Raw genomic sequence first — 141,202 nt, forward strand, 5'->3', positions numbered from 1 at the left:
TCGCAGGGCACACAGGGACAGACAACTCGCTTGCTCATTCACATCTAGGGACAAATTGGACCGGCCAATCCACCTGAAATGCATGTTTTTGGAATGTGGGAGGAAATCCACGCAAGCACGGGGAGAACATACAAACTCCGCACAGTAAGTCCGGTAGCTGGATTTGAACCCACGCAGGAGGTTCCCAAGACCTTAGAACTGTGCGGCACACGCGCTAACCACTGCGCCGCCGTGCTGCTCCGTATGTCAATATGGCTTAATTAACATGTGAAAAATGCCTATGTGTCACAGGTTTTATGGAAGAAAATGTTGCAAGAGAATAAGATATGGATGCCCAGGAGTGCCAAAATACAAAAAATAAAAACATCCTTTTGAAAACAAACACAATTTAGTTTAATAACAAACAGTTATATTATAGGTATGCATTTAATAAAAACAAGGATGATTAGAATGAAAAATGTACTTACTAGTCAAGTGAAGTCATTTTTATTTGTATAGCCCTAAATCACGAAGAGTCTCAAAGGGCTTCACAGATTATTACACTGTATTACACAGACTATTTTTCAGCCGACGAGAAGAGTAGGTTATTCATATGCTATGGAGTAGAAGTGAGTTTTAAGCTTAGATTTAAACATTTCCACTGAGGTTGCAGATCGGATCTCAGGGGGAAGAGTATTCCACAGCACCGGTGCCCGGATGGAGAACGCTCTCGAACCAGCAGAACACTTCTTTGCTCTTGGGATCACCAGAAGACCGGCACTCTCAGATCGTAGGCTTCAAATTCCAATAATGTATCAAAATTAAATATTTTTTCTTCTTATATTAAAAAAAACATACCTGATAACATTATAATGTCTTATTTATGTTACTATTTTTATTTATTGCATTTTGGCACTTTTTAGTTTTCAGAGTAAAGAACTTCTTTATGACGTCATGGCCATGAGTTTGAAACTGTTTTTACCATTTTTTTCCTGCAATCATTTATGATGTTAATAGATTTATGACGTCACTGAGTCGCTGAAAAAAAGCTTTCATCGTTTGTGGGAATTACGGTAGATACTTCCGCGTTTGTTTGAACTATTACGGTACACGCGGGTCCCTCATCTCCGGGTAACCGATGCTTGACTTCTAACAAATCAAACGTTTTTCGACTCTTTCTATTCCTCGCAGGGAAGACAAATTTACTAACGATTTGTATTTTTCTTTTAATCACAACAGATTGATGTTTGGGTTGTTGCCGTTTTCGCATCCATCGACTTGGTTGCCGGTAGCTTTGCTAGCTAGCTAGGATTGAAATAGCTAGCTAGCTAGGAGGCACCTGCTACTCCCATTATTTATATTTTTGTATATTGTTGGCAAAGAGGATGGAGTTCCCTTTTGATGTCAACCACTTGTTTTGCGAGAGGTTTTCCATTTTGGATAAAAGTCTTGTTGCAGGGAGGACTGTTAAAAGGTAAGGATACCATCTACCCATGCGCATGCACTGTTTTCAATCTTCGGGTAATGCGCAGGGGACACCAGTCGCAGGGCACACTGGGACAGACAGGTCATCGCTCATTCACACCTAGGGACAATTTGGACCGGCCAATTAACCTGACATGCATGTTTTTAGAACGTGGGTGGAAACCGGAGTGCCTGGAGGAAACCCACGCAAGCACGGGGAGAACATGCAAACTCCACACAGAAAGGTTCAATCTCATGACCGCAGAACTGTGCCGCTCACGCGCTAACCACTGTGCTGCCCGTTAGTGGAACCAATTTTTTTTATTTGGTTCCAACTTTTTTTCTATTTTTTTAATAGAATAAGAAAGTAATCAAAATGATTTAAATCGGGATTTTTATTCTATTTTCCTTTAATCGGATCTGTTTATATTTGTAGTGAAATCTTAAATAGCTTAATCAAACAAAATAAGTTAATATATTTATCTGTACTCCCATATCAGCAGATAATAGGTATACTGTTCACGAGTCCCTTAACCACGAGGGTCATTGAAGCACCACTTCCACTTTTTGTCTTGGGCAAGTACAGCCTGGCAGCACCCATCCCTCTCCAGGCCGCTTTTGTTAGGGGTCCACCCCCACATTAAACAGATAGCTGGTTTTCATGGTTACCAGTTGTAGGAAAAACCTCCTGATATGACTAGGATACAGCACTTTCATTATCTGGTTGCCATTGGTTTTTAGTTTAAAGCACCATCCCGCTTTTCAGAGACCTTGTCAGACCTATATTATGTGTATAATTTCCCCCTATGTTCCTGCTTGGAGCCTTCACTCGGAAAATGCTGGTCTTTTAGTGATCTCAAGAGTCAAGAAGAAAGCCGCAGGTTCAGGCCGCAATGCTGTGGAATGCTCTACACTCTTAAGATTCAATCTGCAACCTCAGTGGGATTGTTTAAATGTAGGCTTGAAACACACTTCTATTCAATATCTTATTCATGACGTACCTTTAGTTCATGTTGATGATGTCTGTTTATTGTCTGTACAGCCGTTTGAGACTTCTTGTGATTAAGGGTGTCACAAAAAAACATAACTTCACTATTTGTGGTGCCACTGACATTTTGATAATATCAACTTTTCCCCACAGTGTCAAATTCAATTTATTTCACTTTACAAGATTTATTTTTACTTTGTCCAACAACATTTCCATATTAATCATCAGTTTCCTTAAAATTTGCTAATAATTGATGACAGACGTGCGTCAATTTCTACTTTTTTTTCCACAATCTTGCCCACAAGAGGTTTAGACTGTCCAGATGATGAAATATTGTGACACCTACATACAATTAATTTTATTTTTATTGCAGGCCAGATCTTCAGTCTCAAATAGCCACCGTCATCGATGAACTGGGGGAAGCTTCAGCCAAGGTAAGTCCTGAAGATTGGGAGGACCAGATCTAGTTTTTATTGTCATTAAAGTTGGGGTGCATTAATGATGTGCTCCTTCGCTCGAATCCCTGGGGCGTGTGCAGAGTATTTTAGATGAGTGGTTTATGAACCGCAAGTCGAAGTGTGTGTTAATGACGTGAGCGATGACGTTTGAAGGCTCACTAAGTGGGTGCACCACGTGACTGATTCAGGAAATGATTCGCTAACTTTGAGTGTGGGTCCAAATAAAAGCGGCAAAGAGTTGAAGGAGTTGAAGTTCCCCTTCAGTACTGGTAATCACAGAAATATGCACTTCCTATTACTTTCTGTCACATATCTATGCACCCCTGCTCCATCTGTACCATTTGAAAGAAGTTTTTTTTAAAGCAGATAAAATTCTCTGCCAAAAAGGAACCGCCTTTGTCCAAAAACTTTGGGAAAAATATTGTTTTTTTTTTGGAATAAAATTGAATAAGCACTTTATTTTACACATTTTCACTTTTTGCATAAGCACAAACTAACACTGAACAATTCATGCCACTTTTAGTCTCCTAAAACACTCTTTAAATATATTTTTTGTATTTAGAGAATATCTCACACCTCACAGTTTTGTTTCACTTACCAAGCATGTTTTACATTTTTCTGTCCACGTGATGGCGTAGTAGAGGAAATAAATAATCTTTAAGCCCCTACATGTGTGTAAAGCATTTCTCTGCAAAGTAATGGAATTTCTTAGACTCACCCGAATAAACTCTTCTTTTTTCATCTTTTTGGGGGTTTGTTCCGCCCCGAACTGGCCTGATAAAAGTAAAATAAATGAAGATAGGTGCAGCAATAGAAAAAAGGAATAACGGCTCTCTGAACTGGGCATTGTTAACACATACTTAATGAAGAAAATAATTAACTTTCAACTTTTTAGGGACACCTCAAACTAGGCACCCCACTTTTAACAACAACATAAAGATTTACTTCTAAATTTGTATTTTCAGGCACAAAAGCTCAGCAAAGCCATCACAAGCGCCAGCAAGTTGCAGTCTCAGAATCATCAACTCTACCTGATGCAGGATGGGGAAAGAAATGGGTATTTCTTTATGGATAATACAGATACAGATTATCTTTGGGTTTGTAGGGGTGATTTAAATCATAAAATATGTGTGAATTTTAATTTTGAGTTTTCAGTCAGGAAAAATGCCTGAACTTACGGTGAAGTGCTTGGAAATGTGAGAAATTGTTGCAATTGCTATGCTTCTTGGCATCCTGATGCAATAAATGATTTTGTTTTCTAAGTGCGTTACAATGACGCCAACATGCCTGCTTTCAATCATTATGGCGTTGTCATGTGAAGCGTCACCGCCCCCTACTGGCTGCACCCAAGAGGACAGCTTTATTTATAACACCGGCTCTTTGGCCTGTCTCACTGAGAAGTGCTGAGTTTCGGCTCTCAAACGGCTCCTCTGATTTTTTTTTTTATGATTTATTATGAATAATAATTAAGCAATATGCACCAAATTATTTTGTAATTAGTCATTTCATATTTTTTACAAGGGATTCCTGAAAAACACATGAATATAAAATATTTACACATCTACCCAAAATTGTAAAATGAAAAACAAATATTTTAGCTATTTACACACTGAACAAATTTAAAGTTGATTAACAACAAAAAAATCCCTGAAAAATCAAAATGACAAAATAAGCGGTGCAGATAATGGATGGATGTAACTCTTAAGTGCTTTAAATAAATGATAAAATGCAACAAAAAACATTAAGAATTATAATTTCACCAATTTAGACATAGATTTTCTGAAAAACCATCAAAACATAAATTATAAAAAATAAATAAAACAAAAAAGCAAAAGGTGAGCAGTCTCTCAGACTGAAAGATTTAATGCACTCTGCGTTGAGCAATCGATATTAATCAAATTTGTCCAAATTTGCCTAATTTTTCTGTTTTTAATATGGACATCACTTATTCTTTTTTGTCTTCTGTATTAAACTCCATTATCACCCTACAGCTATAGAGCTCTTTCCGTTTATTCTTTTTTGTCTTCTGTATTAAACTCCATTATCACCCTACAGCTATAGAGCTCTTTCCGTGTTCGTAAACAAGTGTGCCGTACCGGTAGCCATGCTGCGCGTGTATTGTTGAAGCAGAATGGCAGAATTCATGCAAGTTCATAGCAGCCCATTGACTCAAAAAGATCATCGATAGGAACAGCTCAAAATAGCACAAAATATGTGGTAGCAGCAAGATAGCGGCTTAATTGTTGTCATCAAAGTCAACCCCCAAAAAAACATTCTTTCGATCGTCACTGGATTTCTTCTTTTGAATGTACTGGAAAAATGACCTTGAAAGTGCTTGAATTTGGCAATGAAAAAGGTGTATGAACCCTGTTGTAACTGTGGCAATCTTTGCCTCCCACAGAGGGCTTGGCGCTGTTGTGGGCTTCCTCAAAGTCGGCTACAAGAAGTTGTTTCTGTTGGTGAGGCTTTTTTGTTTTTCCTGTCACGATATCTTAGTGAAGACGCCCATTTTGGATGGATTTTCTTTCAAAAGGACCGCCAAGGTTCGCACGTGGAGGCCGAGCCGCTCTGTGTTTTGGATTTCTTCATCGCTGACAATTTGCAGAGACATGGATACGGACTGGAGCTCTTTAATTTCATGCTGCGGGTATGGAGACATTTTTTGTTTTTAACTAACTCCGCCCACACATTTCTTTTTGTGTTTCAAGCACAAGAATGTGGACCCGGTGCTGATGGCATACGACAGGCCTTCTCCTAAATTGTTGTCTTTCATGGCCAAACATTTTGGCCTGACCAAAAGTCTTTCTCAGGTACAGCTGCCTTCTTGTGTTGGCCCAAAAAAATTGGCCATTTTTTACTCATTTTGTTCCTGTATGGAGTCATGTATCTTTTTTGTATTTACGTTAGTACATCAATGTCAAACATGTGGCCCGCAGGCTGGATAGGCCCACCAAGGGTTTTATTCAAATTCCCTGAGAGAAGCACAAAAGTAAAATGACTTGCAGATTAAAATGTGTCCACTGGATGCCGCCAAAGCTAGGCACCACTCACAAAGCAACTGGAGCTGTATATTTTTCTCTTTCTCTCACACACACTCTCTCACGTTTTCCATCTATCTTTATCTATCTTTTTGGGATATTCTCCCTCTCCGTCACTATTTCTTTTTTGTCTCTCTGTCTCTCTATTTCATCCCTTTCTCTGCCCCTCTGTCTCTATTTCTTCTCTCTCCCTATATCTCAATTTTTTTTCTCCTCTCTTTTTTCCCCTCTTAATCAAGACTCTTCCATACAGCTTACCCGGACAGACAACAAACTGATACCTCTCGAATTGCTACATTCATGCTTATCACCTTTACCCTTATACAATGGCACCACACATGCACTACACCAATCAACAGGAACCACACCACTTAAAAAGAATACATTCAACAAGCATACCAACCAGTCAATCATAACTGTGGCATCTTTTTTCAGGCATTCAAGTACAACCATCCAACCCAGGTGCCTTCCCCCCTTTCATTTCTTTCACTGCCTCTTGCAACTCCCATGTTTCCACAGGCTTCACATATAAATCACCCAACACGGGCATTCTCTCCATACCATCGCTTGCCTCGACTATCACTTCTCTCCCATCCTCCACATTTAGCAACTCCTCAAAATACTCTGCCCATCTCGTCCTGACTGCACTACCGCTAACCAGCAATCTACCATCCTTATCTTCCACTTTCTCTTCCTTTCCAGATTCACTGTTTCTTACTCTCTTCACTTCTTTCCAGAACACTTTTCTCCTTTCCTCAAAGTTCACTCCTATCTTTCGACACCATTCATCATTTGCTTTCCTTTTCGCTGCTTCCACTGCCGCTTTTACCAACCTTTTCTTCACTTTGTACCTTTCATACGCATCGCCACTCTTATCTTGCAGCCACTCCTCAAAGGCACGTCTCTTTTCTGTCACAGCCTCTTATACTTCATCATTCCACCATTCACTTCCTTTCCTAATACCTCGACCAACTTTTCTCACTCCACACACTTCTTTTGCACTCCTCAACACTGCCTCTTTAAGAAGAAGAAGAAGAAGAAGAAGAAGAATATACCTTTATTGTCATTGTTACAAATGGGCTAACATATTGTGACAACGAAATTGGGCATGACACTCCAGTTTTACACATAGTGAGGGTATGAGCAAGAAGATAAAGGAACAGAGAAGATAATGTTATAAAACAAGGGGAATAAGGCTATAATAAACTACTTCCATTCCATTTCCACACTTTCCATTTCTCTTCTACTAATCCGTTCATACTCTTCCCCTATCCTCTCTTTTAACTTTTTCCTTTTCTGCCTTATTCAACTCTGATATTTTCACCTCTTCCTTCACACTCTTCTTATAACTAGCCCTCCACGATCCATCTATTCTCAGTTTTCCTTCCACATAAAAATGATCCGACATACCACTCATTTCACCTCTGTAAACATGCACATCCAGCAATCTATTTAACATCCCTTTCGTAACCACTACATAATCCATCAGTGCTCTGTCCATCAGCTCACCACCATCCACTCTGACACCTTTGTCATGGTCAAAGGTATACTTATTCACGTCCCTCTTTTTAAACAGCGTATTTCCAATCACCAACTTATTTTCCACACATAACTCATTCAATTTCTTCCCACTCTCATTTCTTCCTGGTACTCCATATCTACCAATCACATTTTCAACCGTTCCATCACCCACTCTAGCATTCAGGTCACCTAGTATTACCATTTTCCACCCTTCTTTCGCACTTGCCACACATTCGGACAAGTCCTTCCAGAACTCCTTTCTCTCCTTAGCGTTTCTTTCTGAACCAGGTCCATATGCACTTACAAACATCCATACTTCCACACCCCACTTTAACCTCACTCACATCAATCTAGAAGATATATCTTTCCACTCCACCAGTTTTTCCTTTGCTTTTTCACTCACAAGCATGTCCACCCGTAACTCCAGACCTTCTACCACACATACCTCCAGGCTGTAATTCACCCTTTCCTTTCATCTTTGTTTCACTCAAGGCAAACACATTAACCTTCCTTTTAGTCATCATCCTTCCGATCTCCTCTTTCTTCCACTCAGTCGCTTTACTTCCACATCCTCTCACATTTAGCTTGCCATTTTGGATTTGGAGTTTTTCAATGTACATTATCTAATTTAATGCTTTAACAAGCGGCATCATTTATTACTTTGTTTTAACTATGAGCTGTCCAAAACTTGAAATGGTTTATTTATAGACAAAAACAAAGAAATCAAACATGTACTTGTAAATTACTGCATGTTTTTTTTCCAGAAATGCATACTTTTGTTGCTATTCTAAAAAGACTTGTATCCATTTTTTATCATGTTTTTTTTTGCCTGAACAAGATGTGTAAAAAAGATAACACCCAAACATAGAAATGGCAGCGACAATAAGAGAAAAATTGAATATGCTTGCATTATCCTTTTTCCCTCGTCTATCGCCGAGGTATCAGATTCGAGCCTGCATCAATAGATACACAAAGACTAAATTAAATGTTTTTTTCCTATTTTTGACATTTTTTTTCAACCTAAATCGTCCAGCCACTCAAAAAGTTGCCCAGCCTGCTCAAGAACCAGCAATTCGTTTCACAGAAAGAAATTGGACACAACTTTGGAGCTTGTTTTTGAAGATAAAGGTTGGTGTTGCAGTTCAGTCATTTTGCCTCTTTTTTTCCCCCCAAGGTCAATAACTTTGTCGTGTTCGATGGCTTCTTCCAAAACAAAACAGGTCATTTTTCATCTTTTCCACATTGAAGTGTTGCTCATATTTTATTGTAAATACGTGTCTTTTGCAGTGGCCCAGGTGAGAACAATTCCACTCAAGAAGCCAGACAGCGAGATCAAACCTTATTCGGTGCAGGAGAGAGAAGGTACACCACCAGGGGTGTTAGCAGGGGTGTGGTGGGAGTTTTGGCGGAGGCAGTTCCCTTCCACGGACACGCTATGCTTACCCAAAGAAGAGTGGATGTAGTACTGATGGCAGTCTGGGCAGCGCATATCTCCTTCATATTGTGTATGTCAGCAGACACTAGCGTGGATTCTCCTGGCTTCTAAAGCACACAGTGTGTGCGTCAATCCCCACAGAGGGAGAAGCCCCTTCCAGCATATATCCCTTTGTCATAGTGATAGGAATTCCGTCTCTTTTTCGAGAAGCAGCTTTTTCGGCTCGGCTGACTAAAAACAGCTGGCTCTTTAGATTGCAGCTTCAATCCACATATGACTGATTTTTAAGTAACATTATATACAACAGGACTTAAACAGTGGAAAATACAGCAAAAAAGAAAGGAAAACAATGAAAAGGAAATTGAAGCAGAAAAAAATTAAACGAACAAGAAAAAAGAAGAGAACAGATGAAAGCAAGAAAAATAAGTAAAAAGATGTAGAACAGTAAAGTTAATAAACCATAACTTCTCAGTTCTTTAAATAAATGATAAACTTAAAAAAGGAAATATTTACAATTCTACTTTAACCAATTGAGATACAGATCCTCTGAAAAACATGCAGAAATTAATTGAAATAAGTAAAAAAAAAAAAAAAAAAAGCAAACAAATTTGCATCCTGTTAGATTGAAAGAGTAAATGCGCTCCGCTTCAGAGCAATCAATATCATAAAATGAATAAAAATGTGGCTGCTTTTTATGTATTTTTTTCGTCTTCTGTATTAAACTCATTTATTACCCAACACCTATAGAACCTGTTCCGTGTTTTTACACAAGTGTGACGTCGCCAAGCAGGGCGTGCATTGTTGAAGCAGAATGGCAGAATTCATGTCCGTTTATAGTAGCCCATTGACACAGAAAAATTGTAAATCATAGATGGGAACAGCTCAAAATAGTACTAAGTATGTGCTAGTAGCAAGTTAGCAATTATATTTTAGTCATCAAAGCCATCAAAAAATTTTATTTGCCCTGGATTTCTTCCTTTGAAGGTCCTGGAAAAATTTACCTAGAAAGTGCTTAAAAAGCGCTGGAATTTGGCCTTGGAAAAGGTTTACGAACCCTGTTTTTAGCTTACTGTGCATGAAAACAAATGAATAAAATTCAGACGATAACTTTTAAGATTCAAGTGTTGTGGGCGTGGCCTCATGGTGATTCTGCCTTCCTTTTGCAGCACTTTATCAGGAGCGCCGGAGTCTTCCCTGGCCCTTTGGGGCGCCCAGCTCCCCCCGCCGCTCCACCCGGCCCCAATACTCAGTCAGTGTGGACTCCTCACCCAGCAGGACGTCCCCATTTGCCCCCGAGACAATGCCCACAAGTGCAGGGGCCCGATTGGAGCTTCTCCGGGAAAGACGCAGCAGGTAAATGCTCGCTTATGTTGTCATCGTCAGCTTTATATCTTGCTCCAGTCCCCAAAGAGACGCACTCTTAAAACTGTTTGCCTTTCTGTCATCTTTTTTTTCACTTTTTATGTTGCTCCTCACCACCATTCTTGTTTGATTCCCTTTTTTTCACATCCAACAGTTCCCTTACTCGCTCACAAATGACGTTCCATTGACTAGCTTGCAAGCGGCAGCTTTTTTTTCCCCTTTCCGAGGAAAGATGGCGCCGCCAATCATTGGCGCTGCGACAAAAAGCTTCATTTTCTCCTTGTAACTTTGCTGTTGCCTTTTTGTAATACATTAAAATGACCCGATGCAGGGTTCGTATTTCGGATTTCGTTGAAATCCTTGAAAATGCTTCAATTCGTGTTTTCAAGGTCAGGAAAATGCTTGAATTTTGGTTGAAATGCTTGAAAAGGCTCGAAATTGTTGCCATTGCCGTCTTTCTTGGTAAACGGACAATAGACCACATGATAAATGAAGAAAAAATAAAGTGTGTGAAAATGATGCTGACACGCCTGCTCTGGTGGATTGTCATTTTTGTGTTGTGAAGCGTCACCACCCCCTACTGGTGTGCACCCAAGAGGAGGGCTCTATTTAAAAAAAAAAATTACACAATGAACATATTTAAAGTCAAACAACAGCACAAAATCCCTGAAAATACAAAACACTAAACTAAAAATATGAAATGATCTGCATTTTATGTAGTGCTTTTCAAGTCAAGACTTCCCAAAGCGCTTTACAGTGTGCTTCACATTTCCCAATAGCGGCCGTGCAGCCATGTAAGGCGCTAACCTTCATATTAGGGGTATTAGGGGTTCAGTGTCTTACACTTCGACATGTAACACGGAGGAGGCGGGATTCGAACTGCGATCTCTTGACGAGCGCTCTACATCCTGAGCCACTGCCGCCCATATGAACACTTAAATGCTATAAATGAATGATAAAATGTAAAATAATTAACTATTTACAATTCCATTTCAGCCCTGCGATTGGCTGGCAACCAGTTCAGGGTGTCCCCTGCCCACTGCCCGATGATTGGGATGGGCTCCAGCACCCCCGCGACCCTACTGAGGATAAGCGGTGCAGCTAATGAGATGAGATGAGATGAATTCCATTTCAACCAATATAAACACAGATCCTCTACAAAAAACCTGCAAAAAATATACATTTAAATGCGTAAAACAAAAAGCAAAAGACCAGCAGTCTTGAAGATTGAAAAATCCAATGAACTCTGGTTCGGCGCAATCAATATACAGTAATCCCTCGGTTATCACAGTTAATGGGGACCAAAACCACCCGCGAAAAATGAAAATCCGCGAAGAAGCGACATCCCTTCAAAAATGCCTAAAAAAAAATTATTTATATATATATATATATATATATATATATATATATATATATATATTTTTTTTTTTAAATTATTATTATTTTTTATTATTATTTTTTTTTTAGACCCGCGAAGCTCTGAACCCGCGAACGTGGAACCGCGAAGTAGCGAGGTCCCACTGTAATTAAAAAGATCTCCATTTTGGCTATTTTTTTGCTCTCTTTATATCTTTTTCTGTCTTCCATGTTCATCTCCATTATTACCCAGCATGTACAGAGCCCTTTCAATGTTTGTAAACAAGTGTGACGTAGCCAAGCTGCGCCTGCATTGTTGAAGCAGAATGGCAGAATTCATGTCAGTTTATAGCAGCCCATTGTCATAACTACATTATAAATCCTTGATAGGAACAGCTTAAAATACCACAAAGAGATAGAGACTTTGTTTTGGTCGTCAAAGTCATCAACAGAAAGCAATTCTTTTGATCTGCGCTGGAAAACATACTGGAAAAATTGGCCTTGAAAGTGCTTAAAAAGTGCTTAAATTTGGCCTTGAAAAAGGTATAAAAACCCTGTAGTTTGCAAGCGTCAGCCTTTCTCAGATGAAAGACTGCGTTGACTCTGATGTGACGAAAAGCCTCCTTTTCTCAATTGTACCGTAAATCCCGGACTATAGAGCGCACCTGATTCTAAGCCGCACCCACCACATTTTAAGAGGATAACCGCTTTTGTACTTACACAAGGCGCACCTGTATATAAACCGCATGCGCCCACATTAAAACATGTAATACAATCCCAATTTTAACCCAAACCTGACTTTGAGTCCTGCGATTGTAACTAAATATAAAGTACACAGTCCAAAAACCACAGCCGGCAAAATGAACGGAAAATAATACCGGTACTTAAGGTTTGATGCAGACCTGCAAAGTCCGGGTCCCGTTGAAAATAATTCAAGGAAAAAAATGTATATTTCCAAAGGTAATGGTGGGAAAAAATATATATCCACTATTGTCCACTGCGTCCACAAACACGTCTCACCTTTACTCCACTTCCTGTCAGCCCCCGTTGTATTCGCCCCTTCTTTTTGATTCGCCCGTGGAAAACATATCAGAATAAGTCTCTAAAATAAATACATTACAAAAATATACAGTTGCAAATACATATTTTACATGGTTACACATATTTACAAAGAAAGACGGTAAACCAAGAGAGTTTTCAAAGCTTTAATAATAATATTATAACTTTCATAAAAAAGAAAACGTGCCTGTGAAGGGTAGCAAAACGCTACTAGCAACACGCTCGCAAAACAGTAAACGGCTCTGTTATAAAACATATCCTACTTGAAGTAATCACGGTAAACCGTCCTCATCTTCCTCCTTATAACTGACGTCATCAAAGTCGTCTTCCCCAGTATGGGAAAGAGACTATGTCACATAGATGTCGTCCCACGCTCCCTTATTCAAACACGCTGGCAACACGCTCGCAAAGTAAAGTTTACGTGCAGTAGCTGTCTCCTTCTTTATCGGACTGCTTGATGGCATTCAACTTGAAAGCTGTGTCATGTGCCTTTCTTTTTGCAATTTGCATGGTGAGGATATTTCTACGCTAATTTTATTTGTGCACAAGCTAAGAAGTTGCAGTCTTCCTCGGCGCATATATTCCACCGGTCTAAATCTTACCTTTTGTACGCTGGCGGCTGTTAGAAAAATTACATAAATTGGCCGCATCACTGAATAAGCCGGAGGGTTGAACGTTTGGGGAAAAAGTAGCGGCTTATAGTCCGGAATTTACTGTAATTCTGCCGTTGCCTTTTTGAAATGCATTCAAATTTCCTTATCCACAAATGGACGGCCTTGGTTCTTATGATGTTCACACAATGAAAAAACTAGATTTGTTTTTCCTTTTTCTGCTGCCATCTCGTTTGCTTGCACTGTGATATCAGCCTTGGTTCTGGTTTTGATTTTGTTGTACGTTTTTGCTCATCGTACCCTCATTGTTTTTATTCTTTACCTAACGCCCCCCACCCGTTCCCCCCATGTTGCTTTGGTTTTTTAGCCCACAGGGTCACGTGGCCAGGGACGGTTTATACAGTCGCTACATGATGGAAAGACCCCTGCCAGGTAAAATCGGTTTCTGTGGAGATTTGGTGCATGTTTTTTTAATAGTGTAAATGACCTTTTTCCACTAACTATTTTGAAACATACATGCCTTTTTAATGAAGTCAAAGTTTGCAATAGATCCACTTTTAAAGAGACATTCTATTATTTAGCTCCTCCTAGTGGCAAAAAACTTAATTTAACCCTTTATTGACCAAGTATCATATAGGCTGCTTGGAACTTTTTTGCTGTTTTGGCCATGGGAGAGTTCAAAATCATGTTATGAATCATTACCTCTGCCCCTCTTTTTTTTTTTTTTTTTTTTTTTTTTTGTCCTCAGAATAACCCAAACATGCAGTAGAACAACATGCAGTATCTGGCAATAGCTTCCATAATTATGTGTTGAGACAACGTAATATCAGTTCGAAATTAAAACAAAACAAAACAAAAACGGAATTGGATTTTTCAGGATTAGAGTCTGGAACTAAACATGAACACATAGTAAGACAACATAAACTTGAAATATGAACTGTTATAAATATTTACAAATAAGTCTTGCTCTCTCAGTTGTCCATATATTGTCAACTACTTTTCACGATGATCAGGCGTTTTATGGGCCTGTGTGGTAGTGATGAAACAATTCCTGGAGACCGACCCATGAGTACCCCAATTCTTTGCCACTTTGACAATCAAAACTAATAAAGTAATGTTCAGAAGATTCAAATGCTGTTTTCTTTATTGCTTACAGGTAACAAAAAAAATATTTACGAAATGCATTACATATTATGCCCTGTATGTCTCATTTTTTTGCCTGTGAGCAGTCGGTTGCCACACTGGGATGCCTGTGCGATACGATTGCGAGTTCTTTCTGCCACCTTGTGAGTGTTTAAGAATTACATTGATTCATTTTTTTTTTTTTTTTAGATCTGTCATTTCAATAGCGCTTGTAAAACAGGCGCCAATGGTCCCATGGTAATAAGAGAGTAAAAAAAAAAAACAAGAACATATTGATTTGAATAATAGGCAAAATGCATGAGCTATCATTTAAACGTGCATTTATTAAAACACTTGTAAGTCAACAAATGTGTATTTATTTCACATAACATGAGGCTCTCTTAGAGAGAGGAAGCTGATAATTTGATCCGGCATCTTGCTGCTAAGAGTACCCACTATAATCAAAAACCTTGTGAACGGCTGGGCAAAAAATTATAGTGCGTTTGGACACTTGGTCTCTGTAGCTTGTGTTCTTTCTTGTGCTTTGTGGCATTCGTTTTGCGTTGCACTGCCCCAGGACTCTCCAATGTGGTATCTGCTGACACTAGGTAGCCCCTAAGACCACCTGAGTATCCCACAGATTGGTTCTTAAAGTATATCATGAGTCATTCTAAATTCTAGATAATGTGATTGGCATGATGTTTAGTGGTTGACTGATCCTATTTTAACCTCTAATAATGACAGCCTGGTAATAATATGTTATCTTAGAAATGCATATCAAACTGGTAGCTCAATAGTAACAAAAAAGTAGCTCTCGTCTAAAAAAAAGGTTGGCCACTCCTCCACCATACAATACAGTGACATCTACTGGTCAAATTTTATACAGTGTCCCTTTTAAGAATTTTATTTGAAATCTATTTAGGCAAAATGATTTGCAACTATTTGGATTCCGTTAATATTTCCTTCATCTTTTCAGGTTTGAGATCAACAGAAAAGAAAATCCAAAGTTGTGCAGAGCCCCCGAGTTTGCCCAGCATGCCTGGACTAAACCACAGGTGAGCTCTACCCTCTTTTTTAACATTCAATAGATGCAGAACTCAGAATCTACCTGCTTTTCCACAATGTTAACCGTCCTTCAATCAACCAAAGGCTCTGTTCGCCTTTTTTGGCCAGCAAAGCTGACTGTGAGCCGGCTAAAAGAAATCCAGGAACAGATATAAAGGAAGCAGGCGCCCAAAATGTATTTCCCGTGAGCGCTGCCAGGGGCCCCCCCGACAGCGTGAGACGGATCCCGAGGAAAGAGTTAACCGATGCCACTTCCTGGATCGTCGGAGAAGCTCGCTGCTCGCCCAATCACATTAAGCTCATGCTAATGAGCAGAGGCACCTGTCCGTGGTCCTGAGATGGAGTAGCCTCACCCACAAAGACACACAAATGCAAATTCTGTAAGCCAAATAAGACATTTTACCACGCTTGGATGAAGCATCCAAATTGTGCGCGGGCTGATTATTGTGCATTCCAAGAACACAGTTTCCGCCAATCCTTAAAGTCTTAAATGGCCTCAAAGTCATTATTCTAACAAGACAATACACTTTTGAATAATAATGATGACGTACACAGCTACTGTAAAGAAGTAATGAACAAGGTTGAAGGGATATTGTCTAAATTTGTTAAAAACCCAAAACATTTGGAAAAGAGATCGCTACTGTGGATTAATGATGAGATTAGAAAACGAATGAAAGAAAGATCTTGATTTTAAAAGGTCTGTTGAAAGTAAACTTAGTGATATAAATAGTTTCAAAGGTTTAAGAAACCAAGTGACAAAAAAAGGTAAGGATTATTACTTGAAGACAATAACAGAGGCCAAGGGAAGCCTGCTTATAATGTGGAAACAATAAAAAAGCTGATAAAATTATGAGGCAAAACATCAACTGTCAAGAACTTGGATGGAATGGAGTGAGCCAAATTAGTGACAGTGAACAAATTGCAGAAGAATTTATACTTTTTTTTTGTTTCATGGATGGAGGAATAAGTTCAACAGTATGTTCTGGAAAGTCTTTTAAAAACTTCTGAACAGGCAAAAAGTCAAAACAGCACAGTTTTTCAGTACAGCAGACAAATGAAACAAGTGTTTGTAGTAATAAATGCAATCAAATAGAGCTATAGTAAGGTTCTCTTCCACATTATGACAGCCTTTTTGAAACAAAACAAAATATTTTTGTAAAGCCGGGTCAGAGGCTTTACAAAAATATCAATCTGTCAATCCAGAGCTCACAATTCCCCACACTTTGGAAAAAGGCAAGAGTTACAAGACTGCTGTCTTTTTGGATCTCAAAAATGTGTTAGATATGCTAAATCATGATATCTTGCTCCACAAACTATCCAGCTTCAATTTTTTAACCCATAAGTTACAGTGGTTGATATCATATTTAGAAGAGAGAAAACCACGTGTGATCATTGTCAATGAAACATCAACATTTCTAAAATCCCAAAACTGGAGTACAGCAAGGGTCCATTCTTGGGCCCTCTACCAGATTTATGTCCAAATGCAGGTTTTCAGATATACGCTGACGATGCAGTGATTTATGTGAGAGGGAAAACCGTGTGTGCAGTGTCTGATGAACTTTCTGAACACCTACAAACTGACAGGCGTGTCACTAAATGTTAAAAAGACCATATATGTTTTCTTTTTATGAAAAAAGAAAGTCATAACCAAAAAAACAAGTCATAACCAAAAAAATTAATTGACAAATAAATGATCAAAACATTGAACGGGTCTCAGAAATCAAGTACCTAGGACATGTACTTGATTCTCAACTTAGATTTAACAGCCATTCTAAAATATATTGCGGAGTTGCCAAAGCAAACTTGTATACATTTAGACGGATCAGAGATTACCTGCCTTTCCACGCTAAAACACACTTTCATGCAGTACATGATCTTATCACACATAAACTACTGCATCTTCTCCTGGTCACCAGACACAGTCACTACAATAAAGCCACGACAAATGATTTACAATAGAGTGGTTAAAATTCTAGATGAGAAGTCTATTAGTTTACATCATTGTGTCAGTTTGAAAAACTTAAAATTGTTATTTTTTGAGCACTTCATTAAATGTGCACAGTTGAAGCGTATCAACAGGCCCCTCAGGTTCTTAGTTAGAGCATAGTTCACCTCGGGGCTATGGGCTCCAGAACCAGAGAAACTCAGAGCGGAAACTGTCAATTCCCGAGGCGGAAAACTACTATTGGACAATTAACTTTTACCGCCCCCAATTGGCTTTTGGGGGCGGCAGTAGCTCAGGAGGTAGAGCGCTCGTCTTGGGATCAGGAGATGGCAGTTTTGAATCCCGGCTCCTCTGTTTTACATGTCAAAGTGTCCTTGGGTAAGACACTGAACCCCTAATGCCCCCAATAAGCAGGTTGGTGCCTTGCATGGCTGCATGGCCACTATTGGTGTGTGAGTGTGGGTGAATGGGTAAATGTGAAGCATATTGTAAAGCGCTTTGGGAAGTCTTCATTGACTTGAAAAGCGCTATATAAATGCAGATCATTTCATTAAATGTCCTAAATCAAATTTTTGAAAGTTTTAAAAATGGGAACACATAACATTTTGTATATTTGTGTGGAATAAAAGGATTTAGTAAAGTAATTTTTCATGCATCATTATAAAAGTTAAGTAATTTTTGTATAGCCTAGATTTAAACACTTCTGCTGATGTTGCAGATTAAATCTCAGCATAGAGCATTCCACAACACCGGGGCCGGAACATGCGGATTTCCTTTTGGCTCCTGAGATCACGACAAGACTAGAATTTTCTGAGCGAATAAAAATGCTTGATGAATATAGAAGAGTTCTTTGGGAATAGTAGTTGTCTGCCAGTTTTGACTGAGGATCAATGACTTACTGTAAACGTCATTTTTGTTTTCGATGTTTTTCAGATGGAAGGTTTTCAACAAAACCAAAATGCCCTTTAAAAAAAAAAAGAACAGTTGTGTAATTTGTCCTCTAATTCTTGTTTTTTTTGTCAGTTTCAATAGTTTTTTTTGTTGTTGACTTGATCTTAAATTTGACTTCAAATGCATTTAAAACGCATTAACTTGCCCTCAATTCTTCCTGTCCCCGAATCATTGACATGATCTCCACATTAATGACTCAAAATAGTTTTGCTGCTTGCGATGTCCGTAGCTCGAATAATTGACTTTCACTTTACAACTTAGATTCTTGCCTGAAATGAATAAAAAATGGTGACACTCCTACCAGACCGGATGTAAACAAGTTGAGCGTGTTATCATGGAATCGAAACCAAAGGTCTGATAACACTTTCTTGTGGTCCTGTCACATTTTGAAGCCTGAAAATGAGAGTGTCCCCTGCCCACTGTACGAGGACAGCTGAGATGGGCTCCAGCACCCCTGTGACCCCACTGAGGATAAGCGGATGGTATTACATTTTATTTGGGTGGTTACCGAGTCACCCAGCAGATGATGACGATGCCCCACCAGAAATAGTCCAAAATACCGTATTTTCCGCATTATAGGGCGCACCGGGTTATAGGGCGCACCCCCAAAAAATAGTTTTGGTCCTATATCTTCCATACATAAGGCGCACCGGATTATAAGGTGCTACAATGGGAACGTCGACAAAACCGTCAGATAGTTCAGTCAAACTTATTACCCCCTTAACATTCCGAAAGCTTGCAAAGAAGCAAATACGTGTCGTAGACACGTGCGGTGTCCGTACGATGTCACTCAAATGCATCGTTCCAAATATCATTCGGAAGGTTAAAGTCTTGGGATTCAAGAAATGCCAACCATTCCTTAGTTTCTATTTTCTTTTTCGCTCGCAACTTTACTGTGCATATGACAAACACTTGGAATTGAGTTCAATTTAAAAAAAAGACCCATCACAGAAACATCGATATCACTCTAAAACAAGATGCTGGGAAAATATATAGCTGGAGTAGCTCACCGAAGTAGTTGTGTTCAATAATAATGTGCAACCATGGTCCTCTTATATCCGTGAGTGTAGTAAATCCAGGAGAGTAAAATATTTACAAATACAGTACAGAAAAGTAAAATACTGTTTTCTCTATGCCGTCAACCCAACATGCTATTCACATTCATCTTTTTCGGCCAATTGCAGGCTTTGTTTTGTCCCTTAAGCCAATGCCAGCCTGTAAATGATAAAAAGGATCCGCCCTCTTTACCTCCGAATAACTTTAGCCAATAGTGATCGATTCAACTGATGATTGACACATCTTTTTCGGCCAATTGCAGGCTTTGTTTTGCCCCTTTAGCCTATGCCAGCCTGTAAATGATAAAAAGGATCTGTCTCCTTTACCTCCGAATAACTTTAGCCAATAGTGATGGATTCAAATGATGATTGACCCATTGGTTAGCCAATGAAACGCCATACAAATCCCAGCATACACCGCGGACTACTTTGCGTGCGGGGGAAAATCTAGTCGGCGGCTGCTTTCATTAGTTGCAAGACTTTGCGACTTAATCCATATATAAGGCGCACTGTATTATAAGGCGCATGGTCAGCTTTTGAAAAAAATAAAGGCTTTTAGGTGCGCTTATAGTGCGGAAAATACGGTACTCTTTTTGTCACTGGCCTAGAGAGGGATGTGCGCCACCAGGCTGTACTTGCCCAAGACACACCACAGAAAATGGTGCCCATATGACCTTGATGGTTAAGGGACCCAACCAACCCTTCTCACCCAGTATTAAGAAGGAAGCAGTACACCATACATTGTATTTTAGCTTTAAATGATCTATTTCATAGTTCATTGATATTGATACAATGGAAAAATAGACACATTAAAACTAAAGTTTAATTATCGAACCGATTTATTTACAAGAAAAAAAATCAAATCAATTCACGGCTCTGGGCTTCAGCCTTCTCTGTCCCCATTGTCCAGGGGGGAAAAGGGCAGCCAGCCACCCCTCTGGGCCGCTGTCATTGGAAGCAGGTGCAAAGAAAAAAAGGCAGGCTTTTAAGTGCAGCTGATGTCATCAGTCACAGGAGGCGTGTCTTTTGACCAGTTGGAGTTCCTGTTGGTGCTTCCAATATAAAATTATCCAATTTATTGAAATTTCATTCGGCTATGCAATGAAATAAATATCTGGCATGAAACACGACACACACGTCAATCATTAATCTTTTGATTACAAATGACCACTTAGGGGTTACAAATCTATTACACTACAGGGGAGTCTGGTAACTTCCTGAGAATGAAGGTGCCCTGGTGTACCGTGCTCTTTTGTGCACGTTAGGAAAAAGGAAAGGTCTTGTACACAAATGGTCTTTTTAGGTTTTTACTTGTTTTGGCATAGTTTGTGGTTGGAAAGCAGTTAGGGTAAATGTATTTGTGGCAGTGTAGTCCTCTACAGCTGGTTCTGACTTCCTTGCATATTTCACAGTCTGCATGTAGTATGTAGCCACGCAAGTTAGTCGGCGTCCCGCAACAAGGACAGGTAGACGCTGGATTGCAGAAAACGAGGGTAGCAGTCCTGGTCCAGGAGTGAATAGATGCGTTTCTGTGCGTGGCTTAAAGATGTGTGGGACGGGGCTCTCAGCAACTGCAGCGTTAGCTCGCGGGTCCGGCCGTCCAGGTTCACCTGTGTGATGCCAAAGGCGAGATATTCCATTAATTCCCGTAGGGGGTGTAACCATGGGCTGTTGTAGGTTCAGAGCAGGGGAGGTAAAACTACAGCTCACCTTAGTGAAGGAAACGAGACTTTAAAAATTATTAATTTTTGGGAGTGCCTGAGCACCCCTAAAACCGGCTGGTTACGCCCATGAGTGCAACTCCGGAAAACGAGAAATTCCGTCAAGGGTGATGGGACTCTCAAGCGTGTTAAATTTTGTCAATTGTGGCTGCTACTTGAAAAATATTAGGAACAGGCAAACAACAGATTGTACCTCCCGAGGAGATCCAGTCTGTATGTAGGTGGCGCTGATGTCCCTGGCCCTCCTATGTAAGCTGAAGTTGGTGGACGAATGTTTGTAATCCTCGCATGCCAGATAGAACTGCAGGTTTTCCTCGCTGAATTCAGAACGGAGGAAGGCCCCGAACACCAAAACGCCGTCTGAAAATTGAGGGTGTCCCAAATAAATGTGTACACATTTCAGCATCTGCTAACCAGTATTGCTAATAACGTGGTAATGAATAACGCCGTTGCTTAAAGGCAATATTTTTTCAGTTAGGGGGTAACCTAACAAATAATTTCTTTTCACCGTTACAACGCCAGTGTAACTTAAAGTCGTGCGTTACTTTGGCTGCAGGATGCCAATATCGGCGTGCCCCCGCACACATGACTAAGCGGTTTTCCGCTATCTTGAGAGTTGTTTACGTCGCATAAATCCAAAAACTGTGTCGAGGGCCTGCTACTGTCTATGTTGTGTTCGTGTGGGTACTTTGTCGGGTTTGGTCCTGACCAGGCACACACTGGATGTTGTGGTTATTCAAAGGCCACTAGCAACGTCTTGTCATTCTTGTGGTGCATCTGTGCTGGGCGCAGCACAGAGCGAGGGTGGTTGACCCTCGGACTTTTGTTTAAACAATTGATTTAAGAAGCGTTCAAAGTTATTTTGGGGACGGCTCTCACAAGTTTTTGGCTTCAACCTTTCATCCCTTTTTTTTTTTAAGCGAGTGGCTAGCTAGCTTCACACTAGCATTGGGTAACTTAGATTTCAGCCAGGTCTACACGATGATTGAAATACAACCGTCCCAAATGTAGCAGTTTCACACGAGTTGTAACTCCGGGTCAACCGTTTCATGGGTAATGGATCTTACGTTGGTGAGATACAGGCTCGGCAGTGATGTTTTCAGAGAGTTGTTAGCCTAGCAGTAGTAGTAGGCCAGATCTGCAGTCTCGCTATTGCTTTTTGCCTCTGCCAACGCCGCCTTAGTCACTTCCCAGACCCGATAACCATCCGCAGAGTACCCGCTAATGATCACCATTTCTTTGCGCTAATCTGTGAAGCCCTTTGAGACTCTTCGTGATTTAGGGCTATACAAATAAAAATGACTTGACTATTGACTTTCCTCAGAGTCCTATTTAATTGATGAACTTCTTCTCAATGTAACTAGCCACTAAAGCGACTAGCTGTTGCCATGCGTCACAGTTTGTCTTGGGTAACCATATTGACTTGTATGCCCCCTGCTATTTGACCAGCCAATCACAGTTGCGCACATAAAAATTTACGCCTACCCAACACACGATATCACCCTAACCTGCCCCCATGATAGCATTTGCTGTGCGCTCAGAGCAGAATGCGCGGTTCGTCGATATGAATGACAACAAACACAATTCAATTCAAAATCCACGAAGCAATGAACCAGGAAAAACTGAAGTGCAAAGGAACGAGGGGTCTCTACATTCTTTGGGATACCCTTTCCTAGTAAGAGCTGACTGGACAACAAATACTTTTTTAAGAGAAGAACACTCTCACTTTGACTGGCTAGCAGGTGATCCAGAGACTGGGCCCATTTTTCCATTTGTTCTCGACTGATGGGATGCTTCTTGTTGTGGCCCACTGTGCTCCACTGACGCATGAAGACCAGCCTGGACCGCTTCTCTTTGACACTTTTTAGGGTAGTGGGAAGGGGTGAGGGGAGTTCAGCGATTAATCAGAAAAGAAAAACCTTCGACAGACAAAGCCACTTTCTTACCTGTCTTTGGGCTCAGGGCTCGCCAGGTTGGAAGTTGAGGAATGGGGACTCTGAAAGACATGGCATAGATTTAATGAAGGTACTTGAACTAAGCTTTGTCTTGTCATACCAAAGAATTCCATCTTTTTAAGAGACTGTGCTTGTGCAGTATTTAATAAAAACACATTTTCATATAGGTGCTTGAAATCTTTGAAAATGCTTGAAATGTATTTTGTGTTTTCAAGGGTGAATTTAAGGTGAAAGGCTTGAAATAGTTGCCATTGCCAATTTGCTGTCCGACTCAATGGAACACGCAATAAATGAAGAATTTCTTTTGAAAACGTTGCATGAAAATGACGCCAAAACACCTGCTTTGGTGGCTTGTTATTATGGCAATGTCATGTAAAGCATCAACGCACCCAACTGGTTGCACCCAAGAGGACAGCTCTACTTAGAAAGAAACCTGATCTTTTGGCTTGGCTCCTAAAAGGCTCCTCTAGTTATTATTTTTTTTAATATTTGTTATCAACCATTATAAAATGAGGCAAAAAATGATTTAGTAATTTTTGATTTAATGTTTTGCAGGGGATCCCTGAAAAACACAAGAATTATAAATACAAATATTCACAGATCTACAAAAAATGGGTAGAATACAAAACAATTTCAGCTTTTTACTAAATGAACATATTTAGAGTCAAACAAAAGCTCAAAATCCCGTAAAATACAAAAGAAACTAAAATCTCAAAATATTAATTCTTCAGTGCTATAAATAAATGATAAAATGTAAAAGAATTAACTATTTACAATTCCATTTTAACCAACATAAACACAAATCCTCTACAAAAAAAATACCTGCAAAAATATTCAGTTAAATACATAAAAACAAAAAGCAAAAGACCAGCAGTCTGTAAGATTGAAAAATTGAATGCACTCTGGTTCGGAGCAATCAATATCATTAAAATGAGTCCAAATTTGGCTAATTTTTCTGCTTTCTATATATTTAGTTTGGCTTCCATATTGAACTCTATTATTACCCAACACTTATAGAGCCCTTTCCATGTTTGTAAACAAGTGTGACGTAGCCAAGCTGCGCATGCATTGGTGAAGCAGGATAGCAGAATTCATGTCAGTTTATAGCAGGCAATTGACACAAAAAGATCATAGATAGGGAGAGCTAAAAAATAGCACAAAGTATATATAATTACTTTTATATTAGTCATCAAAATAAAGTTCTGTTTATTGTCACTGGATTCCCTCCTTTGAAGGTACTGGAAAAAATAAAACATTTGCCTAGCCCTTGAACGTGCTTGAAAGGAGTTGAGCTTGGCTATGAAAAAGGTGCAAGAATCCTAATTCTTGGACTGAGTTGAGTCAGAAATCTTAACGTGGGCCTTACCTGTCTAAACAGACTCTTGAGGTGCAACTTTGCAGCCAGTTTGGCCCGGTGATGGTGCTGATGCTGCGATTTGAGGGTGGACGGACTTTCGTGAAGGTCTTTGGACCCGTACTCTGACCCGTTTCCGTTCGGGGACAGTTGACCATCACTGTAGGCCCGAAAGCTTTCGCCCATGGCGCAAACTTGGAGGCGGTTCTTGCTTTTTTGTTCCAGGTTCTCAGCGCTGACGCTGAGTTCTTTACTCAGATTCCGCCTACCGCCTCTATCAAGATCCGCTTTCCGGACGTTCGGGATGAGGGTTTCGGTTCGGCTGCCCCATTCTCGTTCTTTGGGCTCTGCTTTTATCCAGGAGAAGTCGAGATCTAGGAGGTTTCCCTCGGAGCTGAATCTCTTCAGCGCTGCCATCGGTGATCGTTTGCAAGCTGTATCTGCAGAAAAGCGGCAGATGGAGCAAAGCTTGGAATGTAACTTGACAAATTCTGGGAAAAACATGGAGGCCTGATCATGACATATGTGGAAATAAATAGCTACAAATGTATGCCATATAAATAAATGAACACAAATAAATCATGTCATAGCTAAATATATTACATACATGCAATTCATTTATGCCTATTTTCATTAATTTTGATATTTGTTTTGTGATATATTTTGTGTTGTGTTTTTTTATTTTAAGTATTTTGAGTTTTTTCCATGTAGTTTGCCGAGTGCTTCATGGCTTCTGTTATGGTGTGTATTTTGTCAGTGTTTTGTCATGTGCTTCATTTCTTAATTTTTTGAGTATTTTCTTATGAATTTAATCGAGCATTTTGTCGTGTAATTTGTCCAGTATTTTGTGGTCACTCTCTCGTGTATTTTTTCAAGTGTCATTATTTTGTCAAGTATTTTCTAGTGTATTTTCTACTATATTGTGCCAAATATTTTGTCATGTATTTTCCCTTTTAATTACTTTAATGTATTTTTTCATGTACTTTCTCGAGTATTTTGTCATGTATTGTGTCGTGTGCTTTATTTGCTATTTGGTCAAGTATTTTCTTATGTATTTAGGACTTTGTAGAGTATTTTGTCGTGTATTTTTTCCGTCACTTCGTCATGTATTTTGCCAACTAGTTTCTCGTGTATTTAATCAAGTGTTTTGTGAATTATTTGTTTGAGTATTCTATTGTCTTCTCATTTCCCAGTGTATTTTGTAGAGTATTTTGTTGTGTATTTTTTCATCACTTAGTCGTGTATTTTGTCTAGTGGCTTGACATTTTTTTATTATTTTATCGTGTATTTAATCGAGTGTTTTGTCGATTATTGGGTTGAATATTTTGTTGTCACTTCACCGTGTATTTTGTCACTTCGAGTGTCTTCATTTTGTCAAGGATTTTCTAGTGTATTTTGTGTAGCTCCCCTTTTGATTTCTCGTGTAAACTTTTCTGTACTTTAAGTTCTTTGTCTATATTTTGTCATTTAACTTGTATATTTTGTTAGGTGTTGTGTCATTTATTTTGTGTTTTTTGTCGTGTATTTTGTCATGTAGTTTGTTGTTTTTTTCTAATGTTTATTTTGTCGTTTATTTCGTCGTGTATTGTGTCAAGTATTTTATTGTGTGCTTATTTCTTATTTTGGCAAGCATTTTTTCATGTATTTAATCGAGCTTTTGGTGTGTATTTACGTCACTTCGTCTAGTATTTTGTCAGGTGGTTTGTCATCTTGTCCAGTATTTTTCCATGTATTTTCTAGTGGGGGCGGCACGGCACCTGAGTGGTTAGTGCGTCAGCGGGGCAGTTCTGAGGTCATGGGTCCAAATCCAGCTACGAGCCTTTCTGTGTTGAGTTTGCATGTGTTCCCCGTGCCTGTGTGGGTTTTCTTCGGGCACTGAAGTTTCCTCCTGCATTCCAAAAACATGCATGGCAGGTTAATTGGTGACTCCGAAATTGACCTAAGGTGTGAGTGTGCGCATGAATGAATTGTCTCTCTGTGTGTTCTGGCTAGCAACCAGTTCAGGGTGTCCACTGCCCGAAGATGGCTGGGATGGGCTCCAGCACTCTCCAGGCCAACAAACGTTTCCACCCGGTCTCGTACAAGGGACCTTACGCGGGTTAGCATTTCTGTACTTTTATTTTGTAGTATTTCAATCTTTTTTCCCATAGTATAATTTTTGTGCTATATCTGTAGTCATTTATTGCATTACTGTAGTTGTATTTTTGTTGTAATACGTATGTAGCAGATTTTTGTATTATAGTATGACTATAGTGATTTTTGTCGTATTTCCATTCTAGTATCTTTGTAGTGTTTCTGTAGCATTTTTTAACATTACTGAAGTTATATATATATATATATATATATATATATATATATATATATATATATATATATACTGGACTGTCTCAGAAAATTAGAATATTGTGATAAAGTTCTTTATTTTCTGTAATGCAATTAAAAAAACAAAAATGTCATACATTCTGGATTCATTACACATCAACTGAACTATTTCAAGCCTTTTATTATTTTAATATTGCTGAATTTGGCTTACAGCTTAAGAAAACTCAAAAATCCTATCTCAAAATATTAGAATATCATGAAAAAGTATACAAGTAGGCTATTCAACTAATCACCTGAATCATCTAATTAACTCGAAACACCTTGCGAGGGTTTCCTGAGCCTTAAAAACACTCAGCTTGGTTCAGTAAACTAAATCACAAGTATGGGGAAGACTGCTGTCCAGAGGACCATCATTGATACCCTCCATCAGGAGGGTAAGACACAAAAAGAAATTTCTCCAAGAGCAGGCTGTTCACAGAGTGCAGTTTCAAAGCATATCCACAAAAAGTCTGTTGGAAGGGAAAAATGTGGCCGTAAACGCTGCACAACCAAGAGAGATGACCGCAGCCTTAACAAAATTGTGAAGAAGAGCCGCTTCCAGAATTTGGGGGAGCTTCAAAGACAGTGGGCTGAAGCTGGAGTCCAGGTATCAAAAGCCACAGTTCACAGACGTGTCCGGGAAATGGGCTACAATAGCCGTATTCCCATGGTCAAGCCACTTCTGAACTCAAGACAACGGAAGAAGCGTCTGACTTGGGCTATTGAGAAGAAGCACTGGACAGTTGCAGAGTGGTCCAAAGTCCTCTTTTCAGACGAAAGCAAGTTTTGCATTTCATTTGGAAGTCAAGGCGCCAGAGTCTGGAGAAAGGCTGGAGAGGAGCAAAATTCAAGTTGCTTGAAATCCAGTGTGAAGTTCCCACAGTCAGCAATGGTTTGGGGAGCCATGTCAGCTGCTGGTGTTGGTCCCCTGTGTTTCATCAAGTCCAGAGTAAACGCAACTGTGTACCAAGAGATTTTAGAGCACTACATGCTTCCATCTGCTGAAAAGCTCTATGGAGATGAGGATTTCATTTTCCAGCATGATCTGGCACCTGCCCACAGTGCCAATACCACCAGTAACTGGTGCACTGACCATGGCATCACTGTCCTTGATTGGCCTGCTAATTCCCCTGACCTGAACCCCATCGAGAATTTGTGGGGTATAGTTAAGAAGATGAAAGACACCAGACCTACAAATGCAAATGAGCTGAAGGCCGCTATCGAAGCATCCTGGGCATCAATAACACCTCAGCAATGCCACAGGCTGATTGCCTCCATGCCACGCCGGATTGATGCAGTAATCCGTGCAAAAGGATTCCCAACCAAGTACTGAGTGCATCAATGGACATTTTCAAATGTTTGATTTAGTTTTGCTGTTATAAAATTATTTTTTTACTTGGTCTGAGGAAGTATTCCAATATTTTGAGATAGGATTTTTGAGTTTTTTTCAGCTGAAAGCCAAAATCAGCAATATCAAAATAATAAAAGGCTTGAAATAGTTCAGTTGATGTGTAATGAATCCAGAATGTATGACATTTTTGTATTTTTAATTGCATTACAGAAAATAAAGAACTTTATCATAATATTCTAATTTTCTGAGACAGTCCAGTATATATATATATATATATATATATATATATATATATATATATATATGTAACGGGTGTAATAATAACTTTTATTTTATTGAAATTCCTGCTAAAATATGTGTATAGTTTTTGGTAAATGTCCTGCAATGCTGAGTCCAACAGTGCCATCTGCTGGTATGGGGTGGGGTTTGGTTTTGGCTTCTAACATGTGACCAGGAGGCGGGGTTTTGTCAGTTTAACCAGTGTACTACAAAGGTAAGACATATCTTTTGGTGCTCCACAAAATAAGTTAATTTTAAACTTTATAACCCCAGCTGACAAATCTCTCACCATGCATAGTAATGTGATTGATATTGTCAAGCTGTTTAGGTTTATTTTCGTTTTGTTTCTGTTTTACTAAATCTTAATTCCCCTTGTAGAGATCAAAGAGATCAGACCCAGCAGAAAAAGCTAATGTTGTGACTCATCCATTTGCAGGTAAATTGTACCCATTTTTATACTCATTATTGTTTTTATTCCTATTTTTCATATACATTAAAAAAGGGATGATGTTGGTTAAAATTCAGAGTAAAGAAAAACATGTTGAATTCATTGTAAACGTTAAAAATCCACTATACGATCTCTTGCTAAAAGTATCTTGTTAAAATGCTAAGATTTATACATGTATTGTGATATTCTAAAATGTATTTTCTGTAAAGTGAAAAGAAAGCTCTTTGATATGCTTTGTTGTCAGTTTAACCAGAGTACTACAAAGAGATCAAAGAGATCAGACCCAGCAGAAAAAGCTAATGTTGTGACTCATCCATTTGCAGAAACTGTAATAATAAAAACCTCATCATCCAGTCCAGCGTGAATGTGGATCTTTGGTGGGACACGTACACCGCGGTTACATTGGTGCCGTGACCCGTGACTTCTATCAAACTCTCCGAACCGAGGACTGTCCTACCTGCCACATTGTTTCATGATGCCATCAGCTCACAGTATTTAAAATTGCTATACAGTGACGTGTTACGCAGGCTCCTGATTTATTTTGTGATTTTGACTCATTTACATATTTGAAACATGTTTAATCAGAGCACGAGTGACATTTCTGAGGGTGTAGCTGATCAGATGACAAATGTTATTCAGGAGATAGGACATACATTGGCTGATAGCATTTTCTCACGTATACAGTCACACAATACAGTAGCTCCTAGCGCTGCTGCCACACAAGATGTAGCAAACACATTGAGTAAGCCAGGTTATGTGTCAGATGTAACACAGGTTCAGGTGGTTACACAGAGAAAGGTTAAAGAACCACCATCATTTAATGGGGATGGCTCAGACTCAATAAAATTACATGAGTGGGAAGATCTAATGAAGACATTTATTAAGAAGAGTAATGTGAGACTTGAAGAGCAAGCAGAGGAAATCCAAATGCATTTGAGAGGAAAAGCTAAAGATGTAGTTAGGTTTGGCATTAGAAACAGTAATATAGACGTCTATACCCGCCCTGACATGATTTATAGTCTCCTCAGGAAACACTTTAGCTGTACCAAGTACTCTGCTGTCCCTTTAGCTGACTTTTATTCAACTTTGCCCAAACACCAGGAGGACCCCTATGACTACTGGCTGAGACTAAACAGAGCAGCTGACCTTGCCTCTGAGTGCTTGAGTGAGCAGGGCAAAACATTTGACAACCCTGAAATAGAGGTCACTCGCATGTTTATTAGGAACTGCCCATGCAAGGAACTGGCACTCACTTACAGATCAAAAACCATCGAAAAGTGGTCAGCATGTGAGGTACTAGAGGTGCTGAATGAATACCACGCTGAGAAGAGCTACAAAGCAGATTCCCTACAACAACCTGCGAATAGAGCGGAAATTGCCGTACACAAAGCTGAGGTGAACCATGGTCCAACCCTCATGCACGAGCCACCTCAGACTTCGAGCCCACAGTATGTCTCTCTAATGGACGTTATTAGTATGTTGGAGAAGGTTCTGATACGTGTTACCTCAAACCAGTTTCAAGGGAGAAGGCGAGCTCCAACCAGGCGACCTGGAGACAGAATTAATGGTTTCACTGACAAGCCATGTATCATTTGCAAAGAAGTCGAACACAGTGCTCTCTCTCATTGCCGAGACAAAAACCTTTGCTTTCACTGCCATGCCCCAGGGCATTCTCGACGTGATTGTCCAGTGACGAAAGTTGTCCCACTGCCTCAGGGAAACTAACTGATCTGCGCTTAGGGGAGAACAGTGCAGATCAACTGAGTATACCTCCCACCACTAATGTGATGCCTGACATGCAAGATAATAAATCAATTTATGAGTTGTATAGCAACAAGATACCTCCATCGAAGAAGCTGATCTTTCAGGGGTTTCAGAGAATAGCGGAGACTGACGAACTGTTTTACACACCTGTACTTGTGCAAGAAGGCCCCACTTTCAGAGCGCTATTGGACAGCGGGTCGATGGCTTGTACAGTAAGTGAGGACACAGCTAAGTACCTCCTGCAGCAATTCCCTGATATGATGAGTTACACGGCCGATGATTATGTCATTGTAGGCTGCGGTGGACACCAAGTTTCTCCCAGAGATATGTACGACATTCACGTCACAGTTTACGGGTGCCAAATGATAATACCAGTAATGGTGGTGCCAGGCCAGACAGAACAGATGATCCTTGGCAGCAATGCCATCAAATATATTTTGACTCAATTGAAAAGTACTGATGGCTATTGGAGATTAGTTTCCACTCCTGACAACGGTCTGTCCGATAACCACAGTCAATTCCTGTCAATGCTTTCCAACACAGAGAGATGGAGAGGTGATTGCATTCCAGACAAGGTAGGGACAGTAAAGATCAAGAGTTGCGTGACGCTGAATCCACGGACCGAGTACGTTATTTGGGGCAAGTTACCTGAGTTGGCCGGGGCATCAGCGGGCAGCACAGTGGTCGTTGAGCCAACTCAATCTAAGGCTGCGCCCAGACAAGTCCTTGTCGGACGAGTTGTTACTCCACTCTGGGGAGATGGATGGGTGCCTGTTAAAGTCTTTAATCCCACGGACAGAGTTGTGGTGCTGAGAAGAAACAGGAAAATTGCAGATGTGTCTCCTTGTATCGCAGCGGAAGACCTGCCCAATGCAGAGGAGGTCAAGTGCAACGTGCAGAGTGTACAGAGCAAAGAGGTCCGACCCAGGTCAGAAGAGGACATGATGCGTGCATTGGAAGCTCTGGGACTGCAAGACATTGACCTGAAGTCATGTGAGGTTTCGCTGCAGTGTAAAGACAAGCTCCTTCATATCATCGAACAATTCGAGTCAATCTTTTCTCGCCATAAGATGGACTGTGGAGAGGCCAAAGAGTTTGTACATCGTATCCACCTTGTTGATGATAAGCCGTTCCATCTACCCTACAGACGTATACCACCAAGTCAGTATGAAAAACTGAGGACGACTCTGAACGAGATGGAAGAGAAAGGAATTATTCAGAAGTCGACTAGCGACTATGCATCTGCGCTTGTTCTCATATGGAAGCGGAATGGAGAACTAAGGGTATGTACTGATTTCAGAAGGCTTAATGCAAGAACCATAAAGGATGCCTACCCACTACCGCATCAAGCTGATGCTTTGGCCGCACTTGGGGGAAATGCCTTTTTCTCCACAATGGATCTGACGTCAGGCTACTACAATGTCCCCTTGCACCCTGACGACAAAAAGTACACGGCATTCTCCTCACCATTCGGCCTTCACGAGTACAACCGGCTCCCTCAGGGACTTTGCAACGTCCCAGCAACATTTATGAGGATGATGATGTCAATATTTGGTGATCAGAATTTCATGAGCCTATTATGTTACCTCGACGATCTGATGGTGTTTGCCCCCACAGAGGAAGTTGCACTCCAACGCCTGCAGATGGTGTTTACTCGCCTTAAGGAACACAACCTCAAGCTCGCCCCCAAAAAGTGTTTTTTCCTCAGACGGACTGTGAAATTTCTTGGGCATGTCATCAGTGAGGATGGAATTCGGACTGACCCCGAGAAAGTGAGAGCGATAAATGACGTACAAGTCGCTGATCTAATGGAGTCGGATGGCAAGACGCCATGCCCTAGTAAAATCAGATCTTTTCTAGGCATGGTGATGTATTTCCAAAGCTTCATTGAAGCATGTTCTGCGAAGGCAAAACCTCTGTTCAGGCTCACATCTGAATCTGGTGACAAGCATAAGCGCAAGAGAGCCCGCAAGAAAGGTCAAGTGAAGCTGACGCCTGCAGATTGGTCCGATGCATGCCAGAACGCCTTTGAAACACTGAAGCACGACCTCGTGACAGGTGTCACTCTGGCCCACCCAGATTTTGATGCGCCGTTTATTCTGGCTGTCGACGCATCCTTTGATGGGATTGGAGCAGTCCTGTCACAGCTGCCACCTGGTGGAAAAGTAGCCAGACCAGTCGCCTTTGCAAGTAAGACGCTCTCTCGCTCCCAGCTCAACTACCCTGCACACAGGCTCGAATTTCTTGCCTTGAAATGGGCGGTATGTGATAAATTCAGCCATTGGTTGAAAGGAAGACACTTTACCACGTGGACCGACAATAACCCACTGACATACATTTTGACCAAACCAAGACTTGATGCGTGTGAACAGCGGTGGGTAGCGAAGCTAGCTGCATACAATTTTGACCTGAAGTACATTCCCGGCCCAAAGAACATCGTAGCCGACGCTCTGAGCCGTGAGCCATTTGTACGGTCATGTGTGAGTCATCGCCTTGTTACCGAGCCCTATACTTCGCTCTTGGACCAAGTCAACGGGGTGAACAACAGTACTGTGCAAGAGGTGTTCAGAGTATCCAACAATTGTCACGCTGTTGTAGACGAGAGTGCTGGGACATCAGACGAGTCAGTAAAAAGGGCAATTCCATCAGGCTCCAATGGTTCTGTGACATCAGAAGAAGTTGCTGCTGTCTTCAGTGCTCAGTCCACTGGTGGCGTGGGTCAAGTGATGGGAACAGATGCTAACTTCAATCTTCTGCAGAAGGGAGATCAGTCAACGGCACTCCCACAGAGTCAGCTTGTTGGTTTACAAGAACAGGACAACACAATAAGCAGAACCATGTACTTTGTGCATAGACACAAGAGACCTACCAGGCGTGAGAGAGCTGTCGAGTCGCCTAGTGTGATGAAACTACTGAAGCATTGGAGCAGACTCACCATACAGAATGGCATGCTCTACAAAATAAGGAAAGATCCTCACATGGCCAAGAAAATCTTCCAGTTTGTGGTGCCTGATTCATTGAAACAGAAAGTCCTTCAAGGTTTACATGACTCAGCAGGTCACCAAGGCCAGAACCGTACTTTGTCTCTGGTGAGGCAACGATTCTTCTGGAATGGCATGGAACGTGATGTTGTGAATTATGTTAAATCCTGTCAACGCTGTGTAGTAGGGAAAACACCGGAACCACACAACCGTGCACCACTCAAGAACATAGTCACCTCTGAGCCTATGGAGTTGGTCTGTATAGACTTTTGGACTGCTGAACAAGAGAACAAGTCTGTAGATGTCCTGGTCGTAACTGATCATTTCTCCAAGATGGCGCACGCCTTCCCTTGCAGAAATCAAACCGCCAAACAAGTTGCTCGCCGTCTGTGGCAGGATTTCTTCCTTGTCTATGGTTTCCCACGGCGTATCCACTCTGATCAGGGAGCTAATTTTGAGAGCAAACTGATCAAAGAGCTTCTAGAGATGGCAGGGGTGCAGAAATCCCATACGACTCCGTACCACCCCATGGGAAATGGTATCGCAGAACGATTCAACCGAACATTGGGAGATATGATCAGAACCCTTCCCCCTCAGCCCAAAGCAAAGTGGCCACAAATGCTGCAGCAGCTCACATTCTGCTATAACTGCACAGAGCATGAGACAACAGGGTTTGCACCGTTTTACCTAGTGTTTGGTAGGATCCCTCGTCTCCCTGTCGATGTCATGTTTCAACATGCTAATACCAATGATGCTGTTGTCAGCTACTCTGACTTTGTACGCCATCTGAAGAAAGATCTACATGAAGCTGCTCAAATTGTACAGAGGAATACTCTCAGAGAACAGACTCGTCATGCCAAGCTGTACAACCGTAGGGCCAAAGGATCACCTCTCGTCGTGGGAGACCGGGTGTTGATCGCCAACAGAGGTGTCCCGGGGAAACGCAAAGTTGCAGATAAGTGGGAGTCAACCCCGTATGAAGTCATATCAGTCAAGCCTGATCTCAATGTCTACAGAGTCAAGGATTGTCTGACGGGCAAAGAGAAGGTAGTTCACAGGAATTTGCTGCTCTCTGTTAGCTTCTTGCCCTGTGAGGATGATCTGGCCAGCGAATCTGAACACTCAGAGTCTGACGCTGCTATGCATGGAAGTGATGTATGCCCTGATTTACCTGACGCGGTTGAAGACAGTGATGTCCGTACAGTAAACTGGGTGATACAGGCAGGTGAAGAGCAAGTTCATCCAGAGGTAGAGGATAACTCACTAGACAGCAGATCTGATGCCCAGTCCGACTCTCGCAGTGTTGATACATCCAGTCGAGGAAGTCAGCACATCCCCGAACAAGATGTTGACCATACTTCAAGTGACAATACGGAAAGCCCATCACAGTGCTCTGAAAACATGATCCCTTTGGGTATGGGTCTCCCAGACGAGACCCCATTGAACACTGACCATCTGGACGCAGACTCCCCTGATACTGACTGTTTAGACTTGACTGCCCCAGACCTTCAAGCTCAGGTTATTGGTGCTCAACCTAACCGTTATGGTCTTAGGGTCCGCCAGTCCATCAGGCCTCCTAGTCGTCTTATTTGTCAGATGAATGACCATGTGGTAGGTGACAATCATCTGTCCGCAATATCTGCAAGTTCCTAGTTTAAGTTCAGTAGAGATGCACTTTCAGTTTGAGTAACAAAGCTTGAGTAAGAAACAAGAATTGTGCCTATGTGAGCACTTACAACTACAGGAACAATGTTTGATATTTCAGAGATGTAACAGGCATCTTTGAGTCTGTGCTTAGTTAGGAGTTTGCTCGCCTCCTTTCTTTTCACACTCCTTTTTGGGAGAGTTTTAGAACTGACATGCACTTCAGTTTGTTCCTTGTAATACTGTACCAGTTTTCGTGTCCTCTTTTTCATCAGTATTTGCCTTTTTGGCATGTGATTTTTTTTCTGTTTAGTGTAGCACTCCCATATTTAGCAGAATTTCAGGGGGGTGTATGTAACGGGTGTAATAATAACTTTTATTTTATTGAAATTCCTGCTAAAATATGTGTATAGTTTTTGGTAAATGTCCTGCAATGCTGAGTCCAACAGTGCCATCTGCTGGTATGGGGTGGGGTTTGGTTTTGGCTTCTAACATGTGACCAGGAGGCGGGGTTTTGTCAGTTTAACCAGAGTACTACAAAGGTAAGACATATCTTTTGGTGCTCCACAAAATAAGTTAATTTTAAACTTTATAACCCCAGCTGACAAATCTCTCACCATGCATAGTAATGTGATTGATATTGTCAAGCTGTTTAGGTTTATTTTCGTTTTGTTTCTGTTTTACTAAATCTTAATTCCCCTTGTAGAGATCAAAGAGATCAGACCCAGCAGAAAAAGCTAATGTTGTGACTCATCCATTTGCAGGTAAATTGTACCCATTTTTATACTCATTATTGTTTTTATTCCTATTTTTCATATACATTAAAAAAAGGGATGATGTTGGTTAAAATTCAGAGTAAAGAAAAACATGTTGAATTCATTGTAAACGTTAAAAATCCACTATACGATCTCTTGCTAAAAGTATCTTGTTAAAATGCAAAGATTTATACATGTATTGTGATATTCTAAAATGTATTTTCTGTAAAGTGAAAAGAAAGCTCTTTGATATGCTTTGTTGTCAGTTTAACCAGAGTACTACAAAGAGATCAAAGAGATCAGACCCAGCAGAAAAAGCTAATGTTGTGACTCATCCATTTGCAGAAACTGTAATAATAAAAACCTCATCATCCAGTCCAGCGTGAATGTGGATCTTTGGTGGGACACGTACACCGCGGTTACATATATATATATGTAGCAGTATTATTGTATCATAGAGTTACTGAAGTGTTTTCTGTAGTATTTCTGCAGAAGTATTTTTAAAGTATTTCCATTCTCGTATTACTATTTTTTAGTATATTTAATATCACTGTAGTTGTGTTTTTGTAGTATTTCTATAGTATGTTTTATTATCCCCGTGACCCTACTGAGGATAAGCGATGCAGCTGATGAGATGAGATGTTTTATTATCAGAATGAAGACAAAATAATATATAAGGGCCCTGTTCTTAAGCCCTAAATTTGATATTTGATTTTGTAGTATTTTTTTAGTATCCCTGTAGTAGTATTTTTGTTGCAGACACACAAAGGCAAATTGTAGACAAAGTTGGCCCAAAAAATTAGTAGTACTATATCTACTTATCTTCTATTACAGGGGTAGGGAACCTATGGCTTGGGAGCCATATATGGCTTTTCATGAGTACATATGGCTCCGAATTTTTTTTTTTTTTTTTACTATTGCACATCTATCTGTGGCGTTCCAAAGTCAAATGATTTCATCCCGATTTTGGTCCATACATAGCCGAAGCAACTTAATGCAGAAGTTCGATACGAAACCATTTAAACTGATAAATAAAAACTCTGGCAAATGACTTTGACAGGGTGAGCAGTACGGGTGGGTGGATCCCTGCATACAGCGCAAGTCTCTCTCTCTCTCTCTCACTGTCTGTCTGTCTACACCAAAAGTGAATATGATGATATGCTTATCGTTAAGAGTAATTTGTGACATTTTTACGAAAGAACTTTGCATGAACATTGTTTTGAAACCCTTATTAAGGACAAATTTCATGGAAAAAACATTGTGTCAACACTCTTAACTGAAGGTGGAAGACAAATTGTAAATGGCATATTTACATTGATTTGGGACACAGGATTTGGCATTATCATTTCATACATTTGATTAAATCATCAAATGACACACAGTGAAATAAAATGTGCTAAAGAATTAGCTTTTGTCTAGAGAGCGTGTTTGGCAGTTTTTTTCAATTTTGTCTGAAACTATATGATGTGGCTCTCTTAATTTATTTTTAAAACATTTTTTGCTTTTATGGCTCTTTAGGTCAAAAAGGTTCCTGACCCCTGTTCTATTATATACATTGTCATTATATTTTGACTATTCTTGTATGACGGACAGGATGTGGCCTGCGGGCCGTCGTTTGCTCTGAGTGCTCATCACCCATAAAGCTCTGAACCTAAATAGCCCTGCTCGACATAATGAGCCAACCGCATGAAAACATAGCAAACATTCTTGTGCCAACTTCAATTTCAAACCAAATCCCTTCAAATCGATATTATTGCATGAATGGTGCAAACGCAGGCTCACCATCTTTGCTTGCATTTAAAAACGTTTACAAGGTTGTGATCGACTCACCTCCCTTTTCAGTCTTTTTAATCTCTTGCCATTGATCTGGAGCGATAAGTTTCTCGAGATCGTCGATGTTTCCACCGAGGCCGAAGCTCAGGGTCCAGCAAGACGGACTCCGGACAGGTGAGGTCTTACCAACAGGTGAGGCTGCGTCACGGAAGGAATTCCCTCCCTGCCTCCAAACAAAAGCCACCAGACCTGCAGACATTCATTCTACCGAGTGAAAGCGAACTAAAGGAAGAATATGCCTGCCAAAATGCTTCCAGTGACGCCTTTCCTGTACCTGGCGCGCCGCCACACCTTTCTGACGTTTACTTGTCGCAACTTGTTGGAGCTGAGTGCAAAACGTCAACACGCCCACTCAATTTTTGACATGATCATGAGAGCAAATCACAAAGCGTCAAAACAATTAGAGATGGTAAAATGAGTTTGGCTAGGACTCGTTTGTTTATTGTGTTGGAACTTAAAAGTGAAAAGACGCTAAGGCGTGAATCGGACAACTGATGTGACGTCACAGGGGTCCTTGAGCACTATCCCTAACCTTAAAATATACATGAGCAACCTGTTGTTGGCTTAACATGTATTTTTGCTCCCATGACAGAATTTTATTAATTCCTGGTAAATTAAGCACCCCCAAATTCAACCCAACCACCCTCAAAAATTATAGCATTTTTAAAACCCTATTTTCCTTAATAAAGGACAGGATAAGCTAAAATACATGAAAAGCGATACATAAAAAGAAAACCAACAAAAAAACGAAAATGTGAACAATGCAGCGTCGGATGTACTCTACTGCCTTGAATGGTTCAGTCCATTTGATTCCTGGCACTGCATCCAAGTATTTCTGCAGGTGTTTTTCTGTTACTATTAATTTTGTAGTATATATCTAGTAGTAGTAGGGCAGCACGGCAGCGCAGTGGTTAGCGCGTGTGCTGCACAGTTCTGAGGTCGTAAGATCAAACCTCCTGTATGGAGTTTGCATGTTCTCCCCGTGTTTGCGTGGGTTTCCTCCCACATTCCAAAAACATGCTGAGTGAGCGAATTGTCTGTCCCTGTGTGTCCTGCGACTGGCTGGCAACCAGTTCAGGGCGTCCCCTGCCCACTGCCTGAAGATGGCTGGGATGGGCTCCAGTACCCCCGCGACCCTACTGAGGATAAGCAGTGCAGATAATGGATGGATGTATATCTAGTAGAACCATTAGTCTCATCAGCCATTCAAGTAATGCTAAAGGTCCTACTGAACAGACTGAAACCACAAGCTTAAAACACACGATGCCGAAGAATAGGCAGGTTTCAGGGTGGAAGGAAGCACCACCGAACAGATTTTTAATCTGCGCATCCTGTGTAAGACGTTACAACAGCCTTTATCACATGTTTGATCATTTCAAGAAAGCAGAGTATGGTAAGCCGCTTCATGGGCCACCATGCGGAAGTACAACATGAACCAGAAACTAGTTCAGACAATGGTACCTTTGGAGCATGGTTTCAAACCACAAGGCTGCATACTCCCTCCAAATTTATTCAACATCTTCTTTGCAACATGAAGTTAGTCCGTTTTGGGGGACACAACATAACTAACCTAAATTTTGCTGATGATATTGCCAGATTAGCAGGAGAGGAACAGGAACTCAGTGACCCGGTCAATCGCCTGGACTAAGCATCAAGCCAGTATGGAATAGAAATCACAGATAACAAAACAAAAGACAATCTCCAAAGGTATCACCATCAACCACAGAGAGTTAGAACAAGTCACCAAATTTAAATATCTTGGAGCTGTGATGTCAGAAGAGGGGTCGGAACCAAAAAACAAGGCCAGGGTAGCTCAAATCACAGTCTAACTTGCCAGACTAAACTCATATGGAAGGACAAGAAAATAGCAGTGAAATCAAAGATCAGACTCATGCAAGCACTGGTTACTTCCATTTTCCTCTACGCTTGCGAGACATGGACTCTCACAGCAAAACTGAAAAAGACATCCAGGCCATGGAGATGCCATGCTACAAAAAATTTCTGGGCATCAGCTACTTAGCCCATTTGACAAAAGAAACAGTGCACAACAACATCAGAGGGCACATTGGACCCTACAAAGAACTGTTGTCAACTGAGCACAGACTGAAACTTCAGTGGGATATGGTCACGTCACAAAATCATCAGGACTGACCAAGATAATTCTCCGGGGCACAGTCCAAGGGGGCAAGAGAGCAAGGCCGAAAAAGAACTGGGCAGACATTAAAGAATGGACTGGTCCCAACTTTGCACCACCTTTAAACCAAATAAATTGATAATTCATAACATTTTTCTCTACAATGGCTAAAAGCTGTGAAATGTGTATGGGAGACAATATATTATGTGCAATAAATATTTGTTTGTTTCGTGTGTTTTTTGGTCAACTTGGGTCTTAAATTTGATTTAAAAGGCATTAAAATGTCTTGAATTTAACTGCCCTTAAGCTGTAGGAACCCTGGATGATGGATCTGACTTTGAAGGACATGAAATGAATTTTACATTTTATGTTGGTAATTGGTATTGTGTCCATAGTTGACAATAAAGGATTTGAATCATGGCCAGATGTATTCAAGGATTTTTTTTTTTCAGATTTTTAATCAAAATGGGTGCGTGTTATATATATATGGTATTTCCTCCACGCCCTTCTCACTTTTTTAAACCCTGACCCATTTTCATGCCTGAGTCACAGCTTGAGATTTATGATGCAAAATTTGATTGCTGCTTTTCATAATCTTGAACTTTATTGAATATGAACACAAACACTTGCGGAGCGATTTTTGTGCGGCTGAGATCAGTCAGAATCCAGTTCGGAAAAACTTTGCTTTCTTGCGGACAAACATTTGAAATACAAAATAAAGTTAGACGCTACATGACTATACATTAGCACTACATCTACTTCAAACAGTTGCTTTTGGAGACTGAATGTCAGGTAATTTTTCTTTTTGTTTTTCATCACATTGCACACATACAGTTTTAGTTTACAGCTTTGAATGACAACAGAACCAGACCATGTTTGGCATACAGGTATTCATATTCTTTTTTTTTTTTTTAGCATTTTTGCTCTTTCTGGGCATGGTAGCCTGGTTTTGTCAATTTAGCCGAAAACAGGCTTAATATTGAACTAGTGCACCCAGCAAAATGCCAAATGTAGGATTCAGCTTCCATGATGATGTCTTCCGACAAAGATGATGGTGAGAGCTGAGACAAAGTGACGAAGTGTCCACTCCATACAGGAGCGCAAAAAATGGCGGCCAGGCCATCGTTATTACATCTGACGGCAAGCTAATAGTCTGGCGTTATTCTCTTGGCTGCAGCAGTGAAGAAAGGAGAAGCGGCAAAAGGTTGAGAGCGGGCCGGTTCACGTTTTCATCCATTCCTAGAGCCACCAAAGCTCCAGCCAGGAGGGATGTGACTCGCGGCAAGGCGGGCGGCTCAGCTGGCATCACCTAAACACACAGGGGCCAAAGAAATTAGGCTGATCAGCGTCATCAAGGTGAGTGTGGATCAGGGCTGCAATGATTAGTCGATGTTACGGACAAAAACAATGATAGAAAGTGACAATGAATTCCATTGGCGAATATTGTTGCCAGACACGTTCTTCCAACAGAGTGAGGTATCTACATGGATCTAAGTTAAGAGTCGCTAATGCGCAATAGCGTCTATGTATCGAGTGCTAATGTACAAAAATGACGGCGTCAACAGAAATGATTTGTACCAAAACTTGTGAAGTTTTGAAATGTTTTTAGCCCGGATATGGCAAATAAAAAGACTACTTGCAAAGTTTGCAACGCAGACCTTGCATATCATTTCAGTATCTTGGTGATGCACCAACATTTAAAGAGGACAGTCGGCAGGGTTGGGCGGGTTATTTAAAAAATGTAATCTGATACAGTTAGTAGTTACCAGTTAAAATGTCATCAGTAACCTCATCTGAATCCTATAACAATGAAGTAATGTAACTTGATTAATTTTGAATTACTCAAACAACAAATATGCTAATAAAAGACAAAAACAATGGAAATAAAATTACTAAATTATGTTTAACATAAATGAATAATGAAACCTTTAAAAAAAGAATTGGAGGAAACCAAGTTTAGGTAGTTGCTCTTAGTCCTACCAAAAGTGCTCAAATTTTCACCACAGTGTAGCTTATAAAGCAAAACCAAAATTTTCTCTTTCACATGGCAGATAAGATATCCTCTATTAAGAGGACAGTAAGATCCCAAAAGTTTTAAAATCACCAATTGTTCCCTTTCTAAGTTTTACTTGGTGTAAGTGGGGATGCCAATCCCCTTAAAATACAGTATTCAGATTTACTAGGTGAGTTAATTATTCTCACAACATGCCAATACAGTGATAGAATAGTGAATTTTGAACAACTATTATTGGCAAAATGCAAAAACAATATATCAAATTCACTAAATGTCCCTGAACGCATCACTTAGCTGCCTAGTGCCTACGCAAATGCAACAAAATAAGTGCTACGTCGAAGGAGAAATAAGATAAAGACAAAAAGAAAAGTGCTTTTACCTACAACACACTCTGACGAACATGCATTGGCTGATAAGGTTCCGGTCTGTACAATGTGCGCCACAAATTTGACACGTAGCTCCTGCGTGCGTAAACCTAATCTTTTTCGGTCTCTCTAGTGTCATTGATTGGAATTATGACACACTTTGTCTATCGGCGCATTAAGTTTACAAAATATAGTTTGGAATAAAATTGCGATCTTGCAAAGTAATCTCAGTTTTAACTAAATGTACCTTTAATTTGATTATGTGTTTTGTTCTGTAACTGTAACAGACTACAAGCACATTTCTTTATTCTCTTACCCCCAAACCAAGACAGTCGGACAGTTGAACCCAACAGAGTCTGATTCGCCTCGATTATATTCTAGTAATTAAGCATACGGTTTTGAGGACATGCTTTGTACAATTTATATGCGTATATCTGGCTATAAAGGAGAGCTGGAACGCTATATAGTTAACATATAGTTAACCTAAATCTTAACGGCTGCTAATCTGACTTTTTGCACTACTGGCAGTTCTTTATAGCTTGCCACTCCTTGCACATTTGCTCTCTGCACTATTGTACTTACAGCGTTATGTTACAGTGTTAATGTTACTGTTTACCTGACTTGTTAACCTGAATGCCCATTTTGCACATCTGGTTAGCTACTCCTCTTGCACTATCGGCACTATGGTATGGTAAAATACTATACATAGCCATAATACAATACAACTTTTACTTATATCTGTACATTCGAGGAAACTGTGCGGGTCAGATGTATCGACATTTCGTTCTGTATACACGTGTACTAGAATGACAATAAAGTAGATCTGAATCTGAATCTGAATCTGAAGTTATGCCAAAGTTATTTGAGATTAATTGCGAGCATTTCAAAGAACAAACATCAGTTATTAAAACTTTAAACAGACAACTGTCAGTTGTTTAAATCGTTTAATTTCAGACTGTTGAGGATTTTTAAGTTCTTTTGTTACAAACTTTGAAGTTGACCAGAGAACACACTTTACAAAATGCACATCATATTTGTTTCATTTAATGTTCTGCTGTTGACGAGCCTGTTCTTGGTATGGAGGGATAAAATTGTTTCCTCTGTTTTAATTTATGATTTGTCTGCCTGTCCCCCAAAAAATGGACAGAGGTGTTTTATGGATTTCTGTCTTGACTAACCGAGCACAGTGCCTAATTGGGCATTTTATTTAATTGTTTATCACTGTACCCATTTTTCTTGTAACATTTTCCAAATTCATACAATTTTTTTTAAAAAAAGGATGAGTAATTATCCAATTATTCGACAAATTGTTTCAATAGTCGGTGACTAGTTGACTATTAAAATAGTAATTTGTTGCAGTTTTAGAGTGGAGACGCATGCTTCTCACCTTTTCAACTTTATGACAATGAATGAGGCCGTCGTGTCCAACATAGAAGGTGGAGAAAGCGTCATAAGACCTGCAAAGCACACCAGGAAATCAAAAGCTGACCAACAAAACCAGAGCGACCTCGCCCAAGCTTGACCTTACCTGTACAGGTGCGACTTGTCTTTGCGGTAGAAGCGCAGCATGAGTGTGTGAAAAGGAAGGCCCTTCAACCTCCAGCGTGCCCTCACGCTGCCATCTTCTGGGTGCTTTGTCAGTTTCAGAACCTCCAAGCGAGCGTCGGAGAAGTATAACATACAGCAGACGCGCCAGAGTGATAAACTGAGCTGGTAGAGGGCGCGGCCCCTGGGGCCAAATGGGCCAATCAGCAAACACATATGTTCAAGGTCAGCAGCCGCAAATGCGGTTACCTGGTCTTGGTACCAGCCAGCCCGTTGATGAATTCCACGTCAATGGAGTACATGCTGTAGTCGTGATTGTTCCGGAAGAAATTGGGGAGCTGGAAAGCATTTACTGCATTCATTAGTGTATAACGCACACTCATAATCTTGATTAAAATCAGTATAAAATTTTGTTTTACTTTTTCCCGGCTCAAACTAAGCATTGTTAGGGACAACCGTTGAATAAGTGTGACCAGGATAAAAAAAAATAACAATTTATTGACAATGTAAACTGTGAACACAATACCAAAATAAAATTTACAATATTTATTCTATTCCTTGAAAGTCATATTTATCAAATACACCAGGGGTCGGGAACCTATGGCTCTTATCATTAATACAACAATACAAATCTTATTACGGAGGTTCCAAGTTAGATACATAAGGAGCTACATATTGTACATGCGAAGCCTAAGCCGCACTGAAATGACAAAGGGTTCAGTCCAGTATATATTGGGCACAGTCTCAACTACAGTTTACAATTAGGGTGTCACATCATAGAACCAAGTAATCCTTTATACAGGAGTTCATTAAACAATCTATTTTCACTCGAGACACTTTGTGGTGAAAACTCACAGAACAAACTGTAAAGCCCCCGAGGGCCAGAAAGCACCCAGAGCAATTTGATTGGCTGAGCGGTACAATGGGCAGAGCTAGGCACACAGCGGGCACACTTCCTTTTCTCTGTACAGCTGGGTCAAAGGTAAACACGTTGGTATCCTCGTTTGCAGTATTTTGTAACATTTTTACAAAAGAACTTTGCTTGCACCTGGTTTTGAAACCATTATTTAGGACAAAAATGACAGTCAAAATGAGCCTCAATAAAAAATGCCGAAGGAAAACACATTTTAAGCAATGTTGTATATTTGTTGATCTGGGACAGAGGCACAGGTAAATATGATTTCATAAATTTTATAAAATCAACCATTGTCCCACAGTGAAATAATTGGAGCTGAATAATTAACTTTTGTCGAGAGAACGGGTTTGGCGGTATTGCTGAAAATTGTCTTGAAATATATGGTAAGGGGCAGCACAGCGGTGGGTGATTAGCACGTCTGCGGTGCAGTTTTGATGTCATGGTTTTAAATCCAGCTATCAGCCTTTCTGTGCAGAGTTTGCATGTTCTCTCCCTGCCTGATCAGGCTTCCTCAGGGCGCCCCGGCTTTCTCCCACATCACAAAAACGTGCATGGCAGGTTAACTGGTGACTCCAAATTGCCCCTAGGTATGAGTCAGCGTGTTGGTTGTCTGTCTCTGGGTTCCCTGTGACAGGCTGGCAACCAGTTCAGGGAGTCCCCTGCCCACTGCCCAAAGATAGTTGGGATGGGTTCTAGCACCCTCCGTGACCCTAGTGAGGATACGCCTACAGATAATGGATATATGAAAATATGGTATGGCTCCCCCCCTCCATTCTTTGACATTGGTCTCTGGTACAGTGAGTTTTTGGCTAGCTACTTAATTTCCATGAAGTTCAGCATGATCGGCAACTTTGAGCCCTAAAGAGGCGTCATATATAGAAAAATTCCTCGAAACATATATAAAAATTATGAAAAAGACTGAAACTTTATAACTCTAGATATTGGAAATTACACAAAACAGCAAGTTACCACTTCCTCTCATTTTGTATGTTTCAAAAGGTATACTGTACTCTGTATCTACGCTTTATACTCAATGCTTATACTTTGTCCTATGTGCACTGTGTGGAGATTATATATAAACACTGCCAATTGTGCCTTAGTGTAGTGGAGGTGCAATCGCCCTTGATACTTTGAAAAGTTAGGAAAAAAATACAGTCAAACTAGAGCTTTATTCACCATATTTATATTGTAAATCACAATAATAATGAAGTAAATTTACACCAATCCAATATAGCCACGACTACTTGGGTTACCTGGATGTAGATTACGCGTTAGGAAATACCAATATACTACAATAAACCCTCATGTATAACGCACAGACAAACTTGGGTTATTTGTTTTAGATGAAAAAAATGTGTGTTATATATGAAAAAATTCAGTTTTTTAATCACAAATACAAGACTACAGCAGCTAACCCGTATCAATGTGCGAGTTGACTGCAGCCAGCACATGGCACTTTCTGATGTCAGCGATAGCAGTTAATTTGCGCTCACCTCATTCCGAAGTCTTTCGTAAGCCAACTTCAGCTTTTGCTCTTCGTGGTCATCTCTTTGAGCGTGCCACTCCTCGCCCCCAGCGCCATCACGGCTGCACATGCGGCTGTCAAGTGGCGGGGGGAACTCCCTCACCTCCTTCCAATCAAGCTGTCTTTCTGGCCTTGCATCCAGCCTAACATGGCTACCGACGACAGGCGTTCCCAGAGAATGGAAGCAATAGAAGTACGAGCCAGACGTGAAGGGGGCAGGGCAACTCTCAGCCTCAAACAGGCTTCGAAATGAGCCACGCTGTCTGTCGAAGGTACCCGTCCAATTTCTGAGGACGCTTATGTCGTCCTCTCGACTGCCGTCCACCGTGGTCAGGAGGAAAGAAAAGTCACAGGGAGGGCGGGCTTGGCCTGGCACATTGGCCAGTTCGGGTTGGGAGAATAAGGCCACCTCCACTACGGTGCGGACGCCACTCCATTCGCTTGTAGACAGCACGTACCCGTTATGCCACTCCTCCCAATCTTTATGTCGAAAAGCTGAGGAAAGACTGGGCCGCTTGAGTGTTTCATGTCTCAAGCTGTTGTATGGCGCTAAGGCCCATGACACACTGCTGAAAGGCCGTGTGGACTGGATCCATGGCTGAAAGAGACATACTCTTATTTCACATTTAATATAAATTATGACATTTCTTTCTGACAAACTTTAAACTGGTGACAAGTGAACATCCATGTAGCTTGGAAGACTGGAACCTCACCTGACTGATAATCCTTATGTGATCAGCAATGTTCCGCCTCCTGCTGTGGTTGCGGGCGCCAGCTGCCCACAAGGCGAGGCATCCTGTGCTCGCTGCCATTCAGCACTGACTGACCATCAGCGATCGGATTTCAGTCGCTTCTGCTCTTAGGAAATCCCAGTTCCAGCTGCAGTACCTTCAAGTAAACACAAGAGAAGACTAGTAGAAACACAGGTAAGACCACAACTACAGACCGCTAAAGCAGATGCAAAGCTACAGTGCATCCGGAAATATTCGCAGTGCTTTACTTTTTCCACATTTTGTTATGTTACAGCCTCATTCCAAATTGTATTAATTTAATCTCTTATCTCAAAATTGTATACATAAAATACTCCATTATGACAATGTGAAAAAGTTTTTTTTTTTTTTTTTTTTTTTACTTTTTTTGAATTTATTAAAAATAGAAAACTAACAAATCACATTTACATAAGTATTCACAGCCTTTGCCATGAAGCTCAAAATTGAGCTCAGGTGCATCTTTTTTTCCACTGATCATCCTTGAGATCTTTCTACAGCTTAATTGGAGTCCACCTGCAGTAAATTCAGTTGATTGGACATGAGTTGGAAAGCCACACACCTGTCTATATAAGGTCCCACAGTTGAGTGTGCATGTCAGAGCACAAACACCAAGCATAAAGTTAAAAGAACTATCTCTAGATATGCGAGACAGGATTGTCTTGAGGCACAAATCTGGGGAAGGATACAGAAAAACTTCTGCTGCTTTGAAGGTCCCAATGAGCACAGTGGCCTCCATTATTCGTAAATGGAAGACATTTGGAACCACCAGGACTCTTCCTAGAGCTGGCCGGCCTTCTAAACTGAGCGATCTGGGAAGAAGGACCTTAGTCAGGGAGGTCACCAAGAACCCGATGGTCACTCTGTCAGAGCTCCAGCGTTCCTCTGTGGAGAGAGGAGAGCCTTCCAGAAGGACAACCATCTCTGCAGCAATCCACCAATCAGGCCTGTATGGTAGAGTGGCCAGACGAAAGCCCCTCCTTAGTAAAAGGAACATGGAAGCCCGTCTGGAATTTTCCAAAAAGCACCTGAATGACTCTCAGACCATGAGAAACAAAATTCTCTGGTCTGATGAGACAAAGATTGAACTCTTTGGTGTGAATGCCAGGCGCCATGTTTGGAGGAAACCAGGCACCGCTCATCACCAGGCCAATACCATCCCTACAGTGAAGCATGGTGGTGGCAGCATCATGCTGTGGGGATGTTTTTCAGAAGCAGGAACTGGCAGACTAGTCAGGATAGAAGGAAAAATGAATGCAGCAATATATATAGATATCCTGGATGAAAACCTGTTCCAGAGCGCTCTTGACCTCAGGCTGGGGCGAAGGTTCAATTTTCAGCAGGACAACGACCCAAAGCACACAGCCAAGATCTCAAAAGATTGGCTTCAGAACCACTCTGTGAATGTCCTGGAGTGGCCCAGCCAGAGTCCAGACTTGAATCCGATCGAACATCTCTGGAGAGATCTGAAAATGGCTGTGCACAAACTTCTCCCATCCAACCTGATCGAGCTTGAGACTTATTGCAAAGAAGAATGGGCAAAACTGCCTAAAGATAGGTGTGCTAAACTTCTGGGATCATATTCAAAAAGACTTGAGGCTGTATTTGCAGCCAAAGGTGGATCAACAAAGTATTATGCTAAGGCTGTGAACACTTATGTAAATGTGATTTCTTTGTTTTCTATTTTTAATAAATTCAAAAGAAGTTTAAAACAAAAAACAATTCACATTGTCATAATGGAGTATTGTATGTACAGTTTTGAGATAAGAGATTAAATTAATACAATTTGGAATGAGGCTGTAACATAACAAAATGTGGAAAAAGTGAAGCGCTGTGAATACTTTCCGGATGCACTGTATTTTTGGGATGCAGTTGAAATCAAAATCAGAGGTGTTTGTTTGTGAATGTACGTGTATCGAGAGCACAGCTGATTTTCAAAATAAAACATTCAATGTGAATGAACTTTCAACATTTCAAAGACCATCGTAGCACATGACCTGCAGCAGACTCCCAATAAGGACCATGAGGGGCACAAATTCAATTAACCCAGCCAAATGGTAAGTGGTCTGCATTTATATAGCACTTTTCAAGTCCTACAAGAGTTTGACGTAGATCTAAAAAAATTTTAATCAGGATTATTGTGGTAGCTTGCGAAGAAAGTAAATTCAATGCCATTGATAGCATGATCAAATATTTGAAATTAATTGGCAATGGCTGTTACCATGACAAAACATGTATCATAATACACTAGTATAAAATTGCGTAAATATCGAATATCCTCGCGATTACTAACAATTTGATGTTGACAAAATATTGTATGACATAAAAGTCATCTTAAAATCTTTGTGACATGAAATGTCATCGATATATGCAACAAAAATGACGAATTTTGAAAACATGAAATTGGACTGCTTTTAAAAACAACATGTTTCCCCACTGAGACTTTACCTGGTGCCGGTCGGCTAGCAGGCTAAGCTAGGCTACACTAGGCTAAGTCGTATACAAATAAACGTCACTGTCACGTCAGTTTAAACAAACACAATTTCAAGCATTTTTTTGGGTTTGAACAATTTCAAGCATAGGGTCGGAAAAAAATATAAAAGTAGTCATGAAAATGATAAATTATTTGATTTTTCCTGCTCCCAAGCCAACTTACACAAGTGTCATGATACGCTTTTGTGTGTCCTTGGCTGCCCGAACGCGCCACTACTGACGGCGGAAAGCGTCATGCTAGCTTCAGGGGCTGTAGAAGGAAAGTGCGTCATGCTGCCTTCATAAGCTGTAGGAGAAAAGAGCTCCGTCTAGTTTGTCGAGTTTTGTGAGCTGCTAAAACAGTTTGCGGGAACGCTCACAATGAATAATAAAAATAATAATAATATATTAGGTCCCTGTTTTAAGCACAGAATATTAAATTTTGTTTGGTTTAGACCGAGTATTCGGACGCAGAAAAATAGGGCTGCTGAGATGCAGTTCAGTTATGGACATTTATGACAAAGTTACAAAGTAAATAAAAGTAAAACAGAATGCTATCCGGACCAACTGATCAGGGCAGCGCTCTCCCACCTAAGGCACGAGGAGTGCACGGTCCGCCCCCCGCCCCCAAAAGCATGCAAAGTTGTGGGTGTCCCTCTCTGTGGAAGATTTGCAAAGTGAGGTTTAGTGGATGGATGGATAGAACATGGAGCATAACAGACCCCGAGAACCCATAACTCACACTATAAGGCAAAAAGAAGAAGTCCCTATACATGGGGGTTTGGGGTTTTTAAGGGTTATTTATCTATCTTCGTTATTCATTTTTCATTATCCGTTATCGGTCAGTTCATAATACGCTACAAAGCCTAGGAGCCGGGACACTTACTCTCAGCCAAAAGGCCAAGCTAAGGTCCTAGCCCTAAAGCCTTGCTGCGATCATTGCGAATGCACCGTTCCCGGAGGTACTGCAATACCGGGCCGATGCATGGAGTGGACAGAGCAAGCTCTTATTCCATCTCCGAAATGCAAAAATCAAAGATAGTGACTTCATAGAAAGTACACAAAAGGCCAAGGCCAAGCTACAGCCAGCATTCAAGCATATTCATCATAACTGAACATTAGATTAGAACTGTGCAAAGCTGAATCTTCAATGTTGTAAGATAAGATAAGACCATCCATTTTCTGCACCGCTTATCCTCAGTAGGGTCGCGGTGGTGCTGGAGCCCATCCCAGCTATCTTCGGGCAGTGGGCAGGGGACATCCAGAACTGGTTGCCAGCCAGTCGCAAGGCACACAGAGACAACTCACTCGCTCATTCACAATTTGGACGAGTCAATTAACCCAACATGCATGTTTTTGGAATGCGGGAGGAAACCGGAGTGCCCAGAAGAAACCCGCGCAAGCACGGGGAGAACATGCAAACTCCACACAGGAGGTTCGTTATCATGACCTCAGAACTGTGCCCCACACGCGCTAACCACTGTGCCTCCGTGCTTCCCAAGATAAGACCATTGCTGGGAAAAAACTGACATGAACAAATACATTTATATGAATACAGCGAGTAGGGTACTTCATTATATATATGTGGATAAATATAATGCACATTTATAACAACAAAATTTGTTGCATCAATAAACTTACAGTGGAAAATGTGTGTGATAGTGACAACATACTCACTGACACATTTTAATAACCTGACAGTAGTTATTACTGCAGTTGTATTTTATTTTTGAAATATTTTTGCATTATTTTAGCAGTCAGACTTTTGTAGTATTTCTTTGTATTACTGCAGTTTTGTTTTTTTTGTATTTTGTAGTATTTCTGCAGCAGTATCGTTGTAGTAAATCCACAGTAGTATTTTTGTTGTATTTCTGTAGTAGTTCTGTGCCATTTTTGTAATATATTGAAAGTATAATTTTTGTTGTAAAACTGTAGTGTTGTTTGTGGTATTTCTGTTGTATTTTCTTTTATTTCCATTGTAGAATGTTTGCAGTGTATTTGTGGTATTTTGTAGTATTATTGTAGTAGTATTTTAGTATTTATGTCGTAATATTTCTGTATTACCATTTTTGTATCATGGTATTACTGTTGTGGTATTTTTGTAGTGTTTCTGTAGAGTGATTTTTTTTAAAGTATTTCCAAAATAGTATTGTTTTATTATTTCTCTAGTATTTTTGTATTACTGTAATTCCATAGTAGTATTTTTGTAGTATTTATTACTGCAGCTGTGTTTTGTAGTATTTCTGTTGTCATATTTCTGTCATAGTATTTTACCATTAGAATATTACTTGAGTAGTATTTTTGTATCCTTTAAATAGCATTTTCTTATTTTCAGAATGATCGCAAAATAACATATTAGCTCCCTGTTTTAAACACTGAACGGTATATTTAGTTTTGTTATAATTTGATACTATTTGTGTACTCTTTCTGTCGTGGCATCTTTGTTGTAAAGGACAATGGGGGCAATGCTGGCACCAAAAACGCTTTTATTACTTGTACTTTATTTGCTGTTATATATTATCATTAAATTTTGACCATTTTCCATGAGCGGGCCGGACAAAATAGCCTGCCTGGCCGCATGTGACCCCTGGGCCGTAATTTGCTAAACTCTGGCCTAAGGTAGAGGAAAACCAGTGCCAATTGAGCACAGCATAGCAGGAAGATGCCGGACAAAAACGGCAGCGACTACCAGGTATGAATTCCACTATTTAAACAAATTTCTCAACCTATAAACATCTATAAAAGTCAATATTAATATGAGAGTTTATGTATTTTTGCCTTGTACTCAAATCAATTTTCTATTTTTTAATTTTGCTTTTTACTGAATGAAGTTTTTTTCGTAACACTGCGAGGAACTAAATATTTTACACTTTCCCTTTAACTGTGTGGTACAATAAATCAGTGTTTTTCAACCAGTGTGCACACTCGTGTGCCGTGAGACCTTGTCTAGTGTGCCGCTGGAATTTGTACAATTTTATCATTCCAAAAATCAGGCCATTATTCAGTATTTTTGCTATCTTCAGACGTTGAACTGTAATAGTCATCCATATCAGTAGGTGGCAGTAGATTTTTATATACTTTTTATATACTAATTATCTATTCATGAGGTAGCACAGTACATTTAATAACTTAATTTGTTTAACAAAGCGGTTCAAGATTGCACTGTAGAAAATAAAAACATTAAAAAAAAACACCATTCTTTTTTATTTTAAGTATGATTTTCTTCTTTTTATTAACTAAGTACCTTCTTATGAGGTAGTACAGTGAAAAAAATTGACATAACTCCATTTTCAAACATTTTTTGACGGACGGTGTGCCTCGGAATTTTTTGTATAAACAAAAGTGTACTTTGGTTCAAAAAGGGTTGAAAACACTGCAATAAATACCGTAGTTAAATAAGGGCCTTCTGTAACTACAATACAATTCGTCGGGAATTTCGTCACTAGAGGCGGTAATAGCACAATAAACACTACCGAAGAAGATTTTTTCCGGACTGTGTTGGGCCGCATGACATTTTTGGTTACCGGCCGGCTCGGGCGACGAAGCTTAATTCAACTGTTAAAATAAATAAAACATAAAAAATGCCGAAAAAAGCTAAAGAAGAAGCGCAGTGGGTGGACGAGGACGACCCGACGCCAACAGGTCCGAGAAAATGACGACGACTTTATTTTGTTGGCAAGCTAGTAGCCGGTAGCGCTAGCTTACTAGCTTTAAGCAAGTTTTGTCTTGAATAATCGAAACTGTTAGTCTCTCTTGCTTCTTATTTGTCACGTGTTAAAATTATCATTTGTAACATTTCATGTAATAAACATGGGATTTGGAAAGAATATCATGAGCCTTTTTGGAGAAGGCGTGGCGCGTCTTTCTAGGCAGCAATATGATGCAATTTTCGTTTCTTTCCATTTAATGCAGTGCCTCTCATTTATTTCTAAGACTCTTTTGTCTCACAGAAAAATCAGTAAAAAAAGGCAAGAAAGACAAGAAGGCAAAAAAAAGCGTGAGTATAGTTGTTATTGTTCTTATATATTGATTACATTTTGTTTAAATGCTGTTGTCTGTTCCTTCAGTTTTTCGAGGAACTTCAAAAAGAGGACATTCCTGAAAATGAAACCGAGCTTCCTGTTAAAGAGGCAAAACAGGTGATTGATCCTTATAACATGTTTTTAGTTTTCTATTATTGTGTATTATTAATTGATGTCATTTAAGGTGCTTTGGATAACTGGTGGTATCAGCTCTTATCAATATGCCTTGTTTATCTTTTCAGCTTCATAAAAAGAAAAAGGAGCGCCGGAAAGGAAAAGGTGGCGACGCTGGCAAAGACGACAGTGACGAAGATGTCATGCTGAAGCTCAAAAAGCTCTCTGTCCAAGCCAGTGATGAGGAAGATGAGCCTGGTAGGAGCCAAGTTGTTTCACTGGATGGATTCCTTATAGCAGGTGTCAGGGACTTGAGGCTTGTAATCAGTGCATCTGGTTCTGAGACAAAATTAATCTCGTACAAATCTTATCTAGTGTGTTCCACGTTAGATATGTGAGGAGCTACGTATCGTGCATGCAATGCCAAAGCAGCACTTGTGAGCTATACATGACATTCATAAATAAATATGGCTCGTGAGCAATATATGGCTCTTTTCATGAGTACGTGGGCTCGTTAATAAATTGAGACAATTACACATTTCTCTGGGGTGTTCCAAAGTCGTATGGTTAAATCGCTTTTTTGGTACATCTAAAGCCGAAGCAAGGCTTCCAGTTTTGTTTGGTCTAGGTTAACCCCCATTCGCAGTCTGCTTGCCGGACACGCTGCAGTGGTCATTTTTTTTTCACCTGGCTGGGTTCGTTTTTGTTCCTGCCATAATTCTGGGTTATTCTGCCTGCATACTGCATTTTTTCGGTCAGCTATCCTCCCGTTTTTACCCCTGATATGTCCCATTTTGTCCTCTGAAGCAGTCTGCTAGCATGTCGTCGGAAAAAGACAGGACAATACAGAATATGAGGTGGGCATCAATCATAAGCTTTGGAATAGAAGTGTGTCTTAAGCCTTGATTTAAAAACTTCCATTGAGGTTGCAGATCTTATCTCTGGAGGCAAGGCATTCCATAGCACCGGGGCCCGGATGGAGAACGCTCTCAAGCCTGCAGACTTCTTGGCTCTCAGAGTCACAAGTAGACCGGCATTTTCCGAGCGCAGACTCCGTGCAGGAACATAAGGGGAAATCAAATCAGAGAGATAAGAGGGTGCAAGTCCATGCAAACATTTATATGTTAATAAGATAACCTTAAAGTCACATCTTAAGTCGACTGGGAGCCAGTGCAAGTTGGCCAATACAGGAGTAATATGCTCAAACTTTTTGGTCTTAGTTAAGAGTCTAGCTGCTGCATTCTGAACGAGCTGCAAACTTTTGATGCTAGACATCGGGAGACCAGAAAGCAATACATTACAGTAATCAAGCCGAGAAGTAATAAACGCATGAATTAAAACTTCTGCATCTGATTGGGACAGCATCGAACGAATCTTCGCAATATTGCGTAGGTGGTAGAAAGCTATTCTAGTAATATTTTTCACGTGTGACTGAAACGACAGATTAGGATCAAATATAACACCTAGATTTTTGACCGAGTCACTGTGGGTAATATTACATTTGTCTAGGTTCAGGCTAGTGTTTGAAAACAACTCACTACAGTGAGTTGGACCAATAATCAACATTTCAGTTTTTTTCTGGGTTAAGGCACAAAAAATTAAGTGACATCCATCTTTGAATCTTAGTAAGGCATGCCTCCAGATTTCTACAACGTAACTGTCCAGGTGTCTCCACTGGCACATACAGTTGAGTGTCATCTGCATAGCAATGGAAACTAATATTATACTTGCGGATAATGTCACCAAGCGGGATCATATAAATACTAAAAAGAAGGGGGGCAAGTACAGAGCCCTGTGGAACACCACAGGGGACATTAGATTGTTTAGAGGTCAGATTGCCATAGTTAACACATTGCATCCTGTCTGACAGGTAGGACCTAAATCATAAGAGTACAGTTCCTGAGATACCTATGCATTCCAGACGAACAAGTAATATGTTGTGGTCGACAGTATCAAAAGCAGCACTGAGATCCAGCAGCAGTAACATTGATGAGGCACCGGAATCTATTGCTAAAAGGATATCATTGGTTACTTTAGTCAGGGCTGTCTCAGTAGATTGATTTGCCCTAAATGCTGACTGGACAGTTTCAAAGAGATTATTTTCTGACATGAAGTCATTTAACTGCTGTGCAGCGACCTTTTCAAGTAATTTTGCAAAAAATGGCAGATTTGACACTGGCCTATAATTACCTAAGCTTTCTGGGTCAAGGTAAGGTCGCTTAAGCGAGGGTTTAATGACGGCAGACTTGAAGGCTACAGGAACAATAAACAAATATAACATATGTATATATCTGTATGTGTGTGTATGTATGTATATGTATGTATGTGTGTATATATATATATTTGTACCGTATTTTCCGCACTATAAGGCGCACCTAAAAGCCTTTATTTTTTTCAAAAGCTGACCATGCGCCTTATAATACAGTGCGCCTTATTTATGGATCAATATTAAGTCGCAAAGTCTTGAAACTAATCCAAGCAGCTGCCGACTAGATTTTCCCCTGAACGCGAGTAGTCCGCGGTGTATGCTGCGATTTATATACCGGCGTTTCATTGGCAAACCAATGTGTCAATCATCATTTGAATCGATCACTATTGGCTAAAGTTATCCGAAGATAAAGGGGGCGGATCCTTTTTATCATTTACAGGCTCGCATAGGCTAAGGGGCAAAACAAAGCCTGCAATTTGCTGAAAAACTTGTGTCAATCATCAGTTGAATCGATCACTATTGGCTAAAGTTATTCGGAGGTAAAGGGGGCGGATCCTTTTTATCATTTACACGCTGGCATAGGCTAAAGGGGCAAAACAAAGCCTGCAATTGGCCAAAAAAGATGAATGTGAATAGCATGTTGGGTTGACGGCTTAGAGAAAACAGTATTTTACTTTTCTGTACTGTATTTGTAAATATTTTACTCTCCTGGATTTACTACACTCACGGATATAAGAGGACCATGGTTGCATGTTATTATTGAACACAACTACTTCGGTGAGCTACTCCGGCTATATATTTTCCCAGTATCTTGTTTCAGAGTGATCTAGATGTTTCTGTGATGGGTCTTTTTTAAATTAAACTCAATTCCAAGTGTTTATTGTCATATGCACGGTAAAGTTGCGAGCGAAAAAGAAAAAAGAAACTAAGGAATGGTTGGCATTTCTTGAATCCCAAGACTTTAACCTTCCGAATGATATTTGGAACGATGCATTTGAGTGACATCGTACGGACACCGCATCCGCACGTGTCTACGACACGTATTTGCTTCTTTTGCAAGCTTTCGGAATGTTAAGGGGGTAATAAGTTTGACTGAACTATCTGACTGTTTTGTCGACGTTCCCATTGTAGCGCCTTATAATCCGGTGCGCCTTATGTATGTCAAATATAGGACCAAAAACTATTTTTTGGGGGTGTGCCCTATAACCCGGTGCACCTTATAGTGCGGAAAATACGGTATATGTGTGTGTGTGTGTGTGTGTATATATTTGTGTGTACATATATATATATATATATATATATATATATATATATATATATATATATATGTGTATATGTATATATATAGATGTATTGAGTTTTGGCGGTTTTGTTGAATTTTGTCTCAAATTATATGGTGCCTCTCTCAATTTTATTTTTTTTATATTTTTGCTTTTATGGCTCTTTGAGTCAAAAAGATACCCAAACCCTGTCTTGTAGAAACAAAATGATGTGACGCTTTCAAAAAATGTTTTTCCTTTCCACAGTTGCCTTCCCTAAAAAAGGAAACACAAACAAGGTTAGCCATCATTAGCTACCTAGAGATCTTCTCGTGCCGGCCTTCTAAAGCATTTTGTCTTCCGCTTTAGGGTGGTAACCTTTTTGCAGCTCTCACCCAGGATGGCGATTCCGACTTGAACGAGCAAAATGAAGCTGAAAAAAAGGTAAATCCTTGTTTCTATTTTGGAACATTTTTTGGAGACCGACACTACATTTTGTGTGTAGGAACCTGAAAAGAATGGCAGGAAAAAAGAACACGGCAAACAAGCCAAGGTGCTGGTGGTGGGTGCTTTCAAACGACTTCTTTTGACTTTGTCTCCATTAGCTGCTTGCTAGGACAATTATGGGAAAAAAAAGCTAATGGGACAAAACAAAAGCATTCTTGCATCATGTGCTTTAGCAATATCATATTTACTGCTTGATGCTCATTGCTCTAGAAAAAGCAAGCATCTGAAGAACGGCATCACCATGGTCAAGACGAGGGGGACAACAGCGATGGGGACGACATGATGATGGTCCGTACGTGCCAGGATTGATTTGGGCTCATTCTTCTTCTTCGTTCGTCACCCATTTCTAAGTTTTGTCTGTTCCGGAGCAGAGCGCTGAGGATGTCATTGCTGAGCAGGCCAAAGTGCCGGTAGATGAGGACCCTTTTTCCAACCTGAGCAAGAAAGAGAAAAAGAAGAAGAAAAAAATGGTAGGTCAATTTTTCAAAATAGCAGTTGTTTGAGCAGCTCTGTCCCCAAGATGAGGTATAAGTGACAAATGTAAGTGTCAATCAAGTTTGTCTCTGTTAAGTCTTTTCATGGTTCTTAATGTTGCTTTCAGCTCCTGAACAGCTTCTCAGATTTTTTGGGTTTTTGATGATCCATCCTATATCTGCACCGCTTATCCCATCAGTACGGTCGCGGGGGTGCTGGAGCCCATCCCAGCTATCTTTGGGCAGTGGGCAGGGTACCCCCTGAACTGGTTGCCAGCCAGTCGGAGGGGACACAGGGACAGAAAACTCTCTTGCTCATTCCACGCCAAGAGACAATTAACCTGACATGCATGATATTGGAATGTGGGAGGAAACCGGAGTGCCCGGAGGAAACCCACGAATGCACGGGAAGCACATGCAAACTCCACACGGGAAGGTTGCTGTAGCTGGACTTAAGCCCTGAACCTCTGCACCACGGGGCTGCGCTAACCACCCAGCCGCCGTGCCACCTTTTCAATTATGTATTATCCATATTAATAAAACATTATGCACCAAATTGTTTAGGAATTGGTAATTAAATCTGTTTTGCAGGGGATTCCTGAAAAAAAAAAAACATGAAATATAAATCAAGAAAATCACAGATGTACCAAAAAAATTATGTAAAATGCAAATCTATTTTAGCTTTTAACCCACTGGACTGATCTTAAACCAAACAACACAAAATCCCTAAAAGAATAAAATAAAAAAAACTTTTCAGTGCTATAAATGAAGGATAGAATGCAAAATAAATTCATTATTTAAAGTTCCATTGTATCCAATTTGGACAGAAAAAATATAAATTAAACAAATAAAACGCAAAAAGATCAGTCAATTGAAAGATTCAATGCACTCGTCTTCAGAGCATTCAATATTGTTAAGATGAGTCCAAGTTTGGCTCATTTTTCTCCTTTTTATACGGACAGTTCTTTTTTTGTCTTCCGTATTAAACTTGATTATTACCCAACACCTATTGAGCTCTTTTTGTGTTTGTAAGCAGGTGTGACATACAGTAGTCAAGCTGCGCGTGCATTGTTGAAGCAGAATGACAGAATTCATGACAATTTATAGCAGCCCTTTGACACACAAAAAATAAAGATTATATTTAGGAACAGCTCAAAATAGCACAAATGTTGTGCTAGCAACAAGATAAAGACTTTATTTTGAGTCCACAATCAACAAAAAAAACGTTCTTTTGATCGTCGCTGGATTTCATCCTTTGATGGGACTGAAAACAATCGGCCTTGAAAGTGCTTGAAAAGTGCTTGAATTTGTCCATAAACAAATGTATGCAAACCCTGCAAGTCAAAAATGTAAATGTCAGTGGATTTTGTCACTGTTGAAAGTCTTTTTGTTGAAGTTTTTTGTGTGTCTTGTTTTCAGATAGAGTATGAACGTCAGGTGGCGAGCCTCCGTGCCCAGAGTGCCCTGGAGGGCGATTTCTCAGTTTCTCAAGCTGAGATGTCGTCCAGACAGGCCATGCTGGAAAACGCTTCAGATATCAAAGTGAGCATGTCATGACATATTGGTTTGTCTCCGTTTCTCGTCACGCTTGTCTCTTGTGTGTTGTGTAGCTGGAGAGGTTCAGCATATCAGCTCACGGCAAAGAGCTTTTTGTCAATGCAGACCTCCTTATTGTGGCCGGAAGAAGATATGGTTTGGTTGGACCTAATGGGTATGTTGCATTGAGGGTTCGTATGGGTGCTTGAAATCCGGGAAAAAGCTTAAATTTTAATGTTGTGTTTTTGAGGTCAGGAAAATTCTTGAATTTTGGGGGAATTGCTTGAAATAGTTACAAAGTTTCTTGGGGGTCTGTAGTCTACAACCCATGCATCAAACAAAGAAAAATTAAAAACATATTTTAAAAATACAATCAGTTTAAAGATGAAGAAGACAGGGCAGGTAGGATTGCAGTAGTTTGTATGACGTTGTCATGTGAAGCGTCATCACCTCCTACAGGTTTATTACAACACTTGCATCAGACTCAGATGCTGCTAGCGTGCAGCTTTAATGAAGGATTGCTTGAAAACAGAATGCAAACTGTGGTTAAAACGTGGATCAAAGCATACTGCGAATTGTGCAAAAAAGTCTCTTTTTTGCACAATGGGAGAGTCAACCATTTTTTTTCACATGAGTAAACCCTTTTTATTCACATGAAAGGTAACTCAGAGATGACAAGCTTAATTATGATTTTGTTTTCGCTAATGGTTTGCTACATAAACAGGGCACTATGAAAAATTAATCAGCGCACTGATTCTGTATCATTTATGTTCATACTTTAGGGGCCATATAAAAAATTGAGGGAGCGTTTCCCAGTGGTAAATTGTAATGGGAAGACCTAAAGAACAACTAAATATGTAGGCTCTGCAGTTTGACGTGATCGATTGCTTTTCGTAATCAAAAAATAATGACATTTTTGACCACTTGAACCAAACAGACAGCAGCAAACACGAACAAAAATGGGGCACAGAAACTCAGTTTAATTTTGTATGCCCCATTCGGCTCCCAATTTGTTTGGCTTAGGATTTATCAAATTTTCTGGTTCTTTTCACCCCAAAAAACAGGGCTATGGATTGATTCACACCGAATTTCCTCCTTTAATGTTACTGGATAAATTGGAAAATTTGCTTTGAAAGTGCTTTAAAAAGTAATAGATTTGGCCATGAAAAAGATTAATGAACCCAAAGCATTGGTCTATTTGATTGGATTTGGATTCCAGAGTAGAGTTAAGATCGGGCCTAAAAAAAAATCCATATTGAAGCCCAGCCCAAGCCGGACAAATTAACTTGATTTGAGGGCTCAAGCCCGAAACAAACCTCAAATTTTTTATTTCAGTTGTGGGGCGGCAGTAGCTCAGGAGGTGGACCGCTCGTCTTGGGATCAAGGGATCCCAGTTCGAATCCCGGCTTGTCCGTGTTGCATGTCGAGGTGTCCTTGGGTAAGACACTGAACCCCTAATACTCCCAATAAGCAGGTTAGCGTCTTACATGGCTGCAATACAAGGCCGCTATTGGGAAATGTGAAGCACACTGTAAAGCGCTTTGGGAAGTCATTGACTTGAAAAGCTCTATATAAATGCAGATCATTTCATTTCAACAATCGGGAGGAGGGTATTCTGGCCGAGCCAGACATCACCGCCCTCTGTGGCCGGTGCAGACTATGAGCAGTACAAGCAGTGGCGATAGCTACGTCTAGTGGTGGTTACAATAACAACATTCAGTCACAACACAAGAAGGATATTTTCTTTAAAAAGTCATAGAGAAAGCTGGGCCAAAATCGAACTTAAATGATTGACATTTAAAACCCTGCCCAACCCGAATTTCAGGCTTCCGGACCAAGATCTTACCTCTAATCCAAAACAATCCTCAATTCTTTCTTGCTTGTTGACCGATAAACAACAATGTCGTTTTTCATCAGTAAAGGGAAGACCACGTTGCTGAAGCACATTGCCAACAGAGCTCTGAGCATCCCGCCTAATATTGACGTACTGCTGTGCGAGCAAGGTAAGAAGGTTATTTGCCAAATTGCTAAAAGATCACCGAGTCCCGAGACTGCTTCCGCCATCAGAGGTGGTAGCCGACGACACACCGGCGGTGCAGGCAGTGCTCAAGGCCGACACCCGCCGCATCAAGCTGCTGCAGGAGGAGAAGCAGCTTCAGGCTCGACTGGAGAAGGGAGAGGACAGCGTGGCTGAAAGACTGGACAAGGTCGGTCTTCAATGCGCTCAATTCGTCTTCTGGTCTTACCTAGGCTCATGAGGCTATTCACTCGGCAGGTTTACGAAGAGCTGAGGGCCATTGGCGCCGCAGCGGCTGAGGCAAAGGCCAGAAGAATCTTGGCTGGTTTGTCTTTTACCCCTGAAATGCAGAACAGACCCACCAAAAAGTTCTCTGGAGGTTGGCGGATGAGGGTGTCCCTTGCAAGGTAAAGCGGAGCATGCGTCTCCCACTGGGGACTATCCCTGTTCTGAGCTCTCCACTCTGCAGAGCTTTGTTCATGGAGCCCACCTTGCTGATGCTTGATGAGCCCACCAACCATCTGGACCTCAACGCCGTCATCTGGCTCAACAAGTAAGCACTGAGTTCTGCCTCTGCCCCAATCCCTTTCAAGTGGTTGAAAATAAAGCTTATTTTTGGATGCTGAGTGTTAGACAAAATAATCAGTGCTGGGCATGTGACGTTAAAAAAGTAATAAACATTGTTACTCACTCCTTCTTTCAAAAAGTAACTAAGTTAGTAACTGAGTCACTCTATAGTAAAATTACCTAGTTACCAGAGAAAGAATTTATTTCTGTTACTTTAAAGTAAAGCTGTTGTAAATCAAATAATTTAAAATGTTCTGATCAGTATTTAAGTCAGTTGAATAGAGAAAAACAGACAGGTAGTTGTGTTATACAAACTTGTAATATTTATTGAAACTCACCAGCAACAGATTTACCCTACATATGAATTGCCACAAAATTAAACAGATCATAGATCATAAAGTAACAATCATGAGCAAGCAATATAAAGTTGGTTTATTAAACTAAAGTCTAACTCAAATGGTAAACGGTCTGCATGTACAGCATGTAGCTCTTTTAAAGTCATTGAAGACCTCCTAAAGTGCTTTTACGAAATGCACCGTGTATCCTCAGTAGGGTCGCGGGGGTGCTAAACCCTATCCCAGCTATCTTTGGGCAGTGGGCAGGGGTCACCCTGAACTGGTTGCCAGCCAATTGCAAGGCACAGAGACAGACGACTCGCTCATTCACACCTAGGGAATATTAACCTGACATGCATGTTTTTTGCAATGCGGGAGGAAACCGGAGTGCCCGGAGAAAACCCATGCAAGCACGGGGAGAACATGCAAACTCAGCACCGTGCGGATGTCCGCTAACCAACCAACCGCCGTGCCGCCACATAGTACCATTTATGTACTAGTATAAATGACTATTATAAAGGGAGAAAATATAGCAAAATTAACACTTTAACGTTAGCACTGAAAAAAACAGGAAAATCTATAGCTAAAAAAAAAAAGCTAAACAATTTTAACTTTTTATTCTCAACAAATTCAAAGTCAACAGCACAGAAACCCTGATAAAATGCATTTTGACGAATCATTAGAGAAAAATAACATCGTGAAGGTAGCCGGCTCTTTATTGGTGGATAGTCAGCTTCAAAAGCCCTTTCGTTCGCAAATGACACTCGTTTTTTGCCGCCGCATTTACCAATTCACCTTTTCTTCCGGCGCATTAGTAAATACAATATTCGTAATCGCTATTTAACTCTATTGTATTTGTAATTGTGACATGATCTGAAAAGATGTGACATAAACAGCTCTGCGGACTACAGAAAAACGCTTTATTTAAAGTAACCCACCACTTTTGACCGTCAGTGAAATTAATGGCGTTGCAACTGCGCAAAAAAATATTAATTAGATTACCCCGTTACTGAAAGAAAACTGCGGTTACGTAATGGCCCTATTTATAACCGTGTTATTCCCAATACTGAACATGATGCATGAGAAAGCTGTATAAGTGGAATAATCTGACCTTGCTTGTCCTGCACACCCCAAGTTACCTCCAAGGCTGGAAGAAGACTTTGCTCATTGTTTCTCATGACCAAAGTTTCCTTGATGATGTGTGCACGGACATTATGCACCTGGACAACCAGAAGCTCTACTATTACAGGGGCAACTACTGTAGGTAGCTTGAAACATACAGCTGGACTTTTTTTAAGTGATTGTTCCCACCTAACCGTAAATTTCTACTCCTAGTGACCTTCAAAAAAATGTACATCCAGAAGCAGAAGGAGCTCCAGAAGCAGTACGACAAGCAGGAGAAGAAGCTCAAGGACCTGAAAGCTAGCGGCAAGTCCACCAAACAGGCTGTAAGTCAGTCAGGAAATTCAGCGGTGCTTGCCTGATTTTTGCCTCACTCGTGTTGTCCCTGCGCCGCTTTCAGGAGAAGCAGACCAAAGAGGCGCTGACCAGAAAGCAGCAGAAAGGAAAGAAGAAGGGCGGTCAGGAGGAGGAGAGCCAGGACAACAATGAGCTGCTCAAGAGGCCCAAAGAATACACCGTCAAGTTCACTTTTCCCAACCCGCCCCCACTTTCGCCGCCAATCCTAGGCCTGCACAGTAAGAACAAGGCGCGATGTTGTGTAAGGCCATCAATGCTTGCTCGTTTCATTTGTTTTTTGCTTCTAGGTGTAGATTTCTGGTACGACAGCCAAAAGCCGCTTTTCAAGAACGTGGATTTTGGAATTGACTTGGAGTCCAGAAGTAAGTTTATGATTCACTGATCCCTTAACGTTCCAACGTCAGACTGCTGAGAATTAAAGTCGTGTCTTCACTATGTCACTAGTTACTAAAATCGCTAGCACATATAATTGCAAAGCTTAAACTCGCGCGTTTGCTCCCCCACATGAAACAGATGGTTTCCATTAGTTACTAGTAGCAGGGGAAGATTCCTGATCCGTCTCGGATACAGCACCTTCACAATCTGGTCGCCGTTGTTGTTGGTATCAAGCTTCCTCCCGCTCTTCATGAATGAGTTGTACTTTAATATGAAAATACATCTACCTAGTGGTAATTTGCGATTTAAATATAGGTGCGAAGAAATTATTACACTGCAAAAAAAAAGAAATCCTATTTAATAAATAACTAAAATAAAAGAGCGGGTAGACGGTTTAACTATTTTTTTCTACTAAAACAAGGAAAATATTTTTGACATTAGAAAAATGAATATTCTATCTTGCGAATGGTAGATAAGTATTTTTTTTAAATCTTTGGTCGACTTTGAGACTGGGAGGTCGCTGGTTCGAGCCTCGGCCGAGTCATACCTAAGACTTACAACATTGGTACTCATTGCCTCCCTGCTTGGCGCTCAGCATTAAGGGGTGGAATGGGGGGGTTGCTCACCTAATGACTAAAATGGCTGCGCCCTGTTTGGCTGCGGCTGCATCGGCTCGCTACAGTTTAACTGTACGGGTCAGGTGTATCGACATTTCGTTCTGTGTGCATTGTTACAAAGAATGACAATACAAGTAAATTATTATTATTATTATAATTTGCTTCTGCTACATAATGTTTAAACACTACTTAGTTAAAATGGAAAAACTGTGAAAGTAAGGAGGTGTACTTTTTTGTTTGTTTGTTTCCAGTATGCATTGTGGGGCCCAACGGTGTTGGAAAGAGTACGTTGCTGTTGCTGCTCAATGGAAAGCTCAATCCTGTACGGAGGTCCACTTGTCGCGCTACGCTTTGCTAGGCAGCTGAATGTTCTTATCGGCTGACACGCTCACTTGTGTTTTACAGACCAAGGGTGAAATGAGGAAGAATCACCGTTTGGTGAGGAAGAACCACAAATCTTTCTTTTTCTTTTCTTTTTTTTTACGATTACGACCAGAACAAGGGGCAGAAAGCTCAGCTGGCTTGAAAAAATATGACGAGAAGCCAAACCCCTAAGAATATTCAGCCTGCCTTTCCTTGCAGAAAATCGGCTTCTTCAACCAGCAGTACGCCGATCAGCTCAACATGGAGGAGAACCCCACTGAGTACCTTATGAGGAATTTCAACCTCCCCTACCAGGACGGCAGGAAGTGCCTGGGACGATTTGGCCTGGAGAGCCACGCCCACACCATTCAAATCTCCAAACTCTCTGGTATGCTTTACAGACACGTAAAAAACATTCTCAGTCTTAATGGTTTTTACCTCATTTTGTTGTGATAGGTGGGCAGAAGGCTCGAGTGGTGTTTGCTGAGCTTTCCTGCCGCCAGCCGGACGTCCTCATCTTGGTAAGCGAGCTTCCCCATCAAAATCGAATTGAATATTTGAGGGAAGAATCTTCTTTTCGAGTTTATTGCCGCCCCCTATTATTACAGATTATTGTCTCTATTCCGCTCCTTAAATTCAAATAACAAGTCAAGTTCTGGTCAAAAATGGTAAAAGTATCCTTTTTCAGACCTATTATTCACGTCTAACAGTCCTTTCAGTGACATCTCCTTTGTTTCTTCTTCTAGAGCTATTTATTCTTTTCTAATTAGCGTAAAGGAAACTGTTTAGCGTGAAGGGCTATAGATTTGATAGCATTTCCGAAATAACTCATGTTATTACCATATTGTTACTAGGTTATTGATATTTTTCCACTGATCGTCAGATACAAGGTTACAATTAATTCAAAAAATAATTATAACAAGGTATTTTATGTTATATGAATCACATCTCATGCAAGAGAAATAATCGTTAACACTTTAAAATATTTAACCTGGTAATGTAGAAAAGTGTGTGTGTGTGTGTGTATACACACACACACATTTTATTCAACATAATAACACACAAAATTAGACAGAACAATTTTCAATAAACAGATATATGTGTGTTCCAACATTCTGGTAGAATATATTCAATTGCACTGTGCGCCTAATTTAAGAATTTTATTTTGGCAGCAGCAATGTTCACTTCTCGTGAAGAGGCAGAAGATAGCACGGAAGTAGGGTTATATAGACTGAGTTAACCACAAAACAAGTAATTTTTCTTGAAAACCACAATGACCCAGCACTAGTGGCAGAACTAGAATCCAGTATATCTACATCTTGCTAAAGTATCTTGATAAATATTGCAAATAATAAAAGGTGCATTAGGTAATTTAAGTGGTGGTGACAAAACTTTTTGCAGTCCTGGTAGGAATATATTTACACATTTAGTGCCTGTCCTAATAATGATTGCATTTCAACCTTATTAGCTGTATGTCAACTTGTCAGCCCTCTTATCCTTTTGCACCCCAACATATTCCTCTATGTAAAGAATCCATAGCGAAAAAAATGGGTAAAAAAAAAAAGGATGTGACCAAAATATTTGATATACTCTTGCTTCTTCCAGGACGAGCCCACCAACAATTTGGACATCGAGTCCATTGACGCCTTGTCTGAGGCCATCAATGAATACAAAGGAGGTATGTGCAAAATGCTCTTTTTGTCAAAGAAAAGCGTGGAAGTGTGAGATATAACTTCATTATCATTGGTGGAAAGAAAATTTAGAGTTCGTACACCAAGCACTTTTAAGGACTTCCATAGCCAATATTTTTTTTTTCCAATACCATAAAAGAAATCCAGTGCCATACAAAGGAATGAGAGCCTAAACCTTAGTTTCAAACCCCAAACTTATTTTGGAACTCTTAAATCGTTTTAAAACCCTAACTTACAGCCCAAACCGTAGTTCTACAACTAACCCTCGCCCCAAACCCGTTTAAAATTGTAACCCTAGATGTAAACCTATTTTGGAACCCTGCTTTCAGTTTAGAACCCTAACATGGAGCTGAAACCCTAGTTCCTAGCCCGAGCTCTAAACCTATTCTGGATTCATAACATGGAGCTGAAACCCTAGTTACTAGCCCTACTCCTGTCTTAAACCGAAACTCTAGCTCTAAGACTATTCTGCAACCCTACATTCCGTTTAGAACCCTAACGTGGAGCACAATCCCTGGTTACTAACCCTAAACATACACCTAACTCTAGCTGTCAATCCTAGCCCCAATCCTTTTTGCGAACCTTAAACTATTTACAATACCTTAATAAGGAGCCTTAACCTTCGTTTCAAACTCCAACCTTATTTTGGAACCCTACAATTGGTTCAAAACCCCAACTTGCAGCCCAAAACTTTAGGTCTAGTTGTAACCCTAACTCTAATCCGAGCTCTAACTATAGCTCTAACCCTGTTTAAAATTGTAACCCTAGTTCCAAACCCATTCTGGAATCAAACATTCAGTTTAGAACGCTAACATAGCGCTCAATCCCTAGTTCCTATACCTAACTCTAGCTGTAAACCGAAGTTCCTAAACCTACACTTACCGCTTGCTGTAAATCCTATTTCAAAACCCTAAATTCAGTTTAATACCCTAACAAGGAACCTAAACCTTATTTTCAAACTGTAGCTCCAATCGTATTTTTGAACCATAAAATAAATTTAAAACCCTTATTTGAAGCCCAAACCCCTAGCTCCTAACCCTACACCTATTCTGGAACCTTACATTCAGTTTATTAACCTAACATGGAGCTCAAACTCTAGTTTCTAACCCTAGCTCCAGCTGTAAACACTAGGCCCAACCTTATTTGAGAACCATAAATTCAGTTAATTACCCTAATAAGGATCTTAAACTTTAGGTCTGTAGCTATAGTTAGAAATTATTTTGGAACAAATACATTTGAAGCTCACACCCTAGCTCCTAGCACTACACCGGACTTAAGAAAAATGGCAAGAATTTTAAACTATTCCAAGCACTACACCTAAAATCCAAGCACTTTTCAAACCTCACACATTACAATTCAAGCATTTTCAAGGATGTAATGCACCTGTATGAACCAAGGAAATACTTTGCTAGTCAGATTGAAAAACAATTCATAATTTGAGTTCCAACACGAAAAAAGGCTACTCGCTAATCATGGTTTTGTTTGGGCATAGCGGTGATCATCGTGAGCCATGATGCCCGCCTGATCACAGAGACTCGGTGCCAGTTATGGGTTGTTGAGGACCGCTCCTTAAACCAGATTGATGGTGACTTCGACGACTACAAACGGGAAGTTCTCGAGTCCCTCGGCGAGACCATGGTCAACAAGGTTGACCCGTAAACCCGGACGGCTTTGGATTTTTATTATGAAATGTGCTATGCTTAATGGAGTGTAAAGGCCAAGCAAAATGATAAACCTAATCAATTTTGTCCAGTTGTGTTTTATTGCTTCGCATAAAACAGACGAGATGTTGTCATACACCAGGCTTGAGGTAAGCCTTATAAGTCTTCCTGACTTTGGCAACTTCCTTCTCATCCGGCGTTATTTCAGCATACCAATGGTACCAAACATCGCTCGATGCCAATGTCGAGGCTGGCCGTGTGATTCCCACGGCGTCGTGGTTGTTAGAATAATCATCCCCTGCAAAATCCACATGCGGAATCTGGAACGGAAGGAGGCCTGAAAGCGACAGAATTGGAACTGTTGAGTCATTACAAAGTAGAGATCAACCTATTATTGAGCGGGCTGATTATCAGCACCACTATTTAGGAATTTGACAGATATTGGTTTTGCCATCCATTTATTCAACGAGCCGATTAAATAGATTTAAAAGTGGCGTTTTTTTAGGCTCAGATGTCACCAAGCCTCTCCCAACTTATTTCAGACGCTACCCATCCCACGCTTTCAGATTGAATAAGTGACAGAGGGCGCCGTGGCACCACTGAAGTAGGAAGAATAATGTCCGAGCGGAGTAAACGGCAACAGCTCTGCTGACACATCTGGGCCTGGAGAGGGATGGGCACCACCAGGTTGTACTAGCCCAAGACACACCACAGGAAACCCGAGTGATTAGGGGTTCCAACCAACATGGTAGAAAAGCATGTGTGTGATTGAGATAGCATAAAAAGTGTAATTAACTTGTTTTAGGGAAGCACATACAGGAGGAGACTGATATTAGCTCTTATGATAACAATAATAAATCTGGCTCAAACAGCAATGCCCGCGCTACAATTTACAGGCTCCATTGAAATTATATTTTTGCACTGTGTTTTAATTAAAATCATGCTGGTTGTATTGGCATTTTTAGTTATTATAAAAAAAATCTGGGTGTGATTTTTCAGTTTTTTAAGAGTTGTTCGTTTTTAGATTACGAGAAATCTTACGCCAACTTTCCAGCGCCAAACATCAGTTATCTACCTACTCTTAATACTGATACTCGGTATCAGCCCTGAAAGACCCATGTTGGTCGATCCTTATAACAAAGCACATTGAAGTCTCGGCAGGAAAAAGCTTAGCGTGACTTACCACAATCTCGAGCGCTTTGGATGGCTTGGATCAGCTTCTTCTGCTGCTTCCTGCACACGCCTGCAAACAAATGTTACTGGAATCAGGACTTACAACACCACAGTGGCTCTATCTCCTTACCAGTTCGAGTGGCATCGTACACCGTGCCCGTGTGGGGGCTGATAAACTGCTGCAACAGCTTCACGTTCTGTTCAAAAGAAAAACTAGTATTCACATACAGGATTCCTACACCTTTTCCATGACCAAATTCAAGCACTTTTAATGGACTTTTAATTGTGCAATTGTAATCCTGTGCAGTCCTTTGAGACATTTTTGTGATGAAGGGCTTTATAAATAAATGTGACTTGACTTTCAAAGCCAATTTTCCAATTTCTTCAGTTGTATTTGAAGAATTCCAGTATGAATCATTTGTTTCATTTTAGAGCTGCAAATGTATCTGCAATTTCCATACGCAATTTCTAATCTTGCGTGTGCATTTGTCAAGACGTGATTTTTAAATGTTGAGTAAATCTTAAATAGTTTTTAATACGAATATCTATCCAGAGAGATGTTGGGTAAAAATGTAATATGTGGCTTACATTTTCAGTTACAGAAAGTTCTTCCCATTACAATTTATCACTGGGATTTTTGCATGGCCCATAATATTCATAATTGGTACGTAATCCTTGCACTTAAACACGCTCCATGGTGCCCTTTTTTTGATGTAGCATCCACCTGTCCTCATGGGCGAAACCATAAAGGGCATAGGACAAACTAATGCTGGCTGCTGTTAATCACGAGGGGATAGAAAATGCAGTGGCAAAGTGAAGCCACCAAAGCGCAGTGTCTGCGTCATTTGTTGACAGGCTTGAGAAACATGGCAACAATTTCAAGCATTTACAAGCACTTCACCCAAAATTCAAGCACTTTTCAATCCTTGAAAACATAACATTAAAATTCAAGGATTTCAAGCATCCGTAGGAACCCTGCACCCTTGAATAGAACAAAATAAGCTAACCTGATGATGAACGATCACGTTGGAGTCTCGGCATATTGGACAAGGGTTGCCGGATATCTTGTCCCCTCTCTTAAAAAACAAAACAAAAAAACTACCTTATTCATAATACTTAAAGGGAATCGTGTATTTAACCCTTGTGGCATGCAGGTACGAATTACGTACGTTTTCATGTTTTTGTATTTTCAATCAAGGCGAGAGCATTCAAAAGTCAACTTGGGAGCTCAAATTTTTCCCACGTTGGGAAAACATGTAGATCAGGGGCTGTCAAACTTTTTTTAGCAGGGGGGCACATGGTAGAAAAGAATCTGACAATAGGTTTAAGAGAAAAAGAGAGAAAGTGATAAAAAAAAGAGTAAGAGATAATGTGAGACAGAAAAAGGGAGTAGAAGAAAGAGCACAATAAAGAGATGGCGCCATAGAGGAAAAAATAGAAATAAATAGAAAAGACAGTGAACATGAGAAAGACAGAAAAAAAAGTGAAAGAAAGAGGGTGAAAAAGGGAAAGAGGCAGAGAGTGAGCTACAGCTCCTTTGAGAGTGGTCCCTGGCTTGGGTGACATTAACTACAGCCCATTTTTCCTCTCGCACTAAATAAATTAAAAACTTTGTTTCTCATTGACAATTTTGAGTGGTTGGTATATATAAATTGCTGAGTTGTCATAGTTTAAGATTACGTCCAAATAATGTACACTGACATGCATTGTGTCACAAAAGAAAACGCCTCCCCCACAAGGGTTAATAAAATAGACATTGAAGAGCTCACAATGCAAGTCTTGCGAGTCTTCTGTGGCGGAATGCCTCCTTTGTGGTTCCTCCGGTAACCTGTCCACACGGGATTGGCTCCGTACCTCTCAGAATATTCTGCGGGAGAGATTACAATCAAGTGTTTGTACACCCCCCAAAAAAATGAGAACACCGCATACCTTCACTTTCTAGATAATCCCATGGCCTGTCCTGGTAGCGATTGGGGGCCTCAGTGTTGCGGGTGGTCGCCTCCTCCTGGGGGGGGGCCACTTGGCAAAAAGAGTGCCTTTGAAGTGCAACTCCCCCTAGAATGGGCTGCATCCTCTGGGACACAAACTGGGAGAAAATTACCACAACGTAAGAGTGCAATTTAAGCAACAAAAAAAAGAGGGTAACCATTTCAAATCCAAGGCAATGCTAATACCAAATTTTAAGAGCATCCCGTTTGCTTTGTTTGCAAACTAATTAATCCACACTGATTACCAGTAAACGTGTACAAATTAATATACTTAAGAATAATGTTTTAGCGGCTCATTGTAGCACAATGTTGCTCCAAATGTAATTGCGCCAGTGAAGGTTTAGGTGTAAAATGCATACCTGTCAACCTGTACGGTTTTGCCGTACAAAGTACGTTTATTATGCATTTTAAGACGTGTACGACGTACAAGAAAATCTGTACGGAAAACGCAAATTTGTCAATTATGGGTACCCTCCGGTATAACACATGTACAATATAACATGTTAAACTACATAAATAAACACGTTTGAAAAAAAAGGTGTAAGATTATTTTATTTTTTGTAAGGGAAAATACATTTTGTAAGGGCATGGAGCCGTGGAGGTTGACAGGTATGAAAATGCAAGGCCCGACACTATTTTTCACCATTTATCTCGCTATTTTCTGCATTTACGACTTTGACCGATCTAATATTGCCTATCGTTACTTTAATCATTCTAAATATCCACGTCTAATCTCGTTGAAAAAAAAGGTACACTACGTTGTAATCAATAACAAAAATCACTTTTCTACTGAAAAGCCTCGATATGTTCCTCAAACGGTTTGAGTCGAGAATGGAATGTGCAATATAAAGCCGGAAGTGTCAAATTTAGAATATTACCTGACATTTTCGCGGAGGGAATAGATTATAACGTGGAAGAAGCAACGTCGCCCGCATAATATTCGAGAAGGCGGCTGCCATCTTTAAGGGAGGTAAACGTTCAGTTTTCTTCTTTCTTAAATGTTTGTCTCGAGCACAAATACTGCCCTCTATTGATACATTTTTGATCCTGCTTTGACTTCATTGCAAGTCATACGAGTCAATTTATACGTCTCCGCCCTTTTAATACGTTTAAAAAAATAAAATTGTATGCCCCATTGGCGTAACCAGCCCGTTTTGGGGTGGGAAGCCTCATAATTCAGTCCATTTGATACCTAGCACTGCATCGTAGTATTAATGCTGTTGTATTTTTTGTAGTATTTTCTATCGTTGAATTTTTGTAGTACTGTATATCTGCAGTATAACTGGAGTGTTTTTTTTTCTAGTATTTATGTCGTCGTAATGTTGTAGTATTGATGTAGCATCACTGTAGTATTAATGCAGTTTTTTTTTGCGGTATTTCCATAGTACAAACTTTGTAGTACAGTGGCTTGCGAAACTGTTTGGCCCCCTTGAACTTTGTGACCTTTTCCCACATTTAAAGCTTCAAATATAAATATATAAAACTGTAATTTCTTGTGAAGCATCAATAATTAAGTGGGACACAATCATGAAGTGGGACACAAATTATTGGATCTTTTAAACTTTTTTAACAAATAAAAAACGAAAAAGTGGGTGTGCAAAATTATTCAGCCCCTTTACCTTAGTTGCAGAAAACTGTCCAGACGTTCAGTGAGGAGCTCTAAATGATTTATTGTTTATCTAAATGACTAACGATGTGTGTAATCACTTCTAATCCAGCTACATGGGGAACGAATTTCCGGCACCTGGTTAGCTCATTCCGACTGAAATGGAGCAGAAGTCCACCGAGCCCTGATGATTTTTCCCTCGGAATACACTGGGGCCGGCTGAGAGGTGATTTCAACGGCATGACCGAAGTGAGACCGATCCCAGTCAAAGACCAAAGATTGTTAAAACAAGCAAACAAGATATCTGTGCCAGAGTGAGAGAAGAAGTGGTGTTTGAAGACGAAGACGGAAAAGCACATAAAGGAGAATATGTCCTCAGTCCAACCTGTTGCGAAGGGACCTATTTTTTGGGGGTTTGAACAAATTTATTGACACTAATAACAGCAAACAAACAATGTGAAGTTTTAACAACCCTTCTCGACAATCTTAACAGCTATCAAGCATATTCACAATTTCATTATATAACATCTTTGTCAGTTTCAATGGATCCGTCCAGTCTAAAATCGATTGTTTTTTGCTCTGAACAAATCCACCGACACCAACTGTAGCAAACAAACACGACAATCTCAACATCAAACAAGAATATTCACAATTTTGTTATATCTAACAATATGACGTGACAATATGACGTTTTAACATTTTTTCCTGACATTTTCAACATCAATGTTAACCAACGTGTAAAGGGCAATACTATTGTGCAAGGGCATAGCTCTGCCATCCCACCCTCCCAAACAGCATCCTCCAGTCCTTTGTGTGGGTCCTCTCCCTTCTTACTTCTACTTTCCACAACCAGGCTGTTGCTGCCGGGACCCCCACAGTGTAGCTCCGGTCCCCCCCTCCGGCTGGGCGCAGACGATTCTTCTCTATGGCTGCGTCCTAGGCCCGCCGCTCGCAGATTGTATGGTATCTGCAGCCATTTGGAGCACAGCCACGGGGGGATCTGCCTGCACCTCCATACCAGCTGGTTTCTGGAGGTCCAGATGGCGTCCTTGATGGCGGCGAGAGTGAGCCAGTCCCTGGCAAAGTCGTTCTGTGACTTCCTGGACCGACTCAACCCGTAAAGCACGTACTGTGCGTCAGGGACCTCCCCCGCTGGCAAGTCCGGGAATTTTCCTAGTTGGTCGGCCATTGTCCACAGGTCCTCGGCAGCGCTGCACTCACAAAAAAGGTGCCTCACCGACTCTTGGGCGCCACAGCCAGGTCGAGGCCACGTCGAAGTCGCTGACATTCCTCGGTGGTGCATTACGGCTCTGACTGGGAGAACCTCATGAGCTACCATCCATGACAAGTCTCGTAGTCTGTTTGGTAGGGCAGGATGATTCACGTTGCTCCAAACCGTTGTAGGTTCGCCAAACGCAAGCCCCCGCACAGGACTAACTGTTGCTCGCTCTTGGACAATAGCAATATGGGCCCTGTGGTTTTGTAAAGTGTGACTTTCTTTTGTTTCCAGATCAAATTTCTTTAAAAACTCCCTAATAAAGAGATGTTTTGGTGGCAAGTTAAAGGAAACTGGAATCAAATGATTGTTTGGTACAAGCTTTAGCTTCCGCAAGTACGAGCCCATCCAAAACCGGGTCATCACTTGACCCCTCGGGTTATTGGGTGGGCCCATAGCGTTTCGGAAGTGGAGGGAGACATATTTGCTTCCCAGGAAAAGCTGGAGGTCAGGCACTCCTTTCCCCCCCTTTTCCTTTTTCTTTTTCATTGTATCTTTTTTTATCCTTTCCCACTTTGAGCCCCAGATAAAGTGAAATGTGGCTCGGTCCAGTTGTAGCAGCACATTTATTTTGGGCATAAAAATTAAACTGATTGATAAAAGCAGTGGGAGGATGATCGCTTTGATGATTAGGACCTTCCCCTCTATTGTCAGTTTTCTTAGTGTCCAAAAAACAAGTATTTGTTTAACTTTCCTTGTCACATCGTCCCAGTTGGTCTCGCCTCCTCCATCCGCATTGAATTTTATACCTAGAATTTTCTGGTCTGTCTCTAAAACCGTCAGTGGGAGTCCTGCCTTTTCTGTCTCTGACCACAATCCATAAAACTTTACTTGTGATTTTTCTCTATTTAGCCTCGACCCAGACGCCCTCCCAAACAGGTCAGTCAAGTCAAGGGCTCTTCTAATGGATACGAGGTCTGTACATAAAATATTAAAATCATCCATGTACAAAACACACTTGGTAATTTGTCCCCAACTTCCTGGGATATTGATCCCTTCCACAAATCTATCTTTTCTTAACATTTGTGCCAAAGGTTCAATGCAAAGGACATAGAGCACGGGAGACATAGGGCAACCTTGACTTAATCATGAATTTGCTGTAGATGTCTCGGTATAGCAGTCCCACCCACTTGATGTATTTTTGGGGAAAACCACATTTTTGCAATACCCTGAAGGTATTGGTGCGAGACTCGATCAAAGGCTTTCTCAAAGTCTAGGTTTAGGACTGCTAGTTTCATGTTTCTGTCTCTCGCATAACAAATGGTATCACGGATCAGCATGAGACTGTCGCTGATCTTCCTTCCCACAATGGCACAGGTTTGGTCCGGATCAACCAAGTCTCCCAAGACTACAGACATTCGTGTTGCTAAGAGCTTGCTGAAGATTTTACAGTCCACGTTTAAAAGTATTATGGGTCGCCAGTTTTTTAAGTTAGTTTTGTCTCCTTTTTTGTGCAATAGAGTAACTATCCCTATTCTGAAACTGTCTGGCATTTTGTCTCGACTGGAAAATTCGTTAAAAACAGTAATCAGATCTGGTGCTAAAATATCCCAAAAAGTCCGGTAAAATTCGAGGTTGAGTCTGTCCTCCCCGGGTGATTTGCCTTTTTTCATAGTCTTTATGCAATCATTCAGTTGGTCTTGGGTAAAGTCCGATGTTAAAAATGGGTCTTGACGCACTGATCTTGAAATATGATCTAATACATGCCCCATTTCATTCTCATTTGTTTCTTTCTTTTCATATAATTTTTTGTAGTAGTCTTCGACCAATTTGGTTATTTCACTACTTTCCTTTGTATTTGCCCGTTTTCGTTTTGAAGTTTAAAAAGCCCCTCACTTTTGCTCATAATTTTTTTTAAAAAGTAGCGTGTACATTTTCCCCTTCTTCTATTTCTCTTTCCCTGCTTCTTATTAAGATGTCTTTGCTCTTTATTTCCGCCAAAGCGTTTAGTTCTTGTTTGGTCTCTCTGATTTCATCATTAAAGTCCATCCCCTTTTCTGTTAGGATGAAATAGCGTTGGAGTCTTCTTTGTAGCCCCGATATGCGTTTAATCTCTTTAAGTTTCTTGTTCTTCCCTGCATTTTTAAAAAAGGTCTGTGTTCGTTTCTTTGTCATTTCCCACCATTGTGCTCGTGAATCATACGAGTCTTGAAGGGTCTGCCAGTCTTTGTACAGCTCCCTGTATTGTGCGGCTAGAGCCTCATCCTCCAGCAGGGAGCAGTTTAACTTCCACAGACCCTTCCCAACAGTCATACCTGTAGGAAATGAGAGAGAGCAGGACAGTAGCAAGTGATCCGAAGAAAAAAAAACAGGAATTAAACTTGCATCACTCAGTGCTAAACCCCTTGTAAATATGTAGTCTATTCGAGAGGCTCTGGCATTGTCACTACTGAACCAGGTGAAACCCTCCTCTCTTGGATGTATGGATTTGAAACAGTCCTCCAGTTTAAATGTCCGGCACATGTCTTGTAATAAAATTGATGTTTTATCTACTTTAAACTCCTCATCGGTCCTCTTTCTATCCTTCCTACTTAGGATGCAATTAAAATCTCCTCCCACGATTAGTGGTTGGTGGCCTAGCATATACGACTGGATGTCCTCTAAAAGTTCGTACCTGAGTTGTATGTCGGGATGGGCGTATATGTTAATGAGGTTAAAATCGTTCCCTATATAGGAAAGTCTTGCTAATATTGCGCGTCCGTCTCTCATCACAGTACTCCCTTTTATGATGAGTTGAGGGTTGTTTATTAAAATGGCTACCCCATCGTTACGGTTTTCATTCGAGCCACTCCATAATGACGGATATGGCCAAATCTCTTCCCACTGTTTATATTTTTTTAGAAAGGGGATGCAGCATTCTTGTAGTAAAAACACATCCGTTCTGATAGTTTTTAAGAACGATAAAACGCTGTGAGCCTTAACCTTTGATCTCACACTTCTCCCATTGATAGTAGAGAATGTAATGTTCATAAGTGTTGTTAAAGTATTCAAACTACTTAGACAAAACCGGGGGATCCGAGTCCATTCTTTGGTGATCATCGCGAGTGTCACCTGTGTCGGACTCACCACTTAAGAGCAGTACCTCATTTGGAGACTCACCGGGGAAAACTCTGGAATCCTCTGACTCTCTGTCTGTGGTTCCAGGTCTTCCCCTTTTTTCTGGGTTAGGGGGTGAGCCAGAGGATCTATCGAGGGGTCTCTTACTTCCCTGCCCACAAAGGGTCAGATTTTTTTCCCTCCCCGACTTCCTCCGGCTCAACTTCATACAGTTCCCTTGTGGGCTTTTTCATCGGCAATCGGCTTTCTTCTAAATCCCTTCTCTTTGTTTCCGGGGTTTTCACCACCCCCGATTTTATCTTACTTTTACCCCTCTTTCCAGTGCCCATATGGGTTTTTGGAGAGTTGTTCGCCTTTTCGATTTGTTTGTCTTTTTCAAATCCCGGTAGTGGCATAGAAATTTTTTTTGTTATTTTGGACTCTCTTCCAGGCCCTTCCTGATTAATATGTGTTTTTGGAGTGACAGTTGCCTTTTCTATTTTTTTGTCTTGTCCAAATTCAGGTATTGTATGAAAAATCGAACAAGAATTTCCAGGTCCTTCCTGACTCAAATTTGATTCTTAAGGTCTCTCCTCCAGGGGTTTTGGGAGGGACATCTGTATTTTCAATTTGTTTGTCTTGTCCATTTTCTTTGTGCATTTCTTGTTCATCTTCATTGGGTATTTCCATAACTTTATTCATTTCCTGTTCATCTTCATTGGGTATTTCTATAACTTTAGTCATTTCTTGTTCATTTTCATTTGGTATTTCCATAACTTTATTCATTTCATTGTCTTTGTTGTCTTTATTCATTTCATTGTCTCTGTTACATATATTCATTTCATTATCTATGTTGTCTGACATCATTTCATTGTCTTTGTTGTCTTTGTTAACTGCCTTCCTAGCTTTCAACTTGTTAGCAAACGATTTCGGGCAGTTCCTATAGAGGTGGTTCGTTTCTCCACAGAGATTGCATTTTCTGCTATTGGTACATTCCTCAAAGGAATGTCCAATTGTCCTGCACTTTCCACAAAAAATTTGATCACATACCTCAGCCAGATGCCCATGCTCACCACATTTGCGACAGAGTTTCGGTTGCCCTTGATAGTGGATAAAGCCACGGTTTTCCCCCAGGAATATAGTCGACGGGAGGTGTTTCAGTCCCTGAAAGCCCTGAGGATCTTGCCATTGCTGGATGGGTATCCTCCAGGCACAAGTCCAAACGTTTTTCTCATTCCTCACCTTCATAGCCTGGCCTTTTATCGAGCAATATCTACTCAACCAATAACAGATGTCATCAGCATTCACCACTTCATTAAACATCCTGACAATAACTATCTTGCTAGCATTATCAGTCAGCTTCTCCACTGTAAATCCAGAAAACTGGGGCCTCACCCCCTCAAAACGATTCCAAAACTCTTGATAAAGAGCTGCCGTTACAAAACTTACATCAAAGCCTTTGCCAGAAGGCAAGCTTATGACGCAATGTAACTCCTCCATTTTAAACTTCAGAATTTTTTCAAGAAACTTGTTCATAAAATCAAGTCTTGACATTCCTACATCTTTGAACAAGAATCGTACGCAGTTATGTCTCCGCCCGCCGGCATAATGCAGGATCCATGGCAGGACTCGGTATATTGATCGTGTACGCTCACCAGCCGGCTAGCACATGTTTGGTAGGTAATACTGCTTGATTATAAATAATAAAAATAAAGATGGAGCATGCGAAGGGACCTATTAGGTCAGATCAGAATAAGCCTAATTTCACGAAATAGAAAGATGACAGCAAGAAAAGTGTATTCAGAGATATTAGTTGAAATTGGTGTCATAGAGGAAAAAGCACCTCCAACAGTCTTCTTTTCCATGCATCACCGCTGGCCGCTGCACATCAGCCTTAGTTGGAAATACCGACAGATCTTACGAGCGACAACTGCATCAGCTGGGAGGCCAACGCATCACATTGGCTCACCTCTATATTACAGAAAAAGGCGACGTGCTGGCTACCGCCGCACTGAATGAACAAAGGTACTTTTATCGTCCAACCTATCATGTTTTGTAATCTTAATAGTAATTAAGCATATTCACATTGTGTTTGCTGTTAAACGTCATATTGAAATATAATATTGTGAATGTGCTTGATTGCTGTTGAGATTGTATTGTTTTCTGTTATTAGTGTCAATAAATTTGTTCAAACCAAAAAAAATGTTAGAATTTGGATAAGCCTGGGTAAATGTAAACCTATGACCTTGGCCGTGTTCAGCACCAGGTTCTTTGCTGAGCACCGTAAGATTTTAAAAGTGTCGGCATGTGATTTTTGCAATCGGGAGATGGAATAAGAGCTTGCTCTGTCCACTCCACGCATCGGCCCGGTATTGCAGTACCTCCGGGAACGGTGCATTCGCACTGATCGCTGCATGGCTCTGTGGCTAGGACTTTGACTCGGCCTCTTGGCTGAGAGCAAGTGTCTCGGCCCTTTGGATTTGTAGTGTATTATGATTTGACCGATAACGGACAATGGATAATTGATAAAGAGTATAGAAGAATAAACCTTACAACCCCCCCCCCCCTACCTACACATGACTTCCCCAATGATATTGTGATAGCCCAAAATATTCTCCCAAGAAATCACTGCATGTGTCAGTAAAAAAAAAAGTATAAAGCAGAGGTTGGAAACAAACACGAACATGCACCGACCACTCATATCTTAAGATACGATGATGACATCCTGGTGGCAAGTCCATCCAAAGAAGTGAACATGGAACTGCTACTGTTCAGATATAAAGCAGAGGTTGGAAACAAAGCCTCCCTTTCAAAACTACAACTTTTTTAAGAGGTAGTGATTTTTCCTGAAACACAACTTATCGAAGAAGGGGTGGACCCTGACAGAAGCAAGACGAGAGGCTGTGCAAGACTGCCAAAGACCTGAAACAAAGAAACAAATGATGGCCTCTTTAGGCTTAGCTAACTACTTGCAGGTGTTGGATTACAGGATATGCTGAAATAACCCAACCTCTGTTGGACCTCATCTACCTACAGGACATGGCACTCCACCAAAGAGTGACGTGGAATCCAGAGGAGGGACAAGCCTTCTATAGGATCAAAGAAGAGGTGTGTTAGGGTTGCCAGACAACACCAAACCATTCACAGTGGATGACAAAGGAGCATTTCTGACGGCAGCGCTGCTACAAACCTCAGGAGAGAAGCTCAGGCCTGTTGCCTTCTACTCCAAGAGTCCAGACCCGTTGGTCGGCCTTACCACGGCCTTACCACCTTGTGTCCGCGCAATGTGAGCTGCAGCACATATAAAGCAATAAAACAAAATTGTTACTACATCAACACTACTACAGAAATACATACCTGTCAACCTCCACGGCTCCATGCCCTTACAAACTGTCATATTTTCCCTTACAAAATAATCTTACACCATATTTTTTTTTCAAACGTCTTTCATCTAGCACTCACACCATTAAAGAAATACAGCACGTAGGTAGATGAAATATGAATCTAAGTATGGGCCTAAAGCAAAATTCCAAATGGAAATAGTCTGTTAACAAAACACGAAGTGCTCTTTTTAAGTTTACTATATAGATTAAGGGCACCCACAATACACAACTAAACAGAAATAAAGTATACTTCTTATGTAGTGAACACCAAATTCTAGTTAAGTGTGTGTGCTGCACACCGTATATGAGGAGGGAGGAAGATACTTTCACACAACGACGTTAAATAAAAGCTACCATAATGTATTCTGCTTAAAAATAATCAGAAACTAATAATAAATACATTTATGCCTAAACAAGTAATAAAACTAAACGGAAGCTAAACTACTTTACTCCTAGTTTACAGGACTGCACATTTTGAGCACGTCTTCTTGGTCAAGAAACATTAACGAAATAAAGGTAAAAGCAAGTTTACCTTGACTGACTGTAAGATTTTCACGTTTTTTCTTCACGTCTAATCCACACACCCTAAAAAAATAAAAAGAAATCTTAATAGTATTTTTTGTTTTAACCACGCGACGATACACACTATACCCACATGTGGACGGGTCAGTCAAAGGTGCTTGTTAGCATAACATTCATTCATTGGTCTACGGTAGGGAAAAGTGGAAGACTATTGGTTCTTGGCCGGTGAGCTTCCGGTTGGTATTTATCAAGCTAGGTTGACACGTTGCCACAAAATACACCCTAGAAGTTAGTTATAGCCCATTACTATATATATAAATATACCTATAAATAAAATTGCAATCCTGCAAAATAATCCTTATTTTTACTAAATGTACCTGTAATTTGATTACGTCTTTTTTTCTGTAACTGTAGCGGAATGCAATTACATTTTTTTTGTATCAAATTACATAACGCCGTTCCATGTATTCCGTTACGCCCCAAGCCTGTATATTGTACATGTGTTTCGTTATATCATATATATTTTTAATTAACATTTTGTTGTGAGATCCTAAGTTGCTCGACATGAATGAGGTTTATTATAAAAAAGTTCAAAAATAAGTAGCTTTGACGTTCACTGTAGAAGGAAAAAATACATGCAAACATACTTACATAGAATAATACAGTGTCCTTGGGCAAGACAGTGAATCCCTAATGCCCCCAATAAGCAGGTCGGCGCCTTGCATGGCCGCTATTGGCGTGTGAGTGTGCGTTTGAAGCACATTGTAAAGCGCTTTGGAATGTCTTCTTTGACTGGAAGGGGGTTTACCACATGTGAGGTCCTTTCTCAAGGTTTCTCTTTTCTCCTCACACTGAGGTTTTTGAGTTGTTCCTTATCCGCATGCTGGTTTAAGATCAGGTAATTGTGTAATTTTGTAATTGTAATCCTGTGCAGTCCTTTGAGACATTTTTGTGATTAAGGGCTATATGAATAAATGTGACTTGACTTGACTTGAAAAGCGCTATATAAATGCAGACCATTTACATTTTCTTATTCAAATTATGAATTCATTTTCTGCATTAAATTATTGTTGGTAATATACTGATTAAAGGGATAGCCACAAACCTGTCTTTTTTCATTTTATACTTCCTTTTTTTTCTTAACTTCTTTATACAACATAATGATTCGTAATATAATGCATCAAAGCAAGTGAGCCGTTTCAGAGCCGACACTCTTTAATGAGTTGAGCCGAAAAAGCCGGTTCTCTGAAAAGAGACGGACTTCCTTTCACTACATCAAACCGCTTGCTTTGTTCGCAACGGAAAAAAACGATAGAGGCTTCCGCGGCGAACTGGTTTGACTTGATTGATCTGCCGTTTTGAGATAGTCGGTGTATACCGGATGGTACCCATAATTGACAAATATGCGTTTTTCCGTACAGATTTTCTTATACGTCGTACACGTCTTAAATGCATAATAAACGTACTTTGTACGGCAAAACCGTACAGGTTGACAGGTATGAAATTCTCCAACGATACAGCTACAGGAATACCACACAAATACCACAAAAACACTACTAGGTTTTTACTACAAAAATACTACTACAGTAATACAAATACCACAGAAGTACTAAAGAAAATACTATGGGAATATGGCAAAAATACTACCACACTAATACAAAACACTGTAATACGGTACTACAAAACTAATACTGCAGAAGAACTACAAAAATACATAGACGGAAACACGACTAAAATAATTCTCCTGAAATACTGCAAAAAAACATAACTGCAGTATTACTAAAAAAATACAACAGAAATACTGTAAGTACTTAAGTAAAGATAAGTATAACCACTGTGTTAAACAAGTACTGTAGTAAAGAGACGAAGACAATTTATTTGTTACATCTTGCAACATCCGGATGTGACGTTAGCGAAAAGGACGGCGCCATTTTGAAAATCTTAAACGTGCGTAATGTCTGGTTTTAGGACGTTTCATTTGTGTATAATGTGACAATCGCTTCGTAAATATGTGTATATGGTTATAATTTAACTATATATGTTCGATATTAAGTGTAATATTGAGTCATAGGGTATTAATCGTCGAAAAACTCCCAGACTCGCCATTGGACCTTGAAAGGACAACGCAAGGCTGTCAATCCGCCATTTTGAGGTACGACAAAACGTGATGACGCCAAAATCGTCGCTTTGTATAAAAGGCAAGTCCCTCCTCCCCGAGCTCATTCCCGGATTTGGTCAAAGGTAAGTCTACACGTCAAGAATACTCATGCATCATATTACACTTTTACTTGTCAAATCACAGCAAACAATGAATGCAGACCAACACTTTCTTCAACCAATATTTTTGTAACATATTTTTTCTTCTTTGTTCACTTCTCCAGGTTTCAATCTGCTATCTCAGAAGAACGCTCATCGAGGACTTACGACCAAGCACTCAAATTGCATTTTTTTCTTCAAGTAATGGACATCCGACTTACCCATTTTGCCTTCTTGAAGGGAAAGGCTAGCTTTTAGCTACCATTAGAAAATTTGAAACAGGTATTAAAGCCATCCAAGTCGACGATGTTTTTTTTTTGTATAAATGAAATAAGTGCCCGAAAATGTGTTGTGATTTAAGATTTCTACCTCTGAATTAATCCAAAATGGTCGAATGAGCTCTTTTGTTAGCATACCATAACCGAGCTAGTTTAGCCTTTTGTTTAGCATGAGCTCACACACGAACGCAGGCGGCGGCGTCTCTTCGTGTGTGAGACGGAGCTTCTCGAATTGTTTTCTATAAGCAATCTGATCATAAAGATTGCCGTGTTGGAGGATTAATATTTAATTTTTTCGCTTGCTGGGTGTTGTAGGGGCTGCTCCGCGGGACGGAAATTCAACCAGCGCAATCTATACATAAAGATTGCCCGAATTAAGATTTGAAGGACGGTTTGAGGAAGGTGTTATAACCGGACAAAACGTTGGATAATAAGCGAAGACTCCTTGCGGTGACGGTTCTCATTGCTTTTGTGCATTTTTCATAAAATCAGTTCGGCTTATGGTGGGTTAACGCTCGAAGAGCCCTGATTGGCGGCTGAACCCTGAGTGCCCCGCCCACTCTGTTGTCCTTTTTTTTTTTATTTCCTCAGCGTCCATGGCAATAGGAACCGAGTCCTATTTATTCAATCATGTTTATGCTTGCGCTAAACACGTCACGGGTTTTGAAGCAGGGTCCTGTTTGACATTTGTTGTAATTTCCAGGCGTGTTGATTCGCAGTGTTGTGGAGTACAAAGAAAATATAAAAGTTCGACAATTAAACTGGTAAGCCCTAATTCCTAACACCGAAATACAAAGAAGTGCACAATCCTGTCAGCCCATATTGGAATGATTCATTGCAATCCATTGTTGATCTAATTGTGGAACAAATGTGGTTTATTGTCAGAAGAAATGGTAGGCACCAGTATCAACTACTAAACCCCTTATTGTCCATTTCTTTTGTACTAAAGAAGACCAGACTAGATGAACCAGTGCATTGTTTTCAAATTCAGATTAAATCTAGATGAGTCCCAGTTAAACACAATTTATGTGTGCCTTAATCTTGATGGCATGCTTCAAACTTTCTTTTACATAACATAAATAATAGGAACAATTGGTTTACTGAATCAAATCAAGTTGAGGAATAAAGGATATAATAGATACCTGCTTACAAATGTATGAATTCATATATTTGCCATGTTAACAAGGAAGGTTGACAAGGAAATTCTATAAATACATTTCATCAAAATATAGATACATAAATGTAAATAATAAACTGCAAAATACATAGCAATTTCAAATTAGGTAAATCTAGCATGCACATAGAGTTGTCCATTTTTCGTGAGTCTTTTATCTTGTTTTTCTCTTCAGTCTTTATTAGGTGTTTCTAAAGTAATGCGGTGTATAACCTTGTTGCAAATGTGCACCACCTAGTTCTAAATAACAAAGGCTATTCTAAGTACTTGAAATTATGGGTAACACATGGGTGTAAATGCATGGACTGTAAATATGTGGATTTAAATAAATCATACTAAGTATATTGATATGAATAATGGTGTTAGTGTTTCACTCGCATCTGAAAAAGTGTCCTGTTGCACAAAAGCACCCCAAACCCAGTTTGTGTTCTTTCCAGAGGCATTGTGCTCCTACAGGACCCGTTTCTGTCCTGCACAAAGCTCCACAGGAGCAGAGCATCTTATGCAATTGTGCAAGTTTACAGATGAGTTGTTTCATAAGTTTCCTTGTGATCCCAACTCCGTTGCCAAGTGCTCAATTCAGTCAGACTCTGCTTGGGAGCTCCTGCAAGATGTTTACCAGTCAAAAGCTGTCTTCCACATGAACAGGTTGTAGTATTTTTGAGAAACAAAGGCAAATAATGCATGAAAATGTTTTTCAGGAATGGAGGGGGTGCCTGTGGACCCCAGAGAGATTTTAAAGGGAGTGGAGGTCCTCCTGGGGAAGGATGGGGGACTCTGCAGTCTGGAGGGCGTTCCCAAGATGTTCAGGTGAGGAGTTCAAAGCTGACGTCCTCAATAAAACGTCAAAATCGAGGCCTCCAGGCCACATCAGGCCCACCAATGAGTTTTCTATGGCCCCTGAAATGATTTATCAAGCAAGCTGGCAGCCCATAGCACTTCAACACGCAGTAATACAACATCTCCCATAACGCAACGGTGATAAACGGGCAGAAAGCACCAGAGATCAATGTACAGCAGCCTTTCAATATTATTACAACCTGCCTGTAGTAAGCTGGCAGATGCTTTACACACACACACACACATACGACGTTTCCCACAATGCAACATTGGGGCACAGACACAAGAACCTTTGTGCTTTGTGCCTCTCAATAAGATTGGCTAGCTTTCTTATTTTCCAGAATATACATTTTTTATTTTAGCTTTTCCTCACAAGACCAAATGGAATATGCACTTAAAATGTTCTTCAGCCTACTCTTGTTTTTTTATTATGTCATTGTAAATCTGTTTTTGAGCAAAAAACCTTGACTTTCCTTTCATATTTATGTTTTTGCGCCTTGCCCATATCAAAAGTCACAAACAGGGTTTGCAATAAAATACTTTTGATGTATTTACCAGATCATATTGAAATACAGTAATCACTCACTATAATGTGGTTTATTTTTCATGGTTTGGCTACTTCACAAATTTGCATGGTGCTTTTGTTCTTTGCTCTGATTGGCTATCGGGGGCATGAGGAGTTCAGTGTCTTGCCCATGGCCTCTTCGATATTTAACTCGGAATCGAGTCTGCATCTTCTCGGTCCCAAGTTTCTTATTCACAGGTTCTTTTTGTAAAGTAAATCCTTTGATATATGAGGGTTCATTGTATTATTTTTCCCTCAACAGCCTTATGAAAGGATCAGCCAAGATGGTCAGTCGCTGCATGTACTTGAACATCCTGCTTCATACGAAATCGCATGATGTGCTCAACAGGTAAACAAATCCCTTTTGGGATTATTTTCTTTCACTTTTGAGAATGAATGTATTACAGCCGTTATTTCCAATAGTTTTTTTTTTTTTTTTTTTTCTGCCCCAAAATCTTTTTGCAGTCTTCAAGTAATAATGATGTAAGACGCTCTCCTTTTTAGGTTTATCCGAGTGGGTGGTTATCGTCTCCTCAACTCATGGTTAACTTATTCCAAAAGCACCAACAATTCTCCTTTGCTGCAGCTCATTCTTCTTACCTTGCAGAAGTTGCCCCTCAAGGTCGACCACCTCAAACAGGTAAAGGAGTGCATTCTTCTTTGGGTTTTCTATTCTACTTGATAAAACACTGGAGCAGAGCTTTTTCACATTTTCTTTATTCTTTTTCTCTTACTTTTCCCCCTTTGCCTTTCATTTTTTCCTTCTTTTAATCCGTTTTCTTCTTTTTCCTTTGTTTTTAGTTTTTCTGTTTTTTTTTTTCATTTTTTTCCCCCTCATGTCTTTTTTTGTTGCATTTTTATGTTTTCTTTATTATTATTTTTTTTCCTGGGGTTTCACTTTCATTTCAATGTTTCATATTTTTGTATTTCTAATTTTTTTCTTTTCTATTTTGTTTTTCTTCTTTTGTCTTTTTTTGCAAAGGGCTTGGCAAAAAGAAGGAAAACAAGGAGTTTGGATCATTTTTGAGTCTACGTAGTTTGTATTCTTTCTTGTATACTTACTTTATAGCACTCGTTTTGGGTTGCACTACCCAATACAGTGACCTCTATTGGTCAAATAATACATTTTTAATCCAAAAATCCCAAACGCATCACTTAGATGTCTATACAAACTAACGATCTTTTAATTTGCTGTAAAATGGCTGGTGTCAACACACATTTTCAGAGAATTATTGCCATCGACTGTCAAGGCATTTAAGTGACACTCAGTTCTGTTTTTTTTCCTTTGCGTTATGTTGAGAATGCAAAGGCCCAGGACCCACTAAAAACAGTTCCCTGCAGTTAATAATCATGAAGTGTACTCATCTACTACTAAATTAATACTGTAAGGATCAAAATAATTGGTAAACCTATACTCTCCTGACTATAAATGGCAGGTAAAAATGTTTTCCAAATTTTTTTTCTCCAGTTGTTGAATTTTGTCTCTGTCCTTTACAGAACAACACGGCCAAGTTAGTAAAGCAGCTGACGAAAAGCGCCGGGACTGAAGGTAACGTTTCTTTTATTTTACGTCTCCTTCAAGAAGTTAAAACCAGATTTGCTGATCTTGTTTTCGTTGTAAGAATTGAGGAAGTTGGCGTCAGTGCTGGTGGACGGTTGGATGGCCACCATTCGATCCCAGAGCGTCTCTAGCAGCCCAGCCGCCGGTAAGCAGTTTTGCTTTAAACTCGTAGAGGTCGTCTTCACGTTCTTTATCCTCGCGCAGATAAGAAAAAGAAGAAAGAGGATGGCAAGGTCCCACTCAAAGAGGCTAAGGAGAAAAGCGGAGAAGAGGAGAAGAAAAAAGAAAAATCCAAAGCTCATGCCCCCAGCCATGCCAAAATCCGCTCCATCGGTGAGTTTTTAAAATATGTTTAGCTAATTCTAAAGCTAATTTGCCCTAACTGGTGACATCACAGGTCTGGAGATGGACACGCCCATTCCCGCCCCCGCCAAGAAGACCCCACCCCCCCCACAATTGGGGGACAAGTACAACATCAAGCCTCCGGTCCTAAAGAGGTTGAGGTGAGGAATACCAACTCTGTGGCGTCATCTGATGGCCTGTCACCTCTTATTTTTGTAGGATTTCTGAAAAAGTATTACTGTAGTTATTTTATAGTGTTTTTGTAGTAGTATTTTAGTAATATTTCTGATATATTTATTTCATTCTAAAAAAAAGAATGAAATTATAAGAATTACATTTGATTTTTAGTTTTGTAGTCTTACTGTAGTTGTATTTTTGTAGTATGTCTGAAGCTTTATTGTTATACAATTTCTGCAGTAGGTGTTTCGTGGGATTTTTGTAGGATTTCTGTACTATTTGTAGGATTCCCACAGTAGTGCTCTTGTAGGATTTCTGTTGTAGTATTTTGCTTGCATTCTAAGAAAAAAATTGGGTACATGTATTTAGCACCATATTTTTCTTTAGTCTTGTACTAAAATTGTAGTTGTATTTTTGTACTGTTATAGGATTTATATTGTAGGATTTCAGTGGTAGTTTTTTTTTTTTTTTGCAGTAGGATTTTCCTAGTATTATTTTAGCTGCACGTCTGTAGAATTTATTTATTATCGTATTGCTGTAGATGTGTTATTGTATTTTTGAAGTATTTCCATTTGTTTACCCCAACTAATTAACTACATGCTCTTTCTTTCAGTTCCGGTCCGTTTGACAATCCTCCCTTGGAGAAGAAATACAAACCTCTCAACACGCCTTCCAACACCACCAAGGAAATTAAAGTCAAGATCATTCCGGCTCAACGTTAGTGTTTACTAATCGTGCCCAAATGGTTTGATCCGTGTCTAAACGTTTTACTGGATGTTTGCAGCCATGGAGTGCACTGGCTTCCTGGATGCGCTCAACTCTGCTCCAGTGCCCGGCATCAAGATCAAGAAGAAGAAGGCTGGCGCTGCTAGTGTGCCTGCTGGCGCTAACGCTAAGGCCGTGTCACCCACCTCCAACAAGGTACATTTCTTTTTCTAAAAAATCACGTGTCAAGTCACAATTATTTCTCTAATCCCTCATCACAAAAAAAGAAACCTGCATACATTAAACAGGGTTTGTACGGGTGCTTAAAAAAACTCACTGCCCCCTAATAGTTGTACCCAAGAAGACAGCTCTATTTAGAAAATTGTCTCTTTTGGTTTAGCTCCCAAACGGCTCCTCATATTTTTTGTTTCATTTTTTAATATATCCATCCATTATCCTCAGTAAGGTCGCGGGGATGGAGCCCATCCCAGCCATCTTCGGGCAATGGGCAGGGGACACCTTGAACTGGTTGCCAGCCAGTCGCAGGGCACACAGGAACAGAAATCTCTCACCGGCCAATTAACCTGACATGCATGTTTTTGGAATGTGGGAGGAAACCGGAGTGCCTGGAGTAAACACACGCAGGTACAGGGAGAACATGCAAACTCCACACGGGGAGGTTGCAGTAGCCTGACCTGAACCTCTGGACCGTCGGGGTGCGTGCCAAGCAAAATAAAAAGCAAAAGATTAGCATTTAATTGGAAGATTGAATGCACTTTGCTTCGGAGCAGTTAATATCAGTCCAAATTTGACTAATTTTTCTGCTTTTTACTCATCAGTACTTTCTTTCTGTTGTCCTTCCTATTGAACCTCTTTACTACCCTACACCTATAAAGCCTTTTTGTAATCAAGTGTGACGTATTGAAGCTGGGAAAGCATTGTTGAGGCAGAATTAATGTCTGTTTATAGCACCCTATTTACCCAAAAAGATCATATACCATAGTTGGAACAGCTCAAAAATATCACAAAGTATATGGTTGCAGGATGATGGCAACTTTCTTTTTGTCATCAAAGTCAGCAGCAAAAAAAGTGTTCTTTTGATCTGCGCGGTATTTCTTTTTATGAAGGTACTGAAAAATTGAGAAATTGCCCTTGATAATGCTTGAAAAGTACTTGCGTTTGGCCATGAAAAAGGTGTTATAAACACTGATTTTGAAAAGTGCAAGACAAAAAAATGCGTGTCCTCATGTCTGGCTGTCTTTTTCAGAGCAACCCATTTGAGGGGAAGTCGTCTCCTTATTCTTCATCTTCCGCCAAAGCCACGTCTCCGGAAAGTTCTTCCAATGCTGTCGACGAAAACCGAGAACCGGATCGGCCAGGGACCCCTGTCCCGTCCGAGGACCCTGACGCCATGGACACCGGTAAGGAGTAGGCAATACAGGAAATTTTGCTATGGACTAATGTTTTTTTGGTTTTGTTATTTTTTCTTTTTAATAAAAATTAACATTCATATGATAGTTCATGTATTTTTGCTTTCTATCCAAATCCCATTTTTTTTTTGTACTGGATGAAAAGGTTTTTTCTACCACGAGCAGGTATCTAACATAACACGCTGTTCCTTTAATACTACAAAAGATAAAACACCTCTAGAACTACCATTTCTGAACATAGTCAAGAGAGTCAAACCCCCCAAAAAATATACACTAAAAATAGTCCGAATGTGCAAATAGTGTAAGCGAAATGTCAAAACAGAACATTTAACTACTTAAAATGAAATATTGCTAAACAACTGATTGAGAACTGATTCACAAGTATAGTCAAACCAAAAAAAAATCACCAATGTAAAATACAGCAATGGTAACATGAGTATAAAATACCATCAATTGCACAATATTTTATGAATAAAATCTGAAATGGAAAATGATGTAAAACTTTTAAACTTTGATACTATAAATATGAAAGTACTGATTCGGATCAAAAGTCAGGGGTCCAACTAAAGAAAATATCAATGTAACAAAATTAGTCAAGTATAGCCCTTAATCACAAAGAGTCTCAAAGCGCTGCGCAGATCAAAGACTATTGCAATGTACAGACTATTATGACACCATTCCCTCATCTAAAACTTACTTGAGGGCAAATAATACACATATATTATCAACATAAAATATAGGTTATTCATATGCTATGGAGTAAAAGTGTGTTTTAAGCTTAGATTTAAACATTTCCACTGAGGTTGCAGATCGAATTTCAGGTGGAAGAGCATTCCACAGCACCGGGGCCTTGGTGGAGAACTACATAACAATGTCCACATGACAACTAAAATACCTTTCATTGCACATTTTTTTTCTAAAATAAAGTCAGCAGTAGGATAAAAAGGTAATTTTACCGAAAATAAAAGTTACAATGTGTATATATAATCCTACTACCCTCAAACAATATTTTTACAGTGGTAATTTTATTGGGAATCCCAGTACAAAAGTATTGATCTAATTCAAAAACTTGCCCAGTATCGATCCGCTCAGTGGGAAAACAGTTGTGTTTTGGTGCCAACCTTGTGACGCTGTTGCCACGCAGGAGACAAACCCAATTCGCTTTCGGAACCTCGTGGAGAGGAAGACCTCACCAAAAAAGGCAAAAAGAAGAAGACAGTCCATTGGGCTCAGGAAGAACATCTCAAAAACTACTTTTATTTCGACTTGGATGAGACTGAAAGAGGTAGGAAAACCGTCGCCAACTCGAAGGTTTGCTAATGTTAATGCTAACGCTCCCGCCCCAGTCAATGTCAACAAAGTGAAGGACTTTGGCGAAGCGGCCAAACGTGAGCTGATGATGGACCGGCAGACCTTTGAGATGGCGCGCCGCCTTTCCCATGATGCAATGGAGGAGCGCGTGCCCTGGTCGTTGCCCCGCCCACTCACTTTGCCCGGCAGCTTGGTAGCGTCCGGCGCTAACAGTACTGAGAAGCTAACGCAACGTGATCGCGAAATGGGCATTTTGCAGGAGATCTTCCTCAGCAAGGACAGGTGGGTGTGGTCAGACGCCTATGGGTGAGGTCTTTTGGTTTGCTAAACCCCGCCTCTTTGTTAAAAAAAAATATATTTTTTTTGCAGCGTGCCTGACAGTCCGCATGAACCGGACCCGGAGCCATACGAACCCATGCCACCTAGGCTAATCCCATTGGATGAGGTAAGTACTGGATTCACCTGTGACTCCACCCCTTTGATGTTCTGCAATGTTGTCGTTTGGGAATGAAGAGGCTTCTTGAGCCAGCTCTATGAAGTGATTGACGGGAGCCAGCTCTTGTTCAAGATGGTATTATTTCGTTTGTGAACGAAGCGGTTCTATAAGCCAGCTCTTTTTAGTGGACCAACTCTTTTGGGTTAGCTCTCTGAAGAGTTTAACTCCCAAAGGACTCTTTACAATTTTTTTTTCTTTCGCAAAATAATTTAATGATCAGTTTAAAAGGCCAACTCTTTTTAGCAAAATAAGCCGAAAGAGCTAGAAATCCCATCAGTTAGCCTTTTTTTTTTTGTGTGTGCTAAGACCGGAAGAGCCACTTCTCGAAAAAAGCCTCAATTTCCATCACTAAAAAGAGCTGACTGAGGGAATTCCAGCTCTTTTGAGACCACTGTCATTTTTGGCTCGACAAGAGCTTAAGAGTTGGCTTACTTTAGTGAGCCAACCAAAATAGTTGCTTCTCTAAAACCGGAATTCCCATCACTACATACAGCCGTCTTTTTTTAGTGAGTTGCCCCGCTGTCTGAAGAAAGCCGGAATTCCCATCACGGATTATGATGATTATTATTTTTTCCTCCCAGGACTCTTCTGTGCCAGACGACGTCTACGCCGAGGTTACCGATATGGGCCAGCAGGGTGGTGCCCAAAACGAAACATCCAAGTTACCACCCGTTCTCGCCAACCTGATGGGCAACCTCAACAACAACAACACCAGGGGCCCCCAGGGGCCAAACACCGCCGGAATTGCCGCCACACCTGCTGTCAATGTGCAGGAGCTGCTCACGTCCATTATGGTGTGTCTCTTTCCAATAATACCCTAACAAAGTAAGCGTCAATAAGTGACAACACTGATCAACAAAATAAATACCGAAATGACAAAATAGTAGACACCTTCAGTGAAAGTGTTGTAAGGCGGAGACGCTGTACCCTGGGGATCTGCTGTATGATACAAAGAAATGCCTTTTAAGTTTAGAAGCTTTTGTTGATCCATTTTGTTTTTGTTTCAGGGCGCCTCTGGCAATCAGTCGACAGAGGAGCTCATCAAGCAACCTGACTTCTCGGACAAGATCAAGCAACTTTTGGGTTCTCTTCAGCAGAACCAGACACCGGCACCAGGTGAGGCCACATCTTTCTTTTTCATGCTAGTAGCTGTTATTTAGCTTGATCTGACTTCCAGCATCTTTAGTTTTGTCAGCTTCCAATCGAGGGTACTGATAGCTGATGCTAATGCTTATTAGTAACTACCAATTATTGGAGCCAAGGTTGAGCCATTGGAAGCTAACAAAACTACAGATAATTAGAGGAAGCTAAATACCAGCTACTAGCAACCAACTGAAATGAGATGCGACTTACCGGCACCTTGCTCCCAATGGAAGTCTCTAATAGCTGATGCTAGGTGTAGCCTATATTTAGCCTCATTTGACTTCCAATATTTTTAGGTAGACTACTATTAACTGATACAATAGGGGGAAAAGGAAGTCAGGGGGAGCTAAACAGCAGCTAATGGAAATAGGAAAATGCTAATTACTGGCACTTTCAATGGAACCTACTAAAAGCTGATTCTACATGAAAGTAATCAAAATCTTCCCATTTCAGTTGGCTGCGGGTAGCTGCTGTTTAGCTTCCTCTTACTTCCTTTTCACGCTTAGTTTTTGGTTTTGTTTTGTTTTTGAAGCATCAGCTAATAGTAGCCTGTGTTAGGAGCTAACAAAGTTAAATATACTGGTCAGATGAGGTTAAATTGCAGCTACACCTAGCATCACCTTTCAGTAGCCCTCATTGCAAGCTCGGCAGTAATTGGCAGCTTCCCGTTTCCATTAGCTATTAGCTGCTATTTAGCCTCCTGAATTTCCAGAATATTCTTTTTTGCTCTTAAGTTTTGTTATCATCAGCTTTAGTACCCTCTTTTGAAAGTTAAGATACTAGAAGAAGAAGCTAACTAGCAGCTCCCTGCAGCTAACGGAAATGAGAAGAGGCTAATTTTTGGCAATTTAAGTTCCAATGTAAGCTACTGATGGCTGGACCAGATATTAGCATCTTATTTTTGTAAACGGCTTGTAGCTGCCTTTGAATATCTTTGGCTTCAGTTTGGGTAACTAAAAGTTGATTCTAGATTTTAGTAATTCACACTTATTTGTATTTTTTGCAGCAAACCCAAACCTGCCGGGTCCCATGGGGAACATGAACAACATGCCGATGCCAATGAGCATGAACAGCGGCTTCCCTCCGGGCATGCCCCCTGGTGGGCCCCGCTTCAACCACGGGCCCCCGCCTCCCCATGGGCCCCCATTTAACCCGGGTGGGGGACCCCGCATGATGGGCCAGCCCCCTCCGCCCCCACCAGGCCGCGGAGACAACGGAAATTACTGGGGGGATGAACCCATGAGGGGCGGACCCCACCGTGGGGGGCATTTCCATCGAGGGGGCCGGGGTCGAGGAGGAGAGCCGGGATTCAGAGGACGGGGACGATCGGGGCCTCGAGGAGGACATAACATGAACGGTACGTTTGCATGGAGGCGTCATCCAGACATTTTGCAAAACCAAAAATAGGATAGAGAAGTCAACACATCAACAAATCACATCGTAGCTTAATATATGAAATACATGCAATTTATTCATCTATTTTGTCACACACAAATGAGGGCGTGGGTCCATCTGGCTGAGCTTTTCACCGATTGGTTGATCAGTCATGAACAATGAGCTACTATGCCACTCAACCAATAGGTGAAAAACTCAAGCCAGTTTGACCCGCCCCCTAATTTGAATAACATTTTGTTGACACACTACACAACAACATAAATTGCAACATAAATGCCCCAAAAATTAAAGTAAATGAGTAAAATAAACCCCCAAAACAAATACACAACAAGATACATTAAATGACTAAAACGACTAAATACACTGGCTACAACAAACACCAAAATAAATACTTAAACACACTAAATGACCAAAATAGAAAACAAACTGAAATACCACAGTAAATAAATGACAAAATGAATGTCAATACCAAAATAAACAAAATACCTAAATGACTAAAACAAAATACTGAAATACATGGCAAAATACACTAAGTGACTACCACAGACGACAAAATACTGAAATCAATACCAAAATGTTAACTCCACGACTAAAATACTGAAATATACGACAAAATGGATGGCAATAGATACACTAAATGATTGCACTAATCAACTAAAAAAAATCAAAATAAACTAAATTGTCACACTGACTAAAATTAAATACCGAAATACCCAACAAAATGAATGACACTACAAAAATTATTATTAGACAAACTTTTACGAAACGACTAAAAAAAAAATACCCTAAATTACTCAAATACACGATAAACAAGAATACTAAAGTACTCTAAATTACTACAATAAGATAAAAAAAATCACAAGATAAATGAGTGACCGAATGCAAAAATATTTGAAAAAAAGGTATTGGTGTCACAAATTTAGGTATTGCGTCATCTATTTCTGTGTTCATTTATTTCTATGGCACTTATTTTATCCGTACACATCCGTCCTCTATATGTTTACTTGTATTGATTGACTTATTTGATGTTCCCTCACAGACATGTCGATGCGTCCGGTTTGCCGTCATTTTATGATGAAGGGCAACTGCCGCTACGAGAGCAACTGCGCCTTTTACCATCCTGGCGTCAACGGGCCTCCGTTTCCGCCAAATAACCAACACGGACACTAGATGGTGACTAACTCACAGGAAAAAACACGTCCTCCGACCGATGTGAATACGTGGCTGCACTTTACAAAGCGGAAATGAACCGAGTCAAACATCTGCACGACCGGAAGTGTGAACTTCTCTGCCAAAAACTTGAATCAGTATTCCGGAATGCGTTTTCTGTGAAAACAAAAACTTCTGTCTCTTGTGGGACATGTTTGCGCTCCTGTCTTTTATTTTGATACGTTGCGGAAGTACTGGTGCTCTTTTTTATGACAGCTTGACCGAATGTTTGTCTTTAAACTGTACGAAATGTGCTCATTTCAGTTCCATATTTTTTTGTACTACAATAAATGTACTAAGATGCATTGTGTGATAGGTCAAACTGGCCACCAGATGGCGGCAACACTCAATTTCAACAACCTCCAATTGTAATTTCGAGATGAAGTCATGTTTATTCGTATAGTCCTTTAATTCCAAGGAGTCTTAAATGGTTGCACTGACCAGATTATTGCAAAATACAGACTAATTACCCCATCGCCTGATCTAGAACCTACAGGAGTACATGAAAAAAGACCTCATGAGGAAAACAAAAAAACCTTAAGGGAACGCACATGAGATAATCCCCCATCCAAGATGACCAGGCTGCAATAAATGTTGTAATAAGAATTAATACACAGATCAACAGGAAATTAAGATTATTCATAAACTATGGAATAGAAGTGTGTTTTAAGCCTAGATTTAAACAGCTGTACTGAGGTTGCAGATCGAATCTCAGGGGGAAAAGCATGCCACAGCACTGGGGCCCGAGGACGCTCTCGAACCTGCGGAGAGGCGGATAAAGACCGGAGACAGAAAGAAAGAACATCTGAAACATGGATGGAAGGGGAAAATAGTGAAAGAGATAAATACTTTATTCATCCCAGTAGGGAAATTCATAGTATCCATTTGTTGTTTATTAACAGGATGGCCTCAGGGTGCTGTGTAGTAGTTTAGCAACAGCGGAGTGTTTCGTCACACGCTAGTCCAGAAGTTTGGCGTCCCTGCAGCAGATGGAAATCTTTGTACCCAGGGTTACACCACCTCGTGATTACGTAGATAGCGAGTCCATCGCCTCTCCGCTTCCCGCAGGCTTTTGTGTCTCTGTCTGTCTCAACAGCTCTACATTAGTGTCCGGGATGCTAAACGTGAGCGACGTTTCCTTAAAAACAGCAAACTGCACTCCCTGTACGCTTTGATGTTTTTCACCAGCACAGAAAGTTTGTCGGTCTTATTTGGTAGAGAGTTCACATTTACCATGATTACAGACGGTACCGAAGGCTTAGAACGTCGCTAGCCGCTTAGCCTTCACCTTAGCTTCAGGGCAAGGAGTTGATTCCTTGAATAAACGCATGTTTGTGTGTTAAAACCCATAACGATAGGATAGAAACTAATCCAAAGTGTAGTTGTCAAACGGGACGAAAAACACTGAAAATAGAAGCAGACACTTAAAACAATAAATCACAAAAAGAGCGAAATAACACGGAGCTCCTGGAAAGGCTGCCACTCGTGGCGGCGCCTATGTTCATTGTAAAGGGAGGGAGAAGGACAAATATTGAAAGACGGGAAAAGAAAGACAAAGACAGGAGGGAGAAAGGTAGAAAGACAAGTGAGAGCGTGGAGGGATTGAGATAGAGAGGAAAGAAATTTGAAAGAAAGGGGAGAAAGAAAAACGGTGAGAACAAGACACAGAAAGACTGAAAGAGAAAAGGGAAGAAAGAGAGCGCTCTGAAGGAAGCCGGTGTTATGCCGAGATTTGCATCCCCTCGCTACTTTTAACCTCGTTTTAATATCACTTTTCGGGAATGTGATGGCGAACATATAACAAAAACCACTTCGTCTTGCATTTGTTGGGAATGTAATACAACTTAAACCATTCCGTCTTTGTATTTGTTGTGAAAGTAATCGAACGGCACCGTATACAAATCACTTTTGAGCAGGTAACATGTTTATTTTTCCGTTTTCAATTCAAATCGCTCGTATTGAAACTGTTATACACTCTACCATATAGCTTATTTCAGCATAATAAGCTTTACGGCAGAGTGCATAAACAGTTCTCAAAAGTGATTTATATACGGTGTACTGCGTGTGCATTACCGTTCGATTACATTCGCAACAAATACAAAGACGCAATGGTTTAAGTTGTATTACATTCCCAACAAATGCAAGACGAAGTGGTTTTTGTTATATGTTCGCCATTACATTCCCGAAAAGTGATATAAAAGTGAGATAAAACGAGGTAAAAGTGGTTAGCAAATCTCTGCAGGGATATATTTCTCGGCATAACACCGACTGATTACTGATGGAGAGCCTTTTCAGAGCCAAATTGAACGACCCCTATTTATTTTTTAGAATGGAAAATTGACTAAAATGCAAACTCTTGTAAGTAATTAAGTTGGTCACCAGATGCGACAGCGTTCGAGCACAATCGTTTCCATTTGAAATTGAAATTAGTTGAAATTGCAACTGTTAGCCGTATATTAGCAATGCTATCTACAATTGTATTTTGATTGTACACTAAAAAGGCAATATAAACTAGCATTCAAATCGGTCAAATCAAATTTGTAAACCTGCGAACATACATGTTTTGCACTCTAAATGTATATACACAACAACAAAAATACTAAAGCAGCCCAAAAAAGCGAAAGTGATGTGTTAAGATTGTGATATAAATGAAAAACTTACATGTTTAGATGTGTAGCCTGCACAGGTGTGAACCGTTTACCATGCTTTTAATACGGTTTCCTGTTTTGTGCAAAACGCGCCCCAAGCTGCCCACGGCAAACCTGGAGGCTCAAAAATATAACAACTAAAAATGAGCAAAAAAGGGACAGCCCTGCGACTGGCAACCAGTTCAGGGTGAGCCCTGCCCACTGTTCAAAGATAGCCGGGATGGGATACAGCACCCCCGCGACCCTACTGAGGACAATCGGTGTAGATAGGATGGATGGATGGATTAAAGGGACAGTGTTTCATATTTGACTACTGATTGTAGTGCAACCAAAAGCGATTGCGCAGACTCGCAGTGACCAAAAACCATTTATTTTTATTCTGTTTTTTTGACGAGCCTTTCACCAAAAAAGAAAAAAGTCAAAGGAAATACGCAATAGAAATAAAAGAAAAGCAAGAAGTTATAAACAAATAAGTAAAGAAATAAAGGGAAGGGAAATGAAAAGATATAAAAAGAGAAGAAAGAAGAAGAGTTAAAAAGGAAAACAGAAAGAAAGAAAGCAAGCAAGCAAGAAAGGGAAATAAATATCCAAAGACAAATAAAAAACGAAGGGGGAAAAGGAATACAGGAAAGGAAAAAAGGAAGAAGAATGAAAAAAAAGAAAAAGTAAAAGAAAAAAAAGTGGGGGGAAAAGTTTTTTTGACCGGAGCCAGCCCTTGTTCAAGTTTTTTTAAAATTAAAAGGCAATACATATTACACACTGTCTCTTTAAAATGTGCTCGTATTTCCAATTTTAGCTAACTACAATTGTTATTCAAGGGAAACAAGAACACGGAAATTTTACTAAAATGCAGTCTTGTGATAAGTCAAACAGGCCACTTGAGGACGACAACGAGCGCAAGAGTTCCTTTTTGAACCTGAAATTAGTTAAAATTAGCTAAATATTAGCAACGCAATCCATTTCAATGGAAATAATTACACTAACTAAAATTGCTTATTTTAGTCAAATTTCCACACATTTAACCGATTCAAAATGGCCACAGTTCACTTTTATTGCATCATTTTATTATTTTCTTTTAATATTAAAAAACAAAACAAAAAATGCACTTTATAGCTTTCCAGGGTTCGTACACCCTTTTCATGTGCAGATTTCAGGCCCTTTTAAAGGACTTTTTTTCCCAGTACCATTCAAAGAAGAAATCCAGTGTCAATCAAAAGAACAAGAGCCTTATACTTAAAATCAAACCGTAACTCTTTCCCCAACCCTATTTCGGAACCTTAAAATCGGTTAAATAACTTAACTTACAGCCCCAAACCTAAAGCCTAAATATGGCTCTAATATGGCAAGCTGCAACCCAGTTTCGAATGCTAAGTTCAGTTTAATACCCTAATAAGGAGTCTAAACCTTAGTTTGTAACCATAGCCCTAACACAGTTTCAAACCATAAGTTCAGTTTAATATCCTGATAAGGAGCCTAAACCTTAGTTTCTAACTCTCTAGTCCCAATCCTTTTACGGAACCATAAAATAAAGTTTAAAACCCTTATTTGAAGACCTCACCTCAGAAACATGGCAAGAATTTCAGGTATTTCCAAGCACTTCATCTAAAATTCAAGCACTTTTCAAACCTTGAAAACAACAAAATTCAAGCATTTTCAAGGATTTCAAGCACCCGCACGAAGCGTGTCTTTGAACCTTTATTGAAAACAGCAGTTTTGTGGGAGCTTTAAAAAAAAAAAAAGACCAAACATGACCATTTAAATAGGAGATTCGGCGTGGGACTGGAAATACATTGATATATATAATAAAAAAAAAATCATAAATCACAACTATGATCCGTTTTTAAATTAAAAATACATTAAGTTTCAATAGCCTCCCTTTTGTAACATCTTCAAAACGAAAAGAAAAACAATAATACAGTAAATATTGCTCGGGAATGTGGTGTAGTACAGCAGTTTTTTCTTAAAAAAAAAAGGAAAAATAACAGTTTAATTGGACCAAAAAATAAATAAATATTTTCATCTTTTTGAAGGCCCAATGTGTAATATTTGACCACTAAATGGCAATGTATTGTCTAATGCGAAGGAAAACCCATGCCAAAATCACAGCGTACAGCAAGATGCCAGACAAACATGGCGGCGACCTTCAGTTATGGATTCCACAATGTAAAAGAAATACAATTTTTTCAGATAATATCAGTATGATAGTTCCTGTATTTTTGCCTAGTATTCAATAGAATGATTTACTGAATGAAAGTTTTTTTTTTTTGCACCACTAGGAAGCACTAAATATTACACACAGTCCTTACAAAAAGGAAAAAAAGAGCTGCCACATATAAGATAAACATTGTGAGTCATTTGATGGGAAGTCGACAACTGGACTAAAACCAAGATGACCGCCCCTCACTATGTGAAGCCCTGAGGGAAAAAAAAGGAAATACTTGTAGTTTCCATGGTAACAGGGAAGACAAAATACATTTCTTGAGCTATGATTTTTCAATAAAAATGAACATTGGAATGATATTTCATGTATTTTTGCCTAGTAATCAAAACAATGTTGTTGTTGTTTTTAAACTGAATTAAGTTTTTTGTACCTCTGGGGGGCACTTAATACTACACACTGTCCCTTTAAAAAGAAAAAAAGCTGCCACAAATAAGATCAAAATTGTGAGTCACGTGACAGGAATCCTACAAATGGACCACAACTAAGATGGCCGACCCTCACTACGTGGAGCCCTGAGGCGAATAAAAAAAGGGAAATATTTGTCGTCTCCATGGCAACGAGGAAGACAAAACAAACTAAGTATTTGAAATGGTTCCTCCAGTTGAACAAGACGAAAAAAAAACCAAGGATAAAATAAAGGTCCAGTGAAAGAATTTGGACTAGTTGCAGTCGTAAACAAAGTCGTAATTGCTAGGCTCTTTGGGAATTGGGGGCGGGGCTTCAGGGATTTGGATGTTCTCCAGGTCCAGGAGGCGGAGCTTCATCTCCATGGAAAGAAGCGTGTCCAAATCTGATTTGCTGTAATCGCTGCTCATCTCTTTGCCCAGAAGCGCGTTCAGACCATCCGTCCATACGCAATACTGCAGGGCCGGGACAAAAAGAGAGAAGGGGGTGCTTAAACTGGGACACCGTTTACTTCATAACTTCGTAACTCCAAGGCTAGCCGATGCTAAACGCCCGTAATCAGGATTTTTTAAATTTACGTTAGCTGTTAGCAGATGCAATCTAGCTTCCTTCGACTTCCTAATGGTATGTGTGTTTTTTCGCTTAGTTTGGTTAGCATGAGCTAACAGTAGCCTCCCTTCGAAGTTTACAGAACAACAGTTACTAGAACTCAAATTAAGCTAAATAGCAGCTGAACGTAGCTTCAGCAATTAAAAGCTTCGATTGAAAGCTAACAAAGCTCAAGATACTGGAAGTCAGATGATACTAAATAGCAACTACACCTAGCTCCCAAAGAAGGCTACTACTGTATAAGCTGATGATAACAAAGCTAAATATACCGGAATTCAGAAGAAGCTAAAAAGCAGCTACATCTAGCATCAGCTATTAACAGCATCCGTTGGAAGCTGACAAGGCTAGAGACACTGAAAGTCAGATGCGGCTAAGTAGCAGCAACATCTAACTTCCAAAGGAGACTACTATAAGCTGATGCTAACAAAGCTACAGATACCAAAACTCAGAGGAGGCTAAATAGCAGCTAAACCTAGTATCAGCTAACGTTTTTTTTGCTATTTTGTTAGCATCACATATTAGTAGCCTCCAGTAAAAGCAAAGTACCAGGAATGAGCTTTTTCCCATTTTCAATAGCTGCTTACTCATCCTCATCCTTTTTCCACTCTTTTGTTCAAGGGCTATTTTATTGTCTGTAGTATCTTGATAGTATTTCCATAGTATAATTTTGTAGTTTATCCGTGGTGTTTGTCATAACGATACTGTATTTTATTTTTGAAATATTTGTCCCATATTTCTGTAGTAGTATTTTTTGTAATAACACCGGAGTAGTATTTTGTATTATGGTATTACTGTAGGAGCGGCACGGCGAATGGATAGTTGGTGCACAGCCCTACGGTACAGAGGATCAGGGTTCCCGTGTGGAGTTTGCATGTTCTCCCCGTGCTGGCGTGGCTTTCCTCTAGGCACCCTGGTGTCCTCCCATATTCCAAAAACATGCGTGTCAGGTTAAGTGGCCGATACAAATTGTCCCTAGATGTGATTGAGCGAGTGAGTTGTTCGTCTCTGTGTGTCTTGCGACTGGCAGGCAACCCAGTTCAGAGTGTCCCCTGTCCACTGCCCGAAGATAATGGGATTGGCTCCAGCACCCCCGCGACCCTATTGAGGATAAGCTGTGCAGATGGATGCATGGATGGTATTACTCTAATGGATTTTTGTGGTGTTTCTGCAGTATTTCCAAATATTTGATTTTGTAGTATATCATTAGTACTTTTGTAATATTACTTCAGTAATATTTTTGTAGTATTTCTTTAGAGGTCTTTGTGAAGTATTTACATTTTAGTATTTCTTTCCATAGTAGTCTTTTGTAGTTTTTATTCAGTATTTTTGTAATATGACTGCAGTTGTATTTTTGGAGTATTTCTGTAGCATTTGTGCAGTATTTTTTTTAAATTATAGTATTATTGTCGTAGTATATTTTTAATTTTTCTGTAGTATGTTTTCTTTTCAGAATGAAAGCAAAATGATATATGAGGCTCCTGTTTTTAAGCACTAAATTTGTCAGTTTTGTAGTCATTATGTAGTATTTTTGTTGCAGACACACAATGGGGACAAAGTTGGCACGAATATAAACAACCTTTTTTACAAGTAGTACTTTTTTTTTTTTTTAACAATTATTTATATTGTCTTTATATTTTGACCTTTTTCATTTGGCAGGCCAGACAAAAAAGGCTGCCAGTCCGCATGTGGCCCACGGGCCGTAGTATGCCCGCCTCTGTGTTAGACTACAGTATTGACCGGCACCTAGCATCTGCTATCAGCAACTTGCATTGGGAAGTGCCATAATTTGCATGATCTCATTTAGGTTAGCTTCTAGTAACTGCCTTTATTTAGCATTATCTTACTTCCACTATCTTTAGCTTTGTTGAATTCCAATATAGGCTACAAATAGCTGATGCTAACAAGACAAGGGCAAAAAAATATCACTGGCACCTATCATCTGCTTTTAGTAGCCTCATTTTCTTGCTAGGTACCAGTATTTAGCAGTTTCTCATTTGCGTTAGCTCCCAATTGCTGCTATTTAGTTTCCTCTGACTTTATTTACCTTTGTTAGCTTACAGCAGAGGCCAATAAAAGCAGATTTTTTGTCAGTTGCTTCCAGCTGCTTATAGCTTATCCTGACTTCTGGTATATTTGGATTTGTTAGCCTCCAATGGCATAAATAACAGTACCAGTAGTTAGCATCTTCACATTTCCTTTTCACTCTCAGTTTTTTAGCATTAACCATTAATAACCTCTTGGAAACTAACAAAGCTAAAGCTGTTTATATTATCTTCTATTAAATTATTTTTAGTTTCCTCTGACACCGTTTAATTTTTAAGTTGTCAAAAGGGGGATAATAATAGCTAATGTTAGCTTTTCTAGCATCACTTGTCTGCTAGCACGTTAGCAAACTCGTAACCCGCCTCACCTCGTGCTTGTCCGGAGCAATGAAGTTCAAATACTCATCCGACTCGTAGAGAATGGAGAAGGCCAAGTCCAGGACCTCCTGCAAGAAAGATTTGGTTCCCATTACAGTGTTCATTTTACCTCTGAAAAGTGATTGGTCGAGGCATGCTCAAAAATCTATGGGTCCCAACAGAGATCTGTGGGTACCCAAAATTTAGCGTTATCAGGGTTGAAATTGTAAATCGGCGACAACTGTATAAATAAATATATAAATCTATATATTCATTCAGTTTTAATCATCACAGTTAATTGGTAATACAATGCAGTTATCACTTCAGATTTTTCAGTTCACAAAAATATTGTATATTATACAAAATAATATTGCTGAAATGTTAGTCTATATATTCATGCAGTTTTAATCACTTCAGATTTTTCAGGTTCATTTATTCTTCGTGGTTTGCTGTCCCGCCACAGTCGTAATGCCTTCTCAATGTCCAATTGCAGCAACGGAATTTCCATAGCTAATTAGTGGTTTTTATTGTCGTTGTGCCAATCCAATGTGCTTTTCTGAAAGTTCGTATTGCGAAATGATTTATGCAATCCAGTTTTTTTTGTCACGCTGGGTGCACGCATCACAGAACATGTAGCCTCCATTATCATCCTCCTCATTGTGTAACCAGGAATATACCGTAAATTCCGGACTGTAAGCTGCTACTTTTTTCCCAAACTTTCAACCCTGCGGCTTATTCAGTGATGCGGCTATTTTATGAAAGCTACCATTAGCAAGTGGTGGCCTCTTTTGGAAGATAGTTGCCAATAGTCAGCATGTTCTCGTTTCCATCAGCTGCTAGGTAGCTTCCTCTGATTCCCAGTATCATTACGTTTGTAAGCTTCCAACAGAGGCTACAGAAGCTGATGCTAGTTACCACTAAAGAGCATTTTGTTAGCTGCTTGTAGCTGCTATTTAGCTTAATCTAACTTCTGGTATATTTAGATTTATTAGCCTCTAATGGAGGCTTCTACTAGCCGATGCTAAGTGCCAGTAATTAACATCTTCTCATTTACGTCAGCTGCTAGGTGATACTAGTTAGCTTTCTAGGCATCCCACCTTGTTCTGCTTGAGGGCGCCCTTCTCCTTCATGTGAGGACAGTCCTTCCCCGTCACCACCGCCTTGATGTCCACCACGGGAACTAGCAAGAAAAAAAAAAAGCGTTGCTTACTCTAACGTCGAGGAAAACGATGGTTGGCGCTTGCTAGCTTACGTTTGTCCTGCAGCGAATCATGCGGCACTTCACCTTGGGGACTCTCCTCCAGGTCTCCGTAGTGCAGGACTTTGTGATTGGGCGACAGTCGGCAGTACCAGAACTTGTCTGGGGGCGGGACAAAAGATGCTCATGCTAATGCAGAGGTGGGCAACTATTTGGAGTCGGGGGCCGCGTTCCGAAATGGGGCCAAGGGGCCGATCATGGAGACCCAATTTTTTTTCATACATTTAATATTTTTGTAACGTATTCCATAGTATTTTTCTAATGTTCGTCTGTCGTATTTGTCGTAATACAGAATTTTATTTTTGTTGTATATCTGCTGTAGTATTTCTGTAGTAGTATTTTTGTAATATTTGTTGTCATAATACAGTACTAGTATTTTGTATTATGGTGTTACTGTAATGGAATCTAGAAGTATTTTAGAAGTATTTCTGTTGTAGTATTTTTGTGGTATTTCTGTAGTTTTTCTGCAGTATTTCCAAAGATGTAATTTTGTAGTATTTCTTTCGTATTATGAAATGTAACTGCAGTTGTAGTTTTGAAGCAAAAGAAGTATTTTTTGTAATAATTCTAAAGTAGGATTTTTCCCAATTTTGTATCACTGTAGTGATATGTTTGTAGTAATTCTTTAGAAGTATTTGCATTTTAGTATTTATTTTGAAATTTTGTATTTCCATGTAGCATTTTTGTTGTTTTTTCGTAGTATTTCTGTTGTAAAATTTCTGAAGAGCACATTGTTTTATAGCATTATTGTAGTAGCATTTTTCTAGTCATTCTATAGTACATACGTTTTTCTTTTCAGGAGGAATGCAAAACAATATATTATGCCCCTGTAAGCACCAAATTTGATATTACTTGTTTTAGTCATTTTGTAGTATTTCTGTAATAGTAAATGGGGACAAAGATTACTATTATTTACAGTATATCGTCATTATAGTTCGACCATTTCTATTTGGTGGGTCAGATAAAAAAGCCTGCATGTAGCCCGCTGGCCTTAGTTTGCCCACCTCTGCTAATGCTTGTTCATAGTTGCTAACGTTACCTTGTCTCCTGCGACTACTTATTTTCCGAAAGCATGTTCCTTCGCAAAGTCGGTTGAGCCTCTGCTGCTTGATCAGCTCCATTATCTCCGGCTGGATTTTCTCCCTTAGCTCCCTGTGCAGCGACAAGCTAGCGTTAGTGTGGAGTGGCGCCGCAACGTGATTGGTAGACGCACAATATGGGGCGGGACTGGAAGTCTTCCTGGTTCATCCTCTCGGACTGTCGGATTTTGAGGATCTCGGCGTAGGTCAGGTTCTGCAGGCGGCTCTTAAACTGGTCCAAGGAGTTAGGCTTTAGCGTTAGCGCTCGCGTGATCTGCTCTCGCACCACCTGCATCACCTGAGTGCATAACAAAAGGGGGCGGAGTCAACTCATATATTTGACAACCCCCCAAAATAGACTACTTTAATATGCAGAACGATAGAAAGTCAAGTCAAAGGTATATAATACAAGTCATTTTTTGGTCAGATTTTTATTGTTCTTTTAAAATATATTTTTTTTTCATTGATCAAAATAGTAGAAATAAATATTGTCACGATTTAAAAATGACTAAAATGCCCAATGAGTACATTTTTCAAAAAATGATTAAAGAAATAAAGTTACATTTAAATGTCACAAAAATGTCTTACAGGCAAATTTAAAATAAATTGGGAAAAGGAAAAAAACAAGAGAATAGAAGGAATAAATAGTCAAATTATAAAAAGAAAAAAGAATAAAATAGGAAAAAAATAGAAAAAAGGAAATAAAACCCAGAAAATAAATAAAATTAAGAAGAAAAAAAAACGGATAAAAGAACATTTAAAAAAATGAAAAAAGCCAAAAGAAAAACGATCTAACAAAGTCAAACAAATAAATAAATATATAAAAGGCGCTAAATGAGCACATAAAAAATAAAAATGGAAAAAAAGAAAGGATAAGAAAAAAAATCTCAGAAAAAAAACCAAACAAAAAAAACAATTAAAAAATCATTAAAAAACACCTCACGAACAAATTTGCTATATGTCCAACCAATCCATTATCTACACCGCTTATCCTCAGTAGGGCTGCGGGGGTGCTGGTGCGCAACCCAGCGGTCTTAGAGTAGTGGACAGGGGACACCCTGAACTGGTTGCCAGACAATCATAGGGCACAGAGACAGACAACTCACTCGCACACACATTATATGTATACATATAAATACAATATATATATATATAATGTATATGGGCAGCACAGCGGTTAGCGCGTGTGCGGCCGAGTTCTGAGGTCACGGTTTCAAACCTTCTTGTGTGGAGTTGCATGTTCTCCCCGTGCTTGCGTGGGTTTCCTCGAGGCACTCCGGTTTCCTTCCGCATTCCAAAAACATGCAGGTCAGGTTAGTTTCCTGGTCCAAATTGTCCCTAGGTGTGAATGAGCGAGTGAGTTGTCCGTCTCCGTTTGCCCTGCAACCGGCTGTCAACCGGTTCAGGGTGTCCTCTGCTCACTGCCCTAGGGTGGGATCCAGCACCCCCGCGACCCTACTGATAAGCGTTGCAGATAATGGATGGATATGAATTTATATGTATATATAATATTTGCATTGGTCTTGCCTGAATTGGAAGGAGGTGTTGATATATATATTTTGAACAAATCCACTGCAGAAAGTGAAAAAAAGGTTGGAAAAATAATTTACAAACAGTTATAATAGACTATTTTTTATCGATTTTCCCAAAAAGCTTACAGATTAAAGGATTTCATCCCCTGCTCAGTGACATCAAGCATGTCACGACCAATTAAAAAGACGGACAAGGTGATCCTTTTTTTTTCTCCCAGCATGCATCACTCTAGCAAAAGGCTCGCTCATGCGTGCAAAAACGATCTGGAGGAAACGACACACAAGCCACGTCTTTCCTTATGTAAGCTCCGACATATTACAAGGAGTGTGACATTTATTTTGAAATGAAATAAAATGAACTAAGTAAAATAAAAGGGTGTAAGAGAATCTGTCAGAGAGAGTGGGAGGTAAAAGATAAAAATAGCCCCGTCTGCACGCAACAAAAGAGGAGGGGCGGGCAGGTGGTGCTCCAGGATGGGGGTGGGGGGTCACAAGCACGGGCCGGGCTACATCCATCCAAAAAGGAAAAAGGAGGAATACAGCAATCCAGTGCGCAAAATCAAACGCTGAGTCAGCTATTTTAAATTTTAGCTAGCATGCCTCCAAACCAGGAATTTGACAACTCCCTCCACACAAATATTAATAGGAATGCAAAAAGACGAACAGGTTATGAATTGACGTCAAAGCATCAAATAATGTCAGATTTAAAAGAGGCTACAAAACACCGAATGAGCAGGTTGAAAATTGAGAAATTCAAAAAGAGACAAAGGAAAAAAAAGGTTTCTTAAGTACTTGCATAGCTAGTGTGTGATGATGGACAAATAAATTGAGAAAACAATCAAATAAAGTCGAATTTATCATTATATACATTTTTATATAAAAGCACTTATTGACGAAATTAAAATAAAATCATGAAAAAAAAATCACGAAGATTAAACAAAGTCAAGAAAAAAGGTTATGAAATGAGAAAAAAAATAATTAAAAAAACAATTTAGCATTAATAACAATGGTCTGAGTGAGCATTTTTGACTTTTAGCTATTTTGCTGTTAATCCCGAAATCAGTGTAAACTAACAAGAAAAAAAAAGTTGCAGTTGACCTTTGCGCTTATTTTAAACAAGGAAAGACTAAAGAATTGAATTAGAACTTGTGTTTTTTGTTGCTTTTTTTCATGCCAACAACAATGTGCTGAGTCAGCATTCAGGGGTCATAAATCGGAAATGAGGAATCAGGAAGTGTCCTGAATCCCTATCATCACGCTCGACAAATCTGGACAATGAGAGGAGAAAGGGTTCCCTTGATGCTCCAGAATTGTGCTAATCCGGGATTAGCTAACCCCATTTGAGATTAGCCAAACATCACAAATGGAGATTGCATTTCAAATAAAACTCAGTTATCTTTGAATACAGATTTTTTTTTAACTGCACTCATCGGGGGCGTTAAGTAAAAAAAAAAATTAACACAACTATATGAGTTTTTCTTATTCAGAAATATTTTGAACAATAATTCCGAAAGAAAATAATCTGTATTGGGCGATCCAGGATCCCTCCCTGGATAAAAACATTAATCAGAATAAGAATTGTTTTTAATGTCACTGGTAACAGCGTTGTAAATGATTGTATGCAACAAGATTTTAGACATGGCATTCCAGGGTAAAACATATACTAAAGACTCAGAAAATTAAAAAGGATAAGAAAATTTTAGAATAAAGAGACAAAAATACAATTACAACTCGCCGAATTCTGATAACAATGCAATAGTGCAATGAAAAGAAGTGCAATAACATTTAGCAGGAACAATAATAAAAAATAGTCACAAGGGAAATATTTTTTCAGTGTCATTTAGCAGCAAAAAGAGAAAAAAAATCCAAAATGAGTAGCAAGATACGCTTTCACCGTTTGGTGCGCTTGTTTAGGGTTGTGATGGCCCTAGGGAAGAAGCGGTCTCTGTGCCTGTTTGTCTTTGTTTTGATGGGCCTGTAGCGCCTACCAGAGAGCAACAGGTCAAATAGGTGGTGGCCGGTGTGGGAATTGTCCTTTATAAGGTTAATAGCTCTGCTACGGTATCGCAAGCCAGAAATGGGAAGCTGCGTCGTGGCCGTCATAGACTTTCTGGACTAGTTTACAGGCTGGGGGCGTCGCTGCTGTCATGCATTTTCCGGACAAATTTTCAACATGTTACCTAGTGTTTACTATGTTTGTGTACTGTAATGCTAAATGTAATTCACCCTGGTCATCCTGGAAGGAGGATACCACTTCTAAAGGTTTCTTTTTTTCTCATGCTGAGGTTTTGAGTTGTTCCTTGCCCGCATGTTGGTTTAAGATCAGGTAATTGTGTCATTGTAATCTTGTGCAGTCCTTTTAGACATTTTTGTGATTAAGGGCTATATAAATAAATTTGAGTTGACTTGACTTGGCAAGCCAGCAATGCCTTCTAGACTGGGAAGGAAGCAGCCGATTTTTTTGGGCTGAATTAAACGTGGAGTGCCATCATATTCATAACAAAGCTCCCTTCCAACACATAGGTATTTATAACATACTAGATTATTTTTCATATGGAGTCCTGCTCCATCATCATCTCTTACTACTCGACCCCTGCCCACTCTGATCCCCATTGCAACCCCCCATAAAACAAGCCCAAGAAAGAAAGAAAGAAAAGACAGAAGGGAGAGATAAAAGGGGAGAAAGAGAAAAAAAGAAAGAAAGAGAGCAAGATGGAAATACAGAAAAAGAGACAGAAAAAGACAGTGAGAAAGACAGAAAGGCAGACACAGAGGGAAATAAAGAAAAAAGTAAGAAAGACAGAGAAGATGGAAGAGAAAAGTAAAAAAGACAGAGAAGTAGAGAGAGAAAAACAAATGGAAAAAGGCAAAAAGAAAAAGCAAGAAAACGAGAGTTGATAAGATGGAGAGAAAGACAGAGAAAGAGAACAAGAGTGAGAAAGAAAGACAGTTAAAAGGACAGAGAAAGAAAAAAGGGGGAAAAAAAGAAAGGCAGACCAAATGAGAATGAAAGATAGACAGTGACTGAAAGACAGAATTTAAAGAAACACAAATAAAAAAAGACACATAAAGACAGAGAGAGAAAGATAGGTTGCCGATAGCAACCCGACACCCTTGACTCCCTTACAACACACACACACACACACGTTTCTATAGCCGCCCCCCATAATACCACCCCCTGACCCACCCGCCCCCCCCCACCCCCCCCCACCCCCCCCACACACACACATCCGATTTCCCTACTTACATGTCATCTCCATGTTTACCGCAACAAGCGAATGAGCAATAATCCCCAATCATGTGAAGAAGACGAAGAGGAGGAGGAGGTAACACGCCTGTTAGCGTGTGTTGGTGCACGCGCGTGTGCAGAGGACACGCGTGAGGCAATGGCGCCCGACGCCTCACGACACCTTTTCGGCTTCTAATCCCACTGACACAAAAACATTCAAAATACAAAAATAAAATTCTCCACTGTCTACCTGCCGCCTCCTTCTTCCTCCCCTCCCTTGCTCTTTCTCACTCTCCCAGCTCCTTTTTGATTGGACGCACGCCACTGCTGCACAAGCAAATGGCGACGCAGTCGCAGGATCATGTGATGCAAGTGGGGGTGGTCAGTGGGGGATGGGGGCGATATCACATGACATCAAAGAAGAGACGGAGGTAGATGAAGATGCTGGCGACAATGCAGCATCATTGGATTGAGGTTGCTATGGCAACAGATTATCGGCGGGGTCTTTTACTATAGACAAAGACTTTTGGAGGGGGCAGGGTAGGGGCTTCGGCAATTACATTCCATTTGAGAATTAGAAAACAACAACTGTTTATTTCCTACCGCTAGACCAGTGTTTTTCAAGTGGTGGGTCGGGACGCAAAACTGGGCCGCAGACCTGCTATCACTTTAGCAAAATAATGCTAGGAAAATGAAAAATAACCCAGGGCCAGTTAAACTCTAACAGTATATGGCGACACTGCCCTGACACCCGCCATTTTAGACCACAGATAACGACTAGTAAAGTTCGTCTCAGATACTGTAATTTGTTTATTTCAGCTAATAGGTACAAAAACCCACGATATGCAATAAAAACACCAAGTATCCCCCCCACACACAATGTTTTAACTGTCAGACCATGCTCGCTGCAATTGTCGATTAGGAATAATGGATTGCGGCTGAATCGGTGCTGTTCATTTTAGGCGGCAAGAATGAAAAAAAAACAGCCGCCAAGCACAAGACAAATTTGCACTCTTGGCCCACCCTTTCAGTAATATTTGGTAGGGGATAATGGATCATGGCTGCACGGGAGCTGCTCATTTTAGGCGGGAAGAACAGCTGAGAAAAAAAAAAAAGCGCCACACATAACACAAATTTGCCCTTTTGGCCAGCAGTTTTCGCAATAGTTGATCGGGGATAATAGAACTCTGCTGCATGGCTGCTGTTTATTTTAGTCGGCAAAAAAAGAGAAAAAGAGCCCCCACGCATAACACCTTTCGGCTTGCGCTATCCGCAATAGTCGATTGGGGATAATGAATTACGGCCACAACTGTGAATTTAAAATTTGAGCGGGCCAGAAATGCTACGCCTCTCTCAACAAAAGTACACTGTGCTGGTCCCCGCTTGCAGTAATATGGGATTGGGAATAATTGATTGTGGCCGCACGAGTGTAGTTCATTTTAGGCCGAAATACAGTATTAGCAAAAAAAAAAAAAAAAAAAAAAAAAAAGGCTCCAAGCCAGTCAAAAGTTAACTCTGCCGGTCCTACTCATAGCAATATGGGATAAGGGACAATAGATCAAAACTGCACCAGTGCAGTTCACTTTTTACAGCTCCAGTTGATTAGATAGATAGATAGATAGATACTTTATTCATCCCCGAAGGGAAATTCACTTTTCCAGCAGCATCCCTAAGCTGAGAACAATCGAAAATAACTGAGAACAATCGAAAATAACACGGGAGCTGCTGGAGTGGCTGCCATTCGTGACGGCGCCGGAGAAACGATTCAATTTGAATCATGTACAAACAAACAAACAATTGAATCATGTACAACAAACAAACAAAATATTTATGTTTCAATAAGTGGAGTGTTAATAAAATGGGGGGAAAATAATTTCTGATACTGATATAACCAGGTAAAACTAATTTTAAGTTACCTCTCCAAATGAATGTTGTGCCAAGCGAGTGGTGCCTGGTTTTGGCAACATCTAGTAGACATCATCAAAAAAGTGTAGCTCATTTTTTGCGGTTCTCTCAGCGTCGTCTCACGAGCTGGTATCAATCTCTTGGCAAGACTGATCTGGCTCATGTGCCGCATATTTGACACCCGTGTGGTACACCAAAGAGTTGTTCCCTCATTGTGCTTTTTTGCATTGAATTCTATCCTTCCAGATAACTTTCGGTGCTCTCTATTCTCTAACATTCATCAAGCACCGGTGGTCTAGTAAATACAATTTTGCCCACTAACGACCGCAACCCAAGTTCGATTTCTGTTGCATCCAATGTTTCGCGATTGGGGTCAGCTGTATTTTTAGACTAATATACTACCGTAAAACCTCATGTATAACATGCACCTGGACTTTGTGTTCTTTTATAGGTAAAAAAGAATTTATTTTACACTAATATGGTATATGAATCTGGTTATTGGGGGGTTCAGACCTTATTGAAGTCCTCACTGGTGGCTCTCATCTCTTTCCAGGTCTTGTTGAGGAGCTGGATACAAATGCAGAAGAATTCCTCGAAGGAACGGTCGTGTGTGAAGAACATAGGCTGGAAGTCCTGGCAGCTCTCGCCCGCTGTTTCAAAAAAGAAAAAAAAACAAAAAAAAAACAAAAGGGCGTTATTTTGGAAATTACTGTAAAGAATAATAGAAAAAACAGAGACAAAGACAGAGACAAAGAAAGAAAAAAGAAAGAAAGAGAGAAAAGAGAGGGGGGAAAGAGAAAAGGCGAGAGAGAATGAGAAAAGGAGAGGAAAAGATACAAACAAAAAGGAACATAATATTTAAAAAAGGAAAATAAAAAACTGTGGGCCCCTGTAGAAAATAATTTGGCAATGGCGTGTTGAAAAAAAGAATTAAAAGAAAGTGGCCTTCTTTGGTCAGAAATTTAAAAAAACAAATAGTTCCTCTTGGCAAAGGAAAAAACGAAAAACGGAAATCGATCTTGAGGGGGAAAAAAAGTGAAAAAAAGGCCTCTGAGGATAAAACACAAAATGTAGTCTTAGATTTTTTTGTATATGTAAATGTGTCCCCTTGGGACATATATGCCTTAGTGGAGACCATCTTTTCCCTATTGTCCTTGTATTCCTATGTATATGCTTTGTGTGCGTGATCATATTTTTTTGATGTGAGCTCATTAGCAGGCTTGACAACATGCTAATTAGTCCTAGGGGTTGTGCATGACATCTGCTAAATATATTAAGTTTATTTTGGGAAAGAGCCACACCATATATTATGAGACAAATTTACTAAATTGCTAAACCTGCGCCCCAGACAAAAGCTTAGTCTTCAGCACATTTTTGATGATTTGATAAAAATTATGAAAAGAGAAGAATGCCAGAGCCCCTGTCCCAAAATCAACAAACAAACCACTTTCAACTTTCTCTTTCTTGCAATTACTCAAGATCGGTTAAACTAATTTTGACCCTTTTTTTTCCATACATATTGGTTTCAAAACCAGATGCAAGCAGTTATTTTGTAAAAACGTCACAACATTCTGCAAACAGGGAGCCTGATGAGCTCACTTTTGGCGCAGACGGCGTAGGGCGAGAGATGGGAGGGAGTGCTTGCACTTTTTGCATAGCTCCACCCATCCCTCCCACCACCCAATCAAATGACTAAGTTCTCTTCCGGTGTTTTGGCTTATTTACAGTTCTGTGGATTCATCATAAGGAGTCTGAACACTGAACACAGATTATATAGTGAGCTTTTATATAAAAGGATTCTTTAGCTTTGTACAGTCAAAACGATTTTTATTTTTTTTGTGTGTGACACCTTGACTGTAAATTGTAGTGAAAAACGTGCCCTATATATTCTGCGAAATACTGCCCAGTATTACAGCTTTGGTTTGGCTTTGCGTGTATCTGAACGGGATTAATGGCTCAAGTTTTGAACGAGATGGAGAAAATTTGCATGCACTCAAATTTGTCTCTGATCCACAGGCACTCATAGAAAGAGCCATAGGTTCCTGACCCCTGCTATGGAACATTTGTGGAAAGATCTAAGAAATGCTTTGTACGCACAAGCACCATCAAATCTTAAGGAACTTGATCTGTTTTGTGAGGGAGAATAGGGCACGATTTTTGTTTTAAGATGTGCAAAACTTCTAGAGAGGTACAAAAAAAGAGCTGTGATCGCAGCAAAAGGAAGTTGTACAAAGTATTAACTCAAAGGGGGGCGATATTTTTTTTCAACGCCTACTTTTCAATTTTTCCTTGACAATGTAAGTCAATCACATCATAGAATCATTAAAACATCTCATTTTATGAAAGCAGTCAGTTACAAAAAAATACAATGTGATGAAAAATTGCATCTTCTTAAGAAAGGTCAAAATAGAAAAGTCGTTCCTCATTTTCTACGATCAGAATTTGCAATCGGTAGCAGTCACTTCTCAAGAGTTGAGTACTATGTTTTTAGTTAGGAAAAATGGATGGCATTTAGTGTCCTTAGCTCAGACCCAAACCGTAACAAAACCTTAATTCTAGCCCCAACCCTAACACAAGCTTTAACCCAAAACCTGGCCATAATATAGCGCCAACCCAAAACCTTCCAAAAGCCTAACCTTAGCTAAGTCCTAACAGTAGCTCGAACACAAAACGTAGCCCTAACCCTAGCTCAAGAGAGTTTTCAAACCATTTAAGCGTTATCAAGTCGGATTTCAGACTAGCATTTTGTCTTGACTTTAAGGTTTTAAAGCATTTTATTGTATGGAACTTTGGTTTCAGTTTATAGTCATGGTTTTAGACTGACTTTAAGGTTTTATAACGGCATTTTAGCTGCATATTAGGGTTTTGAACTCCCATTGTGGTTTTAAACTATGGATATGACTCCAACAATGGGTTTGGCTGCATATTAGAGTGTAAAGTGTTTTAAGGGTTTGGCACTAGTGTTAGGGCTTCTAGTTAGGGTTTTAAACTTTTGGCTACATATTAGGATATCAAAGCCTAACGATACTTACTTTTAATCATGTAGGCAAAAGAACATCTTAATACTTAAATTGATATTAAAAATAAGAATTCTTAATTCCCATTTTCTAAATATTTCACCTTCCTCCTTTTAAAAAAATAAATATTGAATTGCTGAAAGCGAACCCTAAGGAGTCTTTTTCTCTTTTGAAATGCAAATGTATGCAAATATGAATTCGCAGGCCAGCTAGCATTAGCATGACAATGAAATTAACCATCGTAAATTAACGGCAATATTTTTTCCCATTCTGACCAACGAACGCCATCACTAATTGTCAGCAGCTATTTGCAGCTTCTCCTAAGCCTCAAGTCTTGCTATCAGCGCTGCCGTTCTCGTTGCCATGAGGCTAGCATGAGAATGAGTGCAGCAGATGGAGAGGGTATAAAAAAAGCGCGGCCATATTCATAAATAATAAATCAAGCCAAGGAAAACACAAAAGAACATCATCTGTTAACAGAGCCCGTCTCCAGCCAGGGGGATTTTCAAACAAAACTTACGCAACTCTCCCACTTTGAGGATCTCGCAGAGCATCTTTGTTAGCTCAATACTACTGCGTCCGAAAGGGCACTCGTGCTTGTCCTCGCGGCTGCTGTTCTCCAGGACCATCTTAGGGGTCAACAATGTTATTTGAGAGGGTTGGGGGTCAGGGGCCAATCAGGGGAACGTACCCTAACATAGGCATCCTGGTGGTGGCGTGCTAAGTATAGCATATTGTCCAGAGCTAACATCCCGGGCGGGATCTGTGTGAAGTCTACAGCTGGGTTCACGTGGTTCTGCAAAGAAAAAAATGGTGCTAGCTTTGTTAACTAGGTTTTGCTTTTGGTGTTAGCATGGATGTGGCTGAAAAAGAGTCTTACAATGAAGCCTAGCTTCTTGTAGTCGCGCGTGTACATGGATTTGCGCTTTTCGGTCCCCGTGCCGCCGTTGTTAGTGGCATCGCTATCCACATCAAAGGCGATCCGACGTAGCTCGAAAATGATGTCTCGCTGAGCCTGCAAAAACATTTGAAATAAATAACTTTAGGGTATTGTTGCAGCATTCTTTGTGCTTTGTGTTGCTCAAAAAATATTTATAATAACAATAATATATTTATAATGATTATATAAATCAATTTTACTTGCTCACCGTAACACCTTAACCCTAGACCAAACGCCTCAACTGTGGCCCTTGCCCTAACCCCTCAACCACAGCTCTCATCTTAACCCCTCACCCGTGGCCCTAGCCCTAACCCCCTCAAAACCTGTTCTAACCCGTCAAAACTACCCCTCGACCCAACCCTTTAACCATAGCCCTTGCTCTAACCCCTCAGCCTAACCCCATAAACTGTGACCATAGCGATAACACTCTTAACCCTAACCCCTGAACCCTTACACTTGTCCTAACCCTTTAGCGCCAACAGCCCTAACCCCTAAACCCTAGCCCAAAGGGCATCCACCTGCAGCTCAAGTGCCACATTTGGCTCTTTAATCTGGCCCTAGTGGTTCTCTAGAGATTTTTCTGAAATGTTTTAAAATGGGAGAAAAAGGGGTAGGGAAATGTCTATGTATTTTTGTGTGTGATGGTTTTCTTTAGAATAAGTATTAAATATTGAATGACTAACTAATTCAATAAGAGGTTTTAATAAGGCTTTCATTTTTTTGCACCTCCAGATATAGTTGTTTATTTTTGTCTTATTGGTTCAAGATGGCTTTTTACATTTTTTGGGTAGCCAATCCCTGCTCTAACCCTTTAAGCCTAGCCCTAGCCATTCGCCCTCAATGGTAGCCCTAATCCTAAATCCTTGACCGTAAGCTCTCAACGCTAGCTCAAGCCCCTTCACACTAACACCTAAACTCTATCACTAGCCCATTAACCCTTACTCTTCAACCATAACCCCTTAACCCTAACCCTTCAACCATGGCCTTAACCCCTTATGCCTAGCTCTAACCCCTTAGGCCTAGTCCTGACTTTTAAACCTAGCCTTAACTCCTTAACCCCAACCCTTTCCCATAGCCCTAACTGCTTAAACCTAGCTCTAACCCCTAACGCCTAGCAAAAACCCCTTAACACTAAGCTCTCAATCCTAGCCTAATCCCTAACACATTAACAACTCAACCATAGTCCTAACCCTTTCCTTCTAAACCTTCAGTATTAGCCACAACCCTTTTCTTTTCGTGCGTGTTTGTAAATTCATTCATCCATCCATCCATTATCTGCACCGCTTATCCTCAGTAGGGTCGCGGGGGTGTTGGAGCCCATCCCAGCCATCGTCGGGCAGTGGGCAGCGGACACCCTGAACTGGTTGTGTGTTAGTAAATAAACTGATTTATTTTCCCAGCTAAACTGCAGGCGGAAAATGTTTGGTTCTTAAAACTATGTTGACCTGGTCCTGAGGATCCATCTTGGTCATCATGCGGTCCTCCAGCAGGTTGAATGTGAGCACCTGCAGAACGTAAAGTTGGTGCGACATCTCGTCATTGATGGCCACAGAGCCGCGGATCACGTTCTAAAAAAGTAAAAGAGGTGTAAGACACACACCGAAAGAAAACAAAAAAACAAACAGGTCGGTACGTCTTACGCTGAGGATAATGGAGCGCAGTTGCTTCTGGGCCAAAATGTGAGCCATCTCCTAAAAAAATACACAAAAAAAGCTTCAACAGAAAAAAATATTCTAAAAAATAACAAATCTGGACTGTAAAACAGACCAGACAAATTTTGTTTTAAGAAAAACAACAACTACAAACAGTACCAAATTTAATAATAAGTACTATAAGAAAAATCCTCTTTAAAAAGAAGTATGGACTGTACAACCTACATTAAAAAAATAAGAATCAGTTGGTTTGTTGTCATTCATTATCAAAGGGGACAAAATTTCCTTACCTGTCTCCTTTCTTCAGGAGCTTTGAGAAAAAGAGCATTAATGACAGCCACTGTGTACGTTTGGATGTCCTGGTCCGTCCTGCGCCCCAAAAATAATTTAAAAAACCACGGTCACTCTGGGGGCGGAACACAAATGTATCACCCATGGTATTTTTCCCCTTCTGCTAGTATTTTATTTTTATTTTAACATTTAATGGGTTTTCTTTTTTGGGGGGGATTTTGTTTCTTTAAATTACATTTTTCTTGCATTTCTTAATTAATTATTACTTTTTTAAATAATTTAGTTGTATTAGTATGCATTTCTTTATTTTAGTTTTACTCTAAAACAGTTTAATTTTTGTTTTAATTTATATTAATACATTTTCTTTTCTAAGGTCTGAAATCTATAGATGCGCGACATGGTGGCTGTCCAGGGATTTTTGGATTTAGTGATCGGTCACTTGATAATCTAAAACAGGTGGAAAATACGGCCAATTCAACTACTTGCCTGTTTAACCCTCTTCAAGGTTTGCTGATTAAAAGGTCTTTTTAGAACTTCAATTCTAAATATTATAAACATATCACTTTCTTCAGGTGTGGTTCCAGGGGCTTTTAAGTCCGCTGTTATTAAACCTACACCGAAACGACCCAACCTTGATCCAGAAAGCTTTAGTAATTATAGACCTGTGTCAAACCTACGGTTTATTTCTAAAGTACTTGAAAAAGTTGTGGCACAGCAGCTGAATGATTTTATATCAGAGTACAATCTTTTTGAATCTATGCAATCAGGATTCAGGGCAAACCACTCTACTGAGACAGCACTGAGTAACGTAACCAATGATCTTCTACTGGAAATGGACTCCGGCGCTTCATCACTCTTGCTGGACCTTAGTGCTGCCTTTGACACTGTGGACCATAATATCTAACTAGAACGGTTAGAAAATTGGATTGGTCTCTCAGGACTGTCCTCTTATTGTTCAGATCCTACCTCTCAGATATGGTTAAATGACATCTGAGCCCTTTAGTGTTAGCTGAGGTGTTCCGCAGGGTTCAGTACTTGGCCCCTTCTTTTCAGCATTTAGATGCTTCCAAGGTGATATTCGCAAGTATAATATCAGTTTCCATTGCTATGCAGATGACACTCAACTATATCTTCCGATGGAGGAATCTGCCACCATAAAATGTGGAAATTTGGAGGCCTGCCTCACGGAGATAAAAGAATGGATGTCACTCAACTTCTTGCGCCTTAACTTTGAAAAGACCGAAATGCTAGTTATTGGTCCATCTAAATGCCGGGACTTGTTATATCACTTGTAATATCACCCAGAGTGACTCAGTCAAAAATGTAGGTGTCACATTTGACCCCAATCTATCCTTCCAAACCCACGTTAAGAATATTACTACAACAGCTTTTTTCCATCTTCACAACATTGCTAAAATTCCCCCCATGCGGAGATTATAATTCATGCGTTTGTTGCCTCTTGACGGCCAGAAATTTCTGGCCGTGATTGGTTAGATATCCGTTTTAGCCATGATCATTGATTTTTGCAATCCGGAGATGGAATAAGAGCTTGCTCTGTCCACTCCACGCATCGGCCCGGTATTGCAGTACCTCCGGGAACGGTGCATTCGCAAGGATCGCAGCAAGGCTTTAAGGCTAGGACCTTAGCTTGGCCTTTTGGCTGAGAGTAAGAGTCCCGGCTCCTAGGCTTTGTAGCGTATTATGAACCGACCGATAACAGATAATGGATAATGAATAAAGAAGATAGATCAATAACCCTTAAAAAATATTTTAAATATGTTTAACCTATTGTTTTTTATATTTGAGTTATTTTAAAGTCTTACAATGTTTTTAATTTATATAACTATAGTTTTTAATTGTATATTAATTTTGTTATTATGGTTTTATAATTTTATAATCATGTTATTTTGTTTTCGTTTTTTTAAACCTTTTTTTGGTTTTAATTAATTCTATTCAATTTTAATTGTCTTTTCTATTGTTGTTTTCAATTATTTTATTTTATGGTATATTTATATTTTTATCTTAGTACTACCTTTATTATTTAATTTGAGTTATTCTACATTTTTGAATTGCTTGAATTAATTTCTACTATTTTTAATTTATCCGATTGTATTTTTTATGTTATTATGACTATTTAAATTTTGTATCCTATTTTTATTGTTTTTAAATTGTTGTATTCTAATTGTACTGTAATTTCCCTTTTTCAAAATGTATCTGATCACCTTTATTTGATTTTAGTAATAATAATAATAATAATTTCCTTGTATTGTCATTCTGTGTAACAATGTACACAGAACGAAATGTCGATTGCACCTGACCCGTTGTAGCGAGCCGATGCAGCCAAATCCCTAGATTTGTGTTCTCCCATTTATTGTATTATGTTTTACTATTTTATTGGGCATTCTGTATGATATTGCTTTTAATTTATTTTATTGTATTTGTATGGTGTTTTTTCTTTTTTATCAGTTTACTTTTAATGGTGAATCCTTATATTTTTGTTTTCAATTTATACTTTCAGAATTTAACATTTCATTTTGTGTTATTTTCTAATTCAAACAAATGTTTTTTTAGTTTATTGCTATCACATATTTAAATTGTATTCTTGCCAGGCTGTCAGCAAAACTGCTCTAGCTGCAGGCGAGCGCTCACCCCTGCAGGTGTGGAATGAGCTGTCCTATGGTGATCTCTTGCGCCACCTTGTGGTAAAGTTCCTGACTGTTGAGCACCATCGACTCTAGGATGGCCAAAGAGCGCTGCAGCACCGCTGCGTCCGTAGCCGCCTTGTTCACATAACCGGCAATCTGCACACGCAAAAAAGTGGATGAAGAGGAGGCTAGGAAGCGGACATCCGCCCCCTCTCCCCACCTTTTTGATGAAGGCCAACGAGAAAGTGTCCCAGGAAACGATTCCGTGGTCCATCAGCTCCACGAAGGCAGTCAGGGTGAAGGATAGCAAATCACCAAAACTGAAACAAAAACAAATGTAACAATCAGGTTCAGGTGGGACTGAATGAGGCCACAAAAGGAAAGCTGCAGCTGGTTGAAGGAGATACACAAAAAGCAAAAGCCCAGAAGCGTTGAGTCATGCAAAAAGGAAGAGAGGTCTGTTCAAACAAACAAAGAGATATACTGTATACGCCAAATCGACTCCTGGTCTGTGCAGCCATTTGAGACTTCTTGCAATTAAGGGCAATGCAAATAAACATGACTTGACTGATTTCTGACAGAGGTGCCTCATCAAATACACTCGAGTCAAATCCTCAACATATTGAAAGTGTGTTCATGGCTCACAAGTGTCCAATCTGAGCTCGGCTGCCATTCGGACAAACATAGAAAGGTGGACATCAAATGGGCTCCTGATTTCTCACATGCGTCCGTCCTCTAATAAAAACCGGAGTAAAATCTGCAAGATTTCGACAAGTGTATTCATGACTCACTAGTGTTTGAGGAGGTCACATTTGAGCACAGCCGCCAATGGGATAAAGGTAGAGACGCTGGCACCAAATGAGCTCCTGATTTCTCACAGGTATCCCTCCTCATACACACCTGAGTGAAAATTTTAAGATTTTGGCAAGTGTGTTCATGACACATGAGTGCTTGAGGAGGTCCTATTTAAGATGAAGCGTAATTTGAAAAGAGATGCCGAAGCCAAATTAAAAGATGACAATTGACTCCTCTTAAGGATGGCAAGGTCTGGCATGTCCCTTTCAAATCCTGAGGTCGTTGATCAGCCTGCTGATGACTCAGGAGTGTTTGAGAAGGTCTCCTTTGGGCTTAAGTTTCGTTTGGACAAAAAGAGATGCTGACGCCAAAACAGGTCCAGATAACGAGTGCCAAATTCCAGTATACCTGACAGGTGTCCCTCCTCAGACACACCTGAATCAAAATCCTTAGGTCGTTGATGAGCCTGCTGATGGCTCAGGGATGTGTGAGGAGGGATTTGGGCTCTCCAGGACCAGATTTTCTCACGCGCTATGAAACTGAGCGGAAACAAGGTTAAATTTTTTCCTAGTTCTGGAACGTTGATCAACCATCTGAATGGGGTTCGTTCCAAAGAACGCTCTCTGGTGTTCAAATGCCGCACAACAGCAAACGAATAAAGACACAGCGTTTTTTGGGAGTAGCTTGAAAACATGTTTGGGCATTTGGGTTGGCCATGGTTCTCAAAAATTGTGTGTGTGTTTTTTGCTACTTTTTCCATTTTTTTTTTTAAATTTTCTTTGTTTTTGTGTACGTGTTTGTCTTGCTGTTGGTCACCCCTCTCGAAGGATATGACCAGGGTAGATATATCGCTTGAAAACAAATTATTTTTCACATTTGCGTCGAAATTGTTTAAAAAAGAAATAGGATGTTTCCATGGTGAACCAAAAAAGAAAATAAAATGTAAAAATAAAAATTAAACACTGAAAGAAACGAGAAAATGAGGTAAAAAAAAGCATGCTGTTAATCCATCAAAAAGAAAAGAACATGTCAGACATAACGGAAGCCTTCCACGAGATTCCCCACAATGCAACGGGGCAGGTGAGGAGCAGAAAGCGCACATTGCCAAGGGGGCAGGGCTTTTCGTAAGGGGGCGGGGCTTACCAGGGCTTCATTATCTTCTGCAGTTTCTGATAGCGCCTGCAAACATTTCACAAACTCAAATGACGCCAAAGTAAAAGTGACACACACATTTCAACCAAAACGATGTAGGCCTCCAAAAAGTGCACAAAAGTACAATTATTTGTTTTAAAAAAACAAACAAGATCAATAAGCTACATTTAAAAAAACCACAATCTATTTTTCCCAGTTCTAAAAAGACCTTTTAATCAAGTTTGAAGCTTGGAATCGAGTGATTCCAATTAAAAAAAATGAACTTTAACATAATGCAATGCATTTATTTTCGAGTCAACCACGCGGCTCGCCGTCCGGATCAGGCCCACCAAAGTTTCTAATTCAGCCGGCGAAACAACACCCAGAGAAGCACAAGAGATACATCAGCTGCAGTTTAAAATATGTCCACTTGATGTCGACAAAGCCAGGCACCACTCGCAACGCAACTGAAGCTATAATACTTCTCTCTCTCGCTCTCTTTATCTCTCTCTATTTCTGAATCTTTCGCTTTTCTCCAGGTCTCTCTCTCTATATCGCCCTTTCTCTTCATGTTTATTTATTTTTCCCTCACTTTTTACTCTCACTCTTTTCTCTTTCTGTCTCTCTCTACCCCTGTGCCTCTCATTTTTACCACCCCCCCTCACCCTGTTCTCCACTACTTTTTATTTTCTGTATTTCCTTCTCTATTTTTCCATTTATTTTCTTCTTTTTTTCTTTCCAATTCCAATTTCGTTGTTATGATATATCCCATGTTGTAACAATGACAATAAAGGCATATTCTATTCTATTCTCTTGCTGTTTTTCGCTTTATCTCTTTAAGCTAATATCAGTTTAACACCCCTAATTCAGACTAACTAAAGCGCATATAAAAAGTTGAAAAGAAAAGAAAACAGCCAAAAACAACTAACATAATTCAGTTTTATAGAGGTATACAACATGTAAGATAACTTAATAAATGTATGATTAAATTAAACTGAAATTAATGACCAATACATTTTTTTTTTTTAAAGTTCAATGTACTGAAGAAATAGTATGTGTTTACTACTGCCAACAGAGGGCGCCATCTGCATTCAAGCGCACACATGCGGCAAATGCGATTTCACGAGCTGTCAACATGAGGTGAGGGACAACCTTTTGCTCTGAAAATCCAGTTGAGTGAACTTGCACATAACACACACACAACACGCACACGCACCTCCCTTAAACATTATAAGTCCAGCTCAGCAAAAAAAGGGAGCTGACTTTTATTAAAACCCCAGGGTGTAATATTTGACGACTAGGTGACACTGTGTTGTATGGTACAAGCAAGAGCCAGTAATACACGGCACAGTGTGGCGGAAGGATGCCAGACAAACATGGTGCAGACAATGAGTAGGGATTCCACAATGTAAACAAAATTGAAATATCTTGACCTATATTTTTATTGAATAAAAATTAACATTGGTATGATAGGTCATTTATTTTTGCCTAGTGTTCAAATCAGTGTTTTTTTACTGAATATTTTTGTAGCACTAAGAGGCACTAAATATCACGCACTGTCCCTTAACCCTTGCCAGGGAAGGGAAAAACAAGAATATTGGGAAATAAAAAAGCTGCAACGGCTATAGCCATGAAAGAAAAGTAGACAATGAACAAGGGCTGAAGATGTTTTGTGGTCTCTTTAAGCTGCCATTTAGTGGTGCCTGCACGCAATGTTTAACTGTATTTTCCGGCATGGGATCATAAAGTGCATGTTCGAATTTCTTAGAATTTTTTGTGTCCAAGGTGCACGTTATAAAAATACCATTAAATATGGAAACGTCGAAATATGTAAAATCCAAGACCTTAAATAAAATAGTAGTTTTTTGAAATATCGCCATATACAAGGCGTACTGGCACGTGAAAATAAAACTACTGTGATTAAGATTATTTTAAAAAAGTGATACAATTCTGGTCCCTCCACTAAAACCAATTGATGTATTCATAATTGTTTAGCTTCTGATGCAGCATCTTAATTGCAATTATTCTTTTCCAATTTTGTTTACCGTATTGGCGGACATTTTAAATTTCTTGCACATTGTAATTTTTCAAGGAGTGCCTTAAAGTCCAGAAATTTCGCTTTTTTGAATTTTTTTCGGTCTATAATGTGCACCTTTGAATTTCATGCACATCTTTAAGTGCACTTTATACTACAAAATCACAACTACAGTGATACTAAAAGAAAATAATACTACTACAGAAATATAATGACCGAAATCAACTATGGAAATACTACAGAAATGCAATAAAATACTACAAGCCCTTTGAGACTCTTTGTGATTAAGGGCTATACAAATAAAAATGACTTGACAACTATGAAAATACAATTGCCCACACTTGTTATAGACCAAAAAATATGATTTTTCTTTCTTGACAGTATTTTCTGATCTACAAATTGCGTTCGCTCATAAGCCGCAATATCAAATGGCTTACAAGTTTTAGGGTTTTAGGTGCGCCTTATTTAGAAAATCTGTATTTTGAGAGGGTTATTTTATGACTTACTCTGTCCCACTTTCTACCATCTGCGTAAGTAACGAGATGCCGTCCATGTTGATAAAGTCGACGGCGAAGGTGACGTCTCTCGAAGCGCCCGCCAAATCCTTTAACGCTTCCAGTTTGGCGTCCATACTGGTTGACTGGATGCGCTGGTGCAGCTGCAGCGCCGTCTGGTACTGAAAATGACACGTTTTATTTTGAAAAATCTTGGACCAAGAAGGAAATTTAAGAGACTCACTGGAGAGGTGGTCAAGCGAAGGATGGAGCCGTTTTTGATGTCATTGCGATTCTGGGGAAGGTATTTGATGAAAAAAAGCATTCCAGGAAGAGTATTTTGTTTCATTTTATTTTGGCGAACCTTTTCTGTGATGTAGAAATTGGTGCTGTCGGCGATTTGCAAGGCAAAATTTTCATGATTCCCCAGTGACCAGCTGCAAAAGAAAAAGACAAAAATTAAGATTGTGGTCAAAATGGGACAATTTTAGTGGACTTACCCTTCACAAACTTCTTTAATTATTGCCGACAGAGGCTTTTTCTGCAAAAAAAATGGCAATCAAAAAATAAAATGTAAAAAAAAAAAGGAATAAGACCCTCAAAAATATTATTGTGTGATGCACAGCATTGAAAACATTGCAGTTCTGCAAAACAATTAAAATCGTCAGGAACAGCAACGCTGTTAATTTGGCCTGGAGAGGGATGGGTGCCACCAGGCTGTACTTATCCAAGACACACCACAGGAAATGGTGCCACAACAAGCCGTGTGGTTAAGGGAACAACCCAAACAATAAATCCAACCATCAATTATCTGCACCGCTTATCCTCAGTAGGGTCAAGGGGGGGCTGTCTTTGGGCAGTGAACACCCTGAACTGGTTGCCAGTCAGTCGCAGCACACACAGAGACAGACAACTCATTCACTTATTCACTCCTAGGGACAATTTGGACCAGCCAATTAACCTGACATGCATGTTTTTAGAATGTGGGAGAAAACCGGAGTAAACCCACGCAAGCATGGGGAGGACATGCAAACTCCACACAGGAAGTTTCGATCTCATGACCTAAGAACTGTGAATATTTTTTCTTTAAATTCTGAGAATAGCAAAAATAAATGTCATTTTCGCCCACAAAATTTATCACTGTAAAAACTAAGAATGTGTAATTAACTCACACCTATATTATGTTATATATTTTTCAACCACACAAAAAAGGAAATACAGTACAGATGTTAGCCGGAGAACCTGCTCGTATATCATGACTCACGTCGCCTTTTTTATATGCAAATGAGGAGGAAGAGGAGGATGTGATGAAGAGCCCGGAGGCAGGAGGAGTCAAGCGTTGCCACAGCGACGCCCATAGTGTACTACCAGCGAATGAAGGGTGACTCACGCCATCATGACTCGTATTATTAGCGCCTTAAAATGATTTGTGTTGTTTGTTTTGCTCACCTGGTCGATCTCCATCAGCTTGGGGAAGGCGCCCGGCCACTCAATGGCCACCTTCACCGTGTCGGCCGGCGGAGGCATGGCGACGCTAAAGCTAACGCTAACAGACGATCATCCACACCTGCAGGGATAACAAACGCACCCTTGTTAGCCAAAACGATAACTTTAGCTACAGCATCACGATCTTCATGTAAATCGAGACCATCGTCAACACCTGCCAGGGACAATCAAACGCACCCAATTTAGCAGGGGACAATACAAATATGATAATCGAGACAATTATCAACATCTTCCAGGATGACCAAACACAACCCAGTTAGCTAGAATGTTAAAAAAGTAAGCATCAGAATCTCAAGTTTATGATAGTGAGACGCTCATCAACAACTGCCAAACACACCCCAGTTAGCGGGACACCCAAAAAATTAGCATGATGGTTTTCATGGTGACATTAAAAAAAGTTTGCGTAATAATCTTTATGATAATCAAGTATATCAACACCTGCCAGGATGAACAAATGCACCCCAATTATCCAAAATGTTAAAAAAGTAAGCATCCTAACAATAATCGAGACGATCTTAAACACCTCCCAGGACGACCAAACGCACCAAAGTTAGCGAGACTTCCAAAAAAATAGCATGATGGTTTTCATGGTGATTGAGACGATTATAAACACCCGCTGAAACGTTAAATAGTTATCAGCATCATGGATCTGCATGATAGTCAAGACAATCAACATCTTCCGGGACGACCAAACGCAACCCAACTAGCCAGGACGTTAAAATGTTAGTACCACGGCCTTAGTTATAAGACAGTAATCAACACCTGGCAAGTAGTTAAAAAGTTATCATTAGAGTAGTAATCCTCATGAGACGACCAAACGCACCCATTTAGCAGAGACGTTAAAAAAAGTTAGCTTTGGCATGTTAATCAAGCCACTTTTGATCAAAACGGTGATGATCATCAACCTTGTCCACAGTCACCCTGATCGTGATGGTTGCCATGACAACCATTATCCTCTCGCTCGTTACGGTCAGCCCACTTTGACACAAAAACCTCGTGACTCGTAAGTTGGGATCTTTGAACCCAAGCGGGCGCGGCGCTAAGAGTGACTCATCCCATAATAATCGGAGCTTTCTTCCTACCTAGCGGTCGCCATGGCATCAGCATCAATAGCAAGCATGCGGCTTTTTTGTGGAAAAGAGAGGGGACTCACTCTCTCTCTTTTTCACTCACTCAGTAATACACTCTCTCACTCATTCATTCACTTTCTCACTCTCTCTCTTTTTCTCTCACTCTCATATTTGCTCACTCAGTCATTCACTCTCTCTCTCTATCTCTCTCTCACAAACACACACACAGTTTTTCACTGAGTCACTGTCACTCTGCTTAATGCCCAACTCGTCCCTGGAAACAAAAATCCAGGAAGTGATGCTAATGTGAAGAAACTTCCTTCCCCTTTTTTCGTCCGGCTTTATTTTGAGAAAGCACTGTGAATCCCTTTCAAACCCTATTCGGACTTGAAACCTGACTCTGAAACTGAGAATCTTCATTTAAAACCCCACTTTGTATGTCTAGCATCTAATATTTGATTTCATGAAACAATGCCCCCTCCCCTTCTCTGTCTTGTTCTTTGTTTCTGTCTCTCTTTCTCTCTCACCCTCTCACTTGCTTTTTCACCCCCACTTTCTTTTTTCGCTCTGCCCCTCTCTCCTCTCTCTCTCCTTTTACTTTAAATTATTTTTTTGTCCTCCTCTCTCTTCCTCTCCGCACCAATCTTCGTTTGTCTCTCTCCCCTCTTTTCCTCTTAATACTCTCTCTTCTCTTAATATTCTCTCTGTCTCCCTTTCTCTCACTCAGTTTTTCCACTTTCTTTTGTTCTTTTTATTTTTGTCTATCTTTCAAATTATTTCTCTCCTGCCTGTTTTCCTCTTTTCCACCATCTCTATCCCCCTTCCCTATCTTTTTTTACTCTCTCTTTCTCCTCCCACCCACTTTCAGTCCTCTGTCTTTGTTTCTCTTTCTCTCTGTTCCCCTCTCTCTTCACTCTCACCCAGTCTCCTCCATCTCCTTTATTCCTATCCCCGTTCCTTTTATTCTTTTCTGTCACTCGTTTCTCCACTCTTTTTTCTTCTCTTACTCTCCTCTCTCTCTTCCTTTCCTCTTTCTCTCCCTCTCTCTTGTTTTTCATTCAACATTTTCTGTCTTTCTTTCTTTTTCATTCTTTCTCTCTCCCTCAAACACTTTATTTTGCTCTTACTTTTCTTTTTTCGCTCTCTCCCTCTCACTATTCTCTTTTTCTCAAAAGTACTCGTTTATGTTAATACTAATTCCAGGAAGCATCATGAGAACTTAGCGACGTCTCGCCTCGCCTGCCCTCTCTCCTCTCCTTATATTTGTCTCTTCACCCTCAATTTGTCTCTTATCCCGTTGTATTTCTCTCACCCAAAAGTACTCGCTAAGGCTAATTTCAGGAAGCGTCACGAGATCTCGGAGAGGTCACAGCTTGTCTCGGGTTGCTGTCCTCCGCCACGCCTCAAGACCAAAGCCGCAAACAAAAGACGGATGCTTGTTTGTCACCTTACGGGTTCCAAGCATGCAACCTGAGAAGCACTTTAAACACTCAATCTTTCTTTGTAGGGTTACAACTCTGATGGCAACAGGACACCGCTGCCCCAAAAGCGTCAAAAAAAGCAATAAAGGCCTTCTGGCCTTTGAAGGGGGCCACAAACAAAACAAAAAAGTACCCCCGCCCTTGAAAGATTTGGCCACAATACACTCAAATTTCATGTCCCTCCCTCTCCTTGGGCCATTAAAATACAAAAAAGAAGAAAAATAAAAAAAATAAAGAAATGCTCCCATCCTTCATCCAAAATGGAAGTGACACAAACAAAGAGAAGCTGCCCACAAACAATGCGAACGTCAGGCAAAAGACAAAAGGAGAGGAGGGAATTAAAACAAAAAACAATTGAGTTTGTTGACAGCGATTGACAGCCATTCAACTATTCACCGAGACGTGCATCCATCTTCATTTGATTAATAAACATGGGAAAAAAATGCCCTTAAAAAATTACAATTTGATTCTGTGTTTTTCAACCAGTGTGCCGGGGCACACTAGAGTGTCATCTCAGCTTGTCTAGTGTGCCGCAGAAAATTGCCCGATTTTACTTTTGCAAAATAACAAGCAATTGTTCAGTATCTTTATTTTTGTCCCGTAATCAGGCAGATTACTGTAACAGTCATGCATTTTAATAAGTGGTAGCAGATTACCTTTTATTTCTTTGTTAAAGTGATCCCTCATGAACCAATAATAGGCGAAATCCGTGAAATAGAAATCTTTATTATCTTTTTTTTTTTTACAACACTAACACAATTCTATTATACACTGGGACCAAAGAAAAAACTTTATACATGCTCGATCGTTTTTTTTTTTGACAAATACAGGTACTGCATTCATGTTCATTCATTTATTTATTTATTTATGTATTTATTTTACAAATACCTACTGTACTGTCACATAACAATAAGGGTAGACTGTTACAATCTGAATGCAGAGCAGATGTGTTTTCCTGAAGTAGTAAAATCGTGAAAACTAAACCACGTTATTGTGAGTGATTTCTTTATAGTAATCGTCTGTTTATGAGGTAGCACAGTATATTTAAAACCTTTGATAAAGCTTATTAGGATTATGCTGCAAAAAGAACATGTATCAAATTTGCAGATTATTTTGCTGATTTGAATTACTGTTTTCTTAGTCAAGTCAAATGTTTATTTGTATAGCTCTTAATCACAAAGAGTCTCAAAGGGCTGCACTGACCACCGATTATTGCAAACCACTGACTATTATTACACCATCCCCTGATGTAAAACCTACATGAGGGCAAATAATTCACAGATTCTGTCAACATAAAATATAGGTTATTTATATGCTATAGAATAGAAGTGTGTTTTAAGCTTGGATTTAAATTACTGTTGATTACTGTTTTCTTATTTCTTATTTAAAAACTTGTTAAAATGTTTTGCCTATCCGTCACTTTTTTACCGTAGTGACGTAGTTTTCCTGTTTCCGTAGTTTGTATTATTCCTTGTGCTTTGTAGCTATGTTTACAGTGACTTCTAGTAGTCAAATAAAATGGGTATTCCCCTGCAAGTTGAGGAATGTAAATGTAAATGCATTTATATAGCGCTTTTGAGGTCAATGAAGACCTTCCAAAGCGCTTTACACTGTGCTTCACACTTTTCCCTTTTACACACTAACCGATAGCAGCGTCAGCCATGCAAGGCAACTGCCTGCTATTGGGGGCATTTTCTTGTGGATAAAATAAGGCAAAAATCCTAAAAAGTTGTAGTAAAAAGGCCATTGGGGCGAAAGAGCAGATTAAAAAAAAATAAAAAGCACGCAAACAGGTGAGATTGTGGGGAAAGGAATTCGAGAACTATTAAATGCTTCCTAAACGGAAAAGGAAATACCACACAGGGCAGAACAAAAATAACTTAGAAAAAGAGTGTTGTCACATTGTTGCAAACAGGAAATCCTGTCAAGAAAATAAAACTGAGCAGGGGAAGCATCTTACTTCTAATTGCTACATTTAAGTAAAAAAATAGTTGAAATACAAAATAAAGCACGTAATGTTTTTGGGGGTCATTAAAAAGGATATAATTCGATCCTATCATCTTGTTCTATCCCTTTTAAGGTTATAGAGAAAGGGTGTGAAACTCATTTTAGCTTGGCGGCCACATGCTAGGAAAAATAACTCACGGGGGCCGGGCTAGTAGATTAAAGAGAAAGACAGAGAGAAGAGAGATAGGGAAAGAGAGAGAGCGAGAGAAAGAAGGAGATAAAACGGAGAGAAATAAAACAGAAGAGAAAAAGCATAAGAGAGATAGAGGGAGAGAGAGAAAGAGAGAAAGGAAAGTGGAGTGAAAGAAAGACAGAGAGAATGAGAGAGAAGATGATAGAGAAAGAAAGACAGAGAGAAATAAAGAGAAAGAGAGAACTAAAGAGAGATACAGAGAAAGAAAACCAAAAAATAAAAGATGGGGAGAAGAGAAGGAGAGGGAAAATGAGATACAGAAAAAGAGAAAAAGAAAGACAGAGAGAAAGAGAAAGAACAAAGACAAATGAAAGAGAACATGAGGAGACAAGAGACACAGAGATAAAGAAAGAGAAAGAAAAATGAGAGAGAGAGAGAAAGGGATAGAGTAGGATAATGAGGGGAAAAAAGGAGACAGAAAAGAAAAAAGGAGAAAGAAGGAAAGAAAAGTACAGACAGAAAGAGTAAGATAGATAAAAGAAGTCTGATAGTATAAGAGAGCGGGAAAGAGAAAGTCAGATAAAGAAGACAGAGAGAGAAAAAAATAGAGTGATAACATGGGATGAATAAATAAATAAATAAATGAATAAAGAGAGAGAGACAGAGGGAGAAATATTTAAAGGCACAGCATCTTTGACACCCCTGTATTTAAAAATGTGAGTATTCGAAAAAAGTTCTTTTTTTAAAGTGTAGAGAACTCATTATTTTTATGATACATTTCCTAAGCCTATTTATCGGTCAAAAAATGACAACGAAAGTATGCAGTATAAATATTATTTTTGTCTAAAACAACATTTTTATTTTACAGATTGCCTTTGACATATTTTCCTGTAATTTACGGGTTTTTTTTCGCATTCCAAAAAAACCCTCAGAAACTCTTGTCGTTTTTTTTTGTAATGATACGATATTTTTTTTCCAATTTAACATTATTCTCTCATTCAAATAAATAAATTGTCCCACACGATTGAATGAAAATGTCATTTGTTGTTCATTTTCCCCCCTTTTAATTTCACCCTATTGTCAGAAAATGGGGCTTATTTTACTTTTTGTTTCTAATTTTATATTCTTAGTTATATTTCTAACAAAATTATACTCATGTTGCAAAAATTGTTTTTTATAATCTTACCCCTTGTCAGAAAATGTCGCTTATTTTGTTTTTTCAAATTATACAATATTTTTACTTCAATTTATAACTAAATTATTCTCTCATTAAAATAAATAAATAATAGTCTCACACCATCTGCTAGTTTTTTTTTCCTAATTTTAAGATATTTTTACTTCGATTAATAACAAAATTACACTCACAAGTGAAAATTCCATTTTCAGCTGGCACGTGAACTCACCATAATGTGTCCAATATCCCAAAAGTCGTTTTTCCCCCTGTCAGATTCTTTTAGCTGTGGCCGTGTTAGCGCTAGGAGAGCAGACAGGAAGTGGGCGTAAAGGAAGTGGGCGGGACTTCCTCCGTGGAGAAAAGAGGAAACGAGGAGGAAGGGGAGGAAGTGCCAATCAAAGTCCATGGGCTTCGCTGGCAAAAAAAATTTGGCTAGCTTTAGCGCTATCTCAGCGGCCTGAAAAAAACCCAAAGTGGCTTTCAGTTCTTGCGGTCGATATTTAATATACTTAATGATAATAACATACTTAACATCTTAGTCGCACTGAAAACATTCATCAGTTGGGTTTTATTTTGCACTTTGGTTATTTGAAAAAATCTTTTTTTCCCAATTTTTTCAGAAAATGCTTAGTTGTTAAAGAGTTAAGAAAACAATTATGCCAACTTAGAGCCTAAGACATCGCTAGCTTTTGGCTCTTCTAGCTTTTTTCTAAGACAAGAATGCTTATTTTGGGTGTATGATAACCAAAATGCTAGCTTTCGGCAAAACAGAAGACAATAATACAAAATTTGGGGATGTGAGAAAAACCCCCCTGGGTTCGATGAAAAAGACAAGGATGCAAATGTTTGGTTCGTAAAAAGACGTCGTTAGCGTTTGGCTAAAAAGACAACAAAGCTAATTTTGGGTTTGTATAAAGACACTGCTAGCTTTTGGCAAAGAAGACAACAATGCTAATTTTGGGTGTGTGAAAAAACTATTTAGAACTATTGTTAAATTAAGACAAGGTTGCTAATTCTAGGTTTATAAAAGACAATGCTAGCTTTTGGTGAACAAGTAGACAATCACACCAATCAGTGGTTTATAAAACAACACCGCTAACCTTTGGCAACAATGTTAATTTTTGGTGAGTGAAAAAAACCCCCACTAGCGTTCAATGACGACAAGGTTGCTTATTTTGGGTTTATGGAAATATAATGCTAGCTTTTGGCAAAAAAGTAGACAATGACGCAAATTTGTGGTTTATGAAACGACACCGCTAGCTTTTGGCTAAGACAACTATGCTAATTTTTAGTTTGTGAAAAAAAGAACACTGGGGTTTGAAGACAAAAATAAAAAAATAAAATAAAAAAGCTGACTTTCGGCTATGAAAAAACAATGCTAATTATATGTATCTAAAAAGACACAGCTAGCTTTTGGCCAGGAAGACAACAATGCTAATTTTTGGCTTGTGAAAAAAACCCACTAGTGTTTAAAGAGGACAAAGACGCTAGTTTTTGTATTTTAAAATAACAAAGCTGGCTTTTGAATAAGAAGACAATTATGCTTATTTTATATGTGTGAAAAAACAATACTAGCATTCAATGAAGACATGGGCGCCAATTTTGGGTTCAGAAAAAGACAATTCGCTTTTGGCATATAAGTAGACAATGACGCTAATTTTCGGTTTATAAAATGACACTGCTAGCTTTAGGCTAAGACCATGATGCTAATTCTTAGTTTATAAAATGACACTACTTTCTTCTAGCAAAGAAGACGACAAAAATAGTTTTTGTCATATAAAAAAGACAAACATAAAAAATTTGAAATAATTTGAACCTCCAAGATGTCACCAAAACACCGCTCTAATATATTTAAACTATTTTTGTACCATTTATGTTGGCAATTTGTCAAAACCTTACTTATCTTTCTGCTAGATGATTTGCTAACAGAGCTAATTTCTTGATTACGACGCATGTTGCGACATGCTAAATTGCAGACTTAAAAATCAAAACAGAGAAAAGAAAAGCTAATGCTACAATCTCCAGCTTCTCTTATCTACTAAATAATTTGTGAGCTTCAAATCAATAAACGATAGTGAAGCGCTAAACCACATTGGCGACTTTTTTTCACGCCAACACCTCACCGATCAATTTGTAACAGCACATCTCGCAATCGTTAACCTACATTAGTGCCCGACACGACCCAACGGGACCCAATAAAGAGCAGTAGCAAATGGGTATTGAGAAGTGGCCATTTTTAGCGACGGGTGACTTCCTGCCCGGGTAATGACCCCGTTAAAGACTTAAGGGCCCCTCTGTGTAAGGAGCTCTCTTAATTTATGACAAAAAATACGTTGGTGGCCATAAACGTCTTACTTTCATACTCGTTTTCTCCACAGGGGCGCTAATGAGCTAGCTAGCGAAAGCCGTTTAGGGTTTATTCTGGCAGGCGACCATGTGTCATCTAGAGCAGCACGATCGAAGCTTATGAATTATAAATTACTAGGAAAGGGCCTGTTGCCTGGGGACGAAAAACATTTTACTGAAGGAAAATTTACCCAAGAAAATGATTTTGATTCTTTAAAGGATCTTTTGAACTATGGAGGACGGATTCTGTCATATGTACAAATAAATGTGTGAATAAACACATAGCTACAAATATGTGCCATACAAATAAATGAACACATGACTAAATTACATAGAAGCTAAGTATATCACACCAGTTCAATTCATTCATACAGTATACTTATGCATGTTATCATTTATTTTGTGTGTATTCGTGTGTATTGCAGTGTATGATGTCATATATTTTATGTATTTTGTCGCATAGTTTATATATTTTGTTGTGTGCTATGTCATTTTTTTTGTCATGTATTTTGCTCTTAATTTCATCATGTATTAGGTTGTGTGGATTGTAATTTATGTTGTCAATCATTTTGTCGTGTAAATAGTGTATTTGGTCGTTCATTTATTTTCTCATGTATTTTGTCATGTATATTGTCGTGTTTTGGGGGGATTTTGTTGTATATTTTGAGTATTTTGTTGTGGATTTCATAATTTATTTTGTTATGTATTTTGTCGTGTATGTTGTATATTCTGTCGTGTATTAGATAGAGTAAAGTATTTCGTCATGTATTTTGTCATGTTTTTTGTCATTTATTACGTTGTGTATTTCGGCGTGTATTATGCCATTTTTTGTGTCTGTATTTATTTTGTCGGGTATTTCATCATTCAATTTTTCGTGATTTTTTTTCCGTGAAACATGTCCTGCATTTTGTCGTGTAGTATGGCGTGTATTTGGTTCCGTATTTTATCGTGTATTCGTATTCATCATTTTGTCGTGAACTTTTGATGTATTTTGTAATTTTTCTATTTCTGTATTTATTCAGTCGTGTATTTTATCATTTAATTTGTCAAGATTTTTTTCGTGTACTTTACCATGTATTTTGCTGAATATTTTATCAATCATTTTTTCATGTATTTTGTCAAATATTTTGTTCTGTATTTTATCGTGTAAATTATCATTTATTTTGTCATGAATTTTATCATGTAGTCATTTTTTGTAATGTATGATGTGATTTATTTTGTTATGTATTTTTCCCTTTGTTTCGGCGTGTATTTTGTCATTGACATTACATCATAGGCGCCGTCGCGAACGGCAGCCTATCCAGCAGCTCCATGTTATTTCGCTCGTTTTGTGATTTATTGTTTTAAATGTCTGCTTCTATCTTCGGTGTTTTTCGTCCCGTTTGACAACTACACTTTGGATTACTTTCGATCCTATCGTTATGGGTTTTAATGCCACAAATGCGTTTATTCGAGGAATCAACTACTTGCCCTGAAAAATTCTCGTGCCGGCGTGATGTGGGGGTCCCATCAAGGATGCAGAGCCGAGCTAAGGTGAAGGCTAAGCGGCTAGCAACGTTATAAGCCTTCGGTACCGTCTGTAATCATGGTAAATGTGAACTCTCTACCAAATAAGACCGGCGAACTGGCTGTGCTGGTGAAAAACATCAAAACGTACATGGAGTGCAGTTTGCTGTGTTTTACCGAAACGTGGCTCACGTCTACCATCCCGGACGCTAACGTGAAGCTACCCGGAGATACCCGGAGTTACCCGGCTTCATCGCTGTTAAGACAGACAGAGACACAAAAGCCTGCGGGAAGCGGAGAGGAGGTGGACTCGCTATTTACATGAACACGAGACGGTGTAACCCTGGGCACAAAGATTTCCATCTGCTGCAGGGAGGCCGAACCTTTGGCCTAGCGTGTGACGTCATCCACTCCGCTGTTGCTAAACTACTACACAGCAGCCCGAGGCCATCCTGTTAATAAACAACAAAAGGATACTGCTGGAAGTGTGAATTTCCCTACGGGGACAAATAAAGTATCTAGCCATCTATTGATTTTGTCGTATGTTTTATCGCATATTGCGATGGTCCTTTTTTATCATGTTTTGATTAAAACAAAATATTATTCAAATGAGACCGTAGTCGCTAATCATTACCGATCAACCAATTGGTTAGTCAAAAGCTCAGCCAGTTTGACCCGCCCCCTCATCAAAATAACATACAAAATCAAGACAAAGTTAATACTAAAACAAATAGACGACAAAATACAAACCTAAATCAATCAATGGTATTTATGTCAAATATTTAAGTCTTGCGCAATTCATTCACGTGTTCATTTCTATCCATGGCATATGTTTGTTGCTACCTATTTATTTATACATATAGCAGGATTGGTGCTCCATATTAGATGAGGAAAAAATAAGTACTTATAGAAATAAAAGTAAGTAAGTAATTGTACAAAAAAGTGCTTGTTGGTAATGGGGTTTGTATACTTTTTTCATGGCCAAATTAAAGCACTTTTCAAGCACTTTCAAGGCCATTTTTTTTCAATTTTTCTAGTACCTTCAAAAGAAAAAAAATCCAGGGCCAGTCAAAAGAACATTATTTTTTTGTTAACTTTTATGACTAAAATAAAGTCGGTATCTTGCTGCTAGTATTTTGCGCTGTTCTCATCTATGATCTTTTTAAGTCACACCTGTTTACAAACACGGAAAGGGCTCCTCTATAGGTGTTGGGTATTCATGGAGTTCAATACGTAAGACAAAAAAAATAAAAAAGTACTGTAGGTATAATAAGCAGAAAAATGAGCCAAATTTGGACGCATTTTAATGATATTGATTGCTTCAAAGTGCATTCAATCTTTCAATCGACTGCTGATCTTTTCCTTTTTGTTTTACCTATCAGTGTCAAAATTGGTTGAAATAGTATGATAAATAATTATTTTTTTGCCCTTTATCATTCATTTATACCACTAAAGAGTTCATATTTTAATTTTTTTCTATTATTGTTTTGCATTTTGAGGGATTTTGTGTTGTTCGACTTTAAATCTGTTTAGTGTTTAAAAAGCTAAATTGTTTAGTATTTTACACATTCTGTGAATATTTTAAATAAAATTTCATGTGTTTTTCAGGGATCCCAGCAAAACAAAAAAAACTACTAACTAATAAAAATATCTATGGTTTTATTATTATTGATAATAAATCATTAAAACAAAAACAAAGAAGAAACATTTGAGGAGCCATTTGGGAGCCGAGCCAGAAGAGCCGGTTTTCTAAATAGAGCTGTCCTCTTGGGTGCAACCAGCAGGGGGCGGTGGCACTTCATATGACAACACCATAATGACTGAGAGCATGTGACAAAAGCAGGATGTCAAAAATGTTCTTTTGTCCGACTGGGAGTCTGTAAAACATGTGTCGAAGGGTTTTAATCTGGCCCGAGACACAAATGGTCAATGAAGACCTCCCAAAGCGCTTTACAATGTGCTTCACACTTACCCATTCACACAAACACTCACACACCAATAGCAGACATGCAGCCATGTAAGGCGCCGACCTGCTTATTGGGGGGATTAGGGATTCAGTGTCTTGGCCAAGGAGACTTCAACATAGCCGGGAATCGAACCTGCGATCGCTTGATCCCAAGACGAGCGATCTACCTCCTGAGATAATGCCGCCCACAATGCTGAAACAAGCAAGGAATCTTGGTCATCTAGAGCCCTTTGTAGCAGCCTAGCTAGAATGTGACATTGACATCTGTAGGAACCTAGCTAGATTCAATCTATGACGTTTATGGTTGACAATGGCAGCCTAGCAAATATTGTTTTTGATGTCTTTGGCAGTCTGTGACAGCCTACCTAAAACAAATCTTCAACACCATTAGCTAAAATGGATTTTTGATGTTAATACCCATCTGTTGCAGCCCAGCTAAAATGGTTATTTTATGTCTACAGTAGTCAATAGCAGGTTGGCTAATTTGTATATTTGATCTCCATAGCAGTCTGTGAATCTTAAACATCTTTAGCTGTCTGTGGCAGCCCAGCTAAATTGGATTCTAGGTGTCTGTAGTTGTCAACAACAACCTAAAAAAATGGATCCTTGTATCTGTAGTTGTTAATAGCAGCCTAGCTAAAAGTGATTTCTGACATCTACAGCTGTCTGTTGCAGCCTAGCTAGAATGCATCTTTACAGTCATCAGTGGCAAGCTGGCTGTGGATGTTTGACGTCTGTATCCATGCTTTTAGCAGGCTAGCTAGAATGAATCTTTGACGTCCATAACCATCTTGGGCCGCATAACTAGAATGGAAATTTCAACTTAATGTCGTAAAACTAAAAAAGCATGACAAAAGTATGTCATACATAACTGAGCACAAATAGTTACAATGATGCAGAAAAACTAAATCTGACAAATTGAGGATTTCCTCACGTCTGGACACTGTTAGCTTAGCAGCTAAGAGCCTAGCAGTCTAGAAAAGATTTTCATTGGCACACTAGCTTGTGGCAGCGCTGTTAAATGGGGCGCAAAGGATCGGTCAT

General features: G+C 39.7%; 7 protein-coding genes and 3 pseudogenes across 21 annotated transcripts in view; 5 read left to right on the forward strand and 5 right to left on the reverse strand.

Annotated features, from left to right (window-relative positions):
• Positions 1-1,061: 1,061 nt before the first annotated feature.
• Positions 1,062-15,878, forward strand: atat1 (alpha tubulin acetyltransferase 1). Of its 5 annotated transcripts, none has more exons than XM_088328334.1 (13): positions 1,062-1,110; positions 1,219-1,453; positions 2,805-2,865; positions 3,855-3,946; positions 5,291-5,348; positions 5,423-5,536; positions 5,598-5,699; positions 8,623-8,668; positions 8,736-8,810; positions 10,050-10,236; positions 13,639-13,703; positions 15,370-15,448; positions 15,543-15,878. In XM_088328334.1, exons 2-13 carry the CDS (start codon positions 1,365-1,367, stop codon positions 15,793-15,795), a joined length of 1,221 nt encoding a protein of 406 aa, XP_088184460.1. In that variant the 5' UTR covers positions 1,062-1,110; positions 1,219-1,364; the 3' UTR covers positions 15,796-15,878. The 5 variants fall into 5 exon arrangements, with proteins under 5 accessions (XP_088184460.1, XP_088184462.1, XP_088184459.1 ...); XM_088328336.1 differs by adding an exon at positions 2,295-2,398 and having other exon boundaries at positions 1,066-1,453; XM_088328333.1 differs by having other exon boundaries at positions 1,066-1,453.
• Positions 15,879-20,230: 4,352 nt separating this feature from the next.
• On the reverse strand, positions 20,231-38,356 carry LOC148370631 (regulator of G protein signaling 18). 3 transcript variants are annotated; one of them, XM_088328340.1, is made up of 8 exons: positions 38,130-38,346; positions 37,853-38,044; positions 26,197-26,327; positions 24,452-24,879; positions 23,077-23,126; positions 22,857-22,990; positions 21,324-21,490; positions 20,690-21,019 (listed from the first exon to the last, which is right to left on the reverse strand). In XM_088328340.1, exons 4-8 carry the CDS (start codon positions 24,854-24,856, stop codon positions 20,849-20,851), a joined length of 927 nt encoding a protein of 308 aa, XP_088184466.1. In that variant the 5' UTR covers positions 24,857-24,879; positions 26,197-26,327; positions 37,853-38,044; positions 38,130-38,346; the 3' UTR covers positions 20,690-20,848. The 3 variants fall into 3 exon arrangements, with proteins under 3 accessions (XP_088184465.1, XP_088184466.1, XP_088184464.1); XM_088328338.1 differs by lacking the exon at positions 26,197-26,327 and having other exon boundaries at positions 37,853-38,347; XM_088328339.1 differs by lacking the exons at positions 21,324-21,490; positions 26,197-26,327 and having other exon boundaries at positions 20,231-21,019; positions 37,853-38,356.
• Positions 38,357-40,571: 2,215 nt separating this feature from the next.
• Positions 40,572-49,903, reverse strand: c2h6orf136 (chromosome 2 C6orf136 homolog). 2 transcript variants are annotated; one of them, XM_088328341.1, is made up of 7 exons: positions 49,778-49,903; positions 47,068-47,242; positions 46,323-46,952; positions 44,163-44,251; positions 43,897-44,097; positions 43,756-43,825; positions 40,572-41,298 (listed from the first exon to the last, which is right to left on the reverse strand). In XM_088328341.1, the coding sequence occupies exons 2-7, from the start codon at positions 47,164-47,166 to the stop codon at positions 41,149-41,151; spliced, it is 1,239 nt and encodes a 412-aa protein (XP_088184467.1). In that variant the 5' UTR covers positions 47,167-47,242; positions 49,778-49,903; the 3' UTR covers positions 40,572-41,148. The 2 variants fall into 2 exon arrangements, with proteins under 2 accessions (XP_088184467.1, XP_088184469.1); XM_088328343.1 differs by lacking the exon at positions 49,778-49,903 and adding an exon at positions 49,570-49,769.
• A 630-nt stretch (positions 49,904-50,533) lies between these two features.
• On the reverse strand, positions 50,534-50,676 carry LOC148370633 (U2 spliceosomal RNA; annotated as a pseudogene).
• Positions 50,677-53,056: 2,380 nt separating this feature from the next.
• On the forward strand, positions 53,057-68,905 carry abcf1 (ATP binding cassette subfamily F member 1). 3 transcript variants are annotated; one of them, XM_088328344.1, is made up of 25 exons: positions 53,057-53,235; positions 53,544-53,590; positions 53,661-53,732; positions 53,858-53,987; positions 57,465-57,496; positions 57,567-57,641; positions 57,703-57,759; positions 57,915-57,992; positions 58,076-58,174; positions 59,597-59,719; positions 59,788-59,888; positions 61,631-61,716; positions 61,781-61,920; positions 61,989-62,137; positions 62,200-62,283; positions 63,768-63,892; positions 63,968-64,080; positions 64,155-64,329; positions 64,399-64,473; positions 65,355-65,425; positions 65,509-65,541; positions 65,686-65,854; positions 65,923-65,987; positions 67,072-67,144; positions 68,650-68,905. In XM_088328344.1, the coding sequence occupies exons 1-25, from the start codon at positions 53,175-53,177 to the stop codon at positions 68,814-68,816; spliced, it is 2,400 nt and encodes a 799-aa protein (XP_088184470.1). In that variant the 5' UTR covers positions 53,057-53,174; the 3' UTR covers positions 68,817-68,905. The 3 variants fall into 3 exon arrangements, with proteins under 3 accessions (XP_088184470.1, XP_088184471.1, XP_088184472.1); XM_088328345.1 differs by having other exon boundaries at positions 57,703-57,750; XM_088328346.1 differs by lacking the exon at positions 57,703-57,759.
• Positions 68,897-73,227, reverse strand: mrps18b (mitochondrial ribosomal protein S18B). Of its 2 annotated transcripts, XM_088328349.1 has the most exons (7): positions 72,858-73,177; positions 71,921-72,077; positions 71,761-71,858; positions 70,999-71,067; positions 70,122-70,188; positions 70,002-70,061; positions 68,897-69,155 (listed from the first exon to the last, which is right to left on the reverse strand). In XM_088328349.1, the coding sequence occupies exons 1-7, from the start codon at positions 72,936-72,938 to the stop codon at positions 68,950-68,952; spliced, it is 738 nt and encodes a 245-aa protein (XP_088184475.1). In that variant the 5' UTR covers positions 72,939-73,177; the 3' UTR covers positions 68,897-68,949. The 2 variants fall into 2 exon arrangements, with proteins under 2 accessions (XP_088184475.1, XP_088184476.1); XM_088328350.1 differs by lacking the exon at positions 70,999-71,067 and having other exon boundaries at positions 72,858-73,227.
• A 6,978-nt stretch (positions 73,228-80,205) lies between these two features.
• On the forward strand, positions 80,206-80,293 carry LOC148370636 (U2 spliceosomal RNA; annotated as a pseudogene).
• A 3,442-nt stretch (positions 80,294-83,735) lies between these two features.
• On the forward strand, positions 83,736-96,989 carry ppp1r10 (protein phosphatase 1, regulatory subunit 10). 2 transcript variants are annotated; one of them, XM_088328348.1, is made up of 20 exons: positions 83,736-84,043; positions 84,184-84,340; positions 85,040-85,100; positions 86,212-86,320; positions 87,178-87,264; positions 87,420-87,555; positions 88,413-88,464; positions 88,538-88,621; positions 88,681-88,809; positions 88,874-88,979; positions 89,609-89,712; positions 89,780-89,916; positions 90,968-91,121; positions 92,275-92,415; positions 92,477-92,723; positions 92,811-92,886; positions 93,519-93,731; positions 93,945-94,053; positions 95,087-95,437; positions 96,515-96,989. In XM_088328348.1, exons 4-20 carry the CDS (start codon positions 86,214-86,216, stop codon positions 96,643-96,645), a joined length of 2,364 nt encoding a protein of 787 aa, XP_088184474.1. In that variant the 5' UTR covers positions 83,736-84,043; positions 84,184-84,340; positions 85,040-85,100; positions 86,212-86,213; the 3' UTR covers positions 96,646-96,989. The 2 variants fall into 2 exon arrangements, with proteins under 2 accessions (XP_088184474.1, XP_088184473.1); XM_088328347.1 differs by lacking the exon at positions 85,040-85,100.
• Positions 96,990-101,014: 4,025 nt separating this feature from the next.
• elmo1 (engulfment and cell motility 1 (ced-12 homolog, C. elegans)) overlaps positions 101,015-141,202 on the reverse strand; it is a 65,231-nt gene continuing 25,043 nt past the window's right edge. For 2 of the 4 annotated variants that reach the window (XM_088328352.1, XM_088328354.1), the window contains exons 2-22: positions 128,419-128,536; positions 127,470-127,510; positions 127,334-127,406; positions 127,214-127,264; positions 126,982-127,151; positions 124,453-124,488; positions 122,735-122,834; positions 122,519-122,670; positions 119,869-119,947; positions 119,567-119,617; positions 119,372-119,494; positions 117,867-118,001; positions 117,678-117,782; positions 117,507-117,615; positions 114,483-114,619; positions 107,438-107,601; positions 107,264-107,376; positions 106,219-106,326; positions 106,064-106,146; positions 104,978-105,055; positions 101,015-102,413 (exon numbers count right to left, since the gene is read on the reverse strand). In XM_088328352.1, coding sequence (XP_088184478.1) covers positions 102,213-102,413; positions 104,978-105,055; positions 106,064-106,146; positions 106,219-106,326; positions 107,264-107,376; positions 107,438-107,601; positions 114,483-114,619; positions 117,507-117,615; positions 117,678-117,782; positions 117,867-118,001; positions 119,372-119,494; positions 119,567-119,617; positions 119,869-119,947; positions 122,519-122,670; positions 122,735-122,834; positions 124,453-124,488; positions 126,982-127,151; positions 127,214-127,264; positions 127,334-127,406; positions 127,470-127,510; positions 128,419-128,496 — 2,187 coding nt within the window. In that variant the 5' untranslated portion in view covers positions 128,497-128,536 and the 3' untranslated portion in view covers positions 101,015-102,212. Of the gene's footprint in view, positions 102,414-104,977; positions 105,056-106,063; positions 106,147-106,218; positions 106,327-107,263; positions 107,377-107,437; positions 107,602-114,482; positions 114,620-117,506; positions 117,616-117,677; positions 117,783-117,866; positions 118,002-119,371; positions 119,495-119,566; positions 119,618-119,868; positions 119,948-122,518; positions 122,671-122,734; positions 122,835-124,452; positions 124,489-126,981; positions 127,152-127,213; positions 127,265-127,333; positions 127,407-127,469; positions 127,511-128,418; positions 128,537-134,569; positions 134,656-141,202 lie in introns of those variants that run through there. The other 2 variants (XM_088328353.1, XM_088328355.1) reach the window with 2 other exon arrangements.
• Positions 121,342-121,481, forward strand: LOC148370639 (U2 spliceosomal RNA; annotated as a pseudogene).

The sequence above is a fragment of the Urocampus carinirostris genome, chromosome 2, assembly GCF_059441175.1.
Source record: "Urocampus carinirostris isolate Australia breed hairy pipefish chromosome 2, RoL_Ucar_1.0, whole genome shotgun sequence".
Classification (NCBI taxonomy): domain Eukaryota; kingdom Metazoa; phylum Chordata; class Actinopteri; order Syngnathiformes; family Syngnathidae; genus Urocampus; species Urocampus carinirostris.

What these genes read in the sequence shown, in the direction of transcription:
- atat1 (XM_088328334.1), top strand. Translation starts at nt 1,365, where the DNA reads ATGGAGTTCCCTTTTGATGTCAACCACTTGTTTTGCGAGAGGTTTTCC. An exon ending in TGGGGGAAGCTTCAGCCAAG is followed by an intron (nt 2,866 to 3,854) that starts GTAAGTCCTGAA and finishes TTGTATTTTCAG; the next exon opens with GCACAAAAGCTCAGCAAAGC. An exon ending in ATGCCTGGACTAAACCACAG is followed by an intron (nt 15,449 to 15,542) that starts GTGAGCTCTACC and finishes AATCAACCAAAG; the next exon opens with GCTCTGTTCGCCTTTTTTGG.
- mrps18b (XM_088328349.1), bottom strand. Translation starts at nt 72,938, where the DNA reads ATGGCAGCCGCCTTCTCGAATATTATGCGGGCGACGTTGCTTCTTCCA. An exon ending in GTACGATGCCACTCGAACTG is followed by an intron (nt 70,062 to 70,121) that starts GTAAGGAGATAG and finishes ATTTGTTTGCAG; the next exon opens with GCGTGTGCAGGAAGCAGCAG. An exon ending in CCAAAGCGCTCGAGATTGTG is followed by an intron (nt 69,156 to 70,001) that starts GTAAGTCACGCT and finishes TGTCGCTTTCAG; the next exon opens with GCCTCCTTCCGTTCCAGATT.
- LOC148370631 (XM_088328338.1), bottom strand. Translation starts at nt 38,054, where the DNA reads ATGTCTGCAGGTCTGGTGGCTTTTGTTTGGAGGCAGGGAGGGAATTCC. An exon ending in TAAAAAGACTGAAAAGGGAG is followed by an intron (nt 24,880 to 37,852) that starts GTGAGTCGATCA and finishes GCTTTTCTGCAG; the next exon opens with ATACAGCTTGCAAACGATCA. An exon ending in TCAAGAGTCTGTTTAGACAG is followed by an intron (nt 23,127 to 24,451) that starts GTAAGGCCCACG and finishes CATGTCTTTCAG; the next exon opens with AGTCCCCATTCCTCAACTTC.
- abcf1 (XM_088328344.1), top strand. Translation starts at nt 53,175, where the DNA reads ATGCCGAAAAAAGCTAAAGAAGAAGCGCAGTGGGTGGACGAGGACGAC. An exon ending in GCCAATCCTAGGCCTGCACA is followed by an intron (nt 64,330 to 64,398) that starts GTAAGAACAAGG and finishes TTTTGCTTCTAG; the next exon opens with GTGTAGATTTCTGGTACGAC. An exon ending in TCAATGGAAAGCTCAATCCT is followed by an intron (nt 65,426 to 65,508) that starts GTACGGAGGTCC and finishes TGTGTTTTACAG; the next exon opens with ACCAAGGGTGAAATGAGGAA.
- ppp1r10 (XM_088328348.1), top strand. Translation starts at nt 86,214, where the DNA reads ATGGAGGGGGTGCCTGTGGACCCCAGAGAGATTTTAAAGGGAGTGGAG. An exon ending in GGCGTTCCCAAGATGTTCAG is followed by an intron (nt 86,321 to 87,177) that starts GTGAGGAGTTCA and finishes TTCCCTCAACAG; the next exon opens with CCTTATGAAAGGATCAGCCA. An exon ending in AGGTCGACCACCTCAAACAG is followed by an intron (nt 87,556 to 88,412) that starts GTAAAGGAGTGC and finishes TGTCCTTTACAG; the next exon opens with AACAACACGGCCAAGTTAGT.
- c2h6orf136 (XM_088328341.1), bottom strand. Translation starts at nt 47,166, where the DNA reads ATGGCAGCGAGCACAGGATGCCTCGCCTTGTGGGCAGCTGGCGCCCGC. An exon ending in ACATAAGGATTATCAGTCAG is followed by an intron (nt 46,953 to 47,067) that starts GTGAGGTTCCAG and finishes TGTCTCTTTCAG; the next exon opens with CCATGGATCCAGTCCACACG. An exon ending in ATTGTCATAAAGTTGAAAAG is followed by an intron (nt 41,299 to 43,755) that starts GTGAGAAGCATG and finishes CTGTGTGTTTAG; the next exon opens with GTGATGCCAGCTGAGCCGCC.